General features: G+C 38.2%; 4 protein-coding genes across 7 annotated transcripts; 3 read left to right on the top strand and 1 right to left on the bottom strand.

The window, feature by feature from the left end:
- Window positions 1-3,596: 3,596 nt before the first annotated feature.
- ACTR6 (actin related protein 6) lies at window positions 3,597-19,849 on the top strand. The gene is made up of 11 exons (XM_084254956.1): window positions 3,597-3,679; window positions 6,335-6,452; window positions 6,934-7,002; window positions 7,761-7,884; window positions 8,904-9,039; window positions 9,128-9,184; window positions 11,384-11,482; window positions 11,575-11,653; window positions 15,001-15,172; window positions 17,714-17,852; window positions 19,690-19,849. The coding sequence occupies exons 1-11, from the start codon at window positions 3,612-3,614 to the stop codon at window positions 19,817-19,819; spliced, it is 1,191 nt and encodes a 396-aa protein (XP_084111082.1). The 5' UTR covers window positions 3,597-3,611; the 3' UTR covers window positions 19,820-19,849.
- A 6,850-nt stretch (window positions 19,850-26,699) lies between these two features.
- DEPDC4 (DEP domain containing 4) lies at window positions 26,700-37,660 on the bottom strand (the record flags this gene model as incomplete). Its single annotated transcript, XM_084254921.1, has 9 exons — window positions 26,700-26,899; window positions 27,162-27,240; window positions 29,578-29,703; window positions 29,793-29,935; window positions 30,556-30,782; window positions 31,989-32,175; window positions 34,028-34,170; window positions 34,981-35,392; window positions 37,423-37,660. The coding sequence occupies 9 exons, from the start codon at window positions 37,658-37,660 to the stop codon at window positions 26,724-26,726; spliced, it is 1,731 nt and encodes a 576-aa protein (XP_084111047.1). The 3' UTR covers window positions 26,700-26,723.
- A 10,383-nt stretch (window positions 37,661-48,043) lies between these two features.
- SCYL2 (SCY1 like pseudokinase 2) lies at window positions 48,044-84,036 on the top strand (the record flags this gene model as incomplete). 4 transcript variants are annotated; one of them, XM_084255008.1, is made up of 17 exons in its annotated part: window positions 48,044-48,220; window positions 52,653-52,810; window positions 57,746-57,890; window positions 58,770-58,919; window positions 60,303-60,524; window positions 61,227-61,343; window positions 61,897-62,022; window positions 63,239-63,415; window positions 65,304-65,426; window positions 67,769-67,882; window positions 71,562-71,694; window positions 73,630-73,748; window positions 77,629-77,729; window positions 79,052-79,118; window positions 79,250-79,342; window positions 81,674-81,793; window positions 83,380-84,036. In XM_084255008.1, 17 exons carry the CDS (start codon window positions 48,044-48,046, stop codon window positions 84,034-84,036), a joined length of 2,799 nt encoding a protein of 932 aa, XP_084111134.1. The 4 variants fall into 4 exon arrangements, with proteins under 4 accessions (XP_084111134.1, XP_084111133.1, XP_084111132.1 ...); XM_084255007.1 differs by having other exon boundaries at window positions 79,247-79,342; XM_084255006.1 differs by having other exon boundaries at window positions 63,239-63,427.
- Window positions 84,037-97,125: 13,089 nt separating this feature from the next.
- Window positions 97,126-126,404, top strand: SLC17A8 (solute carrier family 17 member 8; the record flags this gene model as incomplete). Its single annotated transcript, XM_084254920.1, has 12 exons — window positions 97,126-97,226; window positions 100,954-101,206; window positions 105,310-105,428; window positions 107,756-107,870; window positions 109,550-109,637; window positions 113,617-113,703; window positions 114,108-114,247; window positions 114,804-114,953; window positions 115,855-115,987; window positions 119,332-119,442; window positions 124,572-124,699; window positions 126,057-126,404. 12 exons carry the CDS (start codon window positions 97,126-97,128, stop codon window positions 126,402-126,404), a joined length of 1,773 nt encoding a protein of 590 aa, XP_084111046.1.
- Window positions 126,405-144,179: the final 17,775 nt, after the last annotated feature.

Genomic DNA, 144,179 nt, shown 5'->3' with positions numbered 1-144,179 from the left:
TCTTCATATGTCTTTAGGCTCCATGCGCCTCCTCCAGGTCTCCTGGCTCCATCCTGCTTTCTTCCTCAGTCGCTTCTGCAGCTTCTCTTCCTCCTCAGCTCCAGCCTTCCTTGGGTGGGGCAGGGAACCTCCCCCTTTCCTGGGGACCACCCTGTTACAAAACCAAGGGAACACTTCTATGGTAAGGCAATTTGGGGAGAATGATCATATTTTTGACTTGGAAAAACATTTGCTGATAATTATATTGGCAAAATAGAGAATAGATCATAAAGAAACAAGAATGGAATAAAAGGGCATTAAGAAGGCGGTAGCATTGTTTTATTTTTTAAAAGATTTATTTATTTATGCATACAAGAGCTAGGGTACAGGCCAGAGATGCAGGGGGATGAGAGGATTCACCAAAGGCAGAGTGGGGAACAGAACAGGCAGATTGACTGAAATACAATGCTGAGGGGAGCAGCAGGCGAGACAGGAGAGGTCTGCTGCGCCATGTGGATTGCTCCCTGGCCCTGGCCGGCAAGGGATTGAACTCATGCTTCAGAGGCTTACAGATTGCTTCATAGTGCAGTGCCTAACCCCTTGCGCCACCAGGGAGGCCCATTAGCATTATTTTAGGTAAGAGATAAAGTAGTATCAGTAAGGATGGAAGAAGGTAAAGGGCAGATTCCAGAGATTAAGTTTAGGGCACGAGTTGAAGGTAATTGAGGTTTCTAGCTTGGGGCACTGGGTGGATCTTGGGACTCAGCTCTAACTGAGATAAGGTTCAGTTTTGCATTGGTTGCTGTGAAGGTTATCTTGGGATATCTGGTCATAAACATCCTGGTTACAGTAGGGGAATGGAAATTATACTATAAGATTTATCAGTGTTTAATAATAACTGAAGCCAAGTATGAAAAATGATCTTGATCTTGGAGCATGTAAATGGCAAGGAAACAAAAAGAAGTTTATCTGAGAAAGAGCTTAATATCAAGAGGAGCACCGGGATTGAAAGAGCATATATTTAAAAAGGAGATATGAAAAGAAATGATGACTGCTGTGTGATGTAAGTATTGTAAAATATCCTTTGCCTTTGGAGTATTTCTTATCACTTTAATATTTAATTTGAGAAAATAGAATAACTGAATTTAGGCTTAATTAACTTTGGACATTCAATGACTTTTTGATACCAAGGGATTTAGATATCAGTGAAAAGAGTGCCTAACTAGTTTGCCACCTATGCAAATTAACAGAGAATGATGATGTAAGAAAATAATGATGATGAGGATAACTACTGTTAGACACTTAATTTTTATCACTTTCTCTTTATAATTCTGCAAAGGGGTGTACCGTTATTCCATTTTACAGGTGAGATAACTAAGGTGCAGAGAGGTTGACTAACCTGTCCAAGTCATCTAGTGATATGATTTCTCCCAGGACTTTGAGTGCAGAAATTGCATTCTTAGCCACACTATCTCTTGGACTTCAACAATAGTACCTACTTTGCAGTTATAATATTGGTTTAAAAATGAATAACAGACCCCAAAGGGACTCATTTTTTGCCAAGTCCCACCAAGATTTAACAAGTAGTCCAATTGTTATTTCAGCCTCTCCCAGATGTGTAATTTTATTTTATTTTATTTTTTTAAAGATTTATTTATTTATGCATACAAGAACTGGGGTGTAAGACAGAGGTGCGGGGACAGAGTGGGTAACGGAACAGGCAGATTGACTGAAACACACTGCTGAGGGGAGCAGCAGATGAGTCAGGGGAGGTCTGCTATACCATGTGGCTTGCTCCCTGGCTGGCCAGGGATGGAGCTCGAGCTGCAGTGGCTGGTGACAACTTCACAGCGCTGTGACTTAACACCGGCACCACCAGGGAGGCCCGAATTTTTTTTATCCGGAAACATTAAATGCTGCCTATTGGTCATTATTTTCATCAGCCAAGGTTACACATTTTGTTGCAGATTCTGGATTCCAATACAAAATTCATTCCCTAAGCCATTAGCAATTAGCTCAGGGTACTACAGGATCACTTAGGAAGAGCACAGAGAGATATTTTAAGGAGGGTCACAGAGAGATAATGTGTAAGACGTCAAGAAGACCTTTAAGATGAGGAAAAGAATTCGGTCTGTGGAAAAAGCAAACAGGGAAAGAGTATAAGCTCAAGTAGAAAGTCCAAGCAGTTGACTGAAAATTTTTGCAATTCAAGGTGGTTGATTCCTATAGTCCCACGGGTATTGGCACTCAGTAAGGTTGGAGAGACTTCATACAATTCCTTGCTATATCTATGGTTTCAAACTTTATTTTTCAAGAAATGTCACAATCTGAAAAAGATTATTGAACGCACAACCAGCTGGTTCACATTTGGGATTGGAAGAAACTTGCAGGAGCAAGCCAACTTGTGCAGTAAAGGACAAATACACAATTATATTGATATGTTTTTCTCCTTTTAAAAGTTAAAAAAATTGCAAATTAACAGTAACTAAAATGTGAAGATCTGAAAAGACAAACCATTATGTAGAGATGCCCTCTCCTCTTAGCTTTAACATAAACAAATCAGATTCTGTATCCACAATCAGTAACTAAATTGTTAATATTTTTTAAAGATTATTTATTTATACAAGAACCGGGGCACAGGTCAGATGCGCGGGAGGGTGAGAGGATTCACCGGAGACAGAGCGGGGAGCAGAACAGGCAGACTGACTAAATACACTGCTGAGGGGAGCAGCGGGCGGGGCAGGAGAGGTCTGCCGTGCCATGTGGGAACCTCACCGGCTGGCGGGGATAGAACCCGCGCTGCCAAGTCTGTGGACAGGGGAGGGACAGGGGAACCCGCCTGCGCCACCAGGGAACGCCCCTAAATTGTTAAATTTTAACAAGACAATTTCAATTTTCCGTTTCAATAAGATTTTCTTTACAATTTAAACAGACCTTTACTGTACCTAAAAATACTTTCACTCATACATAACCTCATACATACATTTTTTAAATTATCAGTAAATTTATAATGCAAATACAAAGCGCTTAACAGTGGGATCTGGTCACAATTTTTTTTAAATATCAAAGCTTTTATGATTTTATGTATTTATTTTTTTAAATAAATTTTATTTTTATATTCCCCATATAATTGCAATCCCCTTATTTTGACCCCAATCCCTCCCCTCCCCGCCCCCCATCCCCCATAGAGTGTCTCTGGTTCATAGTTTTTGTTGATTTTGATTTTCACTTTCTTATAGTTATTCATTTTCCTGGTCCCATGTTTAAGTTTTCTAGATTCCTGCTATGAGTGAGACCATCCGGTATTTTTCTTTTTCTTTCTGGCTTATTTCGCTGAGCATGATCCCTTCCAGCGCCATCCATGTTGCTGCAAATTGCATGTGTATACACCATGGAATATTACTCAGCATTCAAAAAAGGGAGCTGGTCACAATTTAACCAGCTGGGCTTGGCAGCACTAACTGACTCCCGCTGAGGAGTCCGGTCGCCCGCAGGCTCCGGCTTCCGGCGTCCTCCGTTGCTAAGGAACACCGGAAGCGCGCCCTCGGCGGCCCCGCGGAAACCATAGAGTGCCGGAAGAGGGGTGGCAGAAGGGCGGGCAGGCGCGCGGCGGCGGCGCGGCTCCCGCCAACATGACAACCCTGGTGCTGGACAACGGAGCCTACAACGCCAAGATCGGCTACAGCCATGAGAACGTCTCGTGAGTGGCGCGGCCCCGGGGCGCCGACCTCCGCACGCGCTGGCGGCTTCCCGGGCGGCGCTTCGGGCCGGGATGCCGGGGCCGCGGGCGCCCCCGCGCGCCTTGCCCGGCCCAGGGATGCGCGCGCGGGCGCCGCGCCTGGGGTCGCGGGGTCGGGGATAATTTGGGGCCCCGCGGCCCGGAAGTGGGACGTGGGTCTCGTTTCGTAACAGGAAGTCGCCCCGAAAATAGTCGCCAGGGAAGAGGGGCTCGACTGTGGCCCCTGATGCGAGGCTCACGATCCGGGGCAGCGTTTTGCTTTTTTTTTTTTTTTTTAAATTATTTTATTTTATATAATTCTTACATCATTTTTCATTTTTGCACAATGTATGCATTTTCATTTTGGTTATAGTCCCCATATAACTCCCACCCCCCTTATTCTGACCCTAATCCCTGTTCTGTCATCCCCCACATCCGACCCCCCCGCGTGTCTCTGGTCTATAATTGCTTGTTGATTTTGATTTTTACTTGATTGCAATTGTTATAGGACAGGGATCCCTGCTCAGCTCCACCCTCTTGGGTGGGGCAGGGAACCTCCCCCTTTCCTGGGGACCACCCTGTTACACAATTAGTCTTTTTCCTGGTCCCTCATTTAGGTTTTCTAAATTCCTGCTATGAGTGAGACCATCCGGTATTTTTCTTTTTCTTTTTGGCTTATTTCGCTGAGCATGATCCCTTCCAGCGCCATCCATGTTGCTGCAAATTGCATGTGTTTATCTTTTTTGAAGGCTGAGTAATATTCCATGGTGTATATGTACCACATCTTCTTGATCCAGTCATCTATTTTTGGGCATTTGGGCTGTTTCCAAAGCTTAGCTATTGTAAACAGTGCTGCTATAAACATAGGGGTGCAGGTGTTCTTTGGAATTGATGTTTCTGTGTCCTTTGGGTAAATACCTAGGAGTGGAATTGCTGGATCCTGTGGAAGCTCTATGTTTACTAGGTCCAGAAATCTCCACACAGCTCTCCATAGTGGTTGAACCAGTTTGCACTCCCGCCAACAGTGCAGGAGAGTTCTTTTTTCTCCACATCCTGGCCAACATTTGTTGTTGGTAGTTTTTTTCATTTCTCACTGGTGTGAGATGGTATCTCATTGTAGTTTTGATTTGCATTGCAATGTTTTCTTGGTGAAGTGCCTGGCATAGCATCAGATCCTCAGAGGGTTTCATGATGGAAAATATGAGAATCAGTCTCAGTGACTGGAGACTTTGTAGGCTTTGTATCTAAGGTCTGCGAAGTGCCTATTTGCTCACCTGGTTTTAGTTAAGCAGAAATACATGTTTTCAGTGCCAAACATCTGTATATATATAATATATTTGAATCATAATATATAGTATATAAATATAAGTATACATATTTATTATACAATCAATATCTTATTCAGATATTCAAATACTAATAGTAAATAGCTTATTATTCAAATAATAAGCTATTTGAATAGCTATTTGAATAATTATTTGAATCATAAACAGATTTAAAGCCTTGCATTTCTTCTAGTGTAATCACAGGATTTTTTTTTTTCTTACTTCTTTTTACTTTTTAAAAGAGGGTAACCAACTTACTTCTTACTGTCTCCTGGAAGTCGTTTTGGTAATGTGTATCATTGTTCGTATCCTTTGACATAGCAAGGATCGGGACTAAATTAGATGTGTTTGGTAAGAAGACAGGGTGCTCTGTTTTCAGCATTGTGTGTGGGAGCAGAGAAAAGGTGGGGAGAGGAGGTAAATGATGAAAATCTGGAAGTTAACTAAAATTATAGTACAGCCACAAGATTGAAGCTTTTAAAATCATGTCCTCAAAGACTGTTTAAACAAATCCAGAAAATGCTGACAGTATAGTAATAAGCAGGTGGAAAACATTTTTATAGCATTATCCCAATAACCCCCTATATATGTGTGTATATATGTGAACATAGATATAAATGTCTATATATACGTACACATAAAATACACATTTGTTTACACTGTGTATAATGGATCTAGTTTGTCTTCCTAAATAGATTGTAAGCTGATGGTGGTCTGCAACCATATTTTAAACTTCTCCCTGCTCTGTACCCTAAATCTTGCTAATTGCAAATCTGACATTTTTGAATTTGTCAGCCTTTCACCAGAAAGGTATTAAGAATTTGTGCATTACAGTCAGAAAACTAGAAACTTGACCTAAGCATCATCTGTGCAATGGCAGAACCTATACCTACCTGTAAGGGTTTTTTGAAGATTATATGGGAAAGATAAAGGGTCCATTATAAAACTGTTACATACTGGAACCTTAAAAAAAAGGCATTTTAGGGCCTGGTGGTCTAGGGGTTAAGTCTCAGCACTATGAAGCTATCATAGCCACTGCAGCACAAGTTCCATCCCCGGCCAGGTAGCTGACCCACATGGCATGGCAGACCCCTCCTGTCTCACCCCCTGCTCCCCTCAGCAGTGTATTTCAGTTGATCTGCCTGTTCTGTTCCCCACTCTGTCTCTGGTGAATCCTCTCACCTCCTTCCCACACCTCTGGCCTACACCCCAGCTCTTGTATGCATAAACAAAATATATCTTTAAGTATCGATAAATGTATTGTTAGGAACTAAGTATTTAGAGAATAATTATTTGTTTCTCTTTTTTACAGGGTTATTCCTAACTGTCAGTTTAGGTCAAAAACGGCACGTCTTAAAACTTTCACTGCTAACCAGATAGATGAAATAAAAGACCCATCTGGACTTTTTTACATCCTTCCTTTTCAGAAGGTAATGCAGTATGCCATTTCAAGCATCATAGATAAATTTACAGATAATTTAAAAATGTATATATGAGATTATGTATGAGTGAAAGTATTTTTAGATACGAGTAAAGGTCTTTTTAAATTGTAAATAAAATCTTATTGAAACAAAATGAAAATAAGTTGTCTTGTTAAAAATTAGCAGTTTAGTTACTGATTGTGGATACAGAATCTGATTTGTTTATGTTAAAGCTAAGTGGAGAGGGCATCTCTACATATTGGTTTGTCTTTTCATATCTTCACATTTTGGTTACTCTTAATTTGTAATTTTTTAACTTTTCAAAGGAGAAAAACATACCAATATAATTGATTTGAGGTTCAAACAGCTTTTAGACTGGTGAAAGTAACCACATGTAGAGAGAAATCAGTGATTTGAAATATATTAATCTAATTTTTAAAGAAGTTGTTCAAATATTCTTGATAATTAAATCTATAAAAAAAATTTTTAGGGCTACTTGGTGAATTGGGATGTTCAAAGACAAGTTTGGGATTATCTCTTTGGAAAAGAAATGTATCAGGTAACAAATTAGAGTATGTATTCAAATTTCTATTTTCATGCCTTACTCAAATAAAAATTATAATTTATGTCTTAATTTATAAATTTTTAAATATGTTTCTAGTATATATTTTAGTTCACTTGACATACTGTGCCTCGCTTTGACTTTCTAAATAATAAGTAAATGCTAATGAATATAATTTTGAAGTGGAATTTGAGGTTGAGAAGAGATTGTATGAAATTTAAGATTAAAATTTTATTTCACATTTCTGCTATCATTAGACTCATTTTTATTTTCACAATCAAATATTTTACCTACAGATGAATGTGTGACTCTTTACCAGATGAGAATTTTATGCTTTTAAAAGCTTATAATGTGACTTTATGTATACTAAGGACATGTTCAAGCTTTAATGCTTCTTAACAGGTTGCAGGAAAGAATTATGTAAACATTTCTAATTCTAGAGCTTCTCATTCTTTTATCTTTCAAAAGCAAAAATAATAGTACCCATACTTGGGGTTATATTCTCCATTACTTTTGTCATAATTACCTTTAAACAATTTGACGGTACCATTTTATTATTGTTACCATTTCGAGGGTTAGTACTTAAATAATACTTAAAGTGCATTAATTTTATAAACTCCATAGTTTTAAATTCTAACTATGTCACTAATACCTGTATCCTAGGATTATTGTAAGGATTAAGTAAGGTTGTTTGTATAATTAAAACAGTTTTTATAACTACAAAGCTATGAAACTATTTGGATTTTTCCCCCCAGGTTGATTTTTTAGATACTAACATTATTATCACAGAACCATATTTTAACTTTACTTCAATTCAAGAATCAATGAATGAAATACTATTTGAAGAATACCAGTTTCAAGCAGTATTACGAGTAAATGGTGAGCTAAAATTTTGATTGAAATTGAGTTATGTGAATATGTAAAAATAGGCTAAAGAAAACACATAAAATCCCAGAATATTAACATTCTTTTAGATTTGAAGGAAATAAAACAAGGAATTTAAAAACCAGATGGACCTTTACAGATTATCCTAGTCAGACTTCTTTTACTTCACATTTTTACTAATATATATTTTCTTATCATTATTACTGATTGAAATACTGTTAATAGCTCAGGCTGCCAATATGAGGGAAAATTGTAAACAGCATATAGAGGCAGGTTTATTAAAGGTTAGAATTACATGACTACAATGAACGTCTTCAAATATTTAGCTTGCAGAATTTACATTGATATGAGCAAAGTACTATGATGGCTAAGTTGCATAATCTCTCAAACAGTATTCTGAAGCAAGGGTGATTTTGCCCCTTGGGAGACATTTGGCAATGTTTGGACACATTATTGGTTGTTCAACTGGTTATTTAATTTCAAATCTAAACTGGTTGATAATGGTATCTACTTCGTAGAAGACTTCTAAACATTTTATATTGCACAGGAACGCTGGAATTATCTGGCCCCAAAAATATTAGTTCTGAGGTTGAGAAACCCTGTTATTACCTAGGCTGTTACTTTCTAGTTGCATGACTTTGGACACATTATTTAACTTCTCTGTGCTTCAGTTCTGCTCTGTAAAGTGAGATTTTTGTGAGGCTTAAAACACACACACTCAGCATATAATAAATCCTCAGGAAAAATTAACTGATGTTAAAATAATTATTATAAGCCATGAAATGAATACAAAGTTTAAAAACTCACTACAAAAATTGATTTTTGAAATTTAAACACTGCAAAGACGTTGTGAAAGAATTTAATGTTTTTAATGTTATTTTGCATTAACATATTTTCTTATAAAGGAAAATGTTTTATTTGTGTTTGCCTTGGTTTGCTGCCTTTGTTTATTGCTTTAAATTTATTATACTTTCATGTAATGTGTTTATTTTTTTCTTTCTTTTTTCAAATAGCTGGGGCTCTCAGTGCACATAGGTATTTCCGAGATAATCCTTCCGAATTATGCTGCATCATTGTAGATAGTGGATATTCCTTTACACATATAGTTCCTTATTGTAGAAGTAAAAAGAAAAAGGAAGCAATTATTCGGTGAGTTGCATTTAATTTTCATGTTTCTTGGGATAAAATTGAATGAAAGGCAAGATAACTCAATCAAATTTGAATTCTCCCTTTTTAGGATAAATGTGGGAGGAAAACTCTTAACCAATCACCTAAAGGAGATCATATCATATAGGTAATACTTAATTTGGACTCTTTGGGAGGATGGGGTGCTTGCAATGAACTTTTTAATGTAATTTAAAATTAGTTTTTAAAGATTTATTTGTATTTACTTATGCATATAAGAACTGGGGTGTAGGCCAGAGTTGTGGGGAGCATGAGGATTCACCAAAGACAGAGTGGGGAGCAGAACGGACGGATTTACTGAAATATGCTGCTGAGGTGAGCAGCAGGCGAGATAGGAGAGGTCCACTGTGCCATGTGATTTAACTCCCTGGCCAGGGATTAAAATTATGCCGCAGTGGCTGGTGATAGCTTGATGGTGCTGAGACTTTACACCCTGCGCCTAGAGATTGTCTCAGCACTATCACCACCTCAGCTTGAGTTCAGTCCCTGCCAGGGAGCTAACCCACATATGACGCAGCAGACCTCTCCTGTCTCACCTGCTCTGCCCCTTTGCAGTGTATTTCAGTAAATCCGCCTGTTCTTCTCTCCACTCTTATTTCTGGTGAATCCTCTGACCTCCCCTACCTCTGGCCTACCCCCAGTTCTTCTATGGAGGAAAACAATAAAATTTCCATTGAAGTAAAGCATACATACAGAAAAGTTTACAAACCATGATTATAACTCTGAGTTTTCAAAAAGTGAATGCACCCAAGAAATCAGTAGTTCAAGAGGTATATTACTAGCATCCTAATCCCCTTTCTGTTTCCTTCTAGCCTGGAAGGCCACTGAATTCAAATAGGATAGATTTCATCAGGTTTTGTGTTTAGATATGTAAAATATTAAAAGTTATGTACATCAAAAGCTTTTGTAAACAAAACTCAGATAAAGATAAGCCTGAGAAATAAGCCTGAAACAAACGTGATACAGATTTATCTTAACTATAGTAAGAGCTCTTAGAGTTACTTACAGATAAAGGACATAAATGGGTAATTCTTAGACAGGAAAAAAATATTAAATATCCAGAGTAATCACAGATTCAATTTAATATGTATTGAGCATTAATTTGGGAGCTTGGGATGTGTGAGTTAGTTAACAAAACAGACAAGAATTCCTCTTCCTTATGGCACTTCCTCGTAGAGCAAATGTATATTAAATGACCATTTTTACAATCCAAAATAATATAATTATTTTCAAAAGATGATGCTGCAGATTTGTAATATGGGCACACTTATTTGCTGCCAATCAAAGTGTAACTTGAAATAATTTTTCTGGTAAACAATTTGGCTGTATAACAAGAGACAAAGTATTTTTTACTCTGTGTCCTAGAACATGAATAAATAATGAGATAGTCAGAAGTAGATCAAAATACCTATATTTCATTGATTCTGAGTTGTTTTTTTTCACACTGTAACCTGGGATGAACCTTCCAATAGGTTGATACCTTGGAATTGTCATGCTTTAATTAGCATATTATATTATCCTTGGTACAATAGTAGTCCTTTGAGCGGGTGAAATATGGTGTATATATAGATGTCTGTTATTACAAAAGCAGAAAGAATGAAACGAAGAATTTTTTTTGAGCATAGCGACTCTCTAAACACTAATATGTGATTACAATCATTTACTTTTTATACCTCTGGTAAGTAGGTGATCTTTTACCTTTCTAAGGTTGAAGAGATGAATTCCAAAGAGATAAAATAACTTGAATACTAAGTTATGATTAAACTTAAGTCTGACTCCAAAGTCCATGTTCATTAATGCACAAGTACCTTTACTCCCTGACCTAAACTTCCAACATTAGGAACATAGATAAATCCATTTTAATAGGTTCCTTCAACTGAATATTATAGGACAATAAAAAAAATTTTAAAGCATATGCAACAGCATAAGAAAATGTTCATGAGATAACCTATAGTCTAAAACATAAAATGTAAATATGTGCAGAGAAAAATATTCAAAATAAATAGCTTTATATTTTTGCTTTTTTTTTAAATATCTTTATATTCTACATTAAGTCCATGTTTTCTGTGACTCACACATCAAATATTAAACATATACTATGTGCCGGGTGCTCTGTGCTGATTCATAATACTTCTATAATTGGAAAAGAAAGTATAAAAATAAAGTGCAAGGAGTTAAGACCTTTTAGCGATATCTTATTGAGAATGGTTTCATTAAACTATGACATCATGTTAGATAAACCTTAGCTCTTAAATCCTGATTCCAATTAATTTTTTCATTACAAATTTTACAATTTTTATCTGTTCAGGCAGCTACATGTTATGGATGAAACACATGTGATTAATCAGGTGAAAGAAGATGTATGCTATGTGTCTCAGGATTTTTATAGAGACATGGATATTGCAAAGTAAGTATAATGGTAGTCTTAAGAATTGGGAAGTCAGTTCTTAGGTAATGTTACATAGTTAAAATACTTCATAAGTCTCTTTTGTTTCCCAGGTTGAAAGGAGAAGAAAACACAGTCATGATAGACTATGTTTTACCTGACTTCAGTACAATTAAAAAGGGCTTTTGTAAGGTAATTTTAAAAATCCTCAATCTGGAGCTAAACAGTATCCTTACTTATATTATGGTTGCTTTTTTCTGTTTACTTAAGAATTATTGACATAGTTGACCTAGGGTTGAATTTTAATTCATGTTTGTCCTAATGTGATCACATTAAAGCTGAAAAGGGCAAAATCCAGTGCACTTCCAAAGTGTTGAGAAATTTATCTTGAATGCCAAAATAAAGTAATAATTAGGATAATTTGAAAACTTTAAACTTAAATCTTAAGGAGAAAAAGTCTCTTTCAGGTGATTGAACTGTCTCAACTAGGTTTGGGAATCTTTCTCTTTTTTAAAAACAGTTCTCCCCTGCCCTGCAACAGACAGCCTGTCTGCTTATTTGACAGTTTATTGCTAAACTCAGCCACTTTCCTCCATGCTGCCCATAAGCCTCGTTTTCTCAAGCCTTCACCTCATACCATGAGCCTGTACAGGTGTGATTGTTTCGCCACATGACCGTTGTATTACTCATGACATTTGGAAAGGAAAAAACTCATAAGCTGCATAATGTTGTTTGCATTTCTTTTATTGGCCTGTGGCAATTATTAAACAAAGATATCTAGTTCTGGCTCTTTTCCCCAGTTAGACATTTGATCCTGCTTAAGTCACATGATTGTATTCTGTAAACAGATTCTGGTTATGGATTCAATATAGTCACCTTGTTACTTGTGTACTTCACGATAGTTGAGTCAACAGAGGTAGTTGGATTGAACTTTTGCCAGATATTGGAATATTATATCTAGTGTTTATTTCAGGAATAATGGTGTAATCTTTACTTAGTCAATTAATATTAAAAAGTTTATACATTTCTACATTATAAATACTTGTAGCTTAGTAATTTTTAAGATTTAGAAACTGTTATATTTTATATATATTAGAATTAATACTGAAATGTATTGAAGTAATATTTGATTAACTTTTTTCATTGATACCTGATATACATGCAGCAACTTTCAGAGCTGATAAACATGAAATTAGGAAATCAATATGTAAAGTGAAAAATAGCTATATTTGAGACTTTACACATAGATATTAAAACTTGGTTTTTGAGGGCCTCCCCTGGTGGCGCAGTGGTTGAGCGCTGGGTTGCGAGGCTGTCTTCAGCGCCAGTTCGATCCCCGGCCACCAGCAAGGGTCCCACAAAAAACCAAAACAAAACAAACCAAAAAAAAAAAAACTTGGTTTTTGATAATTTATTCAAATACTTGGGAAAAAGTTATAACTTTCATTTTCTACTGATGATGGTAATAATAATAATGTCTTAATATTGTTACTAATTGCAACTGATAAAGATTCCTTTTTTATCTCTAATCAACAGAGAATGCTTACTAAACAGTAATGCACTTGACTCACCTAAATTGAGAAAATTGCCCTCATAATTAATGATGATCCCTTTCTTGAAAAGTCATTGTAATTTAAACTGGTCGGTTCTTTAATGGAAATTTATGGGAAATGTGCGGTAATCATGGTTTACATTGACTAAAATAGCAACTGCCAGCAGCCCTTATAAATTCTTTCATTTGTTTATAGCTATAAAATCTTTTTGGAATTGTATTCTTGGAAGCAGGAACTACTTGTAGTTCCAGATTCAGGGACAACTTGTAGTTCTAGGTTACATATTAATGAGTAATGACTTAAGAGCTAACATTAAACAAAGATATCTAGTTCTGACTCTTTTCCCCCGTTAGACATTTGATCCTGCATAAGTCACATGATCATCTTCTGTAAAATCAGGTCTATGGACCATATAACCTCTATTTTGTCAACTGAAATTTTCCAAGTCTACATCTGCCTCAGGTTATTTTGAGTATTGACAAAAATAGTTTTATCCTTTAACTCAAGTCAATATCACTTTATAAATGATTATGCAGATTTGCAGGATACAGTTTCTATTCTGTTATGAAAAAATAGTGTTTTTGAAGGAATAATATACTTCTGATTATCACTATAAGTTTAGTTGGGTTAAAGTTATTTATAGTTTTCCTTGTTCTTAGAGTATGGTGAATATTATACTTAGAATATTTTTTATTTAAAAATGTTTTTAGTATTAAATTTGTAAATGATAGAAATTTTAATCATTCACATCCCGCTTAAGAGAGGCAGTGTAGTAGAAGAAATTTATTGCATATACTTTGGTTTACTAGATGAAAGATCCCAAGCAAAGTATATATACCCTTGCTGGGCCCAGTTACATTATCAGTAAAAGGAAAATATGCCTGCCATATAGGGTTATGTGAGAGTCCAGTGGGATAATGTATGTAAAATTCCTGATACAATGAACTGCACAGTGTTGGCTCATATGACATTATTCAAGAATTTATTGCATACTCATAATAAATTGATTAGGTAGTGGATATATGATGATGAATAATATAGACTATGAAGGATAAAATAGATTGTGGAGAATAATGGAAGAATATTTTATTTGGGAGATGGAAAAATCCTCTCTGAGGAAGCAGAAATCTGAAGATAGTAGATGACTTATTGTAGTAAGGAATCTATAATATTCTTTAAACATATTACTTTTTAATGATAGATTAAGGCTTTTCATATATGTAAAATATTTTTTTCCTTACAAGGATTGGGATATTTGGGAGGAAAACTGCACTATATATAAGTCAAATTTATACTGAAATGAAATGTCCGTAAGTGAATCTAGAAGAGCTGATAAGATTGAGAGGGACCATAATTTTTTAAAGCAAAATGTTGTAGAAGGAGATTTTTTTTTCCTGACTTCTTCAGGGATATAGTTTATAGAATGGGTAGATTAGCAGAAAATAGCAAGCATTTCAAGGAAAGATCCATGTAATTTGCCTAAATCACTTAGAAACTGATTTTTGATAGGTATTGAAGAAAGAAATTTGAAGATTTAAGCTTTTTGTATAGGAAGAGAGGTAATCTTAATTATACTAGCACCCCAGTCCAGTAAGTAGCTTACATGAGAATGAACACAGATAGTGGTAGAAACCTAAGATATAATACATGCTTTTTGCTTAGAGTATGCTCTTTCTTCTCTAGAAACTGGAATTATCTGCTGTTATAGGTACATGATGAAGTTAATTCCTCTGTTTTCTTTCTTTCTTTTTTAAATTGTGTAGAATAAAGCCAGATCATTTGGGGGGAAGTAACTATTAGAGCCAGTAATCATTAATTTTTGTAGGTTAGGGCAATAAGAGAGACAGCCATATTATTCTGTTTTTTGAGATTACTGAAACTTCAAGAACATGATTAATAGTTTAGTATTATGTATTACTGATTACTATTTGTGCTTGATAGTGAGCTTGATAATGTAGTTTAATTTTTATCCTATTTTTCTTTAAGCCAAGAGAGGAGATGGTGTTAAGTGGAAAATATAAATCTGGGGAACAAATTCTTCGTCTGGCCAATGAGAGATTTGCTGTTCCAGAAATACTTTTTAATCCTTCTGATATAGGCATTCAAGAAATGGGAATTCCAGAAGCTATTGTCTATTCAATTCAGAATTTACCTGAAGGTAAGTTCAACATAAAGCATTGAAGAGTAATGATATTTTTTTTAAAAACTGTAAGACTTCTCTGTGAACCCAAGAGAAGTCATCTGTTCCTTTTAAATTTTTCAGCAAATGGCAAGTCTGTTATATTTGCAGAGATTAGCAGGTTCCACGATGTGCTTTAGTCTTATAAATTTTATATAGGAAAAGTCATTATGGTCTGTTTAAGTTTCAAGAAATTCATCTCTCCCTCCATGAGTATTAAAGTGCCATATACATTTCAGAAATTCTGTACCATATACATTTCAGATTTGCACAGAATAGGAATTTATATTATTTTTAAAGATTTATTTTTATTTTTTCATGTATATAAGAACTAGAGTGTCGGTCAGAGGTGCGGTGGGTGAAAGGATTCACCAGAGACAAAGTGGGGAGCAGAACAGGCAGATCTACTGAAATATACTGCTGAGGGGATCAGAGGGCGAAACAGGAGAGGTCTGCCCTGGGCATGTGGATTGAACTCAGGCTACAGTGGTGATAGCAGCATAGCACTGATACTTAACACCTATGCCACCAGGGAGGCCCCAGGAATTTTTTATTTAGTTGTATAATGGTTATTAGCTATTAATGGGATTGGTTTATTTCTTCCTTTTTTTTTAATAATTGGATGAATATGCAGGAAGTTAATTTTAATGAGATTGAAGTAAGGTGCTTCATAGTAATGTCTAGTTACTATGATTTTGATTTAACTAATGTTCTAGAGTTTACATCATACATCTTCTTAGTTCATAAGGAACCCTCAGGCATTGGAGAAAAGCTAGCACATGCAGTGTCTTTTCCTCCATTAAAAAAAAATAAAATAATGAAAAAGAAAGTCACATAATGCCATCATCTGAATTCTTCCTTAAGTACTTTCATATTAATATTTCATATTTGTTGGAGGCGGCCACCCTGCGTAGTAAGCAGAAGGGCCTTGACCCGAGTCTCTAAGGCATGTGAAAACACATGTGTCTCGGAGGAAAACCTCTGAGTGACAGGACTTGGTGTTGAGAGCCTGGAAAGTGACCTGCGTGGAGTCGGGCTTCTACATCTCCACAGTCTGAGAATAACAAAATGGAGAGATCCTGCGCAGTAAGCAGAAGGGCCTTGACCTGAGTCCCTAAGGCATGTGAAAACACATGTGTCTCGGACGAAAACCTCTGGGTGACAGGACTTGGTGTTGAGAGCCTGGAAGTGAACTGCGTACATCTCCACAGATTGACAACAACAAAATAATGAGCGAACTTCCCAGGCTCAGGCTAGGAGGCGATAAGATTATGTGTGTGAGAACTAACCGCCTGGTATCCTACTGTCTGAAGTAAATAGATAATAGTAAGAAAATAGACTAATCATTCATACGTGTTATCATTATGTGGTATGCTTTGATGTTACACCTGCTACAATTAAAATAGTATATAATAAGCACTAAGACAATGAAGATTTGCTGCATGCTGGACATGACAGTCCCCCATGTCTGATTTCCTTCACCGTCGCAGGTCAGGACTCACTAGAAGTCCACACATATTCATTTTCTATTTTATATAAATTTGTAGTCATGAGCTATACAACATTTTGTACTATAATATTTTAATATTGTGCCATGAGACTCAATGTCAATATAAAGGAACTCCTAGTTTGTAAACAGAAGCATTAGCTAGGATGGCCAGGACCTATTAGTTCCTAAAAGATTTCCCAGTGGTGCTTAGGCTTTTAATACTGGCTAACATTTTGGCACTAATGTTTGTCATCGTGTAACTTTAATGAGGTATAACATAAGCCTATTTATTTCAATATTATTATTAATTGTATGTATTTTTTTACTGTCACATGTCAGTACTACACAATAAAGGTCTCAGCTGGATAATGTGGAAATTTGGACAAGTTAAAATGTCACAAAGGACCTCACTTTCCTCCTTACAGTAACTCACAATCTCAATCTACAGTGAGAACCCCTCCATTTTAAGTAGAACAATTGTAATTATTAAATATCTGGTACTAAAATGTTAAGTTGGATATGTATAGCTTGCATGTGTACAGTAAGTATCCAATAGTGCAGCCCTTCCATCTTTTAAAATTTATTTTCTTACTAACATCAGTTTACAACACTGTTTATGAATCAGAGTACAGGATCACACCCATTTAGATGTGACCACACCACACCCACCACCAAAGCACCCATAGTTCTCCATCATGGTCCGCTGGGTCCCCTTTATACTTTGCTCTCCAGCCTCCCCTTTTTCTTCTCATAGCCTCAATTCTATAGTCAGATATCTAGTCAACCCTTTCATCTTAGCCTTTCACTGAAAGAGCATGTTCACTGTGTTTACATTTTCTTATTTGTGTATAGTCTCATTACAATAGCTTATATATTATAACCTATTTGGTTATAAAAATCTTACATGGTTTTTCAATGGGTGACAAATCCCTAATTGCTTGTACTTAAGCCCTCACTGTCATCTTTCCAGAAAGATAAGAGATTTTCTAATGCCTTTTTCTCTCCTTTCTCCTTTTTTTTTCCTTCTAAAGAAATGCAGCCACATTTTTTTAAGAACATTGTCTTGACAGGAGGAAATTCCCTTTTCCCAGGATTTAGGGATCGGGTTTACTCAGAAGTTCGATGTCTCACTCCAACAGATTATGAGGTTTCTGTTGTGCTGCCTGAAAAGTAAGTGTTGGTTTATCTAGAAATAAATCATGGAACTCATTTTATAAATAAAGGCATCTAGAACTGGTTCAAATCAAGTTCTACCATTGTGGCAGGTATATTTCTCCTGATGAAGTCATTTTCCTTTGCTCAAAAATTAAAATGATAAACCTTCCAATGCAGTGAGTTAAATGGGTATGAAGTGTATACAGTGCCAGCCATAATAGTTGGCACATAATAGGTGCTCAATTAATATATGATCACTTCCCTATAATAAATCAGTCCTTATTCCTAAGACATTTTTATAGTCAAAGTAACCAGGTTATACTCTTTGATTTATCTGATTTATATCATTTCTTGACAGTTTCCCATTAAGAAATTTAAGAATTAAAAAAAAAAAAAAGAAATTTAAGAATTGAACCATTGAGATAAGTTGTATCGATATATATTGTTTTAGAATGTTTGGAAGTAATTTTAAATATTCAGAATTTTCACATTTAGCTAGTCTTTTCACTTCATTGAAAACTGGTATCTCCTATCCTGTTTTCAGAGAAAAAGCAGCTATCATTTCAATTTTAGTTCTAAAAAAATTAGCATGGAACTTTAAAACTGTGAGAAAGGCTTGCTAGCAGATATTTCTGTTTAATATTTTCACTTTGTAAATTAAAAAGCAAGGGTTCATGACTTGGCAGAAGCTTTATAATGCACTACTAGCAGTGACCAGACAGCAATCCAGTTTGTTCCTTGAATTAGCAGCTGGTAACAAATATATATGTAAATAACGCCCCATATCTCAGCTTAAAAGGCAGGGTTGAAAACAAGATGCCATATACCTGATTGTTTAATTCTAATTTTGATTTAAAGCTAAAGTAGAAGTTTTCTAAAATCAGTAGTGGTGAAATAGAATTTTTTATCCCATCACTTAATTTTATGACTGTAAGATAAAAGAATAAACTACCATTAGATGTGAGAATGATTTTTATGAACATTAATGTTTTTGTACCCTTTTTAGAGTATGTGGCATATTAGATTTTTATTCTGTATTTAAAATGCAAGTCATGGACACGTTGCAGGCCAAGGGACTCGCATATGAAATAGTTTCTAATCCTTTAGTCAGCAAATTTTTATTGCATATCTACTGCTTTTATTTCTCAAAGGTAATGGAATGTAATAAATACAACATAAGAAGACACTTTTTTCTTTTGGCATTTTTCAGATTTGAAACTTTGAATTGGGAGGAACCATTAGAAATATAATTGAATCATAACCAAACTAAATGTTTTATGTGCTCCAGCTTTAAGTATTGTCTGTGTCTTACCATGTAACAGTTGTCATGCAGTATTTTTTCTTAATGTTTTTACTTAGCAGAGGCAACAGTGTAGCAGCAGAAACAGACTGGGTTAAATCACAGTTCTAGTCTCAACCTGACCTCACTTTCCAAATCTGTAAAATGGGAGCTATTTATAGCTATTTATAATAGTTATTTCATGGTTTTCTGTGAGAATTGATGGGATGACATATCTTTGTCACATACAGAATTTAGACTGTTATTTTTTTATCCTTTTAGGCATTTTGGATCTTTTGTTTATATTCTTATTTTTTAGTAGGTATAAAGGATCCATAAATTCAGGCTATTGGGGGAAAAAATGAACATTTATTTGGAGTAACCAAAGTTCCTTTCTTTTCTGAGTTTGTATTACACCTATGACGCTTATGCTTATTTCACACTTTAAGTGATTTTCTGTTAAATCAAGTTTAGTAGAGATAGAGATTGTTAACAGTTTAGTTCCTCATTAGTTCCTCATTCTAGCATTTTGCTTCTGTAAAACCATTTATCTTTATTTACCTTTATTTTTAGCCCTATTACTTATGCTTGGGAAGGTGGAAAATTGATATCAGAGAATGACGATTTTGAAGATATGGTGGTAACAAGAGAAGATTATGAAGAAAATGGACATAGCGTCTGTGAAGAGAAATTTGATATTTAAGGAACATTTCTGAATGAAAGTTTTGACTAGTTGTGACTTTAAGATTTAAGTACGGTGTTCTTATCAAAGGAGATTAAGGACCTGGGTTACCTCTCATCTTAAGATAAATATTTGAATTTATGTAAATACTTTGATCCATGGCTAATTTTCAAAGGCTTCTCAGCCTTTAACTGTAACTCAGTCAATTCTTTTCATTTCGGAGCTAGACTACTGTACAGAGCTGCTGTTTCTCAGAGTTAATGTTTCATTCTAAGATGAGTGAATGCATTTTTCATTTAATTCTTCATAGCTGAAAACACAAATAACTATTATTGGCCAGTTGTACTTAGTAGTTTTGTGTGACTATGACTAGGAGTTGACTGCAGTGTTTTTAGTCTGATAGATTTTTCTCTCTTGTAGAAGTGTTTTTTTTTTTTTTTAATGTCATTTTTATTTATATGTACTAAAGTTGAGCAGACTAGTCTTGTGTATATTTAATATTCTTTTTTACTTAAGTTTGAAAAGGTGGAGACTAAATTTATTAAAGTGTTTTTGTGTTGGCAGAGATGTGTCCCTTCACTCAAAAAAAAAAGTGTAATGTATGCTTGTTAAAATGTGCATACTTGGGACTATAGAAGTTTTTAAACCAAAATACTAACATTTGTAGCATGAGTTTTTTTTTTTTTAATAAGCCTGTGTTTACTATAAACTTTTTTTTAAATCCTAAAAAATTGTACACCATTTTTTTGATGTGTTATACTCTACTGAGAATGTGTGTATTTACATACTTACTATACTTGCTATCCTTACTATAGCAAGCTAATTATGCAGGGTGGGCTCAAAATGCTTTATTTTTGACACAAAAATTCATTTATGAATTGACTATAGACCCTAATTTTTTATCTCAAGCATCAAAGCTCTCATCCATTTCAATATCCACCTAACTTTTGAAAGCTTTTTGCTACAGATGTTTTAATATTATGTGGTGAATTGATTTCAAAGAACATTTGACATTAGCTCTAAATAAAATTATTGAGGTGGTATATTAACTGTATCCATTACTTTGGGACAATATTGATGATGATAATTTGAGATTCACCAGAATTTGAGAGAGAACTTATATGCATCAGAATTTATACTTTGTCATTGCAAATTGCATGCATGAAATAACATGTTTTAGTTGCCAACTGGGGAAGGGCATTGATGAATCTAAAACAGTAGGTAGAAGTTAGGTGTGGAAGGTGAGAAAACTTTCATTTTTTAAAGTACTAAGTTCTGGGCCTCCCTGGTGGTGCAAGTGGTTAAGATGCAACCTGTGAAGCTGTCCGCAGCCTCTGCAGCACGAATTCGATCCCCAGCCAGCCAAGGAGCAACCCAGATGGCATAGCAAACCTCTCTTGACTTGCCCGCTGCTCCCCTCAGCAGTGTATTTCAATTGCTCTACCTATTCTGTTCCCCACTCTGTCTCTGGTGAATCCTCTCACCCGCCTCTGGCCTGTACCCCAGCTCTTGTATGCATAAATAAATAAATCTTTAAAAAAAAAAAAAAAGTACTAAGTTCTGGTGTCCCTTCACAGGCAATGTTGCCCTTTCATGTTGTCTTTACATTCTACAATCAAGAATCACTGACACATGTCCTCAAAGGGCTGTGGTCACCCTTTGGTGGCAGAGTGTCAGACTATCCTCCCAAAGGGACCCAAGAAGTGCTGCTATGCCCTGTGTGTGCATGGGTGTGTGCTCACACTTAGTTCTATCAGTATCTTGGTTTTAAGTTTTCAGATTTGCCCGAGATTGCTTTGCATAGCAAAAGAATCCAGTTCATCTACTTTCCACCTCTCTTTATCCCTTAAACACTTCCAGTGGAGAGGAGGGAGGTAGATGAGATCAAGGAGGAATGCACAGGGAGCACTTCAATGACATATTTGCAACATTTCTCAAGCTGAGGGGTGGATACGTGGGTGTTCTTATATCAGAATCTATATATTATGTGTATGAAACAGCTCATATTATATTTTGATGGATTAAATCCTTCAGTGAATCTAGCAAACAAAAAGGATACCACTGATGAGTAAATGTGGAGGAATTTATAAAAGATGGAAAACGGCCTCCCCGGTGGCGCACCAGTTGAACGCTGGTTTGCGAAGCTGCCTGCAGCCTCTACAGCACCGGTTCAATCCCTGGTTCGATCCCCGGCAGCCAAGCGAGGGTCCCACATGGTGCGCAGACCTCTCCTGCCACCTGTTGCTCCCCTTGGCAGTGTATTTCGTCCGTCTGCCTGTTCTGCTCCCTGCTCTGGCTCTGGTGAATTCTCTTACCCTCCCACACTTCTGACTGTACCCAGAGCTTGTATAAATAAATAAATAAATCTTAAAAAAAAAAAAAGATGGAAAAAAGAGAAACAAGAAAATCCATCTCCCAGATCAGGGCAGGAGAAAACTACCAAGGAGATAACAATTGGAGAGAGGGGCCTTTTGATGAACTTTCATACAGGATCACAAAACCCTCACATGTGGCCTATTCTTAGGTGCCCATCCACATATTTCTTTTCTACAGCTTCTTGTTCCCAGGTTTCTTACCTGTAATTCTTGAGTCTCTAATCCTCTGGTATAACCATTACCTGTCATCTCCAGTCCCATCTTCATGCAAATTGAACAATCACAAGTGCTGCTTATGGTTCAGCTTCCTCAGATCATTTCCTTTCCTCGCTTCAGGTTAGGCAAGCACAGTGGTATGCCATTGTCAAGTGAGCATGGTACACAAGAGATTGGGCCCAGACTGGAAATATAAACTACATGAGCTCCCGCTCAGTGCAGCTATGCTTACTGCACTCTTTACCTTCCCCTTAAACTATATCTATGACCCCATGGTGGTTCACTAATACAAAAGAGAAAAAAGTTAAACCTGGTGTACAGAGGGTCTGGCATAGGTCAAATATTGAATTACACCTGCAATGAATTGAGTTGTTGAACAGTATCTTGGTCACAGGGTTAAGGGACAGCGCTGGGAATACAAAACCCACTTTTTGGTTTTTATGTTCCTAACTCTAGCACACAAGTTTTTTAAATAAATTATTTTATGTAATTCTTATATCATTTTTCATTTTTGCATAATGCATGCATTTTCATTTTGGTTATATTCCCCATACAATTCCCACCCCCTTTTTCTGACCTTAATCCCTCTTCTCCTTCCCCTGCCCCCCACTGTAGTGTGTCTCTGGTCTATAGTTGCTTATTGATTTTGATTTTTACTTTAGTGCAATTAGTCTTTTTCCTGGTCTCTTATTTAGGTTTTCTAAATTCCTGCTACGAGTGAGACCATCTGGTATTTTTCTTTTTATTTCTGGCTTATTTCACTGAGCATGATCCCTACCAGCTCCATCCATGTTAGCACACAAAAATTTTCATAATAAAAGCACTCCCAAATCTACTTGTAGAACATATAGAAAGTTAAGATTTTTTTCAAAAATGGTCACAAGAATTGCTTTCTATCTTGCACATTTTTGTATTAAATATATGAGAAAAGTTTTGGCTCACCATTTCTTTTGAATTAGAAAATAGATAGTGGGCCTCCCCTGGTGGCGCAGTGGTTGAGCGCTGGGTTGCGAGGCTGTGAAGCTGCCCCGGCCACTGGCGAGGGTCGGCCACTGGCGAGGGTCCCACAAAAAAAAAAAAAAAAAATATTTAGATAGTACCTGATAATGTGAATAACCTGAAGTTTGAGCAGAATCGTAAGCATCATAAAGTAGATTAATTCTCCTGGAAATTCACTGAATATTTCTAGCAAAAGGTAAGTGTTTATGTTGATAGGAGCTAGATTTCATTTTTACAGGAACAATTCTTTGCACATAAATTCCTCAAAAAAGTTCAGCTTAAAACTGAATGGTGATATCCTGGGGAATTCTTTTTAAGCATAATAACTGTAATTTATGGAGCTGTCACTAGGTGGAGTGGTATGCTAAATTAGGAATTTTTTTTCAGGACTTAACCTCTCAGCACCTTCAAAAACCATTCAGTAAAAGTCAATCTTCTCTGTAAACAAAGTATTGTATATGTATTGCTCAAAATAAGCTCCAGTAGGGAATGTTCCTAAATAAGCTATAGGGATGTCATTTAATTTAATATTAAAACATTTAATGGCTGCTGAACAACTCTAGTTTTTAGTAATTCCACTATTTCTAAGTTATATTTCACCTTATTTTAAGGTGGTCTGTTGCTAATATTTTCCCTTTTGAGCCCAAATGGATCAAAGCCAACCTCTCAGGTCTTATACTGAGAGTATATGAATTTCTTCTCAATTGTAAAAATAAGCACTGAGACTAGGGCAGATACATCTTCTAGTGTTGTAGAATTGATTTGTTTTAAATAGGCAGGAGCTTAGAATTCATTTAGCTTAATGTGCTTGCTTTAAAAAAAGTTTTTTTAAAGATTTATCTCTATTTATGCATACCAGAACAGAGTTGCAGGCCAGAGGTACAGGCGGTGAGTGGATTCACCAGAGACAGAGCGGGAAGCAACACAGGCAGATCTACTGAAATACACTGCTGAGGGGAGCAGCGGGCAAAGACAGGAGAGGTCAGCTGCACCTTGTGGTTTAGCTCCTTGGCCAGGGATCAAACTTTTGCAGCAGTGGCTGGCGATAATAGCTTGATAGTGCTGAGACTTTAACCCCTGTGCCACAAAGTAAAAGTAAAAGCAAAATTTAGGGGGGTGAATATATATATACATATATATATATATATATGTATATATATATATATATATATATATATAATCAAAGTTTTGGGTCTCTCCCTAGAAGAATGCCATAAGCACACATACACAAAAAACTGCACACAATTTCAGAAAATGCAGTGTACTTTTGGTCCTCTGAAACTATATCATAGACTTAGTTGAGAACTTTTATCTCTATGCATTCAAACTCAAGACAACTGAGACAAATGATACACTTTTGAACAGAAAGAAAACTGATGACGTTAGTTCTGCTAGCAGGAATAAAGTCTCAATGATTCTTAGACAAACTTTTTATTAGATAATCAAAGTGAGGATTCAAACCCAAAAAGCAATTCAATACATTTTACTCTGTGAGAGCTGTTCCAAGTATGATAAATTTGACTTAAGGTATTTGATAGGAACAATGAGTCATTGACATTAAAGGCTTTTTAAAAATATGTCTATTCAAAAGGGCAGGTTTATTATAAAAAAGAAAGTTATGGATGTTTGCAAGACAGATGTGGGGCAAAAGAGCTACCCCTGAAAGGGACAGGGTTGTTAAAAAGGCCTCCATGGTCACAGATGGCCAGTCTTGGGAAGAGAGATGCCTCTGCTGCTTTGCAAAGGGAGGAGGTTGTTGAAGACAAACACTCGCATAGTCACAGGCAGGCAGGGCAGCTGCTGCCACAGCATAATCATTCTTTACAGGTTTCTGGTTCTAAGTTGTTTTGACCTAAAGATACATTGACGCTGTCTACGTGTACAGGAAGTCAATGCTGGGATTTAATCTCTTCCTCTCTAAAGAAGGTATGGTTGAGATGGAAAGGCTCAGTGCCCACTGTTTAAATACTCTTTAGTTAGCTCCTTGGTCACTAGATGTTGAAAAGGCTGGCTTACTCATAGGCAGCAGATTTTGAGTAATTGTTTCACAGACTTTAAGTCCATGTTCTCCTCTTTGCTAGAGCAGGGTAGGGTGATTCCGAGAACATTTTACAGTATGTTTACAGTCTAATTTTTTTTTTTTTGTTCAAGTACTTATGCTCTGAGTTTCTTGTTCCCTGTGATGAAGATCACAAGAGAATGGTTTTCAGTTGCTGCCAAAAGGGATTGACTCTAACCTATGCCATATTAATCAGAGACTATCACATAGTGAACTAACCACCTTAAAAACAGAGAAAAGGAAAGAAAAAAAAATCATAAAATACTACATGGACTAAAGAATTAAGAGAGCGCAAAATCATACTTTAGATATTTATGAATTTAAAATTTGTGGCTTTTAAAATCTTTTATTTTGTGTTAACCTACATGATTCATAGTCTTTAAGTCCCAGTAACCCAAGGGGTTAACTTAAAAATAATACACACTTGACCCTTGAGCAACAGAAGTTTGAACTGTGTGGGTGCACTTATACATACTTTATTTCCCCAATAAATATTCACTGCAATCATTGGTTTTTTTATTACCAATACTTGAAATAAAATAAATATGCATTTTCATCTTTTTTATTTTTGATGTCTAGTATTAGTGATGTTTAATATCTATGTAGTGTTTTGTACATGTAAGACAATATTGATGTTGATACCGACAGAGGGACAATCACCTTGTAAAGAGAAGATGTAAACTTACGGTATCAATAAATATAGCACATAATTGTAAATGTATTTTCCCTTCCTTACGATTTTCTTAGTAACATTTTCTTTTCTCTAGCATCCTTTAAGAATAGTGTATATAATACGCATAATATAAAAAAACGTGCTATTGACTTTATGTTATTTATGAGGCTTCCAGTCAATAGCAAGCAATTAAAAGTTTTGGGAGAATCAGAAGTTATATGTGGACTCTTTTGCATGGGGGGTCAGCACCTTTAACCTCTGTGCTATTCAAGAGTCAACTATATATTAAAGTGTATGCATGTTTTCTTTAGAGAACTCATTATGAAATATTTTCTGTGGGAAAAAGAATCTTAAGGAAATGATCAGATCCCTAACATAGCAGCACCCAGTAATTGTAGCAGTACAAAATTTAAGTGAATTCAGCAAACATGAAGAATAACTTGAATTCCCTTTTAAAATTAAAAACATCTTTAACATATTTTAAGCATGATTATACTTACAATACTCAGAGGCTATTCTGTCCCTGAAGTGTAAGTACTAGTTTGAGGAAGCTACCAGAGAGCTGCTCATCTTTACAAATTGTAGTTTCTTGTAGCAGAAATGTTAATGCAAAGATTGCGGATGGTGTTTTTGAAATTCCTTAATTAATTTCTTTTTTTGTTTCAGAGAGATGGTGGGATTACTATTAATTTCAAGAACCAACTGGTGAAGATAATGAATTTTCTCTTCCTTTTGTTTTTCGAATTCCTTATATGTCAAACGTTGGCAAAAGGTGAACCCTTTAGAAGAAAAATATAATTGGATAAACAAATTTAAAAAATGACTAAAATGTACTTATCCAAACTGGCCTTATGCTGGACTTACATTTTTTCAAAATGTGGTAGATAACTACTACTTACACTCATGTTTTCATTGCAGAGTAAGAATACTATAACCTCTTTTATGACATTAGATATTTATTACAGGCCTAACCTTGGCTCCTTCCCAACTTGGCTATAAAAGTCACTTAATGATAAAGTAGGAACAAATCTGAATTGATACCTGATATGGCATCTGGATCTTCTCCATGTAGAATCATCTTAAGTTTCTTACTAACCAGATCCAATAAAATAACTGGCGTCTAAATAAAAACAGATATTTTCAAATATTTAATACAATTTCTAGCCAGGACTCCAACATAGAAAAGGAAAAAAAAAACCAAACACCTCAATATTTATGACCCATGAGTAGGGATGAGGAATGCATGTGTTGGTGGGGAGGGGGGGGGGAAATGGCAGAAGTCCTTTTGAATTATAAAGGGTATGAAAACTTTTAATGTTTTTTAGTTTTGTTTTTTTTTTAAGATTTTATTTATTTCTTTATACAAGCACTGGGTAGCGCGGGAGGGTGAGAGAATTCACCAGAGCAAGAGGGGGAACAGAAAAAGGCAGACTGATGAAATACACTGCTGAGGGGAGCAGTGGACACAGCAGGAGAGGTCCACGAGCCCTGTGGGACCCTTGCTCGGCGGCCGGGGATCGAACCAGCGCTGCAGAGGCTGTGGGCAGCTTTGAGCCCAGCGCTCAACCGCTGCACCACCAAGGGAGGCCCAATGTTTTTTAGTTTTTAAAATTCTATTTTTCTACTTGAATGTATGTACATAACCAAAAAACATTCCAGACTAACAGCAGACTGGATGGGTACAGTCCTGTAATCTGAAACTAGGTTAACCAAACATTTTGAGATGTCCTCTTAAAATAATAAATTTATGTTTCCCTAATAGCACTAGTAAATAATAAATATCTTACATTATAATTATATAATCCATATGTAAATAATAGCTCTACTTTAAATAATAGTAGTTCATATATTAAAATGTCCCTTTCTTAAAATAGGTAAATAGTCTTTTTCCAAATTTGGTTAAACTAAAGGTAATCCTAGGCTATAACACATTATCTGCTGGACATAACCTCTCAGCTGATAGTGTGACAAGGGTACTCCCTGGATGTACCAACCCTGAAGTTCATATCCAGACAGGGCTTCATCCTGGAACCTAGACTACCTTTCCATTAGTTTCTACTTTTTCTGCCAATTTGTAGTTATGAAGCTGTCCCTATTCATCACTTTATGATTCAGTAAAAACTGAGTGAGTGTTATGTTCCTGGCTTTGTTCTAGGTGATGAATAAGCAGATCAAGTTTCTGAACTCATAGAACTTACATTCTCAGGAGACAAAGTTAATGTTAAAAAAAAAAAAAAAACCCAGCAAATATATAATATAATTTCAAATAGTGGTAAATGCCATCAATAAAACATAAAACAGGGTAAGGGGCTAGAGTGAAGCTGGGCAACTATCTCAGATGGTTCAGGAAGGTTTCTGTGTTTCTTAGAGGATGACATTTTGAGTAGAGAACTGAACAGATGTGAAGGAGGCATAATATTTGGGAGAAAATGTTCCAGACCAACAGTAGACTGGATAGGTAAAGCCCTGTATCTGGAAAAAGCTTGGCATATTCTAAAGCCTTATCATACCCATGCCCCCTTCTCCACCTCCATAAATATTCATGCCATAATCTCAAGAAAACAGTCACCAGAGCCCTTTCTCCATGTTTCCTAAATCCTACCACCTCATTTCCTCCACTCATGCCAAGTTCTTTTCTCCTTTTGTGGCCCACTACATCAGTTCAGCCACTCTGTTTCTTTATGCTGCCAGTTCTAATGTAGATAGAAAAATAAAAGCGTCCTTTCCAACATTTGGGCCATACATAGGAAAGAGGTAAATTCTTTCACATAGAGGCAGGTTGAGAAAGAATGACATTCCTTCAATGACTTACACCTCTCTAATCTCATCTCATGCTACTTTCCCCTCTGATTACCTGTTCTTTGCATCCAGGCACACAACACCCCCAGGGCTTCTGCTCTCTGCCCAAGGCCACTTGATCTCCACCCTCACAGACATTTGGTCACCTTTGTCCCCTCTTCCAATCTTTGCTCAAATCTCACTTTCCTTGTGAGACCAACCTTGTCAGCCTATTTATATGGTAAGTAATTGCTCACCCCCACCCTAAACCTGCCTAAATCCCCTTAACCTGCCCTTTTGATTTCTTCAATTGCATTTATTGCCTTCCACCAAACTAAGTGATTTGATGATTTACTGTGTGAGGTGTTCTAAAATTATCTATTGTCCCCCACTTGGATATAAGCTCCTTAAGGGCCTAAATCTTCGTGTTCTGTTTGCTGATGTTTTCTAAACACATAGAACAGTGCTTGGCGTATAATAGTGCACCAGGGACAGGCTGACAAAATTAATTGATATACTTGTAAATACTGACACTGTTAAAGTCTTCTTCCTTCCCTTTAGTGTGCCTCAAACTTTGCACATTATACTCAGTAAATTATTTATTGAGTGAATGATTTGCCTTTTTGTTCGACATGAATATCTTAGTAATAAATGTGTCCAGGCAAAATGCCAGAGATACCTTGAAGAGCTCAGTGTGAAACTCCAGTAGAAACCAGACTAGTTGTTCCGCCTGTACTTTTAATAATGATTTGGTTTGCAAAACTGCTTTGGCAAGAGTTTTCAGGACCACAGTTTTGTTATCACACTGTAAACAGAAAGATAATATTACCTTAAATGGTTTTTAAAAGAAAAATAGCAGAAAATTGTAGACCTGTTATTGTAATGTTTTTTCACCTGCTTTTGTAACTTGTAGGCACTAGGTTCTGATGCAATAGCCATAAAAGTAAGTAGCCGTCGTAATTCTTCTCTAATATTGGGCAGCAACAATCTCAGATATAGTTGTGTTGCCTCAAGTGCTTTTGCTCTTTTCTCATTTTCTATTACATGCAAAACAAAGAAGAGAAAACATGGGGGGGAATGAAGAACACTATACTTTAAAATGGAGAATATGATCAATTAAAATGCTATATATTTGGTTTAAGGATTCTTTTTACTCTTAAACACCTTTATTATAAAATACTTCAAATACACAGGAAATTATATTATACTATAAACCTGTGTAATTACATCCAGCACAAACAGTGTTAAACATGAAATTATATGGCCATGGCCACCTACAAAGCTAAAAAAGTGACATGTTATTATGTCAGTCAATTTTCATTTTGCTAAAGTCACCAAATGAATACATCAAAAATTATTATTTCCTGATATCTCACTTCCCTAATTCTGTATTAAATCAAATGGTTTCTTAAAATATCCCCATGGCATAATGTACCTTAGAACTAGTGGCCTATGCATTAGTTATATATAATGGTAAGAGTTACATAGTTGGCAATATTCATAAAGGAAAAAAAAAAAGCAAGCTACAAGAGAGTACCTTGACACACAGAAGAAAAACATTAAAATTTGTAGTAATTGTATAACACATAAAATTTTCTACTTTATATCTTTAAAATGCTTTTTATATAAAAGTGAAAGTTTAAATATTTTCTCTTACCTAGAAGTTCAATAATTCCTGACTGAATATCAAAATACTCATCAGTTAATAGGCAATCTCTCTCTTGATTGTAATATTTTACTATGACATCAAAGAATATCTTCTTCTGTATATTCAATCTTGACTCTTCATTTCTGTTTTGCACTAACTGCTGACTAACTGTAACTATTAACTGGTCAGGGAAATATTCCAAGCATTCAATTGCTGCATTAAGCCAGTTGTCAATCCTGGAAGAAAAAAAAAAAAACAAATCAATGGTTAACATTTCCATTTCACTACCTACACACTGCTTGATAAAACATAGTAAGCTTCCATGTGAGGGTTTTGGTTATTTCTTTCAGTCTGATTAAAATCTTTGCTCAAATAGTTTATTTAGATAGGGTTCCTGAGTGATGCATTCTACAAATTCTTGACGACTTCAAGTGTCTTTCTTTCCTCTTATTTCCCCTCTGACAGGTGAATGGTATATCCTGCCTAACATGTGGGATTTACTGCCTTCTACATCCTAGAAGTCACAGATAAAATGATTAATTAGAGGTGGATTGCTTTCCTTGTTACGGGTAACCTCTTTCTTCCTGAAAGCTTATAAAGGCAGACTAGTTGCTACTTCCTGCAGAGGCATATAAAAAAAATGCTGTTTCTATTCTGGTATCACTATAATCTCCCTTATTGAAGGGCTGAGGAAATCTCAATCCTTTGGACTGTTCTTGGCCTACTGACTTAGAAAAACCTGTCATGTGCAAACAAGACCACGATTACTATCTCGTGGGTCCACAGACCTCGGATCACCAAGCTCTTTCCAAGATCTGAAGCTTGGAGTTTAATGTTCTTCCCCGTTTGGTGCATGTGGAAGAAAATCAGTTTTCTCTGCTGGAATTCCAACAGTACCCAAAATCTTGTAACTACAATTAGCACCTGGTTTATTCATGAGTGACAAATATCTTGGAATTGGGAATTAAAGATAGGGGAATTCATTCGGTTTATAGGGTTCCCTGAACCTCTTCTCTATAAGTGAGGCTGATACTATGGTAAGGCTTATCTTACTAGATTGCAATTTTTTTGTTTCATAAATGCATCCCCTACTAGACTGTGGATTGTTTTTAGGGCAGGGATAAACTGGCAGAAACTGTGTGATATTTATATTAACTTAGGGTCATAACACAAAAATGATAGGACTTTGGAAAACATTCAGAACTAGTGCAGAGAGGTAACTACCAAGTCATGACAAAAATCATAGGAAAGAAACCACCTTGCTTTTCAATGATCTTGCAGGTGAGACTATTAAACCAAATGGAATTCATGGTGATTAGTTTATAAAACAAAGTGTCAGTTTATACATATGTATATGTTCTCACATCTTTTAATACCAAAGACAAAATACATGACAGAGCTTTTTACCCATAAATTATTAGACCATAAAAATGCTCACTTACTCAAGAATACATAAGTTTGGAATAACATCTCTGTCTAGACAAGTGTTTGATATAATGAGATCTTCCTCTTTACTTAAATGAAAATTTTGTGTTTTAACTGGAGGCTCCAAAACATTTTCCAAGAATGGAAGGTCAATCAGTTGAAAAATACGTAACAATGTTTGTTGCTTCCAAACATCTTCCACAGCTTAGAAAGAAAAATAATGTAATTACTAGATTGATAAGTAACATACACAAATACAACCAATATCCAAATAATACAAAAGAAAAGCTACTTTAATTGTAACATAATTAATTTAATGAATGATAGGGTAATTGAAACTCACTAAATTACAATTTTTCTTTTCAAGAACGACCTTTAGGGTCTCCCCTGAGGGCGCATGCGGTTGAGCGCAGTGCTGTGAAGCTGTCTGCAGCCTCTGCAGCGCCTGTTAGATCCCAGCCAGCTGGCGGGTGAGGGTCTGACATGGCGCTGCAGACCTCTCCTGTCACGCCCACTGCTCCCCTCAGCAATATATTTCATCAGTCTGCCTGTTCTGTTCCCCGCTCTGTCTCTGGTGAATCCTCTTACCCTCCCGCGCATCTGGTCTGTACCCTGGTTCTTGTATAAATAAATAAATCTTTAAAAAAAAAAAAGAATGACCTTTAAATAGACATCAGGGTCATGAGTCATTGATCTCATTTTCTGATTATGTTGATTATAAAATGATATTATCCATCTTATAAGGTCAACAAATGTACAAAGCAACTAGTTATGCTTATAAATTATTTTGCACATCTAAAAGAATATGAGATTACAAATTATCATTTTAGGGCCTCCCCAGTGGTGCAGCGGTTGAGCGCTGGGTTGCGAGGCTGCCCGCAGACTCTGCAGCGTTGGTTCGATCCCCGGCTGCTCCCCGGCCACCGGAGGAGGGTCCCGCATGGCGCACAGACCTCTCCTGCTGCCCACTGCTCCCCTCAGCAGTGTACTTCGGTCCTTCTGCCTGCTCTGCTCTGCTCCCCCCTCTGGCTCTGGTGAATTCTCTCACCCTCCCGTGCTTCTGACTGTACCCAGTGCTTGTATAAATAAATAAATAAATAAATAAATAAATCTTAAAAAAATATATATAAAATTTTAAAAAATTAAAAAAATTATCATTTTATTCAAAGTGACACATAATTATATTTTATGGTTTTTAAATTAAAATACAGGACTAGTCTAATCTTAACTAGATTTCTGGTCATTCCTGTCAAGAGTTAAATTCCACATTACCCTCATCATCAGATCAAAATTTATGTTTTGTTTTTCCTTTAAATGAAACAATGAAACAAAATCATAAATGCAACAGTTATATAAAGCTCTCACTGAGTTCCCAGGCCAGGGTCCTATGTATAAACTTGACCCATAGTCATGATTTGTTTGTTTACCAAGTGTTTTTGAATCCTCAGGGTTCTCTGCTAGTCCCTCTTTTCACTCTACACCCTTTCTTTGGTCACCTTCAAGTTTCCTTATCACACATAAATCATGCTTGTCTTGCTTTTGTTATAGTTTGAGCAAATACAGTTTAGTTTGAGCAAATGCCTTAATGAATAGTTTATGTATCTTTCCTAATTGCCCCAGTATGGGGTACTTCTTTTCACCCTAATGGCATTATAGGGAGAAAAAGCACAAGTAGATGATTAACAGGTGAAGCATGAAAGATTTTTAGGGCAGTGAAATTATTCTGTGGGAGGCTATAATGGTGGATACATGTCATTGTAACATTTGGCACAAACTCCCCCCCCCCCCCACCACCTGTGAATCCTAAAGTAAACTATGGGCTTTGGGTGATCATGAACTGTCAGTGCAGGTTCATAGACTGTAACAAATGTATCCCCCTGCTGTAGGGTTTTAATAGTGGCTGTAAAAGTATGAGTTCAGAAGGTCCATTTGGAACACTCAGTATTTTCTGCTCAATTTCTCTGTGAACTTAAAATTGTCCTAAATAATAGTCTATTTTCAAAAAAGCCAATTCTTCCTATAAATTTCTGAAAAATATAGCAAAAATTTAAATTACCTTCTTTGGAAAGTGAAAGAACAGGTTTGTCAACTATGGTATTTGGAGGAAGAGCCAAATTCCCACTCCCATGAATAAATTCTTCAGTTCTTTCCTCAGCAAACTCTTGTACAATAGGATTTGAAATCATTTCATCTTTTGGTCTGTTAAGAAAGAATATGTAATTTTTTCCATTATATACATATGACCAAAATTTCAAATCTACATCTAATTGACTTATTACAACTTATTTTGGGGCTTCCCCGGTGGTGCAGCTGTTGAGCGCTGGGCTGCAAAGCTGCCCGCAGCCTCTGCAGCACAGGTTCGATCCCTGGCCGCCAGTGAGGGTCCCACATGGCCAGCAGACCTCTCCTGCAGTGCCCACTGCTCCCCTCAGCAGTGTACTTCGTCAGTCTGCCTGTTCTGCTCCCCACTCTGGCTCTGGTGAATTCTCTCACCCTCCCGTGCTTCTGACTGTACCCAGTGCTTATATAAATAAATAAATCTTAAAAAAAAAAAAAACTTATTTATACATTTCCTATTTCCAAAAAGGATTTCAGGCATCTGAAATAGATAACATAAACAAAAGGTTAATAGATAACATAAACAAAAGAAGACAAACCAGGATTATAAATATGTAAAGAGAAAGAATATATGCTATTTCTAAACTTAACATTGAAGCTTATAGTTTTTGCTACAATGGAGTAGGTCATTTTCAAAACTAGGAAGCATATAATTTATCAGAGGAAATAAAACTTTTTTCCTGGTATAAATTCAGAAAAATTTACATGATAATGTCCTCTACACAGTGTTAGAACAAATGCAAAAGTAGATTAATTTTTGCCTGGTTATTTCTTTTATTGACTTCTGGGGAAAAATAACAACACAGAATGTGTAACATTCCAATTTAGCTCAGTGATGACTATTCTACCAGGCTCTAATACAATAAATTATGCATCTTGGTTAACACTAACCTTAAAGTTTCCTTTGCTTTTAGTTCCTTAATAAGCCCGTTCTCAGCATCCTTTTTTCTTTTGCAAAAACTATGAGATGATTTATTGCCTAGAAACCTGTAGAGACAATTACTTGAATCTTCAAATTCCAATTTCTTTTCATTTTTGAATAGCTTCATTCCTACTGGTTCAAATACTTTATTGTTCATTAGAAACTGGCAAAGACGTACTCCTTTAAGACGAGAGATGTCATTGCTACTTAGGCACATACTTTGCATAAGATGACTTAATACTACATCAACAGCATCAGAACCAGTAAAACAGTCTTTGTATGTTCGTAAATGATGCCGCCTTCTTTTGATTTCTACTTGAGTTTGAAGGGAATGAATAATACTGTCCCATAGCTGAGTAGCTTGAAAAGGACCAGAACATCCTGAAAAAGAATATTAAACATATGTTTCTACAATTTTAGAGTACATGAAAATATATATTTTTCAATTTTGATAACCTTATGCTTTTTATGGCACGTCTGTTGCTAATGTCTTTAAGTTTCTTCACTTCCCATCTTACACAAATCTTATAATATATTTACTTAAATTATACCATGTTTGTCTAGGAACATGCTTTACCTGAAATATATTTTTATGTGAATTTACGAATCATTAACATTAGATAAACTAGTAGCTATACTTATTCTTAAATATGTCCCAGAACATATTTAAAAGGAATGTACCAAACGTATATTCAAGTTTTGATATTACAGAACTATGGCTTCACCAGGATCTTTCATTTTTCTTTCCTCTTTTTGTGTATCTGACCAATGGCAAGCTTTTCATGAGAGAGATTTAGGACAGGAAGTTGAATGAAATCACTGTCAGCCATTCTTGCTGAAAAAAAGTTTGTGATGAATGAAAACCTGAAAATAATGCCCATCACCTGGGAAAGAGCTAAATAAATTATGCCACTGGCTTACTACAGAATATTGTGTAGCCTTTAGGAAGAATGAGGTTCACAGCATGAAAGCATTTCATTAAGTAGGAAAAACAAAATAATTTAAAAACAAAAAACCAGCAAGCTGAGCAGAACTATTTGTATCATCTTATGTAAAATGAATTTCCAACTTACATATAATATATGTAAACCAACAGAATGAAGGTCTGGAAGGTAAACTTCAAACTATTAGCCTTTGAGAAGTAGGGTTGGAATGGTGGTTGAAGCAGGATGTTTGCTTTTTTATTTTATATACTTTTAAATTTTGATAATGTGCATATATAATTTTAAAAATTAATTGGGACAGTAATTGTTTTATTGGTCTATAATTCACACAACACAAAATACAGCCTTCTAAAGTGTACAACTTAGTGTTTTTAGTACATTCACAAAAGTACATTCACTATTACCTAATTCTGTACCATTCATTATTCCAAAAAAAAATGAAACAACTAGCAATCACTTCTCATTTCCCTCTACCTCGTTAAAATTTTAATTAAATTAAAAAATATTTTTATTTATGCATATAACAACTGGGGTGTAGGACAGAGGTGCGTGTGTGTGTGAGAGAGAGAGAGAAAGAGAGAGAGAGAGAATTCACCTGAGACAGCAAGGAGGAGAAGAGGCAGATCTACTGAAATACACTGCTAAGGGGAGCTGCAGAAAAGACAGGCGAGGTCTGCTGAGCCCCATGTGGGTCAGGACCCTGGCCAGGGATAGAACTCAAGTTGCAGTGTCAGACTTGGTAGCGCTGAGATTTAACCCCTGCGCCACCAGGAAGGCCCTTAATTAAAAAAAGAAAATTAAGGAAAAGAGAATGAATGGAAAAGTGTAGAACGGTGTTTCTAGCTTTGTGTTGTTGATGTTAAGAGTCCAAGAATGTAAGCTTTTCCTTTGACTATGGGTAACTGGAAACAGGATGCCCCATTTGACATAATAGTCTAATACATATGACAAAAAGAGGGGTGGGGGTCGGAGAGAGAAAAGCAGAAAGGCGTGGTAGTTTACAGGAGGCGGGGATGGGGCGAGCAGATAGGCAGGTAGGGACCAGGGTGGGGTGAGGTGGGTGCAGAAGTCTGGGAGGCTGGGAGTGGTGCCGACCATGGTATGCTCCGTGCACCGAACAGACGAGGTTAAAGAAATAGTACTCGAGCTCAAGGAACTCGCCACCTACACCTGCACGCCTCGTTCCTGTAAATGTAACTCGCTGCGCTGTGCCAAACCCTCCTGGATGCGAACCCGCAGCTTAACAAGTCCCCAAGTGACTCGTGGGCAAATTAAAGATTGAGAAGCGCTGCCTCCCCGGTCTCCAGGAGGGGAGATCCCGAAATGGTCAGTTCGCAGCCCCCGAGTCCAGCGCCGGAGCGGGCCAAGGTGGGGGCTACTAAAGGGGCGAACCCCCGGGCCGCAGAACCTGCTCCCCTCAGTGCGCCCCCCCTTCAGGACACATCTGGTTCGGAGCTGCAGAGTTACCTGCCTTCCTCTTCCGGCAGAAGCCACCTTCAGGGCTGAGGAAGCTCGCCCCGCCGCGCCCGGGGCCAGGGAGCTCGCTCCAGCTGCCCAGGCTCCGGAACCGCTGGGTCAAAAGAACCGCCATGAGCTCGCGCGCCGGCCCCGCCCCCGGCCCGTAGCCCCGCCCCCACCTGGCTGCCGGGGCGGAGACCAGGACGTCCGGGCCCGCCCCTTCCGGTCCACCCGGACGTGACGTCATGCCAGGATCGGCCGGTCTTTCGGGCTTCTTCCCCCTCCCTTACTCTTCCTCCCCGGTCCCTCCCCTCCCCTCCCCCTTCCCTCCTCCCGCTCCAGCCTGTGAGGCGGCGCCGGTGGAGGCGGCTATGGAGTGAGGCGGCGCGGCCGGGAGCCGAGGCCGACCGCGAGCAGCTAGGGGGTGTGGGGGGGCGGGGGAAACGCCCCTGCAGCGCCCTCCGGGGAGCGAGGGGAGAGGTGAGTGACCGCCGCGGGCTCCGGGCGCCCCCGCGCCCCCGGCCCCCCAGCCTGAGCCCCGAGGCCGGCGAGGCGGGGATGGGGAGGGGCCCGCGCCGCGAGGAGGCCGCCGGGGCCGCCCGGGCCGGCGACTGTTGCTTAGAGACGGCCCTGCGGGCAGCGGGCCGGGCGGGGGGCGCCTGCGCGAAGCCGGCCTTGGGGGAGCCGGGCCGGGGACCGGCGGGCTCGGGGGCCGCTTCTGAGAGCCCCCCCCGGGCCCCCCACCCCGAGGAGGCCCGGAGGCGGCGGGCCCGGGCTGGAGCCGTCAAGAGGAAGGAGAGCCCCCCCGCTCTGGCTTGGGGCTCGGGTTTCCGTGGGGGGACCTTGGTTCCCTTTGGGGAAACTGGACGCTGCTTCGGGACGGGTGAGACAGCGCCCCGAAGTTCTGATGCGCCTCTGATAACCCGGTTCCCGGCCTGGCCCTGCTGCTCTGCGTCCTGCTCTGACAGCTGTGGTTCTGGAATGGAAGATTATTGTGTGAGAGGTGGGTGGGGCAGGTGTTTTGTTAGGACTGGAAACCCCTTCGGGGGCTCCTGCATTCTTCTTTGGACTCTCGGGTGGAGGACGGTTTGGATCGATAAAGCTGCAAGAACTTCTCGGGATCAGAGTGGATGCATACTTGTGATCAGTGATAACGAGACCGATTTTGTCAGGTCTACCCCTTTATCAGTCTTCATGAGATGCCAGACTCAAGCGCCTTCAAGGCGCTAGCTATGTAGGTTGTGACTTAAAATTATAAGTTGCAGACTCGTTTTTTTGTAGACCAAGTTTAGGAATTAGCTGTCTAATGACATTTTGTTTTTAAGGATTCTATGAGTAGGAATTTTTCAAAAGAGCCTATCTCTGCGTTTTGGAAAATAGAGCTTAACAAAAATGCTCCAAAACAGACTGGTACTGTGTAACCCAGTCATGTCATGGCTTCAAAGTCAGGTGCTTGTAGCTTCCCTTTTGGACTTTGCAGCCTTTTTTTGATGTGACTTCCTGTGTTATTTTTTTTTAACACAAATGTAAAAGTTTAGAAAGGAGTGTGTAAGTAAAAATTTGGAGATCATTTTAAGCTGTAGTCATAAAAGATCCTTTTGGGGGATTGTGTAAAGGCAAGAAACTTTATGGAAAGTAAGGATCTTATTCTGTTGGGACTCACTTTACCACCGAGAAACCTCATGAAAACCTGTTCTTTTAAGGACCATAAGCACTCAAAGTACAATGGAATATTTCTGTAACAGATCAACTCTACAATTGAAAAAAAAAATCATCCTCACATGTTTGAAATTCATCGTCTACCCCTATCCCCCAAGAAAAATAGGACCTCTTGTTTACCTCAAGTGACTACTAGTCTCATCACCCATCCCTTTCTATGGGTATAGACGTTTGACAGCTTCTTCCCACTCATGCTTCATATCTTATCTGTGAATAGATAGATCCTGTTGATTTGGCCTATTGAATATTTCTTTAGTCTGTCTATTCTTAACCTTCACCACTAGTCACTCTAGTTCTAGCCATCTTCATTTCTCATCTGGACCCCTTCACTAGCCTCTTAATTGCAGTCTACCTACCTACATTTACGGTGGCCTGCTCTGTAGCTTTCCACATCTGACTGATTTTCTACACTTGATCTTAGCCAAAAGGCCGAGAAGCAATGTGACTGATTTTCTAAATGCAGATCATTTCACATGGTCTTCAGGTTTAAAATCCTTCAGTGGCTTTTGTTGTTTTTAAAAAAAACTAAAGTCTTTAATAGCCGTTTGGGGACCTCTGACTTTCCAGCCCCATTTCCACATTGCTTGCTGGTGTTCTTTTCACCCCTAGTCAGTCACTGCACTTCTTTGTGTTATGCTTCAGGTACATAGCTTTTGTTATGATGCTCCCTCTGTCTGGAAATGCATTTTTCCTCCCTTTCCCATCCAGTGAATGCCTCATCATTCAGCTCATTTCGGGGGAGACTTTCCTGATTAAGATAGATTGCCCTAATTATGTTTTCTAATGACATCATTGCAGATTAATACTAATAAATTAATGAAGTCTTCCTTATCTCCTGATACTTAGTAATAGCTTAATAACTGTTGGTAAATGAATGAATTCATTGAATGCATACTAAATATGCCAGGAATTGTACTAAGTGTTTTACTTGGATCATCATCTGTAATCCTCAGGGTCACTTGAGGTCTGGGTGGCATTTCCTCTTTTTCAAATAAGGTTAGGGAGTTCCTTGGTGGTCCTGGCCCTCATAAGCATTAGAACTGGCATTTGGAGTCAGGTTTCCTGGCCACTGACGTTTGTGTTCCTAATCATACAACATTTAGTTCTTACATTATGCATCAGAATCACCTGAGGACCTTGCTCAAAATACAGATCTCTCCCCCACCCCACACACTTTTGTAAACTCTGATTCTAGAGGTTTGACAGTAAATAAGCACATAAAGGGTTTAACATGTTATGCAGTCATTTAGATGTTATAAATTATTTAGCTGTTCACCAGCTTGAAACCATTGTCTTAGACAACACTTCATTACTTAATGAGTTTGTTTTTATGTTTTACAAATTATTTCAGGTTTTATAGTGTCTTAAATTAAGGAAGATCTGTAGACCTAAGGAAAGTCTTGGTTTTCATTTAGTCTAGATTCCCACACAGTTTATTTCTTTCCCTCCTTCTCCACCTGAAGAGGCTAACAATGAGATGCTGTCACCACACTGCTACTTTGTTTTATTACAATAATTTCAAGAATCTGATTGACTCCTCGTAGTAAAAACTACAAGGGCTGAAAACTACAAGTGCCTTGAAAAGGGTACTTAATCTGCCCTCAGATATCTTTGTTCAAATTACTTGACATTTAAACATAATGCTGCTTTCTAAGCCCATATGTTGCTTTTCAGATCGTCTGTGCAGTGGCCTTATGTTTGTAAACAGTGATGGGAACTGAATGATTTACTTGTTTCTCCTACTGCACCTAGCATGGTGCTTTCCACCTAGTAGGCACTTCACTGTACATTGCTCGTTTCTTCACTTTCTGTTTTTTAAGTCAGGTTTATCTTCTCTAAGTAATATTTTCTTGCTCACCTGATAATTAGATACTTTCTGTATTTTGAAAGGAATGATTATATCCAACTGGTATAATCTTTGTTTTCTGAATAAGATTAAACATGATTTCTGTGTAGGCCAAAGAATGGTATTAACCATTATTTGAAAACTATATCTTTTTTAAAACTTCCAGTGATCTGAGTGCTTTCACAAAGAGATCATTGTACTTTAGCTATAAATGGATACTCGTTAATATAATTCTTATTTCAAATTACCAGATTTCATATTATGAATATTTATGTAAGACTGTATAGGTGCTATCACTTTACATTCAGGCATTTATGTAGCAAGAAACTGCAGGCATTTATGCCTTTTTAAAGAATAACACAAACTGTTTTTAGTTCATTTGTATTTATTTTTCTTTCAGTTCTTTGTAATCGGTGTGTATTTGTGCTAACTGAAAGTGTAGTCTTCCCTAGGTGCTTGGAGACCAGTAGTTACTCAACATTATTTCATTGTCAATGTAATTACAGTAACCTTTTTATTCCCATTACTGTATTTTTAACAAATGCAGGCTAATTCCACATTTTAATATTTTATTCTTGGGGAAGTAAGGGACTCTTTTTGCAGTGTGCTACTTGAAAGTTACTCTTCAATAAAGACTATTTCCAGGTTTTTAAGCTTACATGATTACAATCGCACTAGATATCTCCATGTTGAATGTCATTTAGGCAGTTCTAATTCCACATATACAAACTCTGTTCTTCCACAAAACAAACAGTTGTCTCCTAGAAGTTCTGCCTTGATAATTGGACATGTGATATGGATTCCAGCTTTTGTCTCTTTCTTCTATCTAATTGGTCACTATGTTCATTTAGTTCTAAGTCATTAGAATTAAACTTTCTTAACTTTCTTGTTTTGTTTAACTTTTTTTTAAAAAAAATTTATACACACAGGAGATGGGGTGCAGGCTAGAAGTGTGAGTGGTGAGAGGATTCAGCAGAGACAGCGGGGAGCAGAACAGGCAAATGGACTGAAATACGCTGCTGAGGGGAGCAGCGGTCGAGACTGAAGAGATCTGTGCCATGTGGGTCACCTCTCTCACTGGGGATCGAACTCATGCTGCAGAAGCTGTGGATTGCTTCATAGTGCAGACGCTTAACCACTTGTGCCACCAGGGAGGCCCCTTCTTTCTTAACTTTTCTCACTGCTATTTCCTTAATTAAAAAACCTCTCCCTCTTTTAAAATTTGTTTAAAAATTTATATATAATACATAAAAGTGCACAAAAGTCTAATGTGTAATTATAAAATAAACATCTATGTAACTATTATCTTTGAAACTCCCCCTATAACTACCTAACTACCGTCGCCTATCTTCCCTATCCATGTTGCTGAGCGTCCTTTGCTTTTGTTTTCCATATGTTCTAAAATTAATCATCCCTGAACTCTGTAAAAAGTTCTTTTCAGTCTTGCTATATTAGTACCTTTTCTTTGTGTATATTTCATTCTGCTTGATGGGGTGATTATCTTACTCATAACTGAAACCCACCTGTGGCTTAACATAATTTTAGTAGTTGTACCGCAGTGCCCTTGGTCATCTGGCTTTTCTAAGTTTCTTTGAGAAGTTTCCTAGAAAGGAATTCTGTTTTTCTCTGAATTGCTGCTTTTACTCTGTACTTCTCCCTTTTTAAAATCTAGTTTATTGCTTTTCACCTTTAAAGACATCGCTAACATTTTTGAAAAAATGTTAATTTGGTTCCAAAATGTAGATTTGGTTCCTCGTCTTTTTGTTCTGTAAAACGCTGTGCATGTTTTTATTTTGTGACATAGGATCACAGTAGGCTAATACTGTGGTTGATTTCCTTCTCTGTCTCTTTCTCTTTTGCTGGTAAGATTTTTCATGGCTCAATTTTCCTTCTTCCAGTTTCTTTTATGGTATCAGGTATATTGTTGGTATTCAATAAAATATTAAATAATTTGCCAGATGAATTTCCCTCTTTTCCTACCTTGTGTGCAGAGTTGACTCTGGATGATGATTAGACAACTCCAATTTGAATATTAACTCAGAAAACATCCTTTGTTTTCATTCTGAAAGCTGTTTGTAGTCTTAAAATTATTGACATAGTCTTGGCACACAGTAATCCCTCTTTTTGTAATATTCCTTCTTCTTTAGTACCTGAAAAACACTTTTATTGAGCCTATCTTTATGTTCCCATAGCATGGTACATTCATACCTGTAGTTAATTGCTATTTAACAGATATTTGCCTTCCTGAGTCTGCTGCTGGAATGAATCCCTAAAGAGCAAAATTGTTTCCATTTTACATCTGTATTCCCAGTGTACACAAATGCATGACATGTAATATGTATATAGTGAGGCAGAGCTAGAGGAATGCATCTGTAGTTTTTAAGTAAGGTGGCCCTTCACCTCCCTATCAAAATTAGCAATAGGTGTTCATAGAGTACATCTTGGCAAAGCAATACATGTTTTCATAATGCCAATGACAACATCTTGTAACTGCTTACAGATATGCAGCATTTAATTAAAAGGGGAAAATGAGTCTTTATTGCTATTTACATACAATTCAAGTCTTTAATAGACGAAAGTAGGTTATATATTACATAGATATAATTAATTAATAGAGAAAGCAGGATACAAACTAATGCTGCCTTAGTCCAGTGGCCTTCCAAAAATTTTTGTGTATACTCTAAATAATTTTGAAAAACTTTACTCCTTTGTGTATTTTTAAGTCAGTGGTATCTGAAATTTTTTTTTTTAAGATTTATTTATTTATACAAGCACTGGGTACAGTCAGAAGCACGGGAGGGTGAGAGAATTCACCTGAGCCAGAGCAGGGAGCAGAGCAGGCAGAAGGACCGAAGCACACTGCTGAGGGGAGCAGCGGGCAGCAGGAGAGGTCTGCGCGCCACGTGGGACCCTCCTCTGGTGGCCGGGGAGCAGCCGGGGAGCGAACCGGCGCCGCAGAGGCTGCGGGCAGCTTCTCAACCCAGTGCTCAACCGCTGAGCCACCGGGGAGGCCCGGTATCTGAAATTTTTTATCAAGAGTTTTCGATAGTTGCAAAGGATCTAATTTCTAGATTTATGTATATTGTGGTTACGTTTGACTTCAATCAAAATGCTGAAATTTTTACTTACCAATTGAAATAAGTGTGTTCCTATACATCCTGGTGTCAGCCATCTTATTTTTTAATTGCATTTAAATGATAGATAGTGGTCTTACTGTTAACATCTGATCTGGAAGAAATGAAGCACAACTCCTTTCAGTGTTTCTTTTTTTTTTTTAATATTTATTTATTTATACATAGAAGAACCAGGGCACAGGCCAGATGTGCAGGAGGGTGAGAGGATTCACCAGAGACAGAGCGGGGAGCAGAACAGGCAGATTGTGAAATACACTGCTGAGGGGAGCAGTGGGCAAGTCAGTGGGCAAGTCAGTGGGCTGTGCCATGTGGGTTGCTCCCTGGCTACCCGGGGATTGAACTTTGCTGCAGAGGCTGTGAATTGCTTCATAGTGCAGTGTTTAACCCCTTGCACCACCAGGGAGGCCCCCCTTTCAGTGTTTCTTACCAAACTTCTTTTGGCTTTTAGGAACTTCCTGTCAGAATTAATGCAAACTCAGTCAGAATTAATACATATTCAAATTGTGTTCTCCCTGTTCTCCCCACCCCACCCTTAAAGTTTTTTATATCCAGAGATATATCCTTTGATAAGATGTTGAGAAAAATATTTTTCTTGGTTAAGTGGAAGAAAATTGTGAAGAGTTGATTAAAGAAAGCTTGTATGACATAGATTTTTTTCCTCAATTAAATCTGCTTTAGGAAAGAGAACATATGGAAGTTGAAGATTTGAAAAGTGATAGGGTTTTAAACACTCTTTTTGGGCAATGGACCTTTTTTTTTTAAAAAAAAAAAAGATTTATTTCTTTAGGCAAACAAGAAATGGGGTATTGGCCAGAGATGCAGGAGTTGAGAGGATTCACCAGAGACAGAGTGGGGAACAGAACAGGCAGGCAGACTGAAAAAACTGCTGAGTGGAGCAGTGGCAGACAGGAGAGGTCTGCTGCACCATGTGGGTAGCTCCCTGGCCACCCGGAGGATTGAACTCCTAGAAGAGGCTGCATATCACTTCACAATGTGGTACTTAACTCCTTAACGCCACCAGGGAGGACCTGCCATGGACCTTTTTGACAAAATCTTTGGACTCCTTCTTAGAGTAATATTTTAGAGTTAGCCTATCAATTTCTACATAAACCTCTGGAATTCTGTTTAGGTTATATTGAATCTATATCACAATGGGGGAAATGGACATCTTGACAATATTGAGTCATCCAGTTCGTAAACATAGTCTTAACCATATACTAAAGACTTCAGTTTTTCTGAACATTTTTTGTTGTTTTCATTATTTATGTCTTGCATATCTTGTTCAATTTATTCATACCTTCATGCTCTTGAAATGGTATTTTAAAAATTTCAATGTTCAGTTGTCTTTTTCTTATATAAAAATAAGTCACATATAATACAAAATACGTATTCAGTATACAAAAGAATGTTTTGTGTGTGTGTGTGTGTGTGTGTGTTCTGCCATCTTGCTAAAGCCACATGTTCTATTAGCTTTCTTTTAGATTCCTTCTGATTTTCCGTGTACGTGATCATATCATTTGGTAATAAAGCTTCACTTCTTCCTTCTCAATCTGAATGCCTTCATTTCGGTCTTTTTATTGCCTTAACCATTACTTCTGTTAGAATATTGAATAGGGGGAGGGAAAGAAGGACATTGAATTGAAGTGGTTAAAGTGGATATCCTTACCTTGTTCCTAAACTTAAGAAGAAAGTGATGGGATGGGGGGCGGGGCTCCCTGGTGGCTTGGGGGCTAAGTCTCACTGCTCTCACATCCTAGGCCTAAGTTTGATCCCAGGCCAGGAAGCTCACCCACCTATGGCGCAGCAGACCTCTCCTGTCTCACCTGCTGCTCCCCTTAGCAGTGTCTGTCAGTAAATCCGCCTGTTCTGTTCCCCACTGTCTCTGGTGAATCCTCTCACCATCCCCCCACACCTCTGGCCTACACCCCAGTTTTTCTGTGCATGAACAAATCTCTAGGAAAAAAACAAAAGAAAGTGATCAATCTTTTATCTTTAATATGATGTTAACTGTAGGTATTCAAAGATGCCAATTATCAGGATGAGAGAGTTCCTTTTCTGTTCTTTGTTCTTAGTTGAGAGTTTTTATCGTGTGTGAATATTGAATTTTGTCGGTTTTTTTTCTGCCTTTGCTGAGATCATGTGTTTTATTTTCCCCATTGTTCAGTTAGTATGGTGGATTACATGGATATATTTTTGAATGTTTGGACTACCTTGCATTCCTGAGATAACCCCATTTGTTTGTGGTGTTGGATTTGTGTAGATTTGAAGAGCTGATGTTTATTTTTACATGTAATGAGGAATACGGATATGCGCTTTTCCTGTTGCATTGTTATTTGGTGTTGATATCAGGGGCAGTGTTGACTATATAATGTGAAATAGAAAGCATTTTATCCTTTTCTGTTTTTCAGAGGTATTTGGATGGATCTAGATTATTTCTTTCTTAAATCTTTCATAGATTTCAACAGTGAAACCTTTGAGCCTAGAGTTTTCTTTGTGGTAGGGCTTTAGTTAAGAATTGGAGTTCTTTTATAGGGCTATTCTGACTTTCTACTCCTTCTTGCATCAATTTTGGTAGTTTAGTAGCTTTCAAGGAATTTTCTCATTTCATCCAATTGGATTAGTTGGCATAAGGTCATTCATATTATAATACCTTATTAATTTAGAATCTGTAAAATATATGTAGGACCAGAATCTGTAGAATTTCCTCTATTTCTGATAATTGGTCATCTGTGTCTTTCTCTGTAAGATTTTATTGATGTAACCAGAGGGTTAAAAAAAGATTTTTACTCCATTAATTTTTCTTTTTCATTCTTCTATTGTAGTATTAAATTACATTAAGTCTGTTTAATTGATTTCTGCTCCATATTTCTACCCTATTTTGAGTTTAATTTTTCTCCCTATTTTAGCTTCCTAAGATGGAAGCTTAGAGAATTGACTTTGAAATTTTTTCTCTGCTTATAGTTTTGTAATATAACAAATTTAAAAACTATAAATGTCCTACCATGGACTGCATTACTTATATCCCGCAATTTTTTATTTTAATCCACCTCAAATAAAAAGAAAAAAAAAGAAAGAAGGTAATTATGCTGAAAAAGACATCCGAAATTTTCATAGGGATGCCTTTGATGCTTTGTTGAATACTAGGATGCACAGGGAAAAGTTCAAACTATTTTGAAATGGATTAAAATAAAAAATTGTGGATTATTTAGAAGTGTTTAATTTCAAGCATTTTTATTTTTTTCTAGCCATTTATTGCTGATTTCTAGTTTAATTTCATTGTGATTAAAGAACATACAGGGGAGCAGAACAGGCAGATCAGTGGACAAGACAGGAGAGGTCTGCTGCACCATGTGGGTCACCTCCGTGGCTGAGGATCAAACTCGTGCTGCAGTTGCTGTAGGTAGCTTCATAGTACTGATGCTAACCCCTTGAGCCACCAGGGAGGCCCTTAGAAAATATTCTTTATTTTCAAATTTTATAGTTGAATAATATTTTAATAATAATAAAACTTTTTATTAAATTTACATTTATTAATTAAATCAGCTTTGGTTCCCTTCAAGTTTTATACAGGTGTTTTAATGTGAAGGAAGATTTAACCCTTCTGTATCACTTCAAGTCTTAAAAGGTCCATGTTATTGTTGAGCAATGTTCATGCCAATGTGAAGTGTGAATGTTTTTCCTGATTTGTGACAACTGAGGTTGGAAGCAATTATTTGGTGGCTACACTTAAATTTTCACTCAAGTATGTTGGGTTCTCAGAAGATAAAAACAATTTGTGGTTTTTAATCTATATAGGATTGTTTTGTTCACTGTAGTATATTAACCTTTTTAAACTAGATAAGGACTTCTAAGTACTTAAACTTGTAAAACCAAATAATCAGTGGCTCCCTTTCCTATTTTCTAGGTAATTGTACTACCCAATATTGCAGCCATGGAGTCGATGCTTAATAAGTTGAAGAGCACTGTTACAAAAGTAACAGCTGATGTCACCAGTGCTGTAATGGGGAATCCCGTCACTAGAGAATTTGATGTCGGTCGACATATAGCCAGTGGTGGCAATGGGCTAGCTTGGAAGATTTTTAATGGCACAAAAAAGTCAACAAAGCAGGTAAGTGTGAATTCAGACTCCAATGTGAAAAAACAGACGTGCTATACCATAATCTATATGTATGCATTTACTGGTTAATATGAAAAATAATGGGTTCTGTATTTCTTATTTCATCTATGAAGTCATATAAGTATGTGCTTTTTAAAAAAGATTTATTTTATTTATTCATGCATACAAGAACTGGGGTGTAGGCCAGAGGTGCTGGGGCGATGGGGAGGGATTTGGAAGTATTCACCAGAGACAGGTTGGAGAGCAGAACAGGCAGATATTCTGAAATATACTGCAGAAGGTAGCAATGGGCGAGACAGGAGAGCTTTGCTGTACCATGTGGGTTAGTACCCTTCTAGGGATTGAACTTATGCTGCAGTGCCTTGCAATAGCTTGATAGTGCTGAGACTTTAACCCCTGCGCCAATAGGGAGGCCCAAGTATATGCTTTTAAGTCCACCCTGCCTCTCCTAGATACAAGGGTATATTGCCCCCATCTCATAATTTAATTTTGCTTACTTAAAAAATAAACCTGTTAGTTGAGCAGATGAGTTTAATAAACTGTAATATTTAGCAAAGTGCATGTACATGTTTTAGACAAAAACTTACTAATTCCTTAATTTTCCTTTCTATATTTGTCAATAAGTTATTGGCAAAATCCCCAGTTAAATTTTTCCAACATTAATTGCATTTTTATTCAGTGCATTCTTATTCCCTCTTTTATTCTATAGTCTTGTAGAAAATAGACTTGTATAGTCTTTTGTGTTTACCTGAAATTTTTTTTATTGAAAGGCAATATATTTATGGGATCAAATCAGTAATAAGTTTTGGGGTATATTGATTGCAAAATTATTTTTTAAAAGATTTATTTATTTATGCATACAAGAGCTGGGGTACAGGCCAGAGATGCGGCAGGTGAGAGGATTCACCAGAGACAGAGTGGGGAGCAGAACAGGTAGATTGGCCGAAGTACACTGCTGAGGGGAGCAGCAGGTGAGTCAGGAGAGGTCTGCTCTGCCATGTGGGTTGCTTCCTGGCCAGCTGGGGATCAAACTCATCCTACAGAGGCTGCAGATTGCTTCATAGTGCGATGCTTAACCCCTTGCGCCACCAGGGAGGCCCTGATTGCAAAATTATTAAAAAAACAAAAACAAAACAAAAAAACCCTGTTCTTTTAGTGGAGGACTATTATCAAGTTTGTAGTTTTCAGATCAAGTAGGCATTCTGAAACCACAAATGATTTCTAAAAAAATAATACAATTTGAGAAGATTTAGTCAAAAAAGATTGACGTATTTTTAACTTAATCTAAGTAAAATTTTAGATTTTGTTTTGAGAAAGGAATGCTATCCCCAAATCACTTGAAAAATAATGAATATGATACTTGGCATTCACTACTGGCTAGTCATGAAAGGTTCATAAAATCAAGTTCACAGGTTACATTGTGTTTCAAAAACCATTACTAGTGGCTCTGAGAGTTAGTTTGGTAGAGGTCATGATTGCTGTTCAGGAACCTTAGACATATTGGTATACATTAACTTAGATTTTATTACTTAAACTATCTTATTTTCAGCAAGATTTTAACTTTGCAGGAAGCAAGCTAGGTTTTATTTTTTATTATTTTTTTAAAGATATTTTTATTTACACAACAAGAACTGGGGTGTAGGCCAGAGGTGTGGGGGGTGAGAGGATTCCCCAGAGACAGAGTGGAGAGCAGAATAGGTGGAACTACTGAAGTACACTGTTGTGGAAAGCAGCGGGTGGCACAGGAGAGGTCTGGCTGTGCCATGTGGGTTAACTCCCTGGCCGGGGATCGAACTCATGCCACAGTGGCTGGTGATAACATGATAGCTGAGACTTTAACCTCTGCACCACTTGGAAGGCCCAAGCAATGTAGCTTTTAAACATTATATATTAAGTCTGTTTTGCAAGCTACAATCTGCATTTTGTTTTGTAATTTTTTGTATAAAAAGTTCAAATTTCAATTAAAATTAATAGTTCCTAAATAATAAGTGGATGTTCTATTGGATGATTGTTTATACTACAAATCTCATCTTTTCTGTATGTTTGAAATTGTTCATAATGAAAAACTGAAAAATATTCAAGATGATAGTGAAAAGCTTTGAGAATTGCTTGTTTTTTGGACTGCCAGTAGGCAATAGATAATCTGATTATCTATTCTAGGTATTGATTTGGTGGGAGATACAGAGACACTTAAAGCATGGCTTCTTATTGTAAGCTTGTTTTATATCTATATAAAGGTGACAGGAGTTTTTACACAAGTGGTAAATGTTAGCAGAGTCGGTAGTATAAGCAGTCAAAGAAAATTAGAAACTACGTGATAGTATATTATTTTGAAATGTTTAAAGGTGCAGGTTTAGAGTTTTCTCTTAGGAACTGAGTGTGAGGCCTAAAGGGTTAGTTAATTAGTTACAACTTTGTTGAAATTTGTTAATTTTAATTAACTAGTTAGAACAGTGAGAACAGAGTTTAAGATTATTGACAACCCAGTCTGATCTATGTAGGAATCTTTCATCTTCAATCTAAAATAATCACTGAAAGTATTGAGGGAAAATTTTGTGTTGTTTCTTGTTTATTAAATATGAACTTTATAAATAAGCTCGTTCTAATTCAAGAGTGGTGAAAGTGCAAGAGCTTAGGGGCCATTTCACCTGATTTTTTTTTAAGACTTAAACCATCTTGAAAAAATAAACACATTTAAATTAGATGCATTTATAAAATGTGTTATAGCATAACACTTACTAAAATAAGATTTTGCACATGGCTGGTGAAATAGGAACTTGAACTTCTAGGTCATTTGTTTTTAGTTCAAATTAATATATAACACTCTAAGCTCTGGTTGTCCTGTATTTCATAAGGGGCAAATGAGCTAAGATTATGTGTTTATATGTGAATGCTATTTAAAACCCTCACTCAGCTTAAATGAGTCTTTCCCTGAAGACATTTTTCATGTTTTACTGGGGTGTCCCATATTTTTTTGCCCTAGTGGTGTATTGGGTAAGAATGTCGCCATTAGAGTTGTAATCTTGACTTCATTCCACCGATTGTGAAATCTTAGATAATATATTTATCATCTTCACAATGCCTTCATTTGTGAAGTGAGGATAACTTATCTCAGAATTGCTGTGAGGAATGGAATAGATCCTAAAAAAAGTGCACAAATGCTTCGGGATGTTCAAATTGAGTTATCAATATTCCCTTTATGTAATCACTTTCCAGAGACTATCCTCTAAATACCTTTTTACTTATACATAAGAAGACTCCAACTTAAAACAAGATGTGTTTGAAAAATGTATTGGTTTGGAATTCTGCAGTGAATATCTATTGTTAGGTGATTAGGTTGCCAGATCAGTATGTGAGAACAGTAATCATAATGTAGCAGAAATAATTGGAAGAGAACAACAACAGTATGGAAAGATGCTATTTTTTAGATAATCATAGTAAAGTAGGTTTAATTAAAAGCTTTGAAAGGGACATAGAAATTCTGAAGAAATCATTAAAATTCTTTCAGAGAATTTTGGGAGGCTTGCATTAATTCTTTGCTGATTTCTGCTTCTAGTTTTATCATTTTTCTTTGCATTTATTCTGGAGATCTAGCATCACTGATGTATTGTGTGGTGGTGATACATGAGCTATCAATAGCAGTGTTTTCTGACTAATTTGTTAATATGGGCTAACGATGAGAACTATTTTGCCTCGGGTAAATGAGAATGAAGGAAGAAGATAGTTGAGGATGTATGTTTCTGTAGTATATAATTAACTGATCTATCTCAGAGAGAGGAGATGGAGGGAGTAGCTTTCTATACTACTAAATTATTTCCAGTTAGTGCCCAAAACAAAATGGGGATAGGGTGGAATGAGAGAATTAGTGAGTTTAGGTCATTCACATCCAACAGATGCTTACAAATTAGTTGTTCCTATAAACAAGCATTCCTTGATAAATAACCTGTCTTTCAAAAAGCATTTCAGGATTTTGTAGCATATGCCAGAATTATCTTCATGAAAAGCTTTTTGAATTTTTTTTGTTGTTGTATGTTGTGATTTTATTTCATTTTGAATTTTTAAACACTTTTAACTTTTTTTTGAATTCTGGTTAAATAAGAGATTACTCCATAGGGGAGATCACATCACAGACAGTGTATGTGTTATCTCTGATACCAGAATTCAAAGATGGAGATTTTTTTTTTTAATGTTCTCCTCTGTGTCTCATGCTTTTAAAAATGTTTAGACTTACTAGTCATGAAGTAACTCACTTTTATTTTTTTTTATTTATTTTTTTTTTTGTAACTGACTTTTAAATGTGATTTCCTTGGCATTAGTTTGTAGCTGTTTCTATTTGTATTGATAGATTGTTATGATATGCAAATAAGATTTTATTATTTTTATATATTCTTTATTAAAATTAGTTGTATAATTCTTTTATTAGGAAGTAGCTGTTTTTGTCTTTGATAAAAAGCTGATCGATAAATATCAAAAATTTGAAAAGGATCAAATCATTGATTCTCTAAAGCGAGGAGTCCAGCAGTTAACTCGACTACGACACCCTCGACTTCTTACTGTTCAGCATCCTTTGGAAGAATCCAGGTAAATTTTTTTTAAGTTTATTTATTTATTTTTAAAGATTTATTTATGCATACAAGAACTGGGTTGTAGGCCCAGGTACAGGGGTGAGAGGATTCACCAGAGACAGAGTGGGGAGCAGAACAGGCCGATTTACTGAAATTCACTGCTTAGGGGAGCAGCGGGCAAGACATGAGAGGTCTACTGCGCCATGTGGGTTAGCGCCTTAGCTGGGGATCGAACTCGGCCATAGAGGGGGTAGCACTGAGACTTAACCAACAGGCCTAGGCCACCAAGGAGGCCACACCTCTCCAGGTAAATTTTTATAAAAATTTACATTAGAGATTTACTGAGCAAGCAATGAAAAATAGATTTATAAAAAATAAAATAGCTCAATTTAAATGGATCAAATTTATGTCGAAGGAATAGAATTGAATTTTTAGTGGTGAACTTAATGTGGTATATACAGATGTTGATTTATAATAATGCACACCAAAACGTATTTGTTATAATGCATTGTGATTTCAATTAAAATAACAAAAAATAAATAAAACCTTTGTATGTAATACACTGCCAGTGAAAAATTCCTATAAACTTAGTATTGTGTTCTAATGGATTAGTTACTTCCCTAAAAGTTATTTGCATATGCTGTGTACATTCTCCTTTAAAAATACTTTATTTTGTAGTGAACCTGAATTTGCTTACTCTGTGCTCAGCACCACAGTAGTCAAATAGAAGATACAGGAGATATGTTTATTGAACTGAAAATGGCTGTGGCTGTTCTCAATAACTTGCTAGAATTGTTGTCATCCTTTTCACTGAGTCAATACGTGGGGCTATTTTTATGTGTGTGCCGGGTACTACTGTAGACATTTGACATCTGATACCCAGCATGTCAGTTCGTAACCCTTACTTACTCTATCATTTTCTCAAAAATGAGCTCAGGAAAAATTGCTGAGGATAATAAAATTAAATTTATGTTGTTTTATCTTAACTGGATTCTCTAACATGTGTTTTTAATATTTCTTTACCTATCATAGATTTATAAACCTTTTTACATTATTCATAACCTTTATTCTTCTTTCTTAAATCAACCTTAAATCAGGAGATCTTAATCAAATGACTTGCTAATTGGGTTATGAACCCAAGGATTTTAGGGGAAGGGAAACAACAGACAACAGGAGGACACAGAGCTGCAAGGTTCCAAGCTTTCCAAGTCTCTTCAACCAGCACAGTTTTGCTTTTAACTACTTTATATGTTAAATCTCTCCATAAGTCTAACTTTGGAATCTTCAGTAACCCACTGTTGCTTTACCACATACCTCAAAGACACAAGATACTTTCAATCTAAAAAAAAAAAAAAATAGCTAATATTTCACCATTTGAAAAACTGTACTAAATGCTTCACATTCAATTCTCACAATTATATAAAATAAATAAGGATCATAAATTGCTTAAGCCACATAGTTTAAGGGGCAGAGCTGGACTCCATCTTGTTCTGATTCCTGAGCCCATGTTCCATATTCACTGTTCCATATTGTGCATACCCAGAAATATACTCATAGTGTTACAAGGCAACCCGATGTGAAATGGGTTGGCCTCACTGTGGGTCCTCGCCCACACACTTAAAAAGGACTTAGAATGAGACTCAACTGCAGGCACACATAAAAAGGTTAATAAAGGGTTTATTTACATAAAGGGGCAATAAATGAATAACTGAGGGAGAAAGAGAGATAAATTGGTGACTGTGTCCTACCAATTCTATTGAGCTGGAACCCCAGTAGCACTCTGAAAGCTGGTGAAAAACCAAGGGCCCCCAAGGCCCAAGGCCCACATGTCTGGTTATATACCAAGTCTGGCTGCTTCACTCCACCCTCAGTTCCCAGCAACCCTCTCTTTGGTGGTGATGGCATTAGGGAATTTGTAATCCTTGATGTCTTGGATCTCTTTGGTCTGGGATGGGGGTGGAGTCCATAACCTGTGTTTGTGGAGTTTGTTCAGGACATCCTTTCCTCCCAACAATATGTCCCTTGCATAAATATTTTTATTGCCTTTTCATGAATAAGCCCAGAAGACATTTATATTTGTATCTTATGCAACGCTCACTAATACGAACCCTGTATCCCAAAGTGGACTAAGTTTTGTTTGCTGTACCTGTGCTGAGCTTTTCTGACTCCATGCTTGTTTGTGCTATTTCTTCCGGAGTGTTTTCCATCAGTGTCTGTAGTGTCACCTATCAGTATCTTATCTATCGTTATTTTAACTAGTATCAACATGGTAAATATATTTGACTTTTTTTTATAATCACAGTTTAAGTCTCTTGAGAAAAGGATTGATGTGTGATAGTTTTCGTCATCATTTTCTTTGATAAGTATAGAACTAGGGATTTATTGGCAATTATGAAGAGAAACAATTCAAATATGAAGGTATTTTCACTATGAGGTTATAAAAATTGCAGTAGCATTGACAGAAATAGGAATGTTTTAGGGAGGAAAAAATAACTTCCGTTTTTCATGACTTAATAAGGTAGAGATGACACTGGAGTTGTCCAAATTAAATGTTCTATAAAAAGAGTTATCCAAATGAAAACTCAGAGTTGGAGGATGTCTATAGGGGTAATACTTAGGATGTAATTAAAACTGTGAAAAAAGGAATTTTTATGAAGAATGAATAAAAAGAACAGAGTACCAAAGGTAGAACTTGAAGTGAATAGGGTAAAGTTGAGTCCAGGAAAGAAACAGGAGTGATCGTTGTTACATGGCAGGAGGAAAATTGGCATGGAAGGTAAGGATGTCATGGAAGCCAAAGAAGGGAAGAAAGTTTCCACTATGTGGGCCAAGTAAAAAGAGTAGGGACTGAGAAGAATCCATTACATTTGATTATCTGTTATTAGTAATAGTCAATAATTTCAGTAGGTTGGCAGTTTGGAAGCTAGAAAATATATGCAAAGGAGCCCAGCAGAGAAGACATTATATGAGTAACATCCCATGGGAGAAACTTAGAGGCAATGTTAGGAGGACAGTTGAAGAATCAGTGATATACTGAGGTAAAATTTAGGGAAAATGAGGTCATTGATATTAGATGAACTTCTTTTCTTTTAAGTAGAAAATGAGGAGTAATGTAAGTAAGTGTGTTAAGTGGACGGTGGAATGAAGAGTTAAATGAGATGACTTAGAATGTTCTTGAATGTTGGAAAAAAAAGACAAGATTAAAAGTGTATTATGTGATTTTATGCTGTGAATTTGTAAAGGCTTGGGTTTTATTTTTTTCTTCAGCTTGTGACATAAGCAAGAGCATAAAGGAAACCTGTGATGGTTACTGCAGGGTGTAAAAGGGTTTGCTCAGTAGGGGGTAATACATTGTTAGTTTGTTTCTGGAGCAGTTGGTGGTGGGGAGAACTGAGAAGGAATCAAGTATAATCAGGACCTCAGGGCTGAACACTTTTGTCCAGTGAAGACTCTGGGGAAGCTAAATTTGGAAAAGGTAGTAAAAGTGTAGGAAATAAATTAACAGTAAGTAGCTGTGGTTGGGGGAGGCAGATTTTGAGACTGAATATTGCCCTTCTGATTTGTGACTATTGTGATGGTGAGAGTTGTGAACCTTTCAACTTGAGCATAATCGTAAATGTTGATGTTGCCAAGGATGGTATTTTGCTCCAGACAGGGAAAAAATAGGAATTGCTCAAATAAATGTCCTGGGGATCATAGGAAACTATAGAAAAGACTTAAGAGTATTTAAATAACAACCAAAAAAAGAGTATGTGAACAGTTTTTCCTCCAGTACAGTTCAGCAAATGAATACCCATGAATACCTAGTACCCATTGTAATCATGAGCTCAGAGTGAAAATAAATAACTTGATAACATCATTGATGATGACTGGGTAGTCAGGACTCTCCTCAACCTAAGCACTTTGTCTTTCTCTCACACACATACTGAGCTTATCCACATGCTTTCATTTGAAAAATTGGTTCAGGGTAAAAGAAAAATTATGGACAGTCGTAACAGTAAAGGGCATACTTGCCATTAAACAGTTAGTACCCAGTCGCAAGAGATTTCGTATAGCTTTGTTACTACACTGTCTTTTAATTCTTCATTTCCAGTGCTTATGTCTAAGGCATAAAATGTTAGGATTTCCGTTTCAAATGCTAGGTAAGTGTAATAGCAATAATAAGCGTCTATTGAGTTCACATGCTAGTCACTTTGCTGTGTACTTTGGGTGCATTATCTTATCTGATTTTTATAGTAACCCTTTAAGGTGGGTCTTTTATTACCATTTTACAAATGGGCAAAGTGAGGCTCAGAACCATGATTTCCAGAGTCACTAAGTCAAGGAATAGGGATGCTGAGATTTGAAGTAGGCTATCTTCAAATTTTAAGCTTTTAATTATTACTCTGTAAAGCATTTTGAATGTTAATATCTAACATTTTCTGAATTTTTAAGTCTTTCAAAGAACAGTAAAAAGTTTAAAAATTGTGACACCTTTTAAAATGATAGAGAAAATGGATGAAAGTAAGATTGCTTTGATTGAAATAGGAATCTTTCTTCCCAGCTCCTTGCTACAGAGGTGTCTGTGGACCATCTATAGGATCCTTTGGGCATATTCTGAAAATGATAGCCTTTGGAAATAAGGATAATATCATAGGTATAATGTAACAATATTTTAAATCAATACTTTGGTTTCCATAAAGAATATCAGTCACCTCAAAGTACAGCTGAAATAGCACTTATTTCTTGGTATTTTTGCCTTAAAGAACTGTTATAACATTTAACTTAAAAGACTGAGTGATTTATCTGGTACTGCTCATGTACAAAGCTTCTGACTGCTTTATTTGTTTAAATTTGTTATATTAATGCCTTCTTGTTGGTAGGTTAATAGGACCACTAATATTTGAAGTATTATTTGGATTTTGCTAATGTTGAAAAAAGTGATAGTAAATAACTATCTTTTTTAAAACAGGGATTGCTTGGCATTTTGTACAGAACCAGTTTTTGCCAGTTTAGCCAATGTTCTCGGTAACTGTGAAAATCTACCCTCACCTGTATCTCCAGACATTAAGGATTATAAACTTTATGATGTAGAAACCAAATACGGTTTGCTTCAGGTGTGTATTTTTATCTATCATCTGAAAAGATTTCCTTCAATTCATTTTTGGATATTTTAAATTTAATAGTATTTCTGTGTTCTAGAATATTTCCACAGTTTATTATTAGCCTTAATTATTTGAAATGTATCCTTTGGAAAAGGGCACTATTGGTTATAGGTAGTTCTTTTTTGATATTTTTGAATTTTAAGCCATATAATGCATTTCATAAGGAAAACATTAAATAATAAAATAATAAGATCTTAGTAAAAATAGAAAATTCATCTTTAAGGAAATTGTTTAATAGGTATCAAGAGCTATTAATTGCCTTTTTTGATCTTTTTCTGATCTTCTTTTCCCTGCTTGCCAAAATATTTTTATTTATTTATTTTAAGATTTCTTTATTTATACAAGTATTGGGGTACAGGTCAGAGGCGTGGGAGGGTGAGAGAATCCACCAGAGACAGAGCGGGGAGCAGAACAGGCAGATGTACCGAAATACACTGCTGAGGGGAGCAGCGAGCGAGACAGGAGAGGTCTGCCGTACCAAGTGGGAATCTCCCTGGCTGGCCGGCAATCGAACAGCACCGCAGAGGCTGCAGACAGCTTCACAGTACTACGCTCAACCCGCTGCGCCACCGGGGAGGCCCTGCCAAAATATTTTTAGCTCTGTAAATTTATGTAGTGGGTTCTTAATTCTGGATTTTCCCCACTACTGCTTAGATTGTCCTGGCAACTTAGAACTCTACACTTCTGCATTTATGATGAAATTTAATTGTTACCTGACATGTAGAAATATTTCATTATGAGAAGCAACAATTATGATTTTTTTAATGAGGTATTTATTTAGTTGTAAAAGTTTTATTTAATGTAGAAATGCCTGGTATTTTCCATTTACAGGTTTCTGAAGGATTGTCGTTTTTGCATAGCAGTGTGAAAATGGTTCATGGAAATATTACACCTGAAAATATAATTTTGAATAAAAGTGGAGCCTGGAAAATAATGGGCTTTGATTTTTGTGTATCATCAACCAATCCTTCTGAACAAGAGGTAATGAAGGATTTAGTCTTTTTTTTAAAAAAAAAAAAGATTTATTTATTTATGCATACAAGAACTGGGTGTAGGCCAGGTACAGGGGGTGAGAGGATTCACCAGAGACAGAGTGGGGAACAGAACAGGCGGATTTACTGAAATACACTGCTGAGGGGAGCAGCAGGCGAGACAGGAGAGATCTACTGTACCATGTGGGTTAACTCCCTAGGCAGGAATCTAACTCATCCCGCAGTGGCCAGAAATAGCTTGATAGCACTGAGACTTTAACCCCTCTACCACCAGGGAGGCCCTAGGATTTAGTCTTTAAGTATTTTAAAGATGTGAAAATTTTTTATTGTATCTGGAATGGACTGGAGAATGTATTCGCCTGATGAATATTTAGAAATAGGCTATGTACTCCAATGGTATGTTTAAATATTTGACCTGACAGAACATTTCTCATGTTCTTTGTACTCCTTCTTCAGCTTATAGTTCCACAGTAGTTAGTGTTACTAGAGAAAAGCATTTTAGAGTTAAAAAAAATCTCAGAACTTTCGGGTTAAATAAGCTTTTTCCCTTAGAATATCAACTAGGCTAACAAACATTGTGATCTCTAGCAGAATTTCCCCCACTTCTTAGACCACAGAATCTTCTTTAGGGATCGTGATAACAATTAATAGCAATGATAATAATAGCTAACATTTACTGAAACATTTTTCTAAAGACATTTTATGTATTTACTTAATCCTCACAACTTGGTTAGGTATGGGAATAATACAGATGAGTTAGACTCATAGACTAAAGTAACCTAAGTTTAGAGAGTGGTAGAGCTAGGATTTCTAACACCTGTTTCTTAGTGATTATGATTCCTGCACATTTAAACATAGAAAAATACTGTAGTATTTTAGGTTTTTACTGTATATAGTTATTAAAGGGACCATGATTTGACCTAAGATAGGTGTGTAATTTAAGTAAACATTTTAAGGGAAGAAGTAGTAGTATTGGTTGAGTATATCTATGGGTCAGGCACTGGCCATACATTTGTTTAATCTTTCAACAATCTTTTTGAGCCTATTAACTAAAACAATAGCCAGCTAGTAAACGAAAGGCAATCTATTTGAACCCATAAAACTTGAAACCTGTAAAACCCTTCCATATTCATACTGCATTTCATAATAATAATGTCTTCTACAAGATAGTACTAGTAATCTCAAAGTTTTTATTCTTATATTTCAGTATGTCACCCTTTCCAGATGTGGGAATTTGGGAATTTTAGGTTTGCAGATGGTGGTAACATTTTTCTTGTACTACTAAGTATGAGTTTAAAACAGATTGCTGCTGTTTGGTTTCCTTTAATTAGAAATATTTAATCCATGTAATTTCTTTTCTGTCTCATTATAGCTTAAGTTTCCTTGTAAAGAATGGGACCCAAATTTGCCATCACTGTGTCTTCCAAATCCTGAATATTTGGCTCCTGAATACATACTTTCTGTGAGCTGTGAAACAGCCAGTGATATGTACTCCTTAGGAACTGTTGTGTATGCTGTATTTAATAAAGGGAAACCTATATTTGAAGTCAACAAGCAAGATATCTACAAGAGTTTTAGTAGGCAGTTGGATCAGGTATTTGCCTATAAAATACTTGCATGCATTAAAAATGTTTTTTTTTAAATTTTTTTCCTAAACTGTGTTCAGAAAATACTCTAAAGTGAACTTTTAACTTTGCGTAGTATCAACTTAATAAAAGTTAATTCTATAATAATGAGGGCTACTTAAAGTTTTAACTGCTACTGCAGTTTTAACCATGATATTTATTAGCATGAATATTGGAACATGGTCTGAAATACTGAGCATTTGTTTTAGGACTAGAAACAATTTCTTTTTTTTTTTAAGACTTTATCTGTTTAGATTTTGCATAGAAGAACTGGGGTGCAGGCTAGAGGTCCAGAGGGGTGAGAGGATTTACCAGAGACTGAGTGGGGAGCAGAACATGCAGATCCAATGAAATATACTGCTAAGGGGTGCAGCATGTGAGACAGGAGAGATCTAATGTGTCACATAGGTTAGTTCCCTGTCTTGGGATCAGACTCAGGCAATTGTGGTGGGCCTTCATGGTGGTAGCACTGAGACTTAACTCCTATGCCACCAGTGAGGCCCAGAACTAGAAACAATTTCAGATATTAAAGATAAAATTATTTTGCAAGAGTAGAACTAAAATTTTTTCAGTCAAAAAAAATATTTTTCAGTTAACTTCAGAAGGTTTCTGAAACAGTTGACAATATAAATGCATATATTTATATCTATTGTTTTCACTCTTTTGAATAGTTGAGTCGTTTAGGATCTAGTTCACTTACAAATATACCCGAGGAAGTCCGTGAACATGTAAAACTACTGTTAAATGTAACTCCAACTGTAAGACCAGATGCAGATCAAATGACAAAGGTGAGTACATAGAAATTCCTGCCTAAGTGGAGGGTTAAACATGAACTAAAGGAGATTATAGTACTTCTAAAGTAATAGTTATAGTCCCCAGGTAACATTTATGTTCTTGAATGTTTTTAATATTTAAGTGTCTTTGAAGCAATTAAGCTGTAATATAAAATAAAATTTTAAAAAATAGAGATCTAATAGTCATAAATAGGTATGCAGAATTTCTGGACTAGCAGGAATTCATCCCTTTAATTCACTCATATAATTGTGGCTTTAAATAAATAAATTATACTCTGTATGCCTTCAATATATTTTACTTAATCTTTAAATATTTTGAATTATGTAGAGAGAATGTTAACTCCTTAGTCAACATATACTGATTCTCAAAATATGAATTTGAAAAGTAATTTGTTACTACTTTCTTTTCTGATTGTTATAGACTTAAGTGGCCTTTCCATTTTATAAATGTTTCTATATATCTTTTTATCATACTATGTTAGTTTCAGATGTGAGAAATACTTTAAACTTAATGTTTGTCAAAATCATTTTATTTTACTATTTTTAGATTCCCTTCTTTGATGATGTTGGTGCAGTAACACTGCAGTATTTTGATACCTTGTTCCAAAGAGATAATCTTCAGAAATCACAGTTTTTCAAAGGACTGCCAAAGGTTCTACCAAAACTGCCCAAGGTTTGTTGTTCACCAGTTTCTTTTAATAGCCAGGATTTTAAATTTAAAATGTACTTTTACTTACTATAGTGGCTTTTCCAAAGAAATGATTATAGCTTTTACCGTAGGTGCATAAATGACTATTAAGAAGCTGCAGAGTGAAGCCAAAAGTTAAGTTAACCTTTTTTGCATGGTCCAAAAAAAATCATTAAATAGGGTCAGATGAATTTTGAAGGATACCACCTATGCAAAGGCAGCACTTGGACATTAAATGTTAGAAGGGAAGTTCACTGTCATTGTGGAGATCATTGCTTCTCCCGCGATTAAGGGGCTACTTCTATGTTGATTCCAGCCTCTCCAATTCCCTTACCTCTCCTTTTTTTGTTTATTGAATCATGAATGGAATGTAGCCTACTACATGTTGGTGAATGCTAAAGAATCTACTGGATGGAACACTAGTAATTCCTGGTTGGAAAAGTATCTCTCGTGTTTACTCTGTCAGATACTCACGGATTACCCACTGTTTTTTTAGCCCTTTACATCTGTGTATGGAGAATAATAAACAGGAAACATAAAATACTGTCCCTATTCTCAAGACTTTTACACTAAGTATAAATAGGGTTAATGTGCATAAAACCATCAGCATTTCAGGGCAGTGTTATACCTGTGTTTTGCAAATCATAAATGTTGAAGGAATTAAGAGAAGAGACATACTAGTGAAGGCTTATGAGCATACTAGTTTTGATTTATGAGTGGTAGGGTCATTCCACCTGTGTTTGAATCCGGTTGTCTTCATCTCAGTACTAGAAGTATGTCTTGGACAAGTCTATACTCTTACAGCTTCCCCTTTTTCATTCCTCACTTCTAAAATGAAACTAAATAAAATTTTCTGGTACATAGTAAATATTTTTACATGTTTCTGCAACTTAATGGCAACAACTTTTTAGTAAACCACCAACTACTTCATTTGATGGTATTATGACATTAGGGGAGGTTTCCTAAAGGTAGGGTGACTGTTTTCCCCCTTTTATCAATGATACTTCCCAGTTATATTTTTTTCTCCTGTTTTATTTTCAGTAGTACCCTATTTTACTCTCAAAAGTATTCCAGTTTCAACCATAAATTGTATGGTGAGTTTACTCAAAGAGGTTGGAGCTTTTAGATTATAATCTCAATGTTAGTACTAAAGACCTAACATAAATTTTAGTTTTATAAAAAATAATTTTTTGCTTTACAGCGTGTCATTGTGCAGAGAATTTTGCCTTGTTTGACTTCAGAATTTGTAAACCCTGACATGGTACCTTTTGTCTTGCCCAATGTTCTACTGATTGCCGAAGAATGCACCAAAGAAGAATATGTCAAATTAATTCTACCTGAACTTGGCCCTGTCTTTAAACAACAGGAGCCAATCCAGGTATGTTTGTGTGTGCGTGTGTGTATTCGCATAATTACTTGCTGTTATTCAATGATGTTAGTCAATGATGACTAGCATTGAAAATGAAAAGAATGATCATGCTACTTTTAAAACATTGAAGTAACTTTATGATACTTTATTTTCCATTAGAAATTAATTTGCATGTTTGGAGTGAATCTTTCCTAAAATTATAGTTGGTGTTTGCAAGTAAATATTTAAAAGTCTCCATACGTTACCATCTTAGAAAATAAATGTAATAAGAGTTTGCATGTTTTACTCTTCTTGTTCTCTTTGGTCTTATTGAAAATTATAAGCTTGGGGAAAGAAGTATTTTTTTTTCCTGCACTTTTCAAATATTTTTGTTTTCTCTGCTGGACAGGATCTTTAATCTGTAAATGTTTTGTGCTAGTTGATTTTTTTAATTTAACTGCTAATAAACACTTTCACCAGAAGTGAGAAAATGCTTACAAGATCATGGAAATGATGTGTATGTGTGTATTATAAATTGAAAATAATAATCAGGTTCTGATGCAGATTCCATTATGATAATTTATTAGCCGGATTCAAAGTAGTCTTGATTTATGAGCAGTAGGGTCACTCCACCTGCATTTGAATCTGGTTGTCTTTTTCCCATTACTAGAAGTATGACTTGGACAAGACTTTACTCTCTTGCAGCTTCCCATTTCTCCCTTCTAAAATAAGACTAAAAGAAATTTTCTGGTACATAGTAATTACATGTTACTGCCACTAAATGGCAATAACTTTTTAGTAAACCATCAACTACTTGATTTAATAGTATTATGACAGGCTGTGTGGGCCTTTCCTTGAAAGAAAGAGAACAGAAGTGTCCGGTGGTCAGAAGAGTTCCTGTGTTCAAGAAGGGGTTGGGCAGGTGAAGGAACTGCAGATTCCAAAGCACAGTACCCCACACATTGTCAGGGTGTCAGGAAAGAAAGTTAGTGGAGCCACATGTTATGTCAGTTAAGATGGTAGCTAAGGAAACTGTCATCTGAATTCTTATTTGCCTCCCTACTTTGGTATTCTTTTTTTCCCATAGTAGTCAAGTTAAAAATACCCTCTGAAGACTTTTAACTGAGAATTCTGTGTGAATAGAGGTAGGTTATGTGTTGGCAGCTAGGTAAGAAAAATGAATAGTGAGGGATAATTGAAAATGTTTCTTTTTAGAAGTTTTCCTTAGAGTTCTTTATACTTCTGTACCTTTTCCTTCTTTTCTTGAACTTCACAGAAGCTAAGTGATAGAATGATATTTTAGACTGCTTTCAGGCTTTTATTATTTTACTCATTAGCTTTCTAGTTAGCTGGTATTTGTGGGTGACTGATATATTACTGTAGATATTTGAAAGTTAGGTAGTCTTTATTTAAATGTTTAAACTGAGGGCTTCCCCGGTGGCGCAGCGGTTGAGCGCTGGGTTGCGAGGCTGCCCGCGGCCTCTGCAGTGCTGGTTCGATCCCTGGCTGCTCCCCGGCCACCGGAGGAGGGTCCCACATGGCGCGCGGACCTCTCCTGCCGCCTGCTGCTCCCCTCAGCAGTGTGCTTCGGTCCTTCTGCCTGCTCTGCTCCCTGCTCTGGCTCTGGTGAGTTTTCTCGCCCTCCCGCTCTTCTGACTGTATCCAGTGCTTGTATAAATAAATAAATAAATCTTAAAAAAAAAAAAAATGTTTAAACTGAAAACAGATAATAAATATTGTGCTTCCAGAAATGTAAAAGACTTGATATGTATGTTTTTATCTTCCATGCCTTCAGGCTAGCAACATGGTGAGTGTCAAAATATGTAGCTTACTATTTTGAAGAAACTTGAAATTTTGGGCATATATGTAATCTCATAAAGAATCTAGCTTTAATGCATTATTTCCTTTTTCTAAACAGATTTTGTTAATTTTTTTGCAAAAAATGGATTTGCTACTAACCAAAACCCCTCCTGATGAGATAAAAAACAGCGTCCTACCAATGGTTTACAGAGCACTAGAAGCTCCTTCTATTCAGATTCAGGTATAATGTTTGACTTATTTTTCTTTAATGTTGGCTTTGATTTTTAAATCAAAGGAAAGAGGTAAAGAACATATTTGGTTTGAATCATAAAATATTTTATATAAAATTCATTAATATATGTTAATATTTTATATTATTCATAAGGGTTACTAAACTACATCTACTTCTAACTAACTTAAAGAATAAATTGACAATTATCTGTTTTATGAAGGAAAATGATTCGTTGCTTTTATTAGAAATGTGCTATTCTAGGAGCGTGTGGATTTATTGTAGTTTGGATCATTGTGTAATCCATTGTATAATCCAAACTTCTAATGTGTAATTGACATATTGAATGAAAATGTCAAAGATATATTTGCCTTGCTCTTATGAAAATATTAAGCAGGTACTTCCCATATTCATAATTTTCTTTCACACTCTGCAACTCAGTTTTCTATTTAGAAATTCTCTTCACTTCTGCAGTGATGTTCATTTGTAGATAGTAATTTCATGTGACCATTTTTAGTCATGCTCTTGGTACACCAGGAAAGGTGATATAAAACACATATCCTGCCAAGTTTTTTTACTTCCATAACTCTAATATTAAAATATTGCTTGTATGGACCTGGAAAAAATTTTCTGGATTGCTACTAAATGTATATTTTAGTTTATAGTTTGGGTTTTTTTTTTTTTTTTTTTTTTTTAGTTTGGAAATTAGTGTGTTCAGACAGAACATCTCACTGCTAAAATGGTTTTATAGCTATAAAAGTTTATAGTCCCTTTGCCAATATAGGAATTCTGATAAAGAAAAATATAGAACTTTGATTTTGAAGTAACTGACCAGAGCTTTTCTTTTAATATAAACCTAATATATATTTTTTCAGTCTTTATCTGATGAGCTCTTTTGTTTATTCAGCATTGTGAGACTGATGGTAAAATTTTGATTTCATTATAAGGTCATGACTTTAAACATAAAGATATGCTGCTTTTGTTCAAATGAATGACTGGGAACGGTATACTTCTATTTTTCAGCCCTTCTCAAAGAAACAATGAGTTGTATCTTCCTGAAACACTCCCAGAGGCCCTGTGTAGCCAATGTAATTTTATTATCTGAAATTAGAGAGGAGAAGGAAGGTTGAGTGATGTGAAAGGCTATTTTCCTTCATAAGAAGATTAGTTTGGCCAATAGATAACAGCCAGTATTTTATTAAAATAGTTAATATGTAATTCAGATTGACTTGTGCAGCTTTGATGACTTTAGAAACTACCATTTCTGATTCATTCAGTACAAGTCTTTAGTTGTCTGTCCAGTTAATTAGAATCAACATTGCTGGGTGAGAGTCTGATAAAGTTAAAAGCTTCAGTTTTGGGAGAGTCTTCAGCAGAATTAAAATTTTTTTCCTCAAGTAAGTTGAAATTCATTTTTGGAGTTAAGTTTTCAAAGTGACATTTGATTATAAATATGTAAAAGGTTAGAAAAGATAAACATTTGGATAAGTAAAAGATACGTTACAGGAGTTAGAGTTCTTAAAAGCTTAAAATATTTTTGAAAAGCATTTACCTTTAAACATTGAAACTATGTCCATTCTCCCCTTCATATTATCAATTATTGAGAAAGTAAGTACACAATAAACAAAACTCCCGAAAACCGCCTAATTGAACTTCTTTAAAGTTTTGGGTTTTTTTGTTTTATTCAATCTCCTTTTCTTATATGTTACATATTCCATCCCATGGATATATTAATAACTATAACATCTTTATTTAAGAGGAATAGTTTTACATGACTTTGCATTTGATTTTTCACATCAAGACAGTGGTTCTGTCAGAAATTAAAATGGAATTTTGGTACCATAAGTTAATCACAAAACCTAGTAAGGGGCCACTGCAACATGAGTTCGATCCCCATCCCAGATTCATGCTTCCTGAGCAGAGAACTAACCCACACGGTGCAGCAGACCTCTCCTGTCTCACACAAATGTTCCCCTCAGCAGTGTATTTCTGTAGATCCACCTGTTCTGCTCCCTACTCAAGTCTCTGCTGAATCCTCTTCTCCCTTCACCTCTGGCCAACACCCCAGTTCTTTAATCATAAATAAATAAAATAAAATAAATCTTTTTTAAAAAAAGCCAACCTAGTAAATTTTTGAGTAAGGTCTTCTGAACTTCTGTCCTCATCTGTAAAAGTTAACAGTGATACTAGTATTTTTCTATCAAATAGTTGTTGAAAGGACCCAATGACATACATAAAAGTTCATTTCAAACAACATGATACATTAGCTATGCAAATGCAAAATGTATTTTAATATGTGAGAAAAAGGGTGAAAGAGTCTTTCCCTAAGTGAGACTGATTTATTTTCTTAATAGGAACTCTGTCTAAACATCATTCCAACCTTTGCAAATCTTATAGACTACCCATCCATGAAAAATGCTTTGATACCAAGAATTAAAAATGCATGTCTACAAACATCTTCCCTTGCTGTAAGTAACTGCATATTAATTTTTGTTTTTCTTTTACATCTCATTAAATAATTTTCATATTATTTAATAACCCTTTTATAGTTCATTTATATATTTTGTCTTGTCTGTAGGTAACCCACACATAGTACTGTAAAAGCAGGCAATAGTAATAATTTCCCTTGGTGTGTATATAATTTTTGTAATATTGCATTTCTGTCTCCTAACTTTAGTACTTCAATAGAAAATTTGAATAGTTATTTTTCTTAATCCTTTTATGCTTTTACAATTATTTTGTTGGTAGTTCTAGAATAATCATGAGAGTTTAATTTTGTGTAATTCTAAAAATGTTTTTGAGTAGCTTCCTTTCGTAAGCTGCCTTTATTTTTATCTCTAAATTTTTATTCCGACTTACTTGCCTACTTTCAAAAAAAGTGAAGAGTACAGTAAAACAATAAGTTAATAAGAATACAAGTGGGGAGAAATAGTTTCACTCAATAATCTAGGCCATGGGTGGTTGCCTTCTTCTGATACAAAATTTCAACACTAAGTTACTTGGTAGTCTAGGAGGTAAAATAAATAACAGTCTCATGATCTCATATTGGGAACAGAAACTGTTCTCAACCACCATTGTAACACTACATTATAAGAATTTATCCCACTGACATTTATTCATAGAAGTGACATTGAATTATCCTAGTAAATAGGGAGAAATAGCTTTAAATTAATCAGATTGATGTCTGATAATGGGCATATTACTAGATTTATATTTTGTAAGGATCTTTGGAGAAATATGAATTAGTTAATTTATTCCAAACTTAATCTTACTTTATTTTAATAGGTGTGAAACAGAATTACTAAATATCAATTAAATTCTTCCTTTACTATAATAGAAAGAATTTAAATAAACATTTGTAGCTTAATAGAATTATAGACAGAAGTAATCTAAACAACATAGTTTTACTTTCTGCTGTCTAATCCATTTTAATTTTTTTTTGATAGAAAGACTCAGAACACCATAGTAGCAAAATTTTATTTACTAATATGAATAAGTATGAAGTGAAGTCAAGAAATATGAGTGCTTATTTTGACTCCACTACTGACTATCCTTTGAGAAAATCACTCTTTGAGTCTCTCTGAGTCTCTTTTTTCATCAACATTAAAAGGATTTGAAAAGCAGTCCTTTTCCCTAAAATTCCTTGATTTATGATTACATTTCCAAAATTGGTGGTAGTATATATAGCTTAAAATTCAGTTTTGAAACTGCCCTTTAAGAAATTGCATAAGTCATGATATTTTATGGTAGCATAAATTTATTTGAGCATACATTTTGAGTGAGTGCATGCTAGTTCAGTTCTGAGTATGTATGCAGAGGGAGGTGTGAAGTATGGCTACTTAAGTGATCTGTATGAGTGTCCATGGATATTTATAATCTTTTTAAAGATGACAGCTGAGCCCTTTAGAGCATACTGTTTACCATAATTTTTTGTCTTTTATTTAATATTATATTTTATATAATTCTTACATCATTTTTCATTTTTGCACAATGTATGTATTTTCATTTTGGTTATATTCCCCATGCAATTGCACACCCCCTTATTTTGACCCTGATCCTTCCTCTCCCCACCCCTCCCCCTATTCTCCTCCCTCCTTCCCTCCCCCCGCAATGTGTCTCTGGTCCATAGTTGCTTGTTGTTTGATTTTTACTTTGTAGTAATTAGTCTTTTTCCCGGTCCCGTATTTAGGTTTTCTAAATTCCTGCTATGAGTGAGACCATCCAATATTTTTCTTTTTCTTTCTGACTGACTTCGCTGAGCATGATCCCTTCTAGCTCCATCCATGTTGCTGCAAACTGCATTTGTTTGTCTTTTTGATTGCTGAGTAATATTCCATTGTGTATATGTACCACATCTTCTTGATCCAGTCATCTATTTTTGGGCATTTGGGTTGCTTCCATAGCTTAGCTATTGTAAATAGTGCTGCTATAAACATAGGGGTGCAGGTGCCCTTTGGAATTAATGTTTCTGTGTCCTTTGGGTAAATACCTAGGAGTGGAATTGCTGGATCATATGGAAGCTCTATGTTTAGTAGGTCCAGAAATCTCCACACAGCTCTCCATAGTGGTTGGACCAGTTTGCACTCCCACCAGCAATGCAGGAGAGCTCCTTTTTCTCCACAACCTCGCCAGAGTTTGTTGTTGCTAGTTTTTTTAATATGTGCCATTCTAACTGGTGTAAGGTGGTATCTCATTGTAGTTTTTTAATAAATATATTTAGAACAGTAACTCAGGAATGGATTTGCATTTTATATTACCACACTCAGTGCTTCTACCTTCAATTGTAAATTCCTGAATTATATTTATAGACATAAAATTCTTGAAGGATGAGTCATGAATTAGAATTGTATTTTAATAATGTCCCTGAAAATAAAGAAAAGGTGGGCCTCCCCTGGTGGCGCAGCGGTTGAGCGCTAGGCTGTGAAGATGCCCGCAGCCTCTGCAGCGCTGGTTCAATCCCCAGCCGCCAGCAAGGGGGTCCCACATGGTGTGCAGAACTCTCCTGCCATGCCCGCTGCTCCCCTCAGCAGTGTATTTCATCAGTCTGCCTGTTTCGTTCCTTGCTCTGGCTCTGGTGAATTCTCTCACCCTCCTGCACTTCTGACTGTACCCAGTGCTTGTATAAATAAATAAATAAATCTTTTTTTTAAAAAAAAAAAAGAAAAAGAAAATAAAGAAAAGGCAATTCTACACAGAGCTTGGTATAATGCTACAAGAGTTCAGTTTCTTCGTGACTTATGTGATTAATATTTTACACGTGTCAAAAAAGAAAATAAAATTAAATATTTCCAGTTTCTCTTTCTATATGTATTAAGTAGATTGCAATAATTCCTTTTATAAAACCAATCCTCAGAGCAAGTTAAGCCTTCAGATATCTTTTTGACTTATAATATTCTTTGTGTTGGAATTTCAGAAAATATTGTACATTTATGTATTATTTTTCAGAAAAATATTTTCCGTCTTGTTTTTTTAACCAAGTTATTTTCTGTTTTTATTAGTTGTTAGGATTTTTTTTAATTGAAATTTTACCATTGTTATGATCCTGATTCTAAGTATTAAATCTTAATAAACTCAAGCTAAAAACTAGGTTGTGAAAGGTTTGTCAAAGTAGTTGTGACTATAGAAAAAGTTCTGATGAAAAGAACCCCTAAATACAGGTTTTAGTAACTGGATTAGAGGTATATTTAGAAATAGAAAACTTTATGTAGGACATAGATGGATGCTTTCCACATGTCATTAAAATACGTACTTTTAATGCTTAATTGGTCCTGAGTTAGAGAAAAATACTGGAAACTCTATAGCACTGATCAGTTTGTGGGAGAATATAGTTATTTTATAATTCAAATGTTTCTCAAGAAAAGTTCTTATTAAACAGACATAAAGGTTCTCAGATCCTAATCACCTTATTAAAATAATATAAAATTAAAGTCATTCCTTATCTTTAGCTAACTGGAGTCCTGGTAAAAAAGTCATAAATTGTTTCAGAAGCAAGTCAGGGGAATTAGTATTTAAGTGAATTTCCTATATTAATATTTTAAACCTACTTTCTAGAGGTTTCACCATCTCTATATAGAACTTAATACTTACATATTTTGTTTCAGATTGCAAAGGCTTTAAATAACTAATGCAATTTACCTCTTTTAATAGGTTCGCGTAAATTCGTTAGTGTGCTTAGGAAAGATTTTGGAGTACTTGGATAAATGGTTTGTACTTGATGATATCCTACCCTTCCTACAACAAATACCATCCAAGGAACCTGCCGTCCTCATGGGAATTTTAGGTAGCTGAAAACTTAATTTGTTTGATGATACTTTATTTAAAGCATGCAAATAAATTTCCAATCTGTAAAATTATATACTTCTCTTTAATGTGTGTATAGCATTTAGTAATTGAAGAATGATGCCACGATATAACTTTGCTTTGTGTTAGTTTTAGCAAAAGCAGTAGAATCTTGACATTTACAAAGAAATAAGACATTTGGGAATTCTAACTTCATAAATATCATGCTAGCATGTAGTTTTCCCTATAAAATGGTACCAGATGAGACAAAACTCTTTAAAATGCTGATTCCAGTCTTAATAGTAACACCTAATGTTTACTTAGTATCCAATTTATAAGATGCACCATACTGAGTATTTTCTGTTATCTTATTTTGTCCTCTCCAAAATCCAGTGACATAGTGTAATTATTTCTCTTCATAGTATGAGAAACTAAGTTCAAAGAGGTGAAGTAAGTTATTTAACATCACACTACTGTTAAGTGGAAGACCTCATTCTTAATTTAGATGTATTTAAATCTTAATCATTGTTTTTCTCTACTAAGTGATATGTTGTACTCTGTTAAAAAAAAGTCTGAAAGGGTCTCCCTTGGTGGTGCAGGCGGTTGAGCGCCATGCTGTAAAGCTGTTCGCAGTCTCTGCAGCACCAGCTCCATCCTGGCTGGCTGGCGAGGGTCCCACATGGTTCTGCAGACCTCTCCTGGCGCACCCGCTGCTTCCCTCAGCAATGTATTTCTTCAGTCTGCCTGTTTTGTTCCCCGCTCTGTCTCTGGTGAATTCTCTCACCCTCCCGCACATCCGGCCTGTACCCCAGTGCTTGTATAAATAAATCTTTTTTAAAAAAAGTCTGAAACTGTAAATAGAGCTATAAAAGCCTAATCTGGAAATGCCATGGGTCTGCAATATTTATAGAAACAGACATAGCTGGAGATCACAAAAAAACATTAGTAGGCTCACTTATTTACTGAATTTGAACTCTTTTGTTAGTATTGAAGAAAACTATGCATTATATATTTTTAATGTTTATTGTAGTGCCTGGTCTATAGAAAGCCATTAATATATTATGTGTAAGAATGGTTAGCAAGTAATTTATTTTAAACCTCTGTAGACTGAGAACTTTTGGGATATGGTGTGGACTTATGAACTCAGAGAATGTTAGTCTCCTTAAGGAGTTTGGCGGGCCACCCTGGTGGTGCAGGGGGGTAAGTCTCAGAACTATGAATCTGTCACCAGCCACTGCAGCACATATGATCCCTGCCAGGGAGCTAACTCACATGGCACAGCAGACCTCTCCTGTCTCACCCACTGTTCCCCTCAGCAGTGTATTTCAGTAGATCTGCCTGTTCTGCTCCCCACTCTGTCTCTGGTGAATTTTCTCACCACCACCTCCCTCCGCCCTCCCACCCCCGGTACCTCTGGTCTATACCCCAGTTCTTGTATGCATAAATAAATAAGCCTTTAAAAAAAAAAGGAGTTTGGCGTAGTGGAAAGACCCCAAGCCTGGTTGTCAGTTCATTCAGTGACTTTGAAAAGTTTCCTTACCTGTCAACTGAGTATAAAAATAACATCATTGTAGAATTCCTGTGAGAATTCGTTGAGACAACTGTAGGGAAAATAAGGAGCATGGTGTCCTGTAATAAGTGAAGTGTACATTTATAGGAGAATAAGGAGAGTGGTGTATTCTGAAGCTTTGGATTATAATATGCAAACAACATGAAAGCATTCAGAAAATGAGCAAATATGCTCAGTTTATGAAATGAATGCTATATACATAGCATAATAAGAAGGGTCTTATTCTCATTTTAAGATCTGTTAAAGAAAAATTTGTAACTATACTATTTATCAAGACACTTCATATAGATACACTGTCTTCTGTAATTTCCGTTATTTTATTTCATGGTATTTAGTTATAAACCTTGTTTTATTCTTTTCTATCAGGTATTTACAAGTGTACTTTTACTCATAAGAAATTAGGAATCACTAAAGAGCAGCTGGCTGGGAAAGTACTGCCTCATTTGATTCCCCTGAGTATTGAAAACAATCTTAATCTCAATCAGGTAGGGATATTTTTGTTTTTTTTTTTTTTTTTTACTTTATTCAGCTTACTGTTTTCTTCACATTAACTATGGGAATCTATTACATGTAAAGATTGCTTAAGCAAAAAATTATGAGAGCTAAACAAAAGGTTGTGGTTTAAAATTAGGGGTGTGAGAGGTAGAAGGAGGAATTACTGAAGACTTTATTGGGAGGCAGTAAAGACCAAATGTTAAAAGATGTGTAGGTTTTAGGGCTACTTCAAATTTGGGGCTGAGAAGTTGACATGAACAAAGAAAATATTCTTATCATATGTCTGGTATGTGAATTTGTTACTTTACTGCTCTATAACATATCTCCAGAAACTTAGTGAAGTAAAGCAATATACATTTGTTATCTTACAGGTTTTGTGGGTCAGCCAACCCAGGGCATGGTTAGCTGGATTCTCTACTGTTTCTCACAGTATCCCACTCTAGGTGCGGGGTCTCATCTGTAGCCTTAACTGGGAGAAGACTCTGCTTCTAAGCTCACTTACATACTTGTGGGAGGATTTCATTCCTTTCAGGCTGTTGGACTCTGGTCTCAGTTCCTAAGTCTTTGTCAACTGGGTGCCACTTTCAGTTCCTTGCTTCACGGACCTCTCACATGGCAACTTGTTTAGTCAGAGTCAGAATGAGAATGTCTGCTAGAAAGATGCAAGTAACAGTCTTTTTATGTATAATCAAGAAAATGACATTTACTTTTGCCGTATTGTGTTGGTTACATGTCCTGTCCATACTCAAATAGGAAATTAGCTATAGCACATGAATAGCAGAATGATGTGATAGTTAAGGATCATTTTAGAGTCTATGCCACAGAGAATGAACAGTCCAGTTAGACTCAGAAATACCTATAACACAGTAAGGTGTAATGAGAGAGAGATTAATTGAGATTAGAATAAGTAGACTTCGAATGCTTGTCTGCTTTCGATATTTGAACTTTCAAGTTATAGTTAATGTTTGAGCACAGGGTAATGTGTTTGTAGATTATTGCAGAAATAGCTTTTTGCATATCTCTCTTACTGTAGTTAACATACTATGTATTTTTGTCTGACTCTTTCAGAAGGCTGATTATTATAACTTATGCTTCACTATATCCCCAACGTTTAGTGTAGTGCCAGAAACAAAAATAGTTAACTGAATTGAGAGAAAATTTAGGTACACAGTAATGACATGGATTTTGTTCACTATAAAACTGGTGTTTAATGGAGTACTGTGGAAAAGACTGGGAGGAGCTCTACTGTTTAACAGAGTGTCATATAGGCAGCCAGGATTTGACGTTAGGACTGAAAATGAATTGGAGCAGTGAAGAAAGCAGAAAGGTGGGAGTTAACCAAGAGAGCTTTGGCAGTGGGATTGCTGGGTGAATGTAGCTGTTTATTCAGAGAAATTTGTGAAACTAATCAGATCTAAAATTTCATTTGCAGAAAGGTAAGCTTTTGAAAATTTGTGTCCCTAGATTTCAGTTTTTGCCTTAATAGTTTGTTTCTTCATATCTTGGGTGACGGGGTTGAAATTATGATTGGCAAAAACAGGAGACTGAATATTGGAGAAGGCTAGGATGATAATGTAACTTTATCTTTTGGTCATTTTTGTTTTCAGTTCTCCTAGTTGTAGCTTAGGATATTATGACTTAGGTATTCCTAAATGCTTATTTCCAGATATTATTAGTTTTCGTCAGTGTTATGTTTCATTTTTGAGGGGCCCATTTTCATCAACAGAAATATCTTGATTCCTGTCTTATTTGTATTTTAACAATAGCATGGATGTGGTGTGTTTTCTTATTCATTCCATAGATAGGGTTTCTAATTCAATACTGCCCTCTTCTGCCATTTCTGATTTAAACAACCTTAGTGTATTATACATTAGCTGAAAAAGAAAGTAATTTAGGGAATTTTTTTAGCATTTGATTAAAAAGAACAGTAAATATGCATCAGTTGAAACACAATCACAACCTCTATTGGAGGAGGGTTCCTAAGATCACTCCCAGATTTGATGATTCACTAGGAAGACTCACAGGCCTCAGCATGTATTTGTACTCATATCTATGATTTACTATGGTAAAAGAAATTGGTATAGCAAATTGGTAAAGGTGATTATAGGGCAATGTCTGGGAGAAACCAAGTGTGAACTTCCAGAATCATCTCCTGGTAGAGTGACAGAGAGTGTGTTTAATTTCTCTGGTAATGAATTACAACAATATTTGTGAAAATATCGCCCAACAAGGAAGTTTATTAGAGATCGTTGCTCAGAGTTTTTACTGGGGACTGATCAGGTAGTACCCTCTGCCTGTCTAGATGCTCAAATTCCAGACTCCCAGGAGGATAGCAAGAGTTCAGCATAAAACCTAGCTTTTGAATAGTTTAGTCATAGTGAGCCATTATTAAGTTAATGGTGAGCACTCTTGTAATACCTGATTTTCTGGATACCAGCCAAGGAGCAACCTTGCTAGCAGTGCTTCCCAAGGGTAGTAATTCCTGCTTAATGTGCTAACTCTTGTGCACTAATGAGATTCAGCCATCTGGGTGAGTCTCACAAACATCATGAAGCCAGATACAGAACATTCAGATCTACTGAGTGAAGATTTATATGAAATACAAAAACAGTCCAAACAAATCAACACTGCTAGAAATCAGAATGGCATATCCTCATAGTTCATGAGGGTGGGAAATGACAAGAATGGGCATAAAAAAGCTTCTAGGGTGCTGACTATGTTCTGTTTGTTTATCTGGCTACTAGTTAAATTCAGTTTGTGGATTTTTGAGATGTGTGCTTATTTCTAGACTTTCCTGTTAGTATGTTACACTTCAATAAAATGTTAAAAAAAAAACAGCTAACAAGTGTCAGGCATGGTAATGTACAGAATGATGCCTTTTGTTACTCTCAGTGTGAGATAAAGAATAAAACCAATGACTATGGGTGATTTGGTGGTGGGTGCAATATGGTGCTGATACCTGAATGGGAGGGGATCCTATATTTCCAAAATATCAACAATAATATAAGCCATGTCACCTCAAATAAATACATGAGCAAATGATAGAGCAGGGTAACAGGCAGTGTATGTCAGTAGAAAAGAGTGCAAGCTTTGGAGACAAATTTATATGAATTCTAATTCTGTCATTAAAGTTATTTTATATCTCTCAGTATGTTGCTTTCTTGCTTACTTAGCCTGCGTTTCCTCATTAGTAAGATAAAATTAGTAGTAACTTTACTTTGAAGAGTTGTGAATAAAATAGTGTATTACAAACACCCAGCACAAAGATAGAGTCATAAGATTTGGGGAGACGAGGAAGGCCATTTCTAGATTCTTTGTGTAAATTTTTAAATGACGATCCTAGAGTACTATAAGAATTTTTTAAACAAAGTTTAACCAAAGCTTAAATTATGTTGAGACAAGTCTTAGATATATTTTGTATATTTTGTTTGAAAGTTGAATTATGTCTACTACTTTTTCAGAAAACTAAGTTTATTTTATCTAAACATGTTATTTTTACAACAGTATGAATAAAGAAGAATTTTTAATGCATTATTAAATGAAATGTTTCCAGTTGTGCATAAGTTCAGTATTTGGTTTTGGCTTATGCTGGGAAAATCAGTTTGAAATAACAACAATGGGGTGGAGGGTAGTCAATTTATGTAAGACTTCTAGATAATAACTTAGACATTTCAGGATATAAAACTCATTGAGATGCCTGTACCCCAGCTATTGTACAAATTAAAAAAAAAGAGAGGGACATGTTTTCTTGAATTGAAACATCTCATCAACTGTATTACCACCATGTAAAAATGTGATAAAAGTTTGCAACATTACACTGATTTCATTACATTTGTTGCTAACATTTTAACTGTATCAATTTCTTATTAGTTCAATTCTTTCATTTCCGTCATAAAAGAGATGCTTAGTAGATTGGAGTCTGAGCATAAGACCAAACTGGAGCAGCTACATATAATGCAAGAACAACAGAAGTAAGTAAGGTTGAGTACAGTTTGCACATTCTCTAACAGTAAAATTGAAGTGACCTCATGATTGATTTTCTGTAATATGGACTAGAAATACTGGTGGATTTTAATTGGGCCATGTGTAAAACATTTAAACTCTTTCCAACATATAAATAAGTTGCACTGAGTATTGCTGGAAATCTACTATCAAATTTGAGTACAGAAGTGAACTATAAATCTTAGCAATTTCCCTATATAACAAAAATGCTATTTTTGAGAAAATCTTTTGTCAGCATTAGTAATTACAAACTCACAATAGTAATTCAGGTTGCTGATCACCAAAAGCAACACTTAACAATTATTTATCAAATCTCTGAAACCCTAGCATGCTGATTTCTTCCTTCTTTTTTCTCTAACCACAGAATCATTTATAGAGCAAACATCCATTTAGAGTTTTCTAAATTCCTTGCAAAATACTGATATTAATAGAAAGAAGGGAAAGGTAAAAGTTGTTTACTGGAGAATGCTAGTTTACTGAAATCAAATCTCCATTATGTCTTTACCCCAGAGCTCAATAAATGATTTTAGTATACTAGCTACAATTCAGTCCTGAGCCCAAAGGTTTCTGGAAGTCATTTAAAATTGATATCAGTCATATGCAAGACCAAATAGAAACTCTTTAGCTTTTGCCCTGGTAGCATGAATGTTTATAGAAATAAATATATGTGGTATAGAATGAAATGAAAATATCCCTTTGTATGCTATTTTGTGACATATATATATTTGTAACATTTGATGAATATTAGCATAGGAATGCTGCAATAAATTTCAAGTGTTAACGTTAAAAAAAAAAGACATATAGGGCCTCCCCGGTGGCGCAGCGGTTGAGCGCTGGGTTGCGAAGCTGCCCGCAGCCTCTGCAGCACCGGTTCGATCCCCGGTCACGGTCACAGGGTGAGGGTCCCACAGGGAGCGCAGACCTCTCCTGCTGCCCGCTGCTCCCCCCCGCAGTGTACTTCGGTCCTTCTGCCTGTTCTGCTCCCTGCTCTGGCTCTGGTGAATTCTCTCACTCTCCTGCACTTCTGACTGTACCCAGTGCTTGTATGAATAAATAAATAAATTAAAAAAAAAAAAAAGAGAACTTTAAAAAAAAAAAAGACATATAAAGGTTAATGTTGGGGGTAAGCAGACATCAATAGCAGAAAAAATGAAAAATATTTTGACTCTTCAAAGAATGTAGTTGTAGTTTAAGTTCAAATAAATTCCATGTCAATGAACTATTTTTAGCATGAGTACTTAAAAATATGCATATCTCTTTATTGCTTTGTCATAATTAAATTCTTTTGTAGGTCTTTGGACATAGGAAATCAAGTGAATGCTTCTGAGGAGACAAAAGTGACAAATATTGGGTCTCAGGTAAAAAGCTATTTAGATTATTTTGATTTTTTGCTTAACTTTTGTTTTTCATGAGGCAGTTGATTTTTAAGTAGTAAAGTCATGTTTTTATTGGCCTCTATTCAAATGGTGGCTTTTTTCTATTTCAGCAGATTGACAAAGTCTTTAACAACCTTGGAGCAGACCTCCTGACTGGTGGTGAGTCAGAAAATAAAGACGATGGATCACACAATAAACATAAAAGAGTAAGTTTCTTGACTATTCTACTACTCTTGATTATATTATAGGACTTCCTATAAGCCACAGATTTTTGTTGTAAAAGCTGTTTAGCATCTGAACTAAAACTTCTTGAAATTTAAAAACTACCAGTGGTATAGAACTTGACCCATGTTGAGAATAAACACACCTAAGATTTACTTATTACTATATTCTCGACCTTCTTGTAGTAACATTTCTAGATAGCCTGACTCCTTTCTCCTGTACTTTGCCAGCCATACCCTTTGATGAATTCCACGGTTCCTCTTCTCAGCTTCAGAGCTTCAGTTCCCATCTTGTTGGCATCGGCTAAAGACTCATGCTGTCCTTTTATTTATTTATTTTTTTTTTTTTAAGGGAGACAGTAGCTCAACTCCCCTTGATCTTTTTTTTTTTTTTTAAAGATTTATTTTTATTTATTTATACAAGCACTGGGTACAGTCAGAAGCACAGGAGGATGAAAGAATTCACCAGAGTCAGAGCAGGGAGCAGAGCAGGCAGAAGGACTGAAGTACACTGCTGAGGGGAGCAGTGGGCGGCAGGAGAGGTCTGGCGCCATGTGGGACCCTCCTCCAGGCGCCGGGGAGCAGCTGGGGATCAAACTGGCACTGCAGAGGCTGCGTGCAGCTTCGCAAGCCAGTGCTCAACCGCTGCGCCACCGGGGAGGCCCTCATGCTGTCCTTTTAGCTTAGGTTTTCCCTACATAATTTTAATTTCTCTCCTACTAACTACAGTTCTAACAGTTTCAGTTCAATTTTTTCTATTCATTTTGAGCCCAACATTCTCCAATCTTAGGCCCTCTTTCATTTCATGATGAAAACATGAACCTTTTATGGTCTGTTGCCTTTCACCTTGACATTTTTTAAGAATATCCATCATTTATTTTTGTAGACTGACCCACAGTTTGGATTTGTCTAATATTTTCTCATATAAGATTATGCATTTTTGCAAGCGTGCCATAGAAGTGGCGATGAACCCTTCCTGTTTGATCATGTCAGGGGGTTCATGATGTCAACATGACTTATTGTTGGTGAACTAACAGTATTTTAAAAGTCTGAGAACATGTTTTTCTTATCTGTTTCCTGTTAAAATTTTGCTCTCTCTCTGATTTTGCACAATAAGTTGTAAAGTACTTTCCAGTTGAAATATTGGTTAGCATCCAATGTAAAAATTATATCAGAAGAAAGACAAATACCAGATGGTCTCACATGTGGAAGATACAGAAACATAAATAAGGGTCAGTCAATACCAAACCAATAATAAACTCTTAACATCTGACTGCAAAACTGAAGCAACCAGAAAGGGGGAGGGTGACAGGGTGGGAGTGGGGAAAGAAAGGCACTCAATGGAACATGTAGGATTATTTGGGCTCTAGTTGTGGGCATGTTTTGAAACTTTTTTTAAGATTTATTGTATTTATTTATGCATACAAGAACTGGGGTCTAGGCCAGAGGTACCGTGGGTGAGAGGATTCACTAGAGACAGAGTGAGGAGCAGAACAGGCAGATCTGCTGAAATACAGTGCTGAGGGGAGCAGCAGGCAAGGCAGGAGAGGTCTGCTGTGCCATATGTGTTAGCTCCCTGATTGGGGATCGAACTCCTGCTGCAGTGGCTGGTGTGGTATCTTGATAGGGCTGAGACTTTAACCCCTGCACCACCAGGAAGGCCCTGAAAATACACATTTGTAGAGATTTAAACCTGTAACTTCCAAAGATACAAGGTAAACAAGCTTTACCTCAGTGAACATAATTTGGAGGAAAAAAAGTCAATTTATGATTTCTGCTGAGGGCAATTTTCTTCTCATTCAACAAAAAGAAGTATTTGTATGTGTAAAACCATGGGCATTGTGGTTCACAAAATTGTAAGAGAACATAAGAGGTTATAGAAAAGAAAAAGACAAATGTCAAATTCTATGCAAACATTAGGAGTAAAAAAAGCTATTTTTTTACTTCTGTCTTAACTTTTTGGTCAATTTCTAAAGTAATTTTGGTGTTAGATATTTAGAGGTCAATGAGCTCTCCCAACTTTATAAGTTAAATCATCTAATCATATTGCCTGGAAAAAGAGGTTTCTAATAAATGGTTTTAAAATAATAACTTTTCATACTGGAAATATTTTAGTACAGATTCTGTGAGTTTTTCCTACAGTTAAATCTTGTAATAATTTGAAATATAACTTACCTGTGCCAGTCACTAATACAGGAGTTTGCAACCTGCTTGCCGCATATACCAAAACATTTACAAATGAGAAATCTTTTGTCTTACAAGTGGAATTGTGAAGTTGACAGCTGATTTTTGTTTGTTTGTTTGTTTTATTTTAAGGCGCCACTTACACTTGAAGAAAAACAGAAATTGGCAAAAGAACAAGAGCAGGCACAGAAGTTGAAAAGCCAGCAGCCTCTTAAACCCCAAGTGCATACACCGGTTGCTCCAGTCAAACAGGTCAGAATTCATTTCTTTTGCATAGTTTCAAGAATACTTACTCTGAAGGAGTAAGATAATGTGACATTTAGCCTACCTACTAGTGTTTGTAAAAAGGTGTTTCAAAGAGCACTTTCATGAGTAGTTTCTAAGGAGTAGAAGCATATAGGACTTTCTAACAATCACTCTGGAGCCTGCCTAATATATAGCATTTCATGATGGCGTTTGTTACCATTCAGGAGGAAGTTAGATGACTAGGAGAGATTCTTCAGGGAGAAGATCTTTGGGTACTAATTCAGTGCTGCTTACTTGGGGACAACCAAGAATATTATACTCATGCTCTTATTTTTGAGCTAAAAGTAATTTTCAATTTTTGACTTTTCAGTTATACTCAGATTTGCAACCTGATTTAGGAAGATAGCGCATGTGGCCTGAGCAGTATTTATTTCCTGCTATGTTCCAGACTCCGTTCTAGGTGCTGTGGCACTGATTAAGGTCCTCACTTGTAGATATTTTATACTTTCATTGGTTTAGAAATAACTTTATCTTAATTCCATGAATTATATTTTTGTTAACTTTCATTCACTGAAACTATTTCTCTGAAAAAATCTTTGTGGGACAACAGGCAAAATCTTTTATTAGAGCAGAGAAAACAAATTTCCACAAAATTTTGATGACATTCAAAATATAAAAATATTAATAGTATCCTTTTTTGTAATGCTAATCTAATAATGAGATTCTTTGATGGGAAAGAGATATTTCTTTTAAATACAGTTCAAAGCATTCCCTATTGTCAAGCTGATTGCGAATGTTTATCTATAAAAACCATACATAAAAAGATGGCAGCTTTTACCATATGACCTGGCAATTCCATTCCTAGCGATCTACCCAAAGGACACAAAAACACTGATTCAAAAGACCACCTGTACCCCTATGTTTATTGCAGCACTATTTACAATAGGTAAAACCTGGAAACAACCCAAATGCCCAAAATAGATGACTGGATCAAGAAGATGTGGCATATACACACAATGGAATATTATTCAGCAATCAAAAAAGATAAACTGATGCCATTCGCAGCAGTGTGGATGGAGCGAGAAGTAATTATGCTCAGTGAAATAAGCCAGAAGGAAAAAGAAAAATATCAGATGGTTTTACTTATAGCAAGAATATAGGGGAACCAACTAAGACATCACTGTAAAAAATAATAACAGTTCAAAACACAGCAAAGCAAAAACAGACGATTATAAATCAGAGACATCCTGCAGAGGAGGAGGAGGGAGAGGGATCGGAGGGAGGGAGGGAGGAGCACAGGGGACTGAGGTGATGGTGCACGGGTGCATTGGGGAAGGAAACTCTATGGGGACTATACCTGAGGGGGCAGGGGAAGCAAATATTGTTTAAAAATGAACAATGATATAAAAAAATTTTAAAAATTAAAAAAAAAAAAGGATGGCAGCTTAGATTCGGCTTGTGGACCCTGGTTTCCTGACCTAGTATAGACTGTTGACCTTAATTTTAAGTTGTCCTTTGTAATATAATCTATCAAATGTTTATAAAGTAATTTGGCGTTCTGAGTGATAAAGTCATTCCCTCATATTTTTCAGACGAAGGACTTGACAGACACATTGATGGATAATAATATGTCATCTTTGACCAGCCTCTCTGTTACTACCCCTAAAATTTCTGCTTCAAGTACCTTCACATCTGTTCCTTCCATGGGCCTTGGCATGATGTTTTCTACACCAATCGATAATACAAAAAGAAATTTGACAAATGGCCTAAATGCTAACGTGGGCTTTCAGACTTCAGGATTCAACATGCCAGTTAACACAAACCAGAACTTCTTCAGTAGTCCAAGCACACCTGGAATGAACAAGATGCCCCTGGGGACACCTTCCACTTTGCCAAACTTCAATGCAATGAGTGTTTCTGGTTCAAATGCTGCTGGTGCAAAGCAGGCTCAACAAAGACCTACTGATATGTCTGCCCTTAATGATCTCTTTGGCCCGCAGAAACCCAAAGTTAGCATGAATCAGTTATCACAACAGAAACCAAATCAATGGCTGAATCAGTTTGTACCTCCTCAAGGGGCTCCAGGCATGGGCAGTTCAGTAATGGGAGCACAAATGAACATGATGGGACAATCGGCCTTTGGTATGCAGGCCAATCCTTTCTTTAACCCACAGAACTTTGCACAGCCACCAACTACTATGACCAATAACAGTTCAGCTAGTAATGATTTAAAAGATCTTTTTGGGTGAGGTGTCTTGCTTCTATTTTTGAGGGGTTACTTGCGTTTTAATCATGAGTGAGCTGATTTGCAGGTTTATATGGTTGGCTTGGAGGCACTACTACTATGGAAAGTGAGTGGTTCTGCGACAAAACACCTGTTTCCATGCCAGCGTTGTAGTTGTGCGGACTCCTAACAGTTGAGTTTTTTTTAGAACATTGAGGATGTTTTTCCTCCTACCATCTTGTCTTCAGGTTTTTAAAAGACCCAATCCTTACCAATCTCAAAGAGAAAAAAGGCACCTAGTATCTTGAATAGCAGAATTTTTAAAAATCAGGTGTTTATTTTGACTTGTACATCTTGGTGTTATTTAAAAAATTGAGTTGATGGTAATTGCAAGTTGCATCTGTAAAATTCTACATGGTACATAGTCTGCCTTCATAAGTCATTAGTCTTCATTTTTAATGTGAATAATATTGCTGTATTGATTTGTTTGCATTTAGTACGACTGAGTGAAGAAATGATTAGCATAATGAAAAGGATCAGGTCATTTGGTTTTTCCAATCTTATTTTCTTCTCAGATGAACTAATGTTTAGTACAAAGGACAGCCAGTACTGCAAAATTTAACTTAAGCTTGATTTCATTGGTTCCAGCTAAAGGCGTTATTAACCATCTTAAAATGCAAAGTGATCATTGTAAATTATATTTTAGCATGGTCTGACTCAAAATAGTAATGTATTTTTCTGTATTTACTTGGATATATTCAGAATCACTTTTTTCCTACTGTATCACAGCAGAAGAGGTGTGTACTGATTTGTACAGATATTTGACAGAGCCCCCTGATGTGATTTCCCTGACTTCTGCCTTCATCTTTCATTTTGAATTTAACTTCTGAGGTTGCAGCATATATGAATTGCATTTTCAAAAGGAGATTTGTAAGAATTACACTATATTTAATGAGTAAACTTTTGCGATTTCTGCTGTATTGTTTAAAATGTAATAAACTTTACTTCTCTAAAAATGAGCCGTTGTATCTTCTGGCTACCAACTGATTAATTTTCAGCTTTTCATGATAAACTCTGACCTACCACTGAAGCTTAATTTTTGAGGAATTTCAGAAACCTTTCCTTCAAATATTTTAATGTCTATAATTTGCCATTTTTAGAAAGGAAGAATAAATTCTAAGATGAAACACTTTACTTTTCAAAACCTTTCTCTGATATTTTTTAATTTGCTGATTAATCAACCACGGAGCCTTATGCTATAAATGTCATTTGTATTTTGTTAAATTATATGCCATCATTATGTGATAACTTTGAAACCGTCTTTCACAGTGTATATGTATTATCATTGCTGCCTTAGTTAGCTTGTGGTTTTTAATTATCTGAAACCAGCAATCATTTAAAATAAATCATATAAAGTTTAGTATGCTGGCATTAAGTTCATACATTGAAAAATATATATACACATAGTGTATATGTTGACTATACAGTACTTGATTATAAGATGTAATTTAACAATAATATTGCTGGTGGTATTAAGTTAAGAAGATACTTAAAAAAATAAAAATTCAGCTTTACATCTGGTTTCTGTATGAGCTGTTAATTTGTTACATGGTTTTAGAAAAAGGACGCAGAGAAGCTGAAGAAACTTCTCTAAGGGATGAAAGCACTAGGAAGAGCAAAATGTTTTGTCAACTATATTCATCTTGACCAGATTATTTGTCTTGTTTGTAATACACTATTTCTCTTGAGAAAGTTTACCTATGGAATAAAATTTTTTAATGTCAAAGAATTTTTCTTTGTAGCAATTCAGTCATAACTGCTTATTAGGAAATTGCTTTTTTATTTTGCAAAATTAATGTCATTGAACTCTGAATTAAAAAGAAAGCATCTCTAACAACTTATATATATAATTTAAACTTACAAAAAAGATTATTTGAAAAATATATGTAACTCTTAAATCTCAGATTTTGACAATTTCTCATTCATTGAGGTAATGGTGCTACATTTTTACAAATATTTTCCTACAAATTTTTCTTTCCTGAAGGTATTTAAGTTATCTCCATCAATTGAACTGTTACTATTGCCCTTTTCTGTTGGAAAATTGCTCCTGAAAAATAAATACTGCTATTTCCAGGATATTGTTTGTATATGAACAAAATTTTCAAAGGACTATATTATCTTAAAATTATTTCAGAATTGACAGCATTTAAAATCCCTTATGCTTAGAGTAGAAAACTGTAAGTGCTTGTAGACAAAAATTCCAAGAATGATTTCCTTTCATTTGAATTGATTCTTAATGTGATGTATGTAGAGGATATATGAAAGGAAATGGGAATAGACTATGTGCTTGGCTGGGTTTTTGTTTTTATTTCGTAATATGCATATAACCCCTTTTACCTTGACAAGGAAGTAGACTTTATTGTTTTTTTTAAAACCTGTAAAATATCTCTTTTTTTAAAATACACTAAAAAACTATATGGAAAGTACCTGGCAGCAAGCAGAGGATGCACCAAATAAATTTTAGCTTTGATAAAACTTTCCCTATTAAGTTGTGATTTCATATCAAGTTGTGATTTACTGATCTGGATAAAACTTTAGAACAAAAGGAATCTCTAAGAATTCAAACTATATAGACTTTTAAAAGATCTACTTCAGTGGCTATCAAATTTTAACTGACACTCAGACATAATCTTAGACTGCAAAGCAGTCTGTAAAATATGTATGTAAAATAAGAGCTTTAGAAAATGTCTTTGGTATATATAGCATGCCTGCTTATGGGTAAATCAAGATTGTTCAGGCTTTCATGCTGCTGACTTCTGTGGCTATCACCTGCAGCCTTGATTGTGCTAATGCAGGAGGTGCTTAGGAGCGGGGGCTCGCGGCATGCATTCCTGACTGGACACCAGGAGTAGGGAGTGGGCACACGTATGTTGGGCACATCTGAGCCTAGAGGCTGCACAAGGAAGCCCAGAGGAAAGAGCCTGTAGAGATTCGCAGGAGGGGTCAAGTTGCTGTCTCGCTGCTGGTTTGTCTCCCCTGAGTACTATTAAAAAACCTGTGGGGATGATGCCAAGCACTCCAAGATTCTCTTTTAAACTGCTTGAACCAACAGTAAACCTACCCAGCCTGGGATGGCTGCAGAACAATGCTCTATGGAGGTATAAATGCTTTACACATTTGTTCTTGTGTTGGAACAGATCCAAAATTGTTTTTTTGAGAATTATTGTCTCTTCCAGTGGATACTCTTAAGATCACTTATGTGAAGAGATGGAAAGACCTTTCACGGAGGCAGTATCCTGGTTAGAAGGTGCAGTTTCAGAAGGGATGGCATATCTAACCCCAGCTCCAAATCTGTGAGTTTGCCCTTAATCAGCAACGTATCTGTCTCCCAGATACTGTCAAAGAACAGCTCTTAATTCTGTGTTGCTCAGTGTTGAAAATCTCATTTTTGAAAAATGTTTGTGGAGAGGGCCAAAAATTAAGTGAGCCATCCATTTCTCTAGAAATCCTGGATGAATTGAAGTCCACAATATAGGCCTTTGTGCCTGGTTGCCTTGTTTTGGCCACACCTCAAGTTCTTTTACCACACTTGGCTTTGGATGTGTTGTGAACTTAAGTGCCTGCCAAGGATGACACTGTTTCCCTGCAATATACAATAGCTTCTTTGAAGACCTAACTACAGGAGAAATTTGAGGGTTTAGTTTAGGAGTAAATGAGCTTCTAAGCAACTGATTTACTGTTGTCTTTTGTAGTATCTGAACAATGTAACTGATCACATATCTACAGCTGGGAGATTCAGCAAGTGAATAGAACATAAATACTGTGCATTGCTCTGTATTTGCCTTCTGGCTTGAACTGATTTTTTAACTTCTTAATTATCTGTGGCTCTGATTTCCTATTTTTTAAAAAAAGTTTTGAATCATGGTCTTAGAAATTCTCATTTTGGACTAGGGTAGAATATGAATAAGTGTATGGAGTGAATGAGTTTAAATCTTGTCTCTTTTACTAACTGACCTGGGACAAATTTTTCCAGTTATAAAACGAGACTTAACTCTTTACAGGCAGAATAGTATTAAATGAAGTAAAAGTGTGTGAAGCGTGACAAGGGTCCTGGCAGGTGCTCAGTAGATATCCACACCTTCCTTACAATGGGCAGAGGCCTCTAAAATGATAATTACTGAAGCAAAAACAGATAGCCATTGCTAGCATTGTTTTAATACATTTATTCTTCAAAAACCAAGCCAGATAGAGGTTATAGATTTGTCACTGTGAGATTCTTGGGACACAGGTGGTAATGAGATAGAGGCCTTGCCCTCAGGGAACTTGGGCTATAGTTAGAAAGGTAGTGAGTCCGCTGATGGTTACAGGACAGTGTGATACTTGGTGTGACATGGCTACAGGTGAGGGACGCCCACCCCAGACCATGGGAGTTAGAAAGGAGCCTTTGGAGGAGACAGAGTTCAGCCTTGCTTAGAACCTTTTAAAAGCTGTTTTGGGGGGCCTCCCTGGTGGCGCAAGGGTTAAAGTCTCAGCACTATCAAGCTATTGCCAGCCACTGCGGAATGAGTTCCATTCCCCTCCCCACCGCCCCAGGGAGCTACCCACATGGCACAGCAGACCCCTCCTGTCTCGCCCGCTGCTCCCCTCAGCTGTGTATTTCGGTTAATCCGCCTGTTCTGCTCTCCGCTCTGTTTCTGGTGAATCCTCTAACCTCCTGCACCTCTAGTCTACACCCCAGTTCTTGTATGCATAAATAAATAAAATAAATCTTTAAAATAAAAAATAAAAGCTGTTTTGTTACTTAAGAATCACATTTTCCCAAATTAAGCTGGACAACTTTGGAAGCAATTTAAAACAGGTAACTTCCAGGATCCTTTTGAATCCTGAGATTATAGGAAAACTGCTTGAATTAAGGGAAGTCTGGTCAACTCACGTGATTACCAGAAAAAGTGGAATTAACATTGGTTGCTTAAAACCTTTCGTGTTAGGGCCTCCCCGGTGGCGCAGCGGTGGAGCGCTGGGTTGCGAAGCTGCCCGCGGCCTCTGCGGCGCCGGTTCGATCCCCGGCTGCTCCCCGGCCACCGGAGGAGGGTCCCACATGGCGCGCAGACCTCTCCTGCCGCCCGCTGCTCCCCTCAGCAGTGTGCTTCGGTCCTTCTGCCTGCTCTGCTCCCCGCTCTGGCTCTGGTGAGTTCTCTCACCCTCCCGCGCTTCTGACTGTACACAGTGCTTGTATAAAAAATAAATAAGAAATAAAAAAATAAATCTTTAAAAAAAAAAAAAAAAATAAAACCTTTCGTGTTAGATCAAGCCAGGGAGGACAGCAAGGTGAGGAGCAAAATACATGAGATACAGTGTTATTTTTTAGCTAAGAATTTATGCTTTATTGAACATTTCAAAAAGTCAAGAATCTGTTTTTATGAACTCAATAAAGGTATACCCAATAGATAAGTACCTCTCTTTAAAACAATGGCTGATTTCTGGGGGGAGAAATGAGTTATAAATGTATTTAGTCTATGAACTACCAGAAGATGTCACTGTCTCCCAAGCAATTATCTATCACATTGTTCCTTTTACAGGTACATTTTCTTCTTCTTCTTTTTTTTTTTTTTTTTTTTTTTATTTTTTAAAAATTTATTTTGGCATAGAAGAACTGGGGTATAGGCCAGGTATGCCAGGTATGGGAGGTGAGAGGATTCACCAGAGATAGCGTGGGGAGCAGAATAGGCAGATCTACTGAAATACACTGCTGAGGGTAGCAGTGGGCAAGACAAGAGAGGTCTGCTGCATCATGTGTTTGGGATCCAACTGAGGCTTGAGTGGTGGTAGTGCTGAGACTTAACCCCTGGGCCATCAGGGGGGCCCCACAAGTACATTTTCTGAATACCAACAGGCCGTGGCAGATTGGTAAGAATATCTGGCTTCTATCGAATCTGTGAAAAGGGTAGGATATCACAAATACTTGACAAAGTGTATAGTTTTGTTGCAGTTTGATTTTTGAGTCCCAAAATATGAACCCTGTTTGCTGCTTATTGTTTTGGAGTCATCTGGACATTCAGGGTTCCATTTGCACTTTCAAAAAAAAGTTGAAGGTGGGGAAAAATTCTGCAGAATACCCTCTTTCATCTTGACTTCCTCCCACATTTTCAGGTTGCATTTTGACGATGCAGCTGCATTTACAAAATGATCAGATTTTTTTAAAGGATATTTTGTCTTTGAATATAAACCAACATGGCCTTGAATCTTTTTTCCAAGTCACCTGATTCATGGTATGTAAAGCAAAACTACAAAGGGTTTCCATGCTGTAAAAATACTGGATGAAATGAAAGGTAAGTTTTTTCCCAATTACTTACAAATAGGAAATCCAAGGTGGGTACAGTGAGTGTCCACATAGTAACAGTGATGAAAGAAAAATAATTGTTATTGTCTTTATAGCCAAAAGACAGTAGGCAATGATAGTTGTGTGTGTAGGCAGTGGGGGGCTATAGGGAAAGAGACTCTCTAAAATGAAGAATAACTTTTAAAGGCAGAATTGTTGGAGAATTAAATGAGATACTTGAAAGTGTTTTGTATACAAGTTTGACTATTCATAAAAGAATGCCAAATACAGGATGTGGATAACGAAAAAAGAATCATGTTTTTATACATTCTAATTAGCCATTGATAACTAATGCCAGTTACCAATAATGGGCAAATTTTGAAGGATAGAGAGAAGTCCTGGATTAAAAAAAAAAAAAACTTAAGTAAGTTTCAGGATATTATGGGGGGAGGTAGGAAGGAAGAGTATGAAATTTGGGGGTGAACAATAGGCTCGATGGAAAAATTGCCACAGAATTCAAGAAAGACCTTCGAGATGATTCTCTTCATTACCTTTGTTTCCTTATGAAGTTTCTTATCCAAAAAAGTGAATCATTTGGTTACTTGCTCTGAGCTTAATTAAACCTCACCTAATTCTTTGATTGGATCTGATAAAATTATTTTCTTGTATAACTATATCTGCAGCATCTTTGGGATTGTTTGCTTGCCTTTTTCCCCCTCTGTCTAGAGGGTAGAGTGAAAAGACTTGGCTCACGGCTAGACTACGAGCTCCCCGTACCACTGGAGACTGAAGTCCTACCCGTTATGAACTGGACAGGTAAGCTTCCCTCATAGTGTTGGGTAAAGGCAGTCTTGCCATTATTGGATTTGGGTTTTAAATGGTGGTTACAATCCAAGATTCTTTATCTGTAAGAAGCAAAAACTATCTTATCTAGACTAAAACTAAAAGAGGGCAATTTGTTGTAAGAGCGTGGGCATTTCATGAAACTCAAGTGTGGAGGGATGGTTGAGTCTCTAGACAGACAGGAACTGGAAGGCCATTAGCAACGCCAGGCACCCTCCCCTGCTTTAGTTTTATTCTGCTTCAGGCCTCTCACTGTTTTCCAGGCCAGTGTTCTCTGCATCTCAGCTCTTAAGGTCAAAGGAGCCACTGCTTCCAGTTACAGTTCGAGGGTCCTACAAGCCTTTCAATTCCAAAGTTAAATGACCAGGAGAATCTGGCATCTGATAGGCTTGTCTTGGTGCAAGTGCCACTGGTAGGGCACCAGGGCCAGTGGCCCTGGGGATGGGAAGCATTATGGTATATATAGAACGCGTGGGAAGCCCGTCGCTATAAAAAGGGATGGGGTCAGTGAAAACAAAATACCCTGAGAATAAGGAATTGCTATAACCTGGGTCAACAATCCTAAAGCTGTCTTAGCTGATACTATTTTTTCTAAGGGAAGTGGCTTTTTTTTAGTATAGAATGATGGGAAGTTATCAAATGTATATCAATGGCTGGATTTTTTTTTCTAGTATGTTCAGTCTCCGTATTCCCAGCATAGACCAGGCTTTTGTTTCGTGACTCTCAGGGGGTTCTGCTCTATACATGATTTCCTCTACCTTTGCTATTTTGAGATGGGAAGCATATGTTTTAATCCTCTTCTGTAACAACTGGATTATGTAATGCTGAGGACCACCCCACTGTGTTTTCACTGTGTTTTCACCCATGGTACTCACTCAACTCTCTGAAACCATGCAGAGTTCTCTCTGATGCCAAGCTGGCTCACACATTTTTTTTTAAGATTTATTTATTTATGCATAAAGAACAGGCCAGAGGTGTAGGGGGGCAAGAGGATTCACCTGAGACAGAGTGGGGAACAGAACAGGCAGATTAAAGGAAATACACTGTTGAGGGGAGCAGCGGGTGAGACAGGAGAGGTCTGCTGCCCCATGTGGGTTGCTCCCTGGCTGGGAATCGGACTCGTGCTGCAGTGGCCATGGTTAGCTTAATAGGTTGCATCTTTTTTTTTTTAATTTAAATATTTTATTTTATATAATTCTTACATCTTTTTTCAATTTTGCACAATGTATGCATTTTCATTTTGGTTATATTCCCTATACAATTGCACCCCCACTCCTTATTTTGACTCTAGTCCTTCTTTCCCCACCCCCCACCCCCACCTAGTGTGTCTCTGGTTTATAGTTGTTTGTTGATTTTGATTTTTACTTTGTATTGATTAGTCTTTTTCCTGGTCTCTTATTTAAGTTTTCTAAATTCCTTCTATGAGTGAGACCATCCGGTATTTTTTCTTTTTCTTTCTGACTTATTTCACTGAGCATGATCCCTTCTTGCTCCATCCATGTTGCTGCAAACTGCGTGTGTTTATCTTTTTAGATTGCTGACTTGTAATCAGGGAAATGCAAATCAAAACTACCATGAGATACCATATCACACCAGTGAGAATGGCACATATTAAAAAAACTAGCAACAACAAATGTTGGCGAGGTTGTGGAGAAAAAGGAACTCTCCTGCACTGCTGGTGGGAGTGCAAACTGGTCCAACCACTATGGAGAGCTGTGTGGAGATTCCTCAACCTACTAAAGATAGAGCTTCCATATGATCCAGCAATTCCACTCCTGGGTATTTACCCAAAGGACACAGAAACAGTAATTCCAAAGGGCACCTGCACCCCTATGTTTATAGCAGCACTATTTACAATAGGTAAGACTTGGAAACAACCCAAATGCCCAAAAATAGATGACTGGATCAAGAAGATGTGGTGCATATACACCATGGAATATTACTCAGCAATTAATAGGTTGCATCTTAACCCCTGTGCCACCAGGGAGGCCCCAGGCTAATGCATCTTTGCTCCCACTTTTTTTTTTTCCTTTTTTGTTTGCTTCTCTCTTTCTCTTCCCTGAAAGCTTACAGTACTGTCTCCTCATCTGGGCATTTCTCTCTCACTCCCAACAGCAAGTTACGTAGCACTCATTATTTTACGAGGAATGCCTTCATTTTCTGGTTGGTTTGTTTCTTCAAAGGGAATATCACAGTTCAACCTGTGTCACAAATTCACTAACTGGACCTACCTCACAGTAAGCCCTGAAGAAAAGGAATGAATGAATAAATGAGTGAAATGAGCTGAAAGTCTTTTATCATCAATTGTTCCAACACCAGACTTCCTGGGTCCAGCACCCATCTCTGCATAGTTTTCTAGCAAAGTGAACTCAAGCAAGTTTATTGAACCGCTATGTGCCTCAGTTTCCACATCTATGGATGATATGATGATAGTACCTACCTCATAGGATCATTTTGGGGATTAGATGAGTTAAATGCTTTTTATTGGGCACCAAAAAGTGCTCCATAAACGTTGTTGTTATATATTTAAATGTTATCGACCTCCTAAATTGCCACTGAACACCTTGTTTAGTTTCAGGAGCAATACATCCTTCAGGAATGATGCATTCTCTCTGTAGTCACTGACCTGTAGGTGGTTAACATGGTCTTCACCTGCAACCATAAATGGCAGTGCTCCCATTCTGTGCTCCAAGACACAAGTAATTGGACATATCTTGGGGTTGAGGAAGGAGTTAGAAGCTCCACCAGTAGATGCTTTCTGTAGCATAAGAATGTGTTTATCCTGTTTTATTTTGATCATATTTGCTTTGGATGAATGGACTCTCTGGATTCAGGAAAAGACTTGGTGGAGTGGTTGGCTGTGGGATTGCCTGCGATCATAATATTCTCAACCTTGAGTGGTTGTGGTTAGCAAAGTTGGTGGCCAGAAACTATCCTTTAAAAGAATACAGGGCTGGCAAGATTTTTTGTGGAATGTGACAAGCTGCTCCTAAAATTTATATGCCAAAGACTTTTTGGTAACACCAAAAGACTTTGAATAGCCAGAAAATGTTTTTTTAATTTATTGAGGTGACTTTTTTTTTTACATCACTGTATATGATTTAGGGGAATAGTTTGATCCCTCATATGTATGTCACCACACCACACCCACCACCAAAGCACCTATAGTCCTTAAGCCAAAGCCATTGGGCCCTCTCCCTGCTTTGTTCTCACCCTACCCTCTCTCTCCCCTAAGTCTCAATTCTTCAGTTATATCGTCTAAACAATTTTTAAATAAAGAATAAAATTGAAGGACTTTGATTTTCCAATTTCAAAACGTATTATAAAAGCTGTAGTCAAGACAGCGTGATGTTGGCATAAGGATAGACATAGGATACAATAGGTGGAATTGGTAGTCCAGAAATAAATGCATTTATGCTTTACATGTATTTATGCTCAAATGATTTTTGACAGAGGTGCCAAAGTAATGCATTAGAGAAAGGACAACCTTTCTAACAAATGGTCCTGGGACAAATGGATACACATATAGAAAAAGCTGAACTCAGAAGTTCACCTCATACAACACATAAAAATGAACTTAAAATCTATCATAGACGTAACTATAAGAGCTAAAACAATAAAATTTTTTTTAAGAAAATACAAGACTTCAGGTTAGGCAAAGATTTATTAGATATTAGATATAGCTACAAAAGCACAGGTCATAAAAATTGAGACCACATGTTGTATGATTGCATTCATAGGACAAATGACATAGGATGTCGTTCATATGACAAAGCACTAAAGACAGAATGTAGGCTGATGATTGCCTGGGCCAGCGTGAGCCATGGGAAGTGGGGATTAACAGTGAATATGAAGGATCTTTTTGGGGTGATAGAAATGTTCTACCTGCTTCATGCTGTATGGTGATGGTTGCATAGCTTGATATAATTTACTAAAACCATTGATTGTCCACTTGAAATGGGTGAGCTACATGACATGCAAAATATACCTCAATAAAGCAGAGGTGACTGGAGAGGTGGGGGAAGGAGGAAGAGAGAAGGAGCAAGAGAATATGTGAGAGAGAATATGGGAGAGCTGGGAGAGCAGGACAACAAGGAGAATAGGTCTGGGCTGGAGCCAGATGTTTGAAACCTGGCAAGTCTAACCTCTCCCCCTCAGCTTCCTCTCAGTAAGTTTGGAGAAAATGATGTTATAAATTACCAAGCAGTGTTGGGAAGAATGCTTAATGCAGCGTTTGGGTTCTAAAGCTCAATAAATATTCTCTGTAATTATAGTAATGGCTCTTTTGGGTAGTAGTATTGAAATGACCAAGGATCCAGCTTTGATTTAGATCAACTTAATTTAAATCCTCAAAAAGTATTTGGACCGTGTGTTGCAGAGGACAATGATGGATCCTTGGGATGATTCCTCAGGGTCAGAGCACAGAGCACGGGTCTTGTCAGGCTGGGGAAATGGCGCGCTGGAGCCTTCCTCGTCAGAACTGCATCTTTGCAGCAGCATCGTTGATGGAAGCATCACCCTCCTTACTGCCCATAAACGTGAGGGCCGCATTTGGTATTTCAACATTTCGGTCATAACCACCTCATGCCATGTGCGACTAGGATGGAGGACAGGTGAGTTGAAGGTGTAGAAGGGAGTCACCACACCCCATATATTAGAATTTCTGGAGAAGGTGATGTCTCCTCTGAATCCCTTCAAGTTACCCACCTGAGGGGTGAGGAGAGTTACCCACTACAGCTTGAGTGAGGCCCCAGAGGCCACAGCAAGCTTACTGATAGGGAGAGCAAAGTGAGGAGAATAGGCTGGAGCCTGTGGAGGACCTCGTGTGCCACGAAGAAGTTGCATTATCCCAAGGACTGTGAGGACCTGGGAGAATCCTCAGCAGGTTCTAGGACAAGCTCTGAAATCTTTCCTTGATGTCCTTTGTGTTCCCATAGTGCCATACATAGCACTCATTATTTTGCGAGGAATGCCTTCATTTTCTGGTTGATTGGTTTCTTCAAAGGGAATATCACAGTTCAACCTATATCACCAATTCGTTAAGTGGACCTGCCTCACAGTGGGCCCTAAAGAAAAGGAATGAATGAATAAATGAGTGAAATGAGCCAAAAATCCTTCTCTATTATCAATGGTTCCAACACCAGACTTCCTGGGCCCAGCGCCCCTCTCTGCATAATTTTCTAGCAGAGTGAACTTGAGCACCACACCTGGAGAGACCCTGCTCCATGGAGCAGAAGCTAGTGAACCCCCTCCTCCCTGTTCCCCACTTGGATTTTACTTTTAGCCTCCTCAAGTGCAGGTGGTCCTCCACGGGCTGCATCCAAGCTTGCAGTTGGCATGGCCAGACCTCAGAAAAGGGCTCGTGAATGTTTCATATGTCCACCCTGGTGCCTGCTCTGGCTGTGAGCCCAGGATCAGCCCAGCGACAAGGGGCAGGTATTGCCGGTTACTACAGCATCACCTGGGAAGGATCGCACAGGGAGAGCCTCGGCCCAGGCCAGGGAGGCAGGAGGGTGTGTGGACAGAAGGGGCGGTAAGGCTGGAGCTAGACCGCAGACGCTGCCAGGGGTCTGGGGACACCTCGTGGGCTGGAGCCCACTGGAGCTTCTCCAGCTGCAGTGCAGGGAGGGAGGGAGGAGCTGCTGGAGTCTGAGTGTGGCTGCCTGAGACAGCGCCACAGGCTGCTGCTGAGCTTGTAGCTTTCAAGGGGCTGCATTCCCAGCCCAGCACCTCTTAGCCTCTTTTATTTGAGGTTGGGGGTGGGAGGGTTGTCTCATCTGGGAAGATCTGGGCTTAATTTCATCTCCTCTTTAATTTTAAGTAGTTACTTCCATGAGAACTGACTTCAAAGGTGTTCATCGAGGAAAACACAGTGTCCCCATGCTGGGAATGCGAAAAGATGACAGTTGCTGAGAGGGATGGTTAACAGCTTGGAAGTGCTCCCCATTCAAAATGCCTTTTAAAGCATTTGATACCTTCAAAGAAAAAATTCTGAAACCTGGAAAGGAAGGACTGAAGAATGTCGTGGGAGATTCACTGGGGATTTTACAAAGGTAAAGTTTGCATGGAAACTTTAGGTTTATTTTGGAGTAACTTCATGTTAGCAATATCAGATTTTGCTTCCTGTTTTTTAAAACTTCTTTTTAATAAGGAGGGTGTGGGTCAGATTAGATGGTGTCTAGAACCCTTCCAGCAACAACAGACTATGTCTGGAGGGAAAAATATATACATCAAAACGCAGGGTCAAATTAGAAGAATGTCAAGACAAGCATTCTGCTCATACAGCAGGATTAGCACTTCCGGCAATGGTGATATTGCATATTGTTTGGCATTGAATTAAAAAGATTTAGAGAGATAATATTTCTTGTCAACACAATGGTTGAGACAAGTATGGTCATGCTTTGAGCTAAAACACTTTTAAAGAATTTTTTGCATCATTTGTTACTATAAAGGAAAATGAGATCTTTGCAAACTGTTTAGCTTGTTATGTAAAGTGGTTCCTGACTGTGTAGTTTTCAAAAAGGATAGTTGAACAATAGTTTGAAAAAGGTAACTTAGAAAAAATTAGTCTTCTTTAAAAAAGAAAATCTCACATGGTTACAATGGGAAATGTTAAGTGCTATCATTGAATTAAATGTTTTTGTCCAAACCAAAAAAAAAATCTTTTTGTATATCTATATCTATATATATGTATATGTGTGTGTGTGTGTATATATATAAAAAAAAATACCTGTGGGCACTTAAGTGGTGAGAAATCTATGGTGACCGCACCTGAGGGGAGAAATCCTATATTGTGAGAAAATAAACAAGGATGTTTTAAAAAATAAAATACAAGAAATAAGTATATATAGTATATTAATGTAATTTCATATTACAATATACTATTTTAGGAAGGAGAGTTTGCCATGAATTAATTGATATGACATTGTAATTTGTGAATTTTTATAAATAGAGGAAATACCTTCTGGGGTTTTATAGATGCATTAAAAAGTAGTTTTACATACAAGGTAAAATGACTCCTTAATCTGTGATATAAATAAATGTGAAAAATACTCTTGATAAGCTTTTTAAGGATTATTTCTAATCCTAGTGAGTGAAAATGCCACCTGATATCTCCCTCTCTTTTTTTTTTTAACTTTTCTGTCTGTTATCTCTTAGATTTAAAAACTGTAGCAGCTAAAGGGCTATTTCTAGGCACACTGAGATTCATCCCACTTCTGTGTTTCATAAAACAGAAGCTGCTGCCAGGGTTAAGTTTTCTATGTATCATTTTAGATGAATTTTTGTGATAAGAAAACTGGGTGGGGCATCTTATCAATTTAATATTTTTTTTAAAAAGGCTTCAATGAGACCTATACTGAATTATAATGTGTAGATGAAAAACTAGCTCAGTGACAGCAGAATACATCAGCCAGACAGAAGTGATTAGAACAGCATTTTCTTTGACGTGTTTCACCCTCCTGTTGAGCACCCTCTCCAGGGATTGTTTTTTGTTGGGTGGTCATTTTTGATTAAAAATGAAGAAGGAAGGCACGATGTCTTCATTGGCATGTTCAAGTGATGACAGAGGAATCCGACAAAGTCAGGAATAAAAGCCTTGACTTTGGACCAACATCTCCGTTATCATCATCAAACTCAGCCTTAATTGGAAAATACTTGACAAAAATGTACTCAGGAATTTTCTTTTCCAACTTGAAGATCCTTTAGCTTACCAGATGGGGTTGCTTAGGGAAATAATACAGTGAGTGATCTCGAAGTCATGTGACCTCAACCCAAAATTGAGCTATGTGTCTGGGATGTGGGAAGCTTCCTCAGAGTTACAACACAAGACAACAGAAAACCAGTTAACACAGTGCTTGAAGGTAGAGGATGCACCAATGAAATGTAGGCTAAGTGTTGTCATTTTCATAATGGTAGAATGGCTTTAGGAAAAATAAAGCCAAACTCAAACCTCTTCATTCTGTGATCCCTAGAGAGAAATTACTGGTAGAAGAAGGGCGAAAGGTTTGAACTGACCAGGTTGACCCTTAGTAACACTGTTCTTTGAGCAGAGTTCTGGATTCAGACTCCTGCAGCAACATCATCTATGCTACTGACTTGGTATTAACCTCAAGTCTCTAAGATAATTAGATAATTCTATGGGAAGTGCCTTGCCCACATAGAACGGGCATTCCTTCTCTTGCTAATGATCGTGTAAAACCAGTCGACAGAATCTCATGTACGAAACAAATGACAAAAATAAAGAAATATTTTGTTTTGTAACAGGCAGGAACGTTTTGAAGTTAGAAACCCTGACTTTCGAACTTGCCCCGCAGTGCAAATCAATAAATGTGTAATAATATTTGAGATTTTGATCATTATGTAAATGGGATTCTTAAGATGCTTTTTATTTATTTATTTATTTTTTTAATAGAGGCATGTTTTATTTATTTATTTATTTGTTTGTTTGTTTGTTTATACATGCACTGGGTACAGTCAGAAGCGCGGGAGGGTGAGAGAATTCACCAGAGGCAGAGTGGGGAGCAGAGCAGGCAGAAGGACCGAAGTACACTGCTGAGGGGAGCAGCGGGCGGCAGGAGAGGTCTGCGCACCATGTGGGACCCTCCTCTGGTGGCCGGGGAGCAGCCGGGGATTGAACCTGCGTCGCAGAGGCCACGGGCAGCTTAGCAACCCAGCGCTCAACCGCTGCGCCACCGGGGAGGCCCTTAAGATGCTTTTTAAACACAGCATTCCCCACGGTCAGGGGGGTGGCAGATGGACAGGGTAGCATTTGAAATTTGCATATGGGGTTGATTAGTTAGACATTACTGGCTTTCCTGAAGAACAGCCATTGATAAGATGCAGTTAAACAAGTAATCAAAGATACAAAAATATTTTAGAAGTGTAAGAAGAAAGACATGCTCATTTACAGTCTGGTATTGGAACAGATGACATAGAAGGTGTTATATTTGGAAAATGATGTCCAGAAATTGCTGTGAAAATTAGTTCAACTTCAATGACAATACGGTTGTCCTCCCATGGCCTACATGGATAAAATAATGGCAAACACTTAGTGTCTTCTAGGCACCATAAACTCATTTAATTATTGGTTATCGGAAAAGTCATGACACATTTTTGCATAGAAAACAGAAAAAATATGCCATGATTTTTCTGACAATCCAATATATTAACAACCCTATGAGGTGGGGATCATTATCACAATTTTGATATTGTCGTATCAAATTTGGAGGAGCTGGAGCACAGTGAGGTTAAGTTGCCCAAGGTCAAGTAGTTGATGAATGAGAAAGCTGGATTTCAGACCGGACATTCTGTGCCCATCATCCCTAATCATGACTCTGTGCTACCTCTCTTACTATGCTCTTTGTTCTTCCCACCCACTGTCTTGAGCTTAAGGCCAGTGTGGGCTTTTCCCCTAATCAGTTGTGATACACTTTTGCATCGTTTAATGATCGTTCAGTCAATGACACATAGCCTGTATGATGGTGGCCCCATAGGTGTGTATAGCAAGGTGTGCACAGGTAAGTTCTGTGATATTCACACAACAATGAGACAGCCACACACAACACCCAAGTTGTCAGTAATTTTGACCATTTTCATTGATTTTTGAAGTAATAACCATAATAATAACATAATAAACAACCTTTATAAATGCAGTCTGCATCACACCTTGGGTTTCCCTTTTGGTTCCTTGATGGGTACACGTTTTCTTCTTTCCCTGCTATGTTTTCATTTTTCTCGAATCCCAGCCTTTCTTCTCTGTCCATTCCTTTTCCACTGTAGAAAAATTGATGGAACCAATGAGGAAGAAAATAACATTGAGCTGAGTGAAGAAGGCAGGCCAGTGCAGAGGTCGGGGCAGAAAGCCCCGCTCTGTGACTGCCCCTGCTGTGGGGTCCCCAAGCGCTACATCATCGCCATCATGAGCGGACTGGGGTTCTGCATTTCCTTTGGGATTCGGTGCAACCTTGGAGTCGCCATTGTGGAAATGGTCAACAACAGCACTGTATATGTTGACGGGAAACCGGAAATTCAGGTCAGTGTCCATCTTCGGTGGGAACATTTTTGATCATAGCTGTGCAAATGCTTTGCTACGTGAAAGAAAGCACCACACCTCATCTACCCACATGACCATGATGCAGAGTGTCCATCAGGTATGGGTGCTGTGTGGAGAGATGGGGATGAGAAGGTGAACAACACAGCACAGGGACCTGTCTTCACAGAGATGTACAAGTTAGTGATTGCAATTTGGGGTTGTTTGTGCTATTGGGGGGTGCACAGGATGTTTGGGGTTGTATAAGAGAGATCTAGCTCAGCTTGTAGCTTTCATGATACCATGAAAGAATTCCCAAGGAAAGTAATGGCTGGAGCTAAAGGCTGAGGAGGAACATGACAAAGAGGACTTGGGGACAGAAGAATGTTTGAAAGAAAAGGCACATCATGTGTGAAACTGTAGGAAAAAGAGCAAAAGACTGTGTGGTGTTAGGGAAATGAGACAAGATTTGATCTTTTCTGTGCCATGAACGCCTTTGACAACCTGGGGCAGACTTACCAATCCTATGTCCAAATAATGTTTTAAATTCTTTATTTTAAATTTTTTTTCAAAGATTATTTATGCATACAAGAGCTGGGGTACAGGCCAGAGGTGTGGGGGGTGAGAGGATTCACCAGAGACAGAGTTGGGAGCAGAACAGGCAGATAGACTACTGAGGGGAGCAGCGGGCAAGTCAGGAAATGGCTGCTGCACCATGAGGGTAGCTCCCTGGCCGGCTGGGGGATTGAACTCATGCTGCAGAGGCTGTGGATAGCTTCATAGGTTGCATCTTAACCCTTTGCACCACCAGGGAAGCCCTGTTTTAAATTCTTAGAAGAATACACATGAAATTATTCAGGAAACCAACAATATTAATATACAAAAATTAAAATATTTAACAATAAAACTTATGATAGAAAAACATAGGGCCATTGTTCTGAAGATATCAGATAACAAAATCTAACTATGATTTTTACAATGCCTGTAATGTTGAAGTTTGAAGTATAAATGAGAGTTTGAGAGAGTGGCCACAGCTGTCAAGGGCTATGAAGCATATTTATGATTTCTACCAGTGACAGAGTGACAGGGTTGACAATGGTGTGCTTCCTACATTCATAACTGCAGAAAATGCTAAATTTCAGTTAACACTTAATGAAAAACAAAGATGCATTTTCCTTCCAGTCACAGGATTCCAGATTGAGGACTCCCAATAAGAGTGGGGGTGAACAGCAAGAGATGGGGGAAGCAGGGTATGGAGGAATTGGGTTCATCTAAGGGATGTTGAACTATGCAGGGAGTCACGGAATGGTTTTCAGCAGAGAGGCCATGCAATCGAAGCTGTGCTCCAGAACAATCCCTGTCCAGTCAAGATCTCCTGATGGGTGTAAAGTGAGGTTGGAATGGAGGCAGGAGATCCAGTTTCCTGGCGGTTGTAGTCATAAGCAAGCATATTCTGATGTGACTTAAATAGTACTGTTTTATGAATCAATCACTGGAAAGATAAGATCAGATTTGTTGACCAAGAGAATTGAGGTTACAGGGCAAAAACAAAATGGAAGCCCCATGGAGACTTAATAAGTATGCATTTCATTGAATTGAACACAACCAGGGAAGACTCGTGGAAAACCATCCTTTTGCAGGGGCATCTAGTAGTTCTCTGGTGGTCCTTGACTGTTTTTGGAGAAAGTTTTAGGTCAGAGCTCCCCAACTGGTGTCTGGCAAATCGTTGTTCTCTGGACCATGCTAGAGGCAGGTGTCCTGGGAAACAGAAGCATGTCCTGTGAGAACCTCCAAGAGGAGGTGAGGTGGACTTGAGGGTAGACGCTTGCTTTCCTGCCATCTCTATTAGTGTTGCCTTGAGCCATTTTGTGAAAAACATATTTATTACATCATCTTTCATTTTTGTACAATGTATGATTTCCCCATGAAATTCCCACCACCAAGTCACCCGTGCACCGTCACTATAATCCCCTGTGCTCTCCCCACCCTGTCCTGATCCCTCTCCCTCCTCCTCCCCTGTAGAATGTGTCAGGTCTCTGGTTCCCTGTTGCTTTTGATTTTTACTTTATTATAGTTATTTTTTTCCTGATCCCTTATTTGCTTCTTCTACACTTACAAGTGAAACCATCCGATATTTTTCTTTTTCTTTCTGGCTTATTTTGCTGAGCATGATCCCTTCTAGCTCCACCCATGTTGCTGTGAATGGCATGTACCTTGTACAATTTTTGCCAAGCACTAGCTTGGGAAAATATGATTTCAGTCTATTAAAAAAAAGTCTTCAGCTGGCCCGTTAGCTTTTTTCACATTTCTCTTTTAGCTGAGAGATGATTTTGCCAGAGGAAACAAGCACCATGGAGAGTCTTCTAACAATTCTCATTTTGATGCCACAGCTGAATCTGTTCTAAAATGATATCCCAGTTGTTTACTTTCACGGGGGAGATAGAGCACAGTACAGGTTTTGGGGGGAGGGTCATGCCATGCATTTTTAAAATACAGAATGATGTGTATTAGCCAGGCTTCAGATATGTATCACATGTATTCTCCCAGCCTTTTGTGAGCGAGCCCAGCTAATTAAAACTTGTCTGCTGCGGCCCAGCTCAAAATGAGATGCTTGTTTGCATTTGTTTGTTGCCTGAAAAGATAGGAATAGGTCAATAGAGTCGGCTTTGAGGCATATGGGAAAGATATGATAAACCTAAGGAACAATGCTGGTGTGTGCTCTTGATTTTCTATGGTTTTGCCCTCTGGAGAGTTCGAGAAACCTATAAAAATCTAAAATATACTTAATCTCATTTTTTTCTGGCCTTAAAAGTCAAAATTGACCATAGATCTTGGTATCCAGGAAGGGAGGGGAGAAAACAGGGGAAGAGGAATATGGACTATGGTGGAGACTGTGGGTGCTTTGGTGGTGGGAAAGGTAACCACAGATGAAAGGAGAAATCCTGTATTATGAATAAACAAACAAGGAGGTAAAATTGAAAAAAGAAAAGAAAAAGAGACAGGTCGTTTAGGAGGTTATTGCAATTTTCCAGTTTGGGTAATTATAGGAATAGAAAAAAAAAAGGGACACTAACAGGAACCTATTCTCGCCCTTAATGGAGAATAAGGAAGAGAGAGAAGTTATACAGAAATGCAGTAATTATAGTGAGGGGAACAGATTTCAGGGGATATCACTAATTTGTTTCTGGAGATTTTAGGTTATCCTTACAGATATTGAGATAGAAGTGTCTGCAGGGCAATTGAAAATGAGAGTCCAGAGTTGCACCATCCATATCTATCCAGAGATGACTTCTGAGCTCCAGAAATGTGACAGTGAGAACAGAGGTCTGTGGGACACGTGCAGAAAAAAGGGACCACTTCAGGTTGGGGGCAGTTAGGGAGCTTCCTCTGAGGAAGGGGCATTTGCAAGGACGCTGTAAAGAAGAAGGTACTTGGCCTGGGCAGGAATTCAAGGAACATGATGCCAGTCCTAGAGAATCCCAATCCGAGTGGTTAAGAGTTGAGGATGGGGTCCTGTTGCCTTTGTCATCACTCTAAATATTGCCACTGGTATTTGTGTTGCAGACACTATCCTAATGTGTTCAATGCAAAATCTCTGAGCAGAGGAATAGCCTACTAGAAATACTCATGCTGTTTATCCCTTGCCAGTGTAGGGGTAGGTAGCGGAGGACCTATTCTCCTCATCAAGAAGTGAGAGACTTAAAACTCTGATTCCCTTGGTTCTTCCTTTGTTCCCTTTATTTCTCATTAAACTAGTGTCAAAGCAATCTAGCAACTAACCTCGTAACCTAGAACTGTTCTTCACAAGATGTTTTATTTTCTTTTTCGCACTAATCCCTAGCTGGCGGGTCATATATACATAATCCCTGGCAGGTCATATATACATATTCACCCACCTATGTTTTATTATATGTATTTGATTACATACATACTTACATATGTACTTGGTATATATATTTATTTAGATTTAAGGCTTTCCATAATATTTGCTGAATAGAGGAAGGAAAGAAGCCCCTTGGTGGGTTACATGGTAGGGCGATGAACGAAAAAAATGTTGGTTGAGTATTTTCTTACAAACACAACTGTACGTGATTTCTCATTTCCAGGCAGCACAGTTTAACTGGGATCCAGAGACCGTGGGCCTTATTCATGGATCTTTTTTCTGGGGCTATATTGTGACGCAAATTCCAGGGGGTTTCATTTCAAACAAGTTTGCTGCTAACAGGTAAGAAGAACCTGTATAACCTGGGTGCTGCCCAGCTCACAGTGGTGCTACTTTTACAAAATCTACATAGTTTGCTTTTCATTTGGGGCTGTAGAATGAACGAAAGGAGCCATCCTGAGAGATAGGAGTCTTAGCTACTAATTCCAAATAATCCTTATCTCAAGAATCTTTTTATTTACTTTTGCATCCAGTCTAATTTATTTTGCAATTCTTTAAGTGACTATGTAAAAAGAGCAATTCACTCTGAGTCACGGAAGAGGCTCCTGGACCCTCAGTAACTCCCCAGATCACCTCTACTGTGTCACATGTGAGTGAGTCTTGCGATGAAAGGGTGTCTGTCCAGGGCTGCTCCTGCCTTGTGCCCAGAGCTGCATGGACAATCTGACCACCGATGACCCTGAACTGGAACAAGCAAGTTGGAAAATAAGTGAATACTAGTTATTGTTTAATATTAGAAGTGTTGAGTCTTTACTTACAAGTTTGATGATGCTTTTGTTACAAAAATATGCTATAGAACTTAACGCTTGTTTATATCAATTAGCCCATGGTTAAATTGGTTTTATTATACGTCATTTTGCTTAAAATCAGAATTTCTAAGAACCTATCAACTGTTAAGTGAGAGCTTACAGTATTGTCAATGAGTCCTAAGAACTCGCCTCTAGATTGCAAGATGTGTTATGATGCCCTTAAGGGTCTATAATAGGTGTTAGAGGAATTAGAAGGGCCCAATTTTAATTGAGCTTCTTCAGGAAGCAGTGAGTTCGCTGTCGCTGATGTTAATCAAGAAGAGGGTGGCCACTTGGAAGAGATGTAGGGTGTGCATGTACCAGAAAAGGAGTGAACTAAATATCTCCAAGTTCCTTTCAATTGTATTTCCTGTGTCGTTTTACATATGCGGATTCTGTGAAGTATACATTTTATAAAGCAGAGATTTTCCCACTCTCAGTCACAACTGATCAGCTGGTCAAGGAATCGATATAGTGGTTTACCAGCGAGAGATTTTTTTAGGGGGAAGGCGAGAAAGGGAAGGGCAGGGAAGGAAGAAGATACAAAACAGAATAAAAAATTCCTTAGTTCATTATACAATTAAGGGTAAATATTAGTTTTGAAATTGTTTTTGGCTGCATTTGTATTTATGAGTATGTATTAGGATGTGATATTAAATATATCTTGTTGTGCTAATGCCATTTGCAGCAACATGGATGGAACTTGAAGGGATTATGCTCAGTGAAATAAGTCAGAAGGAAAAAGAAAAATACCAGATGGTTTCACTTCCAGGAGGAATATAGGGGAGCAAGGGGAAAAAATGATAATAACAACAACAACAAAAACACAACAAAACACAATTTTTAAACAGACAACTATAAATCAGAGACATTCTGCAGGGGAGGGGGATGGAAAGGGATCAAAATGAGGGCAGGAAGAGCACAGGGGCCTGTGGAGATGGTGCAGGGATGAATTGCTGGTGGAAATTCTATGGGGACTACACCTGAGAAAAGAAACCAAGCAATGTAAGAATAAAAAATAAATTAAATATACGTATTTGGTTCGTAACTCAAGGTAGAAAAGTTTGTAAGCCACATCATAAGATTTAAGTATGTTTAAATGTGACCGTATTTACTAATTGTCTTGTCTAATTTGCATCCTGATTTACTGCTGCTTACCTACGGAGTTCATTTTTTAAAAAATGATAAGATTGCCTCCAAGGGCCTCTGAGGTTACTGCTCACACCCCTACCCTAAAGAGAAATCACACTAATAAGATCTCCCAGCATGTAAAAAGCATTGGAGCATCATTAATATACATGAGGAGGATGAAAATGGTGCCTCCTGGGAGGGAGGGGCATGGAGACAGGTGCATGGTGTCCCGTGCTAGGGGCCCCAGGGCCCAGCATGCTTCTCAGATAGTCATTGTCTCCCTTTCTGGTAAAGGGACAGAGTTGGGGGCAGAGTAGGGAAGCAGGAGACTCAGCCCCAGTGTGCAGACATCACGAGGTAAAGGTCAGAATGGGCACAGTGCTTAGAACCAAGCAGAGGGGGTGCGTCTCCATACAGCTCACCTCACACTGCTCCATTTCGTGCCTCAGCTCCTCATCTAGGCACGACATCTCTGTGCACCTGAAGCCTGCCCAGAATTGGTGCAGGGCCAGGAGTTCAGCAATCAAAGCAGCTCGAGCCCATTCTGGGACACCCTGGCATGGCCTCTATTTCTCTGCATCCTCTTCTCTTAATTATCCACAGTGATAGTCCATGAACTTTCAAGTTTAGTTCTGATGTTTAACAGAAGGCCATGACTGCTCCCAATGACACGATATTTTTGCCTCTCAGGGTGTTTGGAGCTGCCATCTTCTTGACGTCCACCTTGAACATGTTCATCCCCTCGGCGGCCAGAGTGCATTATGGCTGCGTCATGTGCGTCAGGATCTTGCAGGGGCTTGTGGAGGTAGGACATTTGCTGGCGACAAAAAAAAAAAAAAAAAAAAAAAAGTGGCTCTTGAGAAAATTCAACTTCAGAAGAAAAACTCCCTTTACTTGGTTTTCCACTTTGTCCTGCTATCTCAACTGTCTGGTGTATGGCTACAATTAGGAATACTTTCATTTAAATTCCTGGGTAATTCTAGATTCATAGGCAATGATCTGTTTCATAGATCATGGAGTTTCAGAAGAGCCAGGAATGCTTTTAGAGATAATCTAATCCAACTCTCTTCATGGAATGGTGATGACATGGAAGCCCACACCCTACACTTCACATGGCAAGGGCTCTTTCCACTAAAACAATTCAAAGAGGCTTATTAATAAATCCGTACCTTGCCACAGCTCTGTGTTTGTATAGACTTACAGAGATTTCACTCCAGAGGCGGGCAGCCTGGTCTCAAGCCAGAGGTGAATGCTTTGGATTTTGCTGGAGTAGGATCTCTTGCAGACTCAGCTCTGCTGTCTCGGGCAAAGGCACCTAGAGACGATATAAGAGCTAATGGGCATGGCTTCATGCCAAGAAGGCTTTAATGGACTTTGGCATTTGAATTTCATGTGATTTTTACATGCCATGGAATATTATTCTTTACATTTTTTTTTCTCAGCACTTAAAAATGTAAAAGCCATTCTGGGCTCAAATGTTGTAAAAAACAAAATAAAATGAATGGTTTGCCAACCCTGCTGCGCAGCAATAGTCCCCAAACTCAGCAATTCACCTCTCAGCTATGTCTCTTCTGTCACATCCATGTATTTGTGCTATTACTTAGTGATAGTTTTTCCTTAGATCAATGCACTTAAAAAAATAGACAAAATCAAAGGCACTTCATCCTAAGCAACAAAGCTTTGAAATCATGAGTTTGATATGCTCATTATAATTTTTTTCAAAGGCATCTTAGACTACATGTGTAAAAACTATTTGAAAGTGCAATTGTTGTAGCATCTCAGCAACTCCCGTGGTCCGACAGGAAAGATGTATACTACACTCTGGAAAATGTTGATGTGGAGGAAAGAACATGATAGTAGCAGTCATGGACATAACAATCTGGTCAGTTGGTGACTCTGAACCTCAGGTTCTATGTCTGGAAATGAGAGGGTGGACCAGCTTATTATGGACCAGCTTTTATACAATGATATCCTATAGCATTATTAAATATAAAGGTCCCCTCTCCCCATCCCCCATTGTATTTTTTTTAAAGATTTATTTATTTAAACATACAAGAGCTGTGGTACAGGCCAGCGATGTGGGGGTCAGGAGTGAGAGGATTCACCAGAGACAGCGTGGGGGGGCAGAACAGGTAGATTGACTGAAATATGCCACTGAGGGGTTACAGCAGGCGAGACAGGAGAGGTCTGTTGTGCCATGTGGGTCAGCTCCCTGGCTGGGGGTCAAACTCATGCTGCAATGGCTGCGAATTGCTTCATAATGCTGAGACTTAACCCCTTGTGCCACCAGGGAGGCCCTCCTCATTGTTATTTCACATGAACTCTATTCAAGTTTCACCATCTGTGCTGGGAGTGAAAATACTTGCACCTGCTATTTAGTGAGCTTTCATATTAGAGCCTGTGTTGAAGAAACAGGACCCATGTTCTAAACACAAACAGAAATTAGAGTCAAATCAAATAATCAATTTTTAACTTTTTTGCTAGGGTGTGACCTACCCAGCCTGCCATGGCATGTGGAGCAAGTGGGCACCACCTTTGGAGAGAAGTCGTCTGGCCACAACCTCTTTTTGTGGTATGTGTATTAGAGTCACAGCAAGTTTTTTTAGTAGTGCTTTTGGCCTCAAGTAATGGAAAAGTCTACTGAGTCTATTTTTTGAACAGTCTTATTATTTTTGAACAGAGTCTATTTTTTTTCATATAACAGATGTTCAAAGGTGAGTCATTGCTGGTCTTAGGTTCTACAGTTTAATGATCCCTGCAGAGTCTATACATACTCCAAATTGCTACTCTATTATTCTCTGAGTGATCGCTTTTTACTCTCTTGCTTGTTCCTCATGGTCACAAGAAGGCTGCCACAGCTCCAGGCATTGCGTTCCTTTTCAAGGCAGGAAAAAGTGGGGATGAGTATCTTACTCACATCTGTTCCTTTCCTCAGGAAAGGAAAAGCTTTCCCTAAACCCCTAACAGGCTTCTACTCCTAATTGAGTCACATGCTTACTAACTGCAGAGGAGGCTGGGAAAGCTATGCTTAGCTTTTCCAGTATCTTTAATAGAGAAATGTGAGAAGGGAATGAAGGTGGCTGTCGGAATAGCCAACAATTGAAATTTAACAAGGTCAAATATGGAAGAGATAGATTCCTCACGCTTACCCCCACCCCTTCTTTTTGCGATGGAGACACTGAACTAAAGTTTAAAGTTCAGTTTTATTGAACAAAACTAAAGTCCAATGATTTGTCCAAGGTCACACAGCTGTTCAGTCATAGGGCTGGACCCAGACCACCTAATTCTTAATTCAGAATTTTCCTTACTACACACTGCTATGTACACATTACCATACAGGTTTTTAAATTAATTTTTACAAACATATTTCAGATAAAATGGATAGCCTCCCTCTTACCTGAAATTAAGGTTGCCTCATTCCAAGCCTTGCCTTAGGAACCTGCATGTAATCAGTGTTCTGAAAGGTCTACCTGGGCCTCAATCAACAACTGAACCAGGGCAGCATATGGTGCCTCCATCAACACAGCCATAAAATACATTCTCAAATATTTTGAGGGCGGAAGGAGTGCAGGAAGGCAACAATGGGGTATAAGCAACATTAGGATCAGAATTTTGGTCTGTCTGAGTTTTCAAGACAGCGTGCTTTTCCTAAGAGCAGCTCACCTGACCTCTTAGCTAAAGGAGAAATAAAGCTTCCTCTTTATTTCTGTGAATATTTTTATTTCTCCCCTTTTTACCACTTTTAAGTAATAAAACTGAATTCCTGGGAATTTGGAAATATACACCAACGTGACTATTCTGAGCCTAGCTTGGAATTGCATGTACAAGTTTTTATCTCTAGCCTCTCTTGTCCTAGCAGTCATTTCTGTCCTCTGGTTTGCAGTTCAAGGTCATCTTCAGTCCCACCACTGATCTTAAACCAACTCTAGACGGTTCTGCCCCCAGTCGACCTTTAGAGCTGTCAGATCCTTGACCTTATTTTCTTTTTAAAGATTTATTTATTTATGCATACAAGAGCTGGGGTACAGACCAGAGATGCTAGGGTGAGAGAATTCACCAGAGACAGAGTGGGGAGCAGAATAGTTGGATCTGCTGAAATACACTGATGAGGGGAGCAGCGGGTGAGACAGGAGAGGTCTGCTGCGCCATATGGGTTGCTCCCTGGCCAGCCAGGGATCGAACTTGTGCTGCAGAGGCTATGGATTGCTTCATGATGCAGTGTTTAACCCCTTGCGCCACCAGAGAGGCCCTTGACTTATTTTCTTTGGTTAGTTTATTTATAAGGCCTTTCTTTCATTTTGATTTGCCAGCAAAAAAAGAGTAACTAGCAACCACTCCCCATTCCTAGTTTCTTTATAGCCTTGAAAGGGCTGATTTAAGAAATGGGGAGATTCTCAAGGGGAGGTTCCCCATCAAGGTTAAGGGCTTTATTATGTTTCTCAGCGAAGGTGTGGCCTTGATTTTCAAAGGGCAGCCAAGTGAAAAAGTCATTAGAAGGAATCCCAGGTTGAAGCTAATCAATTCTTACATGCAAAAAATGTTGAAGGTGGAAGGGACTGTAAGAACAACTAGTCACACCCATTGTTTTACAGTGGAGGAAATAGAGGGTCAGTGTCAGAAGGAAAAAAGGATCTTAATTCTCATGGCTATTGAGGTCAGAACTGGGGACCTTTCCACCACCATTCAGCTATCTTACCTCCCTGCCTCCCCAGGCTGTTCCCTGGAGCCCTCCTTGTCCTGCGTGTACAGTATATGGAGGGACACGGGTGTATCTTCTCCACAGGGCCTGCAGGCCAAGCGCCCTCTTGGGGCTTGCTCAGGGGCTGTGGGTGTGATAGGAGACTACACTGGACAGCTGGAGGAGACTAACAGGCAAAGAAAGACAGTCTAAGTCTAGTTGTAAAGTTTCCTCCATGAAAGAATGCTTCTTACTCTAAGGAATTATTAGATGCTCATGAGTGAGGAAGCAAGACTCGATTATTAAATAGTTGAGAAAGGCTTTGGATTTGTGTAGACCTGAGTGCCTGTCACTCACACCTGTGTAACCCCAGGCAGCTTGCTTCTCTGTACTCCCACCCTGCCCCCCAGCCTTGGGGCTGATGTAAAATGGGGATAATAACTGATACCTATGTCACCATGTTGGGGAGGGTTAAAGTCACAGGTTCAGAATCCTCAGGACAGGACTGGCACATCAGAAGCACTCAGTGTATCTTAGTTGTTAATGGTTATTCCCTGACCCTCCCTGGGTATTTCCCTCTCACATTGCCCCAACCCCCCAGGACAGAGACCACTTTCTACCCACCCACAGCTGAGACAGGCCTGCAGCTCGTCCTCAGTGACACTTGCTGGTGTGCTGCCTTACTGGATTGGGGAAATCTGAGATTAAAAAAAAAAATCATGCCAAGTCATTCTGTCCATGAGGTTGCAGTAATGCTGGCATCTGGGCAGCACTAGCAATAACTTACAAAACATCTTCACGTACATAGTTTGCTCAATCCTCAAAACCACCCTGGGAGATGGAGATTTCTTTCCCAGCTTCTGTCTAGGAAACTGAGGTCCAGAGATAATGAGACTCCCTCAGGCAGCAGAAGTTCAGATTTGGGATCCTCTGGGGGCTTTCACAGCTGTGCGAAGCGGACTCTCGGAAAGAAGGGATTTAATCCCTTTCTCTGGGACCTAATCATTTTCTCCCCAAGCTCCCTGTTCTGAAAGTGCTTCCTTAGCATCACATTCTGGGACACAGAATTTCCCTTTGCTGCTCACCTTTTCTGGAGAAAAAAGCATTCGTGGCTCAGGGGGATTTCATAGAGTAATTTTTGATTCAGTTGATATTAACCAGGAGTTCTTAGGGCTTGCATTATTCCAGCAGATGTCAAGGAGCAGGAGCAGTAGGAGGTAGTTGAGTCCAGGTCACTGCCTCTAGCCCTCACTCATGTCTAGACAAGATAAACATCCACACTTGGGTAAGTATTTACAAGCTTAAGTATTTACAAAGTAAGAAAGTAGCTTAAAAATACACCCATGTAGGAGGTAGATGGAGACAAGAGCCATCTGGCCATCCCTTCCTTCAGGAGTTGAGCTGTTTCCTGATTTTTTTTAAAAAAAAAAAGTCAAAACTATAAGGAGTTTGATCTTTTTAATAGTTTGCTGTCCCTCATTGAAAGGCCTAAGTGATAAGCCTTCTACACTGTGAGCTGGGAAAGGCACATTCCATTTGCTCCTTTGCTTACTGTCCCCAGCACCCAATTTTGCCCCTGGTTGAACTTTGCAAATTTCTCTTTTGATTTTTCTTGTCTTCTGATTCCACCCTCTCCTGTAATGCTAAATCAAGGCACCTGATCAATCTTTGCCTTATACCTGGGTGAAGATAAGGGGCATCCTGGTGATCTTACTCTACTAAAAGTACAACTCTGGGAGTTGGCGTGTCTGCACGGAGGCAGCGTGAGTCCTGCTCAGCCATATATGCCTTCAGCTTGACCACATAAACCCTAAGAGGGTTGAAGGGCTTGTATGACGATCCATAAGTTTCCCTCAATCTTTTCTTGTTCTAGGTTCCTACGCAGGGGCGGTGATTGCCATGCCCCTGGCTGGGGTGTTGGTTCAGTACATTGGTTGGGCCTCTGTCTTTTATATTTACGGTGAGTGATATGACTTTGTGAATTCCCAAGGATGACTCAGAGAGAGGGTATTTTATTGTATAATGGGGCCAGCTAAGAATGTACTATGGCATGTACATTGAGATTACTAGCTCAAGTTGATCATACCTTTGATTCACTGAACATTTCTGTTAAAATTCAGTTTCCTCATTTGCAGACTGTTGTCTTTCTTTAAGTGCAAGTTAATAAAATCAACAGGAAAAATCAGTAAAATACTTTCTCTTGACTGAACATAGATAGTGACAGGAGAATATGTTGAAAATGGAAACACTCAGAGAAGAAAATAAGACCATATCGTCAAATTTTGTTTTTTAACAATGACATGTATTTATTTGCTTAATCTTCACCAAAAGACGGGTTTTTGTTTGTTTGTTTTTTAACTGCAGGTATGTTTGGAATTATTTGGTACATGTTTTGGCTGTTGCAGGCCTATGAGTGCCCAGCAGCTCACCCAACAATATCTAATGAGGAGAGAACCTACATAGAGACAAGTATAGGAGAAGGGACTAACTTGGTCAGTCTAAGCGTAAGTATAGAGAAATAGATGAAGACTTGCCTCTTTTTATTTTTTATTTATTTATCTTTTTGTGGGACCCTCGCTGGTGGCCAGGGATCGAACTGGCGCTGCAGAGGCTGCGGGCAGCCTCACAACCCAGCGCTCAACCGCTGAGCCACCGAGGCCCGAAGACTTGCCTCTTTTTAAAAAGTATTTCTCTCAGTGATTGTGCTATACTCTTTTTTTTTTTTTAAGATATATTCATTTATTCATACAAGAACTGGGGTACAGGCCAGAGGTGTGGGGGGTGAGAGGACCCACCAGAGACAGAGTGGGGAGCAGAACAGGCAGAATGAGTGAAATACACTGCTGAGGGGAGCAGCGGGTGAACCAGGAGAGGTCTTCTGCACCATGTGGGCAGCTGTCTGGCCGGGGATCGAACTGGCACCGCAGCGGCTGTAGAAAGCTTCACAGGCTGCGTCTCAACCCCCTGCGCCACCAGGGAGGCCCGATTGTGCTATGCTTTTAAGAAAAACAAATTGCCAATATATTCACTAAAAAATCTCATGGCATTTTTACTCTCTAGAAATTTAACACACCATGGAAAAGATTTTTCACATCATTGCCGGTTTATGCAATCATTGTGGCAAATTTTTGCAGAAGCTGGACGTTTTATTTGCTGTTAATAAGTCAGCCTGCTTATTTCGAAGAGGTCTTTGGATTTGCAATAAGTAAGGTAAACACAGATGCTTCTGTTGTTCTTGAGCTTTTAAGCTCTTGTTTTCATGGAGAAAATCTTGGCATGATAAAATGATTAAGTTGTTGATCATATTTCATAACAGTTCTTTACCCAGTGCCCTGACCATGAGACATGTTATACATTCTGTGCAGAGTATATAGGGCTCTTATTTCTTCTTAGTAAGAATCAGAGTTGTATGAAGCTGCTTTTATAGATTTATGTTCTACTCAATCTCAGTGTTTTTGAAGCTAACCCAAGGACTGCATGTTAGGAAGGATTTTATTTTTTTCAATAAATTACTCAGTGCATGGTAGTAAGAGCCTCTCTCTCCATGTCATCTCTCTCTCCATAATGGTATTTGTAGCAACAAAGACCATTGACTTGTGTGATTTAGAGAGCCTCTTTCGGACCTCAGCCATTGTCTTTAGGTTATTTACATTTCAAAAGGGAAGGGTATGGATGGTGAACCAAAAACAATAGTCATCAAAGAATTAAGCTTCTTTCTTGCAAAGGCAAGAACAGAAGCCTAGTAGAAGTAGATGTTTGCACAGCTCCATGCACTGGAGATTACTGGAGCGACCACGGAAGAGCTAGCAGAGTCAGTTCATAGTGCCTGCCACGAGCCTGGGCTGGGTGCCTACCGGCCAGCCACATACAAGTACTACACTGTGAGGAACAGAAGTCACTTTTGCCCTCAAGGAGCTTCTACTCTGGTGGAGGAAGGACGAGTCTATGCTTGCAATCATTCATTCATTCATTGTTTATTTATTACAAAACTCTAGCCTATGTTGGTCTCATATAATTAGTGGAGTAGAGAGGAGGCAGAGGGGGCTGGGAGTCAAGGAATTTCATCTCTCTGAAGTAGTTAAAAATAGCTGATGGCTTCCTTTCATTCCAGGTGGGCCTCTTATCCGCAGTCCCACACATGGTGATGACCATCATAGTGCCTATTGGAGGACAATTGGCTGATTATTTAAGAAGCAGAAAAATTTTGACTACAACTGCTGTCAGGAAAATCATGAACTGCGGAGGTACTATGGATTTCATGGGTGGTGGTGGGGTTGGTGGGTTGATGGCTTTAAAAGAATGAGATGAAATTCAACTGCAGATCATATTTTGGTAGTCTTGTCTAATAATTGCAAAAGGTCTAAGTCCATCCCCCGGCAGGGTCTTGAGTGCCTGTCATACCCCTGCCAAGCAGGCACTCAGCCTGAACTGAGGCACCTTGGTTGACAAAGGAGCACACACCTGCAAATGCAGAAACACACTTCTGTCCGTCCTCCAGCCAAAGAGCCTGATTTCCTGCTACACAGCTGTTGATTGTTTATCCTTCCTGGCCATCCTCCTACATATGTAATCCTTTGGTTGTACAATTTATTCCCTTATCTCCTTCTTCCTTTTGTATATAGACATGTTTTAGTAAGAAGCATAAGAAAAGTCTTCTCTCAATAGTCTTCTTTGCTCTCAACATGTACTTACACACACACACACACACACACACACAATCCTCTTTCCTGCTTTTTAAAGTTCCTGCTTTATGTTTTGATTTTACAGAGATAAAGTGGAAAGTGGGTGATTTCCCCAAAGTCTAGGTGTCAGTAATCATGAGCCCATACCGTCTTCGTGATATCTCTTTTTAAAAATAAACAACAAACCCTCTGTTTTCTCCTTATCTCTTTTGTTTTGCTTTTAAAATTAGCGTTTATTTATTGAATACTTTCTGTGCCAAACACTAAGCTGTCTTTTACATTCATGACCTTATTTAATCCTTATAAAAGTAAGTGCTGTAATTAAACCCAATATACAGTGAGGAGATGGGTAAAATAAAAGGAATTATGCGACTGGCAGATCCAGGGCAGGTTCCCAGGTCTGCCTGAGCTTATTGCAATGCTCGTAGTTGCTACTGCTACCTCTCCAGGAGCTGAGTAGGGTTGGCAGGTAGGACAGCTCCATCTATGGGCAAAAGGCCACAATTGGGAGACTGAATTGAAAAGGAGGGATTTGGGGGGTAGGTACTGTGACTCTAGATAAGATGGGCCCTGGCCATTTAGAAGTGGCCATTATCTGGAGGGACACAAGTACAGAGATGATTTGACCCGACTGCCTCTCAGGAATAAAGTCATTAGTTCAGTTTCCCTGTCAGCGATGAATGGGTTAGCTTTCATTACCCCTGAGGTCCAAATTTTGTGCTTAAGCTTCTGAATCATGCAGTGATATCTCTAGCATTTCATTGTAAATATAGGAAGAACATAGGATAAACTCTTAAATACTTTTTCTTCCTTTGGAAATCTACTATTTGGCAAAGATCTTTTTTTACCCTTAAAAAGGAATAAATGTATCATTAGTAAGTTTTATTCTTTGTACAATGTCTTTGTTCTGATTGTTTGGGGAAATTAATTTTCTGGTATAACCTTTGTTGAGAGTGTTAAAAGAATCTTTAGACAGATGCCTTCTTATTTAGCAAGGTTTGAATTGGACTGTTCAGGACAGTAAAGTTTCTCCACAAAATAGAGAAATTAGTGATGGGAGAAAAGTATAGCTGGCGAAGGAACAGTCTGTAAAAATACATGCAGTCGTGACACAGTCTTGTGATTAATCAAGACAAGACTCATGGATCTGTGTGGCTCTAGCAGAGAGCTGTGTATGGACTCAGGGTGGTGAGCAAGAAGCTGAGGTTTGGCAGAAGGAGAAACTGGAAGTGCAGGAGGCATTAAATAATTATTAAATAATGTTCTACTGATAAACACCTGGAACCCTTGACCAAAGTTTTAGCAAAGGGGGTAGCTGATCAACTGTAGCTTAGAAAGATACTGATGTAGGGCCTTCCTGGTGGCACAGGTGGTTGAGCACAGCGCTGTGAAGCTGTCTGCATCCTCTGCAGTGCCGGTTCGATCCCTGACGGCCACGAAGCAACCCACATGGCGCGGCAGACCTCTCCTGCCTCACCCTCTGCTCCCCTCAGCAATGTATTTCAGTCAGTTTGCTGGCTCTGTTCCCCACTCTGTCTCTGGTGAATCTTCTCACCCTCCCGCATCTGGCCTATACCCCAGTTTTTGTATAAATAAATAAATCTTTAAAAATAAAAAAAAGAAAGATACTGATGTAGAGAAGGGATGGGAGAAAGCATAGAGGCTACTGAATCTGTGCAGCTGAGAGGTAATGGGACCCTGAACTCAGACACTAGCAGAGGAGGGGAGGCAGGGGTCACACATTCTTGTGTGAAATCTGATCCTGAAGTCTCTGGCTTGGGCTTTTGATGACTTTTTGTTGAGCTGTTCCCTGTACCCCTGACTGTGCTCAATACTTTATATGCCCTATTTTCATTTACTCTGACCTTGACCTACAATGTTGTTTTATCATCTTGGTTTTCTTGGGATGAGGAATGTATGTATGAAGAGGTTTGACCAATTAGTGTGGGTCCTAGAAACGGATGGGTAGAAGATTGCTTTAGAGAAGAGAAAAAAACATGAGGTGGGGGTTTGCTTTGTTTAGAAATAAAAATTAGGGGAACAGAGACTTGATTTGGGCATGTTATCTTTGGGGTAACCCCAGGACATCTGTGTGGAGATGGCTGGTATCAGCAGACTGCAGAATGAAGCAGCCATACATTTCCCCCACCTCACACCTCCCACCCCCAGCACACTTCATATACTGGACACGATATTTATATCATCTCTCAGTCTGCTGCTGACTGAACTTTGTGTGTGTGTTGATGAGAACACACACTTTATAATTTCCTTGTCCTTTTTTCTTTTTATTGTGTTGGATCACTTATTCTGAATGAAAGGAACAGAAAGTATTTTTGTCCTGCTGTACTTTCTGTGCAAATAGCTTGTGGCTTTCAGAGAGAGGCCTGAGATCTTGGTAAACTTCTGGAAGGGAAGAGTTTGCCTCACGCTTCTCAAGTGTTAAGATGCTGCTTTTGGTTTCAGATATTCTGGGCACATCGACAGTAAGTATTAAGGTGTTGTCATCTCCCTTTTCTGGGAGAAGTCAGAATTTATATAATCAAAGGGAATTCATTGACACTATATAGGAGAGTTTTAGTGTTTTGACATGGCAGGGGCAGCCCACCCATGATACTGAACATCCCTAATTCCAGGGACATCATTGGGACCTACTGGAATCACCCAGTGTTCAAGGGACACCAGAGTGATGTTGGAAGCTCAAAGACTGTCTGGATAATAATTACATAGTCATGTAGTGGGGAGACTCTTGGGCAATGTTGTAAGCACTGTGCCAAAACATACACATAAAAGCTTAGGTCTGTGGCAATACTAATAGATTCACGTCTGATAAATTTATGAACTTGAGTTTAACTGATATGATGATGGCATTTCCTTCCCTCCCCCCCCCCCCCCCATTTCCTTTCCAGGATTCGGCATGGAGGCAACCTTACTACTAGTGGTTGGCTTTTCCCATACCAAGGGGGTGGCTATCTCCTTCCTAGTGCTTGCTGTAGGATTCAGTGGCTTTGCTATTTCAGGTAAAGTGTCCTTTTGGTTTCCAAATCTTCTCTAAGGTCTGGCAAGTCTGGGGGTGGAAGGGGATGGTAAAAGATACTATAGCACCTACAGTATCCTTTAGAATAGAGACCATTTCTAAGGTGCAGGGCCACTGGCTAGGACTTTCACTGAGTAGAGGTGACTTTGTAAGATCACCAAGCCTGGGGCTTTGGAGCCCAAACTGGCATTGTCCTTAGTTGCTCCATCTTGGAAAAAGACACAAAGGGCAGGCGACCCCCTGAGGCAGGAGCAGAGGCCCCAGTTTGTCTCCTGAGAGAAATGGACTGTTAGACATCAGCCCCAGGTCAGCCTACCTCCCCGGGGCTCTTGTGACCTATTCAATCTCACAGCTGCCCTTGGGGATATCAGTGGTTTTGGTATCCCCATCTTACAGGCACAGAACCCAGATTACCACATGCGAGAGGAGAGCTCTCCTATCATATCTCCCAGACTTTACAAGCTCCCAAGGCAAAACTGGAAGAAAATGTAAAACTCAGCTGTTTATCTACCTTTAAAACATATTGTAATCCTAAAAGGCATCACTTATAGAACAATTGACATACCTGGCCTCTGTCCCACTGTATTGTGAAGTAAGTGGTAATGTCACTATTTTAATGGTGAGAAATCTAAGTCAGGAAAAACTGGTACTTTGCTTATGTCACCCAATTGGTGGCAAAAGAAGGACTGAAGTGTGGATCTGCCTGGCTCGAGGCTGCGTCCTTCCCACCACATCTGGTTGCCTAGAGGGTCTGCATGGTGAGGGCCCAGAGTAGAGACATATGGGGCTTTGGAAGTTCTCTAAATCACCCTGAAATAGGGTTTGATCTTATCAAAATAAACAGAGCTGATGAATAAATTAAAAGTACCTTGCAGCTGAGGACTTAGGCTTGGAGGTGCCCAGAACCAGGTATCAGGCCCCTCTTTACTATTTACTCTTTATGGAAGAAAAAAATGTGTTAAATTTTTTAAATTCTTAAGTCGCAGTTTGCTCATCTAGAGATTAGAGAGATGGAAGGGCAGCCAAATTGTGTGGTTGGGAGACAGCCATGAACTGAGCTCATTCCTGTATTCTCTCATACTTTGCATGAAGGAGGCACTGTTCTTGGCATGGGATATTGCAGTGAAAAAAAGGAAAAGTTTCTGTCCTCATAAAGTTTGAAAACAAAGCATTTAAAACCCTTAGTTCAGTGCCAGATATATAATGACATTAGTAAGTGTTCATTGTTGTTCAATTATTCTTCACGCTCGGCCATTTCTTCTCAACCATTAATGTGCACACAAATCAACTTGCAAAGGCAGCTAGGATTCACCAGGGCCAGCATGCAGCTTGAGATTCTGCATTTCTAACAAGCTCCCCAGCAAGGCTAATTGATCTCTTCCATACTTTGTTTTGAGTAGCCAGGATAGAGCAATAAAGACTTATTTCCAGTGGGATGTGCGGAACACTTTCCCTTGATAGCTCTATGATGAAAAGACATTCATATCCTGTCCCCAGAGATATTAAAATATTCAGGTTCATATTGTCCTTGGATTGCCAATTAAACCACCATCAGGGCAAGAGGAGAGAAACCCAATATAATAAATCACAGCCTCTGCCTTCTTTTTTTTTCAGCATTTGTCCCATGCTGGCTACTTTTTAAAAAATATATGTATAGTACACAGTAAACTATGATTTCACCACAAAATCAAATTGTGTAATTATTCTGCTGTCTGCTTTTAAGACATGATTTTTAGACTCACTTAATCCCCATAGCAACCCTATGAGAAGGTGTAGGGTAAAGAAAATGTCAGGCTTTTCTGCCCTCCCGCCATCAGGACAGATGACGGATCTGCGGTCCTGAATGCATGGCTGTTGGCGGGCACCTGGGGTAGGGTGTGGGCATAGGTAGATGGGATTCATCTGGGCTGAGACTTGGCTTTTAAGGGCGGTGTCACGGGGACGCCAGCAGAAGCCGAAGAGAAGCCGAGAAGAGCAGAAGAAGCGGGGAGAGAAGCTGAGAATGTCGGAGAGCCCAGATAGAGTGAAGACTTGCTGGGGGCTGGGAGGACAGCCAGGCTCCCGGCCCTCCAGCACCCCTGCCTGCTTTGTACCGGGTAAATCCCATTAAAAGACCTGCAAAAGCCACTGAGGACTCTGACTCCTCCTTTACCCGGTCTGCTGGATCAGAAAACCTGCACTGTGTCCAGGTCCTGACCCTACAGAAGGGTATTGCTATGTCCACTTTACCAGTGAGGACACTGAGGCTTAGACAGGTGACTTAACTTGCCCAGGTAAATTAAGTGACTGAGACTGGAGTAAATATTTGTCTGATACCACAGTGACACAGTGGAGGGACTGTGGCTATGGGGGTTGGAGATGATCATTCCTCAGATCTGAGATCTGCTAACTTTGTAAGGAGCTCATAGGGATGCCAGGGAAGCTGGACATAATTTAGCATTTAATTAGAGACAAGAGAGCAGACACAGGAGAGATAAGAATGATAAAAGGGATGGGTGAAGTTGGCCTCAGAAAGTGCCCTATATAGAGAAGACAGTCTCTCCCAGCTTTTGTGCATTTCTTCTTTTTTTGCATCTGCTAACAAAAAAAGAAATCTATGAATATCTCAATTGCTCAATGATATTTCCCCCTGAACACCAGGATTGTGCAGCTAGAAACCTAAATGACTTTTCTCGCATTATCTTTAGCTGAACGCAGATGCCTAGGCTTTGTATCAGAATATAATACTCAACAATCATATTAATTGCTTCTTATCACTGGGTTCTTTTCTAATAAAGTATTTATCTCATTCAAATCAACAGTAAGTTTAATTAATCTTGCAGCTGTTTTATATTCTGATTGTCTGCCATTTTGATCTGAAAGAGAAGGTATGTTTATTACAAAAAAGTCTTTCTCAAAAGTCTCCCTGAATGGAGGTAGAATAAAACAACTGTCAGGTCAGAAAAAAAATAGCTTATAAAAAAATCTATTTTCAGGTTCTTTGCACAGAATAAGAATTAAAAAGCAAAGGAAAACAAAAATATGAATTAAAAAAAAATTCTACATTGCCCTGCAATAATTTCAACAGCTCAAACTGGTAATTAATTAAATAAGTATTTATTGTGTACCTACCATGTGACAGATACTTGCTGTAAATAAGAGCTGGAGAACCACCTGTAAGGAAGAGCATATATATATATATATATATATATATATATTTAATAATAAATTTTATTTTTATATTCCCCATACAATTGCAACCCCCCCATTTTTACCCCAATCCCTCCCCTCCTGCCCCCCACCCCCCAAAAAGTGTCTCTGGTTCATAGTTTTTTGTTTATTTTGATTTTCACTTTCTTATAGTTATACATTTTCCTGGTCCCTTATTTAAGTTTTCTAGATTCCTGCTATGAGTGAGACCATCCAGTATTTTTCTTTTTCTTTCTGGCTTATTTCGCTGAGCATGATCCCTTCCAGCGCCATCCATGTTGCTGCAAATTGCATGTGTTTATCTTTTTTGAAGGCTGAGTAATATTCCATGGTGTATATGTACCACATCTTCTTGATCCAGTCATCTATTTTTGGGCATTTGGGCTGTTTCCAAAGCTTAGCTATTGTAAACAGTGCTGCTATAAACATAGGGGTGCAGGTGTTCTTTGGAATTGATGTTTCTGTGTCATTTGGGTAAATACCTAGGAGTGGAATTGCTGGATCCTATGGAAGCTCTATGTTTAGTAGGTCCAGAAATCTCCACACAGCTCTCCACAGTGGTTGGACCAGTTTGCACTCCCACCAACAGTGCAGGAGAGTTCCTTTTTCTCCACACCCTCGCCAACATTTGTTGTTGCTAGTTTCTTTAATATGTGCCATTCTCACTGGTGTAAGATGGTATCTCATGGTAGTTTTGATTTGCATTTCCCTGATTACAAGTGATGTTGAACATTTTTTCATATGCCTGTTGGCCATTTGCATTTCCTCTTCAGAGAAGTTTCTTTTTAGCTCAGGAAGAGCATATATTATTTAACTCAATTCTTGCAGCAATTTTATAAGAATGATTATCCCATTTTACTGACGAAGAAGCTGAGGTTCAGAAAATTTAGTCTTGCAGCTAGGTTTGCATCCTAATTAAAATGCAGAGTTCTGACTTAATGTACCCTTGAAATGCTGGTCAACTTGGTTCCCTTGTCCTTAAAAGCCTCCTTTTTCTTAGCCTTGCCCTTCATTTCTCCTTCTTTATTCCACTCATTCTGCTGTCCTAACAAACAGATTAATAATCAGATGTTGGTAACTTGTATTATTTTACCATCCCAGCAACATTATCTTTTGAGAGGGAGATTATCTCAAGGAGAGGGAGATTCTTAGCAGCAACAGCAGCAGCAGCAGCAGGAGTGGGAGAATTGGTAGTGAGTAGAGCTCAGCTATTAGCCAAGGGTTCTCACACACAGATTTCCCGAGTCTCACCTCAGCATCTTTACGAATTAAGTAGTAATATTATCCCCATATTAGAGATGAGGACACAAATACCTGAAAACTGTTTAAGTGGTGACAATGAGATTTGAATTCAGATTTATAGACTCCAGATCCAATATATATATGTGAAAGTTTTGTACGTTAGAGCAGACTCTACCAATGTTTGTGCAAATGTTCATCATAAAATATGATATGCAACATGGTCACTAAGCCAGGCTTACTTATGGTGGCTTTTGGGAAAGAGTCAAGGGCTAAGAAGCAGGATATTATAAGGCAGAGTTTGTTTCTAAGCACACTGTATGTGATTGTGTGATTGTTTGCTTTTTAACTCTGAATAAATAGGATCCAGGCTTTCTACTTTTCAGTATAGCCCTAACACCATTTTTTAAAGTTCTGAACCTGGAGCCACAGGGTCCATAACTCTCCCCACAGAGAGACCTTGGTAAACCTTGTTAAACATCACCAACCAACCACAGGTATTGTGCCTGCTGTGTGCAGACATAGCCTGACATTTCTCGTCCCAGCTCTCTTGGTAGGGATATCCATTTGTCATAAGCTAGAAAAAACCATGTGGATGGATCTTGGGGGAAGGTAAGTATTTTCCAAAATGTCTTTGGTATTCTGTTCTTGACTGTGATTTTGAGATTTTTGACTTTACTCTAGGTTTTAATGTCAATCACCTGGACATTGCTCCCCGCTATGCCAGCATTCTCATGGGGATCTCCAACGGAGTGGGAACCCTTTCTGGAATGGTCTGCCCCCTCATTGTTGGTGCAATGACCAAGCACAAGGTAATATTTTTCTCTGGGGCTGTGGGTTATAGTATCAGAGGTCTGAAGTACTGCAAAATCTTGAGATCTCAGAGTCCTACCCTAGCCTCTAAATGTGTATGTAGTCTTGGCCTTGTCTGAGTCAGTTGAACTTCTTTTTTTTCCTTAAAAAATAATTATTGTTTATTGATGGGAGAATGCCTGATTGGTGTTTGGTTCCACATTCTCTCAACTGAGAAATAAAAGGTAATGTTTGTGTGGGGAACTCCATAAAGACTGCTATAGAAACACAATGAAGAAACTGAGGCAATTAACTCAGTATAAGTGTACCCAAGATTGCTTTATAATTCAGAGTAATTAAACTTTATAGGCTATTTCCATCTATTGCTTAACATGTTCCAGCATAAAAAAATTAGTGCTGTTATACTTCCTTATTGTGAAGAAATAAACAAGACATTAATGACTGTTCCAAGAAACTACAAGGGTGTAACACAATTTTTATTGAACTTTGGTGTATTTAGATTAGGATGGGTGGTAGAATACCATCCCAGATTCTTCCAGATTTCAACCACAGGCATATGGTTTCTTTATCTCTGTCATGGAAAAGATTTCAAGATGCTGCTTTGTGCAAATAAGAAGATTTTGATGCTATGGGGGTTTTACCCAACTATTTGTTAAGTTGGATTGGCTATTACAAAAATATGACTTCTGAAATGTTTTCAGATTCTTTGGGGAAGAAAGTATAGAGTAATTTTTCTTACCTCTTGATAGAAATGGAAGGTAGGAATTGGAGATTTCATAGGCAGAACATCCATGTTCTCTCTCTTTCTGTTCCTGAGTTGATAGGACTTGTAACATAAATACTAAACCTCATACTAGTTTTAAACAAAAATTCACATTTTTTGATAATGTATTTTACCCAGAAAACATAACTACAAATAAATTTTTGATAGTCAAGTCTGAGCATTTTCATGGCTCAAATTATGCATCCAACAGCCAACAAGGAGACCTCATATTTTATCTATCTATCTATCTATCTATCTATCTATCTATCTATCTATCTATCTATGTTTATTTTGGGGAGCATAGAAGATCTGGAGTATAGGCCAGAGATGCTGGGGTGAGAGGATTCATCAGGGTCAGAATGGGGAGCAGAACAGGTGGATCTACTTCAATAAACTGCTGAGGGGAGCAGCAGGTGAGTCAGGAGAGGCCTGCTTCACCATGTGGGTTAGCTCCCTGGCTGGAGATCCAACTCATGCTGCAGTAGCTGCAGATAGCTTCTTAGTGCTGAGACTTAACATATTGCACCACCAGGAAGCCCTAATCTCTGTTTATTGCTTAAAACATTAAATTGGCACTTTCTTTCCTTGCTTAGACCCGAGAGGAATGGCAGAATGTGTTCCTGATAGCTGCCCTGGTGCACTACAGTGGTGTGATCTTCTATGGGGTCTTTGCTTCTGGGGAGAAACAGGACTGGGCTGACCCTGAGAATCTCTCTGAGGAGAAGTGTGGAATCATTGACCAAGATGAACTGGCTGAGGAAACAGAACTCAACCATGAGAATGACAATATTGCAAGCCCCAAGAAGAAGATGTCCTATGGAGCCACCACCCAGAATTGTGAAGTCCAGAAGGAATGGAGAGGGCAGAAAGCAGCAACCCTGGATGAGGAAGAGCTGACCTCCTACCAGAATGAAGTGGGAAATTTCTCAGATGCATTCTAAGGCGTGTTCACGGCCTCCTCACCTTAGAGCTAGAAAGTATCCATACCCATTGCCTTCCCCATAGCCTGGCTCACCAGTGGGTTAAATATGGGGGCACCAGAAGTAAGGGAGAGATTTACTTAGCGTTAGGGAAAAGAGAAATATCTTGTAACGATGCCTGCCTGTGCATATGGAACTTGCTGTAAGTTGACAAAATGGGTGTAAATGTTATTTTTTTATTGGTAGTTGACTCTTCTCTCAAAGGACTGAACTTCTTCAGAAATGAATGACTAGAAAGATAAGAAAAGGTGTATCATGTTTTTCAAAGAAAAATGGAAGGAAATGGGTATATTTAGCCTGGAGAAGAGAAAACAATAGGCGACACTACCTTTTGGAGGTAGCGGTGTTGAAGAGGGCCACTCCCAGAGGGTATCTTGCCAGGACTGAGATTAGTGGGGTCCAAAATAGGTTTTGGGGAAGAAGTTTCCTCTCAAGGCAAGGAAGATATTTTAATTTAAAAAAAAAAAGCGTTGAAAATGGAGTGTGGTTTGTTTAATTCCTTATTTTGGCAGACATGGGGGATGGGAAGCAAATTGGTTGATGTGGCTGAAATATTCAAACACTCAGTGAGGGGCTGCATTCAAAGTCCCTTCAGGTGCTATATGAGCAGAAAGTCAATGATTCTGTGAATTCATCATTTGGAGAAGAGCATAGATCCAAAGGGGAGAGTCAAATAGGTTTATAAAAAGAAAATGTGAAAGCTAAGAAGATAGTCAAATGTCCAGGAATCTGATTGTCCGAATGGCTGATAAGTAAACAGGGGTGTGGCTATTAAATTGCAACCCTCATCATGTCAAGAATGTGGTTAAATAATGTCTCAAATTTACTTATATTATCATTAACACATTTAGTAGTTGAAGAAGTAAATTCATGCATTTTATTTCGCAAAAAATTTTGAGAGTCTTCGGTTTAAAAAAAAATGTATGTCTTTAGTCATTTCCCCTGATGATTATATTAGGAAGTTGGATCAAATGATACAAAATTTTGATTAAAGTATTCCTAGTGACTGTATTTAGAATGATATTCAGGAAACCACAATAAGGTAGTGGTCATTACACAGGAAATACTAGTATGAGAACGTCTGGAACAACTAAGACACACAGTGTTAAAAATTTCATCTCTAATTGCATAAGGCAAAAACATGGATACTCTCTAGATATAGTAAAATTTCATGCTGGCATGTAAAGGATTATTTGAGAATAAAATTATTTTCCTGTTCATCGTTTTTGAAAATTTTGTTTCTACTTTCAGAAGGAAAATATTATACAGAAGAAAAAGTTACAGATTTACTTATAACTTGTTATTGCAAAGTGTTTTTTTTTTTTAAAACTTTCTCATATTTCTTTCTGGTCCCTAATTGTACCAGCAGAGTTGTGGTGTATTTTATAAAAAGAATAATTTTGAGAAACAAAGAATTGCTGACTCCAATATATAATATTCTTAATGTCATTGGGATATAATTTATTTTATTGTACATCTTTAAATAACTTTAATGAGAGAATCCATGTGAATCCTCTAGAAGAGTTCCTGGCATGTAGAAAGTATTTAATTCAATAAATATTAGCTATTGTCATCATTATCATCTTTTAACATTTCAGGGAGATTTTCAGTTGAAAGCATGCTGTGCCTTTTTTATCAATTAACTACAGAATTTATTGTGAAAATCATGCTGTTCTTAAATTAAAAAAGTAAGAAATTTAAGCTATTTAATATTTTTTTCTTCTGCTAATAAAGTAAAAAAATTTTAACATTTTTTGATATTTCTTAAGGTAAAAATGTAGATTTTGACAGAAAACTGTATTTACTTCATCATTAAAGCAATGACATATGCAGAAACCCCACATTTTGATAAATCAAAACCTTTAGGGTACCTATAAATTAGCCTTATATTATTATTTTTTTAAATAAAGCACTGGATTGGGCCTCCCCGGTGGCACAGCGGTTGAGCTCTGGGTTGCGAAGCTGCCCACAGCCTCTACAGCGCCGGTCCGATCCCCGGCTGCTCCCCGGCCACTGGACGAGGGTCCCACATGGCGCGCAGACCTCTCCTGCTGCCTGCTGCTCCCCTCAGCAGTGTACTTTGGTCCTTCTGCCTGCTCTGCTCCCCGCTCTGGCTCTGGTGAATTCTCTCACCCTCCCGTGCTTCTGACTGTACCCAGTGCTTGTGTAAATAAATAAATAAATCTTTAAAAAAAAATCCTTTAAAAATAAATAAATAAAGCACTGGATCATTCATGGTCATAAAAGCCAGAAAAAACATTATTTTGTTGTTATAGGTTTTGCTCTGTGAAGGCTGCGGTGAGCTAGTAATTTGAGCACTAGACAGAGGCAGTTTGCAAGTCATTGTGCATTCTGCTGCAAATACCCATTTGGATTCTGGCATGGATTCTGGCAGGACAGGAAGGAGATCTGAGCATGCTGGAATCCTGAGACAATGAAGGTTTGACTGGTCCTTTTGACAGTATGATAGTCTTGAAGACTTGAATATAATAATAAATAATAATAATAATAATTCTTCAAGAAATTGGCTGGAGAGTTGCTACCAGCTGGATCCACTTGCCTCCCCTCCTTAAAATTTCTCCTGTGTATGCATGTGAGGGGAGGGGTGGTAGAGGTGGTGGGCCCGGGACACTACCTTTCAGACAGGGTTTATGGCAAAGCAGAACCAATGTCCCTCCCCAAAACTGGGCAATGTAGGGTAAATGATGATTGATAGGCTTTTACACCGCTGGCTTCTGTGGCTATCCTCTGCGGCCTTAATGGTGCTAATGCAGGAGGCACTTGGGAGCATGGGCTTGGCCCGCAGGCCTGATGGTGGACACCGGGAGTAAGGCGTGGGCATGTTTAAGTGGGCACACCTGAGCCCAGAGGCTGAGGCTGTAAGGGCAGCAGTTGCAGAGAACAACTAAGAGAGGGAGAAACCACGGGAGGAAGCCAGAAAGAGCCCAAGGAGAAAGGTTCCTGGCCTCCTTCCCTCCCCCACAACCACCCTGCTCTGGGCCTTGCCAGTGTAGTGCCAGCAAGGCCCAGAGCAGGTGTTCTATGATCGGGGCAGACAGGTAAAGAAAGAGTCCTGGAGCCCTGGGTGGCTTTTTCAGGCTTTTAATGATCTTTCTACGCCATTGGTAGAGAGGCCACCAGGTGCAGGGCTGGCAGGGAGGGGGAGGGGAGAGTGGTAGGAGGTGGGGGTGGGGTGGGGTAGGGCGGGAAGCTGGCAGGCCTCCTAGCCCCCAGCGAATCTGGGCTCTCAGGCCTTCTGTCGTGATCTCTCCTCTACTGCCATAAGGTCACCACGCTCTGTTCTCTGCTCGTCACAGCCCTTCCAGGCTCAGCGTCCAGGCTCAGGTGTGCTCACTCATGCACGCCCACGCCACACTCCAGGTGCCCCATTAGGTGCACGTGTAAGCCCACAGGTGTCATTGATGCTAATGGCAGGAGGGCGGGAAAACCTGATCACTTCCATTTACCCTCCGGCCAGCCTGCAGGCTTGTCCCACAACAATTGGTGGAGAAAGAGACTTAAAGCTTGAAAAAGCCACGGAGGGCTCCAGGACTCTCCTTTACCATCTGTCGAATCGATAGACAACCTGCCGGCACCACCGTGAGGATGCTGAGTTGTTTTTCCAGCGAAGTTTTCACTTGGCCACAAATTCCATGTGGAAAGAGTTTCACAGGAAGGAGCAGTGACAGCAAAGTCTCAAAGCCAGGCAGAGTCACTTTTGTCCTGAATAGTGTTGGTGTGGAAGTAGTTACTCAAGTGTCTTTATGTGAGACCTTCATACTTCTCTACTTGGGGTCCACAGGACACCCCCAGCAAATATGAACTAAAAGGTAAGTGTATGTGATGTGGTCACTTTTACCTGGAGAGAGGGTCTATATGTTTATTATTTTTTTTTTAAAGATTTACTTATTTACATACAAGAACTGGGGTACAGGCCAGAGGTGTTGGGGATGAAATGAGAAGATTCACCAGAGGCAGAGTGGGGAACAGAACAGGTGGATCTACTGAAATACACTGCTGAGGACGAGAGCAGTGGGCGAGACAGGAGAGGTCTGCTGAGCCATGTGGGTATCTCCCTGGCCAGGGATTGAACTCATGCTGCAGAGCCAAGGACAGCTTCATAGGTTTTGCGCCACCAGGGAGGCCCTCTGTATATTTCTTTATATCTCCCATCATTTCAGAACTGTCCACGGATCCCAGTGAGGCTAAGATTTACTCAGGATGAGCTACAGATGATACATTGAAGGCACCCCAATAATTAGCTGATAGTCAATGCCTAAGAAACTTTCTTGGAAGCCTGATTTTTTGGCTTACTATCTGGCCTTCTCATCTCCTTCTTTTTGTCTCATCTGTCTGCTTTGTTTAATCTCATTTTTCCACTGTCTCCTTCCTTCATTTGGATTCTTCTTTTTTCTTTCTTGTGCTTTCCTTTCGTTCATTCTCTCCTGACTGTGGGCACTCGGCTTAAAGGGTTGGGGTGGTCTGGTAAGAAAGAGTTTCTCCGATTTGTTTCTCTACCATCATTTTCCACTGTTCCTAGTCATGGTTATAAGATAGTGGAATAAAATAGATAAGCTTATTTTGAAAGAACTTGCATAATTTCTTCTCAAGCCATTTAACATCTGACCATAGTATATAATAAAGCATGATGATGAGCACCCCGGGAAGAAAATGTTAACATCCTTGAGAGATTAATGGGAAATACAATGAGGTGCTGCGAATAAATATCCATAAAGGCTGGTTAAGTTATCACTTAAAGAACCATTAAAAATGCTATTTATACAACCAAAGAGAACCCCACTTGTCTGCAGATCAAATAATTATGCACAGCAAGAGCAAGCATCTTGGCTTTGGCTAATTAAGGAATTTTTTCACAGAATAGCTTTTTATATTTTGAGAGTGCTGGTTGTTTAAAAGTTCTTTTCAAGATTGTATGTGCAAAGATCAGATTTCAATCTTGGACATTTCTAAGAAGGACGTAATGCTCCCTTCATCATTTCAGCATAACATAGAATTGAAACTCCACAGTTTAGAGTTCATAGATACTTCCTTTTTAATCTTTAGGAGCACATTTCATGACAAGTTGTTGTCTCAGACATGATCCTTTTTAAAATCCGGGTTGTTTTAATTCTATTCTTAGTTTGAAATGGGGTAGTCAAATGACTCCTGCTCTTTTTAGTTCTTTATTCATAGTTTCACATGGTTTTGTTGTTGTTGTTTTGTTTTTTTTTTTTTTTGTTTCACATGGTTTTAATATATTTGAGGATAAGATTTCATTTTATTTATTTTATTTTTTTAAAGATTTATTTATTTATTTATACAAGCACTGGGTGCAGTCAGAAGCGCGGGAGGGTGAGAGAATTCACCAGAGCCAGAGGGGAGAGCAGAGCAGGCAGAATGACGAAGTACACTGCTGAGGGGAGCAGCGGGCGTCAGGAGAGGTCTGCACGCCATGTGGGACCCTCCTCTGGTGGCCGGGGAGCAGCCGGGGATCGAACCGGCGCTGCAGAGGCTGCAGGCAGCTTCGCAACCCAGCGCTCAACCGCTGCACCACCAGGGAGGCCCAAGATTTCATTTTAAAGAGGAGGGTGAATGCCCTGGTGTTCAATATGCCCTGTGAGCTGCACTCTCTACTGAAGCCCGTAATATTTAAATCTTCCTTAGAAAGATTGGAGACCGTAGCTTTTATAGATGGATTTGTCAAGTGCTTGGGGTGAAATTGGTTCTCAAAACATAACAATATTTCAGTCCTTATTTAAAATTCAAAAAAAATCCTTAAAAATTTTTTTTAATTGAGGTAACATTGGTTTGCAATGCTGTGTATGACTCAAAGTCATAGGATCACACCTCCTCAGAGGCATGTCACCACACCACACCCCCACCACCAAGGTTCCAGTTCTCCCCCGCACTCCACTGTGCTCCCTCCCCCTTGGGTTTTTGCCCCTCTCCTCTGATAGTCTCAATTTCACAGTCAGATTTCTAGGTTTGTTGTTGGTTTGGTTTTTGTCTGATCCTTTGTTTCTCTGTATGCCACATATAATTGAAGTCATCCACTATTAATATTTCTCCTTCTAACCTATTTTGTTTAGTATTACCCCTCCATTCACTTTTATGTTTTCAAAAGACAAACTGTTTATAGACACATGGTTCTATGGGTCAGCAATTTGGGTAGGGCTCAGCCAGAAGGCTCTTCTGCTGGTCTTTCCTGGGTCACTTTTGCTTGTCTGCTGGCCTAGATGGTCTCCCTGGCAGTTGGTGCTAACTGTTGACTGCACTTTCTGCTCCATGTGGCCTCTCATCCTCCCGTTGACTGGACTGGACCTCTTTAGGTGGTAGACTCAGGGAAGCATCATAAGGAGGATCCAGTGAAATCTGCAAGGCCCTCTGAGGCCAAGTCTCAGATATCCCACAATGTCCCTTCTTTCACAGTCTTTGGATTCCAGGGTTCTAGAGCCAGCCTTGGCTCAACAAGGAAGAAAATAAACTTTGCCTCTCAAAATCACATGGCAAAGGGACATGCACTTAGGAATGGGAGGTAGTAGTCATATTTTTGTGAACAGTCTACCATAGCTTCTCTTCTCTATTAAGATAAAAGCCATGTTTTTACCATGACCTCAGGTCTCCCTTTGTTCATTTCCTTTCTTTCTGTCATTCAAACTCCCTACCTTGTTTTTCTCTCTGTCCAAAGTGCTCCTTCCTCATACCTTGGCTCTTTCTTTTTTCCCCCAAAGATTTATTTATATAAGAACTGGGGTACAGTCAGAGGCACGGGAGGGTGAGAGAATTCACCAGAAACAGAATGGGGAGCAGAACAGGAGATGGACTGAAGACTTTGCTGAGGGGAGCAGAGGGCAAGGCAGGAGAGGTCTGCTGCACCATGTGGGTTTCTCCTGGCAGGCAGGGAATCGAACCCATGCTGCAAAGGCTGTGAACAGCGCTGCGCTCAACCCGCTGTGCCACCGGGGAGACCCTCTTGGCTCTTTCTTGTCATTCAGGTCTCAGTTAAATGCACTTCCTCAGATTTTTGAAAACCACTTTATTGAGGCATGATTGACATGTGAAAAACTACATGTTCCATGTAGACATCTAATGAGTTTGAGGATAAGTATATGCCTATGAAACCATCATCACCATCAAGACCATGGCCATGTCCTCCAACTTCAACTATTGGTATTGCACAGTACGAACACTTTAACTCTCCAGCAAATGTTAGGCATGTTGCTAGCTATAGCCATGATGCTATATAGGAAATGTCCAGAATTTACTTATCTTAAGGTAAATGAAACTTTGTACCTTTCGCTATCACCTTTTTTCCTTCCTTGTGCCAGCCTCTGGTAACTACCTTTCTTCTCTTTCCTTCTATTGGTTTAACTGTTTTAGATTCCACATATAAGTGAGAACCCTCAGAATATTTACAGTTGCCTCTTCCATTTTCTTAGCTGCTCTTTATTTTATTGCTGAATATACTATGGTTGATTTTATTTATCACTCTCTGAAATTATCTTTTAAAAAAATGCTAATTTTCCCATTAGAGTGCAAGGTCTAGGGGAGTTAGGATTTTGTTTGTCTTTTTTATTCCTATACGTACAGGGATGAAACTTTGCCTCCAGTAATGGTTCTCAAACTTGGGTGTGCTATGGGTAATGTCTGGCTGCACTCTAGACAGCGGGTCATTCAAGAGACCCGAAAGAGCGGCCAGAGTGAAGGATCACTGTTCTACTCTGAAAATGCATACAAGAGCAGGGACCAGGGTTGGGTCTTAAAGGGAAGGCAAGATATAAAGAGATAGAGGAAAGAAAAAAGCCTCCCTGTCAGGGTGGACATAGAAGGAGCAAGAGGGGAGAGGAAATGAATGTTGCAGTATGAATAATGCCAGAAATAGCTAGTAGATTGATTCGGTAAACAGTTTGAACATTGCCCATCCTTCTTGAATTTTCCAAGCTAGCTCTGATTTGAAATCTTTTATTCCCTTTTCCACATAAACCAACAAAACATCTTTTAACATTTCAGCATCCACACTTCATTTCTAAGGCAGAAGCAACACAAAAATCATTAAATGACAAATCTTTTACTTCTGCCTTCAGAAAATATATTCTGTGTTATGGGAAACACCTTGAAGAAGCCACTTTGGATTCTTTTTTTTTAAAAAAAAAAAGATTTTTTTATGCTTACAAGAATGGGGTATAGGCCAGTGGTGCGAGGAATGAGAGGATTCGCCAGAGAGAGAGTGGGGAGCAGAACAGGCAGATATACTGAAGGGAGCAGCAGGCTAGGCAGGGGAAGTCTGCTGCACCATGTAGGTTAGCTCCCTGGCTGGGGATCGAACTTGTGCTGCAGTGGCTGTGGATAGCTTCATAGTGCTGAGACTTAAACCTTTGCGCCACCAGGGAGGCCCCACTTTGGATTCTTAAATGGGGTGCAGGACTGATGAATGTGGTGTCCTATGATTGTCAGTTAGAACAGATAGGAGACCAGGGACAGAGAAGGAGGCAGGTACCCCAGTCAAACTGGTGATTTATCCATGTGATGTAGATGAGGTCATGGTCATGGGGACATAAAGTCAAGAAGTGAGAGGCATTTGGAAGAAAGAAGCATCACAACCCATGACAATGGGTCTGTAGTGTCACAGTGAGAAGAGAAGGTTGGCTTTGCACTCCTGGATTGAATTATTCTGCATGAGTATTTACATGACCAGTTTCACAGTTAACCTTACTTAGTGCTGTTGGTTACCAGAAGGGAGTAGAGTGACATGGCAAAGAGCAGAGAGAAAAAGCCATTTTTATTGCCCCCAAAGTCTAGATCCTTTATTTTTTAAGTTGAGATATAATTTACATACCGTAAAATCCATTCTTCTAAAGTGTATAAGTGTTTTTTGGGTATATTCATAGGGTTGTAAAACCAACATAATTATCTGATCCGTAACACTTTTTTATCACCCCCAAAAGAACCCTGTACCCATTAGTAGTCACTCTCTCCGTTTCTTGGCAACCACTTATCTACTTTCTGTTTCTATAGCTTAGCATATTGTAGACACTTCATGCAAATGGATTCATATAATGTATGGCCTTTTGTGATTGAATCTTTCACTTAGCATACTATTTTCAAGGTTCATTCATGTTGTAACATGTGTCAGCACTTCATCTTTTTTATGGCAGTATAATACTCCATTATAGGCTATTCTACATTTTGCTTATTCATCAGTCACATTTGGGTTGTTTCCACTTTCTGGTTGTTATAAATAATGCTTATACCTTGTATTTTTGAAATAGTTTGACTACTTTCATGAGCCCATTCAATATTATTGGAAACATTTGATTGGTTCATATAGCTACAAGAGTAATGCTGTTAATGTGAGTGATCAAGTCATTCTTTTTCTCAAAATCCTGCAATGACTCCTGACTCTTATTAAGAGCTGATCCTGAACATAAACACCAAGGCATAGTTTAATTTGTTGTTTCCTTTTTCTGTCCTTGGCCTCAATTGCCCTTCTAGTTGATCTGCAAACACACTGGGCATGCTTTCTCCTCAGGACCTTTACTCCTTGTTCCCCTCTTACCTCCCAGAGATTTCAGCAGATCCCTCATTCTGTCATCCCCTCCAGATCGTTGCTCAGAAATCATCTCCTCTGCCCTTACTGTTTGAAAGAACACCTCACATGCCTACGTTGTGCTTTGAGCATTCCATCTCTCTTCCTGCTTTTATGTTTTTCTCAGGACTTATTCTACCTATTTGTCTTATTTATCTTATTGTCTAGCTACATTAAAATGCCAACTCTGTGAGCATAGTGTCTGGTAGATAATATGTGTTCATTAAATATATGTTGAATGAATGAAGAGCCTTCAAATTATGCTGCTCAAGCTATCAAAGTCATCAAATTTGTTTTTTGGCAGGAAGGAGAACCAGGTAGAGTGAATGTATGTCTCACTCATGCTGATTAGAAGTGTAATAGGTATAAGTCTGACTATGCTCATTAGTTTGATTAATAAAAAAAAAAACCAGCAATTATCAGAGTTGGTAGAAAAAAAACACCTTGGAATGCTGGGGGACTTGTGAGTCATAAATGGGGTGTGCCTAGTGTTAAGAAATCTGGAATCAATGACTCCACACCTCCGGAAAGCTATTGAGAAGGGTCTGGGTTAGTGCAATTCGTTAATTACTGAGAAATTCCAAAGAAAAAAAGGTGCATTCTAAACAAACATTTATCAGCACATACCATTTGACTGGTCTTCTGTTCAAAGGTTCCTGTTACAACTCATTTTGGCAGCATTGTGTAAAACCGAGGCAGCAGTAAGTGACAAAGGTTTTATTTATCTCCTGGTAATATCTGTTGACTTTTAAAGGGCTTGGCAACCAACAGCTGCATATTAGCCAATCCATCAGGAAGGGTGAAGCAATGTCTGGGGAGGCCCAAGGTTCCCACCAGTGCCCGAAGAACTCTCCCCGCTGCTCAGTGCCACGGCTCCCTGAGAGAGTGTCAATGCACCCTTAACTTGCACGGCTCGTCATTGAGGAACAAGACTCCAAAAGTGAGATGTTCAAAGCCACCTTGTTAAATAAGAGTCTGGCTAAAGTAAAACAAAACTACTACTTGGGAAGAGTTAATATTGTCTCCAATTGCACCTGAAAATTTCTGTATATGACATCACTTTACCAGTATAGCCACCTAGGGAGATAGGTATTATTTCCCCTCTTTTTACATTCAAGAGACTTGACATTCACAGAGACTGAGTCACTCGCCAAAAGTTTCAAATAAATGGCAGAGTTAGGATTCAAATCTACTTATCTTTGACTATGAAAATCTTTGTTCTTTGTCTCTGAAGTCTTCTGTCTCCAAGTGGGGAAACCTCTTTCTCTAACGGTCTTCTCCTTTCTGCTCCTTGACATTCACAAATAACAATGGTGATGATGCTGGTGATGATGATAATGAAAACAAGGTATGTTTTGTATTCCCTGGTTGCCTACCATCTAACCAGCATTATCCTAGTTTCTGGGAGTACATAAGTTAGTAAAAGGAAGAGAAATTCCTGCCCTTATAGAGGAAGAAAAATAATAAACATAATAAAGAAACAATATAGTTTTTCAGAAGGCGGTAAGTGTGAGGGAAAAAAATAGGTAAGAGATTGAGACTAACTGAGTGTGTGGTAAATTCAAATGGAGTGTTCAGGGCAGCCTTCACTGAGAAGATAATACTTGAGCAATGACTTGAAGGAGGTGAAGATACAGCTATTGGGGGTGAAACATTTGAGGCCAAAGAAGAGCTTGTGCAAAGGCCCTGAGGTAGAAACATGCTTATGGATTTGAGAGGAGAACAGAGGAGATGAGGGTGGTGAAATGGTTACCAGAGCCTTGTAGGCCTCTGCAAAGAGGTTACTTGGTTTTTACTCCCAGTGAAACGGGTCTTTGTAGGCGTCAGGGCAGAGGTGTGACCAGATTTCATTTACATATGTAAACAATTCCTCTGACTATAGTGCTGAGGAAAGTGTAGGGGGAGACAGAAAGGTGGCAAACTTGGAGTCTATTTCTCTAATCTAGATAAGCAGAGTGGTAATGACAGAGATAGAGAGAAGTGGTTGGATTCTGCGTAAGATTTGCTGAGAGATTTTGTGAAAAATAGAAGGATCGAGGATGCCCACAGCTTTCCTAATAGAGATTCCCTCCCTGACTCCTCTAAGCAACTCAGTCCTAGAGAATGCAGGGTTCAAGAACCTTCATTATGTGTGTGTGATACCTAGCAAAATATTTTACAATCTGAGGAGATATCAAAATGTCATAAATTATCACTCTATACAAGTTATCAAAATTATCACTCTATACAAGTTTACAGTGTTTTTTTTAATATTTTATAATTCTTACATCATTTTTCATTTTTGCACAATGTATGCATTTTCATTTTGGTTATATTCCCTACACAACTGCACCCCCTCCCCTTATTTTGACCCTAGTCCTTCCTCTCCCTGCCCCTACCCCCCCATAGTGTGTCTCTGGTTTATAGTTGCTTGTTGATTTTGATTTTCACTTTGTATTAATTAGTCTTTTTCCTGGTCCCTTATTTAGGTTTTCTAAATTACTGCTATGAGTGAGACCCTCCAGTATTTTTCTTTCTGACTATTTCGCGGAGCATGATCCCTTCCAGCACCATCCATGTTGCTGCAAACTGCATGTGTTTATCTTTTGTGATTGCTGAGTAATATTCCATGGTGTATATGGACCACATCTTCTTGATCCAGTCATCTATTTTTGGGTATTTGGGTTGTTTCCGTAGCTTAGCTATTGTAAATGGTGCTGCTATAAACATAGGGGTGCAGGCGCCCTTTGGAATTAATTTTTCTGTGTCCTTTGGGTAAATACCTAGGAGTGGAATTGCTGGATCCTATGGAATCTCTATGTTTAGTAGGTCCAGAAATCTCCACACAGCTCTCCATAGTGGTTGGACCAGTCTGCACTCCCAAGTTTACAGTGTTTTAAACTCTAAGTAGCAAGAATCAAAATTCTCTCGGTTTGCTCATGACCAGTAGCTTAAGCTCCTGGAGCCTCCATTTCTTTTTCTGTAGTGTGGGGGTCCCAGCGGTGCTGTCTCCATCATGGAATAACAAGGCCTCCATGAGAACAGTGACTGTGTTTCAATCACTGCTGTACCCAGGCACTTAGAATGGAGCCTGGCACAAAATAGGTGCTCAGTAAATACTTGTGGGAGGACTAAATAAAAGAAAGAGAATGGATGCAAAGACGTGGGGAAAATCCATAGATGTGTGTTAGGTTTATTATTAGTGAAGCAAGACAACTGCTGAGACAAGCAGCTTTGGGGGGAGGCTTGAATTAACAGGATAATTACATTGCTTTGACTCAGCCTGTCATTTCTCATTATTCATATACTGAAATAATGAGGACATCCCCTCAGAATTTCTAGCCTCTGTGGTTCAGACATTTTCATAAGCCAATAGCACCTGGCCGACTTACATAAGAACAGCTTTGATAAGCATTATCTTTTTAATTAAAGACATTTTTGGCTTTTTTTTTTAATATCAGTCTCATTAGAGAAGATCTCTGTATCATGAATCTAATTATTGGTGAAGCTGACAATGAAAACATACAAGGCATAAAAAGTCACAAGGAGCTGAGCTCTAAACCTTAAGTCAGTGAGTTAGTGAGTCAGTTAGTTACTGCATGGAAACAGATCAGAATGAGGTCTAGCAAGTGGTTGGAAGGACCAGCCATTCTTATCTATAAATTAATTCATTCATTCATTCACTTTCCTTCCTTTATCCTCGCTCCCCCTCTTCAGCCTTCATTAAGTCACTCATTTTTGACTGTTTTCTGACAGGGCCTGTGCTAAGTGCAGGCAGATGAAAACGGATGAGACACTGTCTCGGCCTATAACATATTAGCCTAGAGCTTTCTTGAAAGTGATGTGGAAATGGCATCCGTCCAACCCATATTTTTCCTGACACTTTATTTAAGTAACAGATATGCCCAAGTGTGCATCTTTAGGTCCTCTTTTCTCTTCCTATGCAAATGAAATGTCTCAAGCCTCTCTCACATGTCTAGTGGAAATTCAGTGCCTTACTCTAAGCTTTCTGAGAATTCTTGTCAGTTGTTTCTTACTCCAGTTTACCTTCTGATCTTCACTTGTGATCTTGTCTCCTCCTTTCTCTGTGCTAGGTCTGAGTGGACTTACCACAAACAGCCCAAATGACCTCTAACGCAAGGTCACTCTGGGTGAGATTCTCCCCACGTGCTTTGTGTGGAAAATGGGAGGTGGGGTGTGTGATTTAAACCCAGAGCAGGAACATAATTTCACTGGTGGTGTTTGACTTCAGTATTCCTTGAAATGTGTCGGTCATTTCTGGCAATTGCCTCATGAGACTTGTTCTTCTTTAGACCTTGGCTTGATGGACTCTCATGGGACTCTATGCCTCAAAAATCTTATAACCTCTCCTGCCAATTCTTCTAGAGATGGGTGGGGATGGGGGCAAATATGAATATGAGATCAGAAACAAGGCTGGTGCAGAAATCCAGGCAATTGAAGACTGTGATTTGGACCATCAGAAGTGGAGATAATATGAAGTGAATGGACAGACTCAGGGTTTTCCTGAAGGTGGAACTGACTGCTTTGCTGGCAGATTGGATCTGGAGTTGTAGAGAAAGAAAGAAGGTTCAGATGGCTCCACGATTTCTGACTTGAGCTACAGGAAGAATAGAATTACAATTGGGGGCTGAAGCCAAAATCTTTTACAGGTGGTGCCCCCTGAAAGGTGGCACAGGTGAGGTTGAATAGCCCAAGGTAATGCATGGGCAAAGGATTGGTAGGGGCAGAGACTCAGGAAATACAAGGGACTGTAGGAGCAGCCTCCAGGATTCAGTCTTCAGGGATTATTCAGCATTTTCAGGATCTCAGTGTTTTTGGATCTTCAGTGATTGCAGGATCAGCCCTTCCTGCCCCCACCACGTGGATTTTTCAGAAGGCTGTTACAGGCCCCTGAAAGACATGGAGAGGCTTCCGGCAGCCAATCTCAGAGGAGAATCAAGTTCAGAGGCATTTGTAGGTAGTTGAGTGAATGTAACTGTTCCCAGCCTTGCTGCTGTGTAAACTGGAAGGGAAGGTGAAGACCCAGAGCCAGGAGCCTCCCTGAGCTGTGTGAGCATGGGCTGCTTGTCGGGTTGTTTGGCTGCTGCAGCTGCTGTTTCTAATGTGTTTGTCTCATGCTGTGCTGGCTCATGGTGGCAGCTCTGGGGGGCATCTCCTGTTATCTCTTCTGCTGTCTTTGTGAGTTGAATCCTGGCCTATTATCTGGCTGCCATGTGCTCCAGGCCCTCAATGGTGGGAAGATGCCATCTTTGGGGGATGGCCTTTTGTTTAGAGTATGAGATCCATGTCTTCAGTGTGGGGAGATGCCATCTTAGACGCCTTTTGTTAAGCACTTCCAAACACTGGACACTGCTTCAGGTGAGGTAAATGGCTATTTGTGATCTTAGTGACTCTTAGTTTTCCCTTGTTTGTTAAATAAATCCCATTATTGTTGTTCTCTGAACCTGAGTGGCCTTGCAATTGTGCACATGGTGAAAAACTCAATGACTGGTGAACTATTTGGGCACTGTTCTTGGCCAGTTTTAATGCTCCTTTACTGCCCAGTATCAGAATTAATAAAAGTCACTCTTGTTTAGTGATGAAAATGGAAACTATCTTAAATACAAGTAAGGAAACAACAATTACTGGTGGTTTATACTACTAGAGATAACCCTTGTCAATATTTAGAGTGCTTCCAGCTAGACATTTTTTCTTTCTTGTTAATTGTTCTAGGTTTTTTAATTGAAAAAAATCACTTTAGAGGTACAAAACATACATTTATCCTTTTTTCTTAAATAGTCCAGAGTTGTTTTTTTTTTCTTTATGCCTGTCATGCCATGAATTCATAAGGAATGGGGTCCAGCAGCTCAGATTCCTTTCATGCTTTCTCCCAAAATGTACTTCTGTGTAGAACAGGTTGGCCCTTCAGCTGAACTCAAGCACCTTTCTCTTTGGCTTCCTTATTTTCTGATCATTTTTTCTTGGTTAGTTCTTAGAGTGCTTACTATGCTGAATAGGGACATGAATTCTCTTGGCCAGAATCTTGCCCTTTACTTGTTTACCACAATGCCAACTGCATGCTGGGTAATTATAGACTCTCCCAGTGTTACCATGGTAACATGTGTGGACTGTTCCTTTTTGAAGAGTGCCCATCCCCTCGGAGGCTACAGTATCACCTTTCTTGTAGATTGGCATGTATGTGACCAAGGGAACAACTCCATGCTTTCTAAACCGCCATCTTCCAGTCAAGTCACCAGAATGACCAAAACGAAGGGAAAGGGTGAATGCCTGCTATGTATTCCTTCTCCTACTGTTTAAAAAACTGAGAATGAAAGCAGCTTTGAGCTACTGATACTCAACATTTTCTGTCAGCAGCTAGTGTAATGCATATAAAATTTCGCGTAGCGTTTTCTAATATTCTGAGTATTTTGTGGCATCATGAAATGATCTTGGAAAATACTTTTGATAGATGTAAGATATACCACAGTATAATAATAGTAACAGTGGTTTTAGCCATTTCTCTGTTGTTGAAAAATTTGTGTATTTTTTTTGTGTTGCGAAACAATGCTGCCATCTTTGTATATAAATATTTTTAATGGGATGCTGGTGAGAAATTGTTACCATGAAATCAGTAAGTTGATTTTTTTTAAATATTTAAAAAAATTTAAAAAATGACTTGCATTTATCATTTCTCAGCACAATGCTGAGAATGAATGAAACCTAACAAATGACAAGAAACTGAGAGTTTAAGGTCCCCGACTGTGAGTCATTTAAGTGCTCATTTATTCAGTTTCTCACCAGGCTTTTAAAACGCATCCCTACTTCTCTCCTTTGATTAAACTGAAAAGGCGAACTATAATTAACCTGTGTTAATGAGCATGAGCATTTGAAAGCCACCTAGAAACTGATGATTAGGGTATCTTTTCATTCGGTATAGTGCCCCTTCTTTCAGAAGAGAAGAATTTTCTTTTCCACCAACCCTTTGGCAGATTCTTTCATTCTCTACCCTTACTCACTATGGCAGGGTAGTTCTGGGCCCAGCAGTAGGCATTTCTGAAACTAAGAGCCACATCTCTAAATAATGAACATTTTCCTAACTTTACAGCTTCTCCAACTGCTAACTGAGGCTGTCACTTAGGATAATGACAATAACAGTCCTGGGACAACCTCTGGAGAGCTTCAGGTGGGCAGGCATGGAAAAGCAGAGAACAGGTAGGTCTCTGGCTCTGAGGGAAACTTAGGGTTGAATAGTGACTTCTTGTCTGTGATGTGGACTCTGACTTTGCAGGATGCAGTAAGTGTGGCTATATTACACACATATAATATGGTTAGATTTGCTTGTCAATGTTTTTATTTCAGCTAATACTAGTTGACTATTAATTTTTGGCACATGACACATTATCATGATTCTAAGAGTCAAACCTAGCCAAAAGGTAGATTCAGAAACCCTCTTCCTCCCTACTACATATCCTTTCATATCCCTACTACATATCCTCCCATCCTTTCTACCTCTTTCCCATCCACTCCTTATAGGTAATGATCACATTAGTTTCTGACTTACCCTTCCTACAGTTCTTTTGCATAATGAACAGAATCATGTATACATTTTATTTATCCCTCTTTCTTACAGGAAGGATACCATATGACAAAGGCTTATTGTAATTTGCTTTTTTTTTTCTGTTTACAATATACCCTGGGGGTTACTCCCACTCAGATCATAAACATATTCCTCATTTTTTTTTTTATAACAGCATAACACTCTGTTGTATAGATGCAGTCTCCTATTTGGACATTCAGGTTGTTTACTATTTTGCAGTTGTAAACGATGCAAAGAATCATCTATATATATTTGAATATAATTAAATATATATTTATTCATATGGTTATTCATTATACCAGTACATAAATATCTATGTTTATTGAAGATTTCATGAAATGAGGTTGCTGAATCAGAACAAGAATATACGTAGCTGTGTAACAGATTGCCAAATTTCCTTCTAGAAGAGGGTTATCAGTTTATATTCCCACCAGCATGTATGAATGTGCCTGTTTCCCAGAGTCTTGTAAACAGAAAGTGTGGTTACAATTTCTAATTTTTGTCAGTCTGCCTGGCTGAACAGTGATACTTCCCCAAACTCTGACTTCTATCTCCTCGACTCAGCAGTAGTCCC

The sequence above is a fragment of the Talpa europaea genome, assembly GCF_964194135.1.
Source record: "Talpa europaea genome assembly, chromosome: 15".
Classification (NCBI taxonomy): Eukaryota; Metazoa; Chordata; class Mammalia; order Eulipotyphla; family Talpidae; genus Talpa; species Talpa europaea.
This window is presented reverse-complemented; position numbering and strand designations above follow the sequence as displayed.

Coding starts and splice junctions, on each gene's coding strand:
- ACTR6 (XM_084254956.1), top strand. CDS start 3,612: ATGACAACCCTGGTGCTGGACAACGGAGCCTACAACGCCAAGATCGGC. Junction 6,453..6,933: donor ACATCCTTCCTTTTCAGAAG/GTAATGCAGTAT, acceptor AAAAATTTTTAG/GGCTACTTGGTGAATTGGGA. Junction 11,654..15,000: donor TTAAAAAGGGCTTTTGTAAG/GTAATTTTAAAA, acceptor TTTTTCTTTAAG/CCAAGAGAGGAGATGGTGTT.